Here is a 143306-nt window from a genome sequence, read left to right as displayed (position 1 = left end):
AATCTAACTCGCTCTAAGCTAAAATTACTCATTAGCAGCTTACCAGATGGTTACATGCCAAATTTCAGAAAGATCTGACCATAGGGAAGGGTTGCATGAGTCTCAGTGTGAATGTGATTCTAGGTTATTTTGCTCGGGAGGAACAAAAAATATTGGTATTTCATTGATAACTATTGTCTTCACCATCCGATTGTTTTTTTTTTTGAATTATTTTATTAAAGCCTAAGTTGAGACAAGTATTTCACTTGAAGACTGCAACACGGTTCGACTTGAAACAAAAAAGTTATTGCCGTTCATAGATTGTATTTTGGCCGCAAATTATCGACTAACACGCAATGAGTACATTATACGCATTGCATTTTATACGATAATCTACGGCCAAGATACAACCTTTGAAGTGCAAATTTCCTCAACTTAAATATACATACATAAAAGAGATGGGAGAATCTAAGTATAAGCACTTTTTTTGTTTTTCAAAATTTCATATTTGGAGCATAGCTCAAAAACTGTTTTACTGAGTATTTTTTGAATTTCAATTTCGGATTCAGCGCGCGATTTCGCATTGAAAGCGACCGTTAGTATACACCGAGTTAAAAAATGCTGTAAACTAGTGTAATTAATCCTTGCACGATTACTAGTTTTATCCATTTCTCTATTAACCCCCTGATAAGAACAGTCAAAAATAGTATATAAAAGTAGTTGGAGCAAAAAAAAACACTTCATTAACCAGGCTGCAGGAAGTGGGCTAACAATTCGCCGTGTTGCGTTACCCTAATTGAAATAAAAACAGTCGTAAAAGAATGCTTCGTGTTGCGTCTTGATTATGAGGAAGACGAAAACTCCCACATGTCGTGTCTATAAGCTAAACGTGTGTCCACGCCGATTCTACGTACCTTCGCATTTCGTCATGGCAGTGTACAAATATGTGTTCCCTAAGACCTGATCTTCTAATGTAAATTTTATTGTAACTAGCAGGATGCTCCTTTTCGCATCAATTCTAGTGACTCTTACTGTACAAATCGTGGATGGAGCTCTACAACACTGGCTCTCACCATATCGTCATACTTTCCAAAGGGCAGTGTCCGAATTTTCCAGTTATCTGCGCTTATCCCAGGAAACCATTTGCTACTGCCAGGAAAACGATTATCCCGAAGAACCGGAATGTTTGAATCTGGTTCACTGTATCCTGGTTGATTTGCGCGCCTGGAGTGATCGGGAAGGTTTGGTGCCTCAACAATTGGAAGTGTTCTTGAAGCGAAAGTGTGAATGTGATCAATTTTTTAAACGTAATACGCGAGAGTGTTTAGACCAGGATCTGGCAAATCTAGATCCAAAGAACCATACGCTACGGTCTTACAAAACCTTTAAATGCTACCTCAAACATTGGGGTACTCCTTCGACCGAAAGAAATTTGCTCAGATATTCAGACCGAGAACGTGAAATATTCTACAGAGAGTCGTTTGAAATTTCGAATATTCCTCTGAGTGCACTGGAAGAGTTCAGCCGGGGTACTTACGACATTCCGGAGTTTCTTGAGTTAGGTTACACCTACTTGATTCGGATCGGATACTACATTCCAGGTTTTGGATTCAACAAAGAAAGGCTCAACATCCAGTTTGGTGATGAAGAAATTTTCGGTGATGAAGTGAGGCAATGCGAGATCAACATTCAGCAGGAGGTTTGTGACGAAATAGAACGAATACCGAAAATTTTCTTCCAATGTTATAAGCAACCGTCGGTCTTGAATGTACTGCAAGAAGTAGCTGGTAAAGTGGTTGCAGAATCGAGAAGCCCCTGTGATAATCCCGTTACTACCACAGAGCCACCGGCCGAAGAATGCACAACAGTCACGGAATCCAGCTGCAAATGCGAAACTACAACTACAAATGCGATAGCATGTCCTCAGTGAATGGAGCCAATTAGAAATGAAGCCATTGTTACTAAACCTTCTGGAAATTTCAGATTTAACTCGTTAATAAAAATTTGAAATTAATTCAAAAACATTGGTTAACTCTTTCCTTTAACAATCCGATAATTCGAATAAAAATTTAAATCTGTAGTTTTGGGACATAATCATAATCAAAATAAACAGAAATCAGACTTTCTGTGAAACTGGTGTAGCTTAAAGGTCGTTTTGACCTTCCTTTGAATAGTGCCTGTTTCTAGCGGAAGTATAATTTCCATAAAATATTCCATCATTAAATCTGAGATCAAATCATTTTCATAATTGAACCGCAACCGTTAAATTAACAGTTTTCTATGCAACTATCGATCTATAAGTAGTGGATTCGAAAAAATGCAAGACTTTTTTTGGAATAACTTTTGAATGCATGGATGGAAATCGATAAAGTTTCCAGTGAAGGTACCTAGTAATGTAATGTAAACGTTTTCAAAACTTGATGATAATCTGTCAAGTGGTTTTTGGGATAGCGTTCAATACGGAAGCTTATTGACATTTTTTTCGGGCAGGATCGAGAAAAATCTAGAAAAGTCCCAGTGGGAGACCCAAAAATAGCTGAAAAACACAACCTCGTGACACAACCTGATGAACAATATTCCTCCAATTCACTCGGTTCATGGTAACCGTTCTCCAACTTCACGGACATCCCACATGCATTGGCCAGATCACGCTCTACTTGGTCTAACCACCTCGCTCGCTGCGCCTCTGCTCAACTGGCTCCTACCGGATTGGCAGCGAACGCTTGTTTTCAGGACAGTCGTCCGGCATTCTTGCAACATGTCCTGCCCAGCGTATCCGTTCAGCCTTCACCACCTTCGGGATACCGGGTTCGCCGTAGAGTCGCGCGAGCTCGTTGTTCCACACTCCGTTCTCCTGCATGCCGTCAAAGATATGGTTCTTAACACTCGTCGCTTGAATACTCCGAGTGTGCGCAGGTCCACCTTGAAGCAATATCCATGTCTCGTGCCCGTTGAGAACAACCGGTCTAATGAGCGCTGTGTCTTCTCGACCGCAGTTGCTCGTGGAATCCATAGTAGACACGACTTCCGCTCATAACTCGCCGCCGGATCTCAAAACTGGTGTCATTATCCGCGGTGACCCAGTGAGCCGAGATAGACAAAGTCTACGACTATCTCCAGCTCGTCACCGTTGATGGTGACCTCGTTATTTTTCGACAAGCGCGCTTGGTCGGTCTCGGACCTGCAGGCCAGTGTATAATTCGTCTTGGACGTATTAATCATTAACCCAATTCCTCCTGCTTCGCGTTTCAGTTTGCGGTAGATCTCCTCCACCGCCGCAGATGATCTGCCGACTTTATCAATATCGTCGGAAAAGCAGATAAGTTGACTGGATCTGTTGAAAATCGTGCCCCGCATTTCGTCCATCGCTCGTCGAATAACACCTTCTAGCGCTTCTAGCGCGACCATCACCTTGTCGAAGCCCCCTGCGCGATTCGAATGAACTCGACAATTCACCTGAAATCCGCACACAGCACTGCGTTCCATCCATCGTCGCCTTGATCAGTCTGATCAGCTTCTCGGAAAAGCCGTTCTCGTCCATGATTTTCCGTAGCTCGTTACGGTCGATCGTGTTGTATGCGGCGTAGCGGAGGAGGATTCGGGACAACACTTTGTAGGCGGCATTGAGGACAGTGATCGCTCGGTAGTTCTCACAGTCAAATTTGTCGCCCTTCTTGTAGATGGGGCATATTACCCCCTCCTTCCACTCCTCCGGTAGCTGTTTTATGTCCCAGATCCGGAATATCAACCGGTGTAGGCAATCGGCCAACTTGTCCGGGCCCACTTTGATGAGTTCAGCTGCGATGCCATCCTTTCCAGCCGACTTGTTTCTATTCAGCTGGCGAATGGCTTCCTTAACTTCACTCATCGTTGGGAGTGGCTCCTCTTCGTCGTTGGCTACGCCGGCGATGTACCTTCCCCCACCGCCTTGAACTCCTGCATGTGCGCCGTTCAGGTTTTCATCGAAGTGCTGCTTCCACCTTTCGATCACCTCACGATTGGCTGTTAGGATGCCCGCGTTCTTATCCCGGCACATTTCGGCTTGCGGCACGAAGCCTTTGCGGAATGCGTTGAGTTTCTGATAGAACTTTCGTGTTTCTTGGGATCGATGCAGCTGCTCAAGCTCCTCGAGCTCCTCCTCCTCCAGGTGGCGCTTTTTCTCCTGGAAAATTCGGACTCGCTGTCTCTTCCGCTGTCGGTGATTTTCCACATTTCGACGGGTGCCTCTTTGCACTACTGCTGCCCGCGCGGCATTCTCTTCGTCCATCACCTTCCTACACTCCACATAACCGATGACGTTCTCCGCAGCACTGTTGATAGCTGTTTTGATGGTATCCCAACAGTCCTCGAGAGGGGCTTCGTCAAGCTCGCCCTCTGCCGGCAGCGCTACTTCGACCGATTGCGCGTAGTCTGCCACGATCTCAGGTTGCTTCAGTCGTGCGATATTTAACCGAGGCGGGCGCCGGTTTCGTGTGTCGTTCACTACGGAGAGTTTTGGGCGCATCTTCACCACCACCAGATAAAGGGTGATACGGTCAAAATTTGGTCATTATCAACTCTCTCTCCGAGATGCCGCAAATAAGCTGGGTGTATCGTCTACACCGTGCAGGTGGTTCCCAAGGACAAGAACCCTCCCAACTCGTCAGAGCTCCGCCCAATTGAGAAATACTGGGCTATTGTCAAGCAGAACCTAAAGAAGACCAAAAAACTGCTTAGGACGAGCAGCAGTTCAAGGCAAACTGACTTTCGGCGGCGAAAAGGGTGGACAAGGTGTGCCTATACAAAATCTGATGGCAGGGGTTAAGCGTAAGGCCCGGCAATTCGGATTTGGAAAAGCGGAAGCGATTTCACCGATTTACACGCGTTTTCCCTTGACCAAATTTTGACCAAATTTTGACCGTATCACCCTTTAATGGTCTGACTCGATGTTGGCGCCTCGACAGGATCTGACGTCGGTGATGTCCGAGAAGTGCCGGCTGTCAATCAAAACGTGGTCGATCTGTGATTGCGTTTGGTACGGTGATCTCCAGGTGTAGTTGTGTGGGAGGCGGTGCTGAAAAAAGGTACTACGTACGGCCATTCGTTTGGAGGCGGCGAAATCTATCAGTCTGAGGCCGTTTTCGTTGGTCAGCTGGTGCGCACTGAACCTTCCAATTGTCGGTTTGAATTCCTCCTCCTGGCCGACCTGAGCATTGAAATCCCCGATGACGATCTTGATATCATGTTTTGGGCAACGGTCGTATTCACGCTCCAGCTGCGCGTAGAATTCGTCTTTGTCGTCACCGGTACTTCCGAGGTGAGGGCTGTGCACGTTGATGATGCTGATGTTGAAGAACCGGCCCTTGATTCTCAACCGGCACATTCGTGAGTTGATCGGCCACCACCCGATGAAGCGCTTTTGCATCTTTCCCATCACTATAAAAGCTGTTCCAAGCTCGTGTGTGTTGCCGCAGCTCTGGTAGATGGCACGACTATCTGGGTACGTTCGTACCGTGGAGCCCTTCCAGCATACCTCCTGCAGCGCTACGATGTCGAATTTGCGGTTCTTCAATTCGTTGGAGAGCACGTGGGTACTGCCCACAAAATTTAGAGATCGGCAGTTCCATGTTCCAAGTTTCCAATCGCTAGTCCCTTTTCGTCGCGTGGGTCTTTACCGATTTCCATCCAAAATTTGTTGTTAGTTGTTCGTTGCTTATGATTTTTTTGTAGTCACGGGCTCGCAAGGCCCGCAGCTAACCCCACTATCTCGCAGGAGGACCGTCGTGATGTTGCTGTTTTGGGTCCCGAACACCACCAGGACGTTGTTGCACTCCGCACGCCGCCCCTGACATGGAGAACAGACGCGTACGAAGCTCCCTGACTCAGTCTGCATGCGACCAAAGCATCCACCGGGGTTGGATACCCGATCTCCGCTAAGGTTGCTCGCACCCCAGCTAGCACCACGGGGAGGTAGAGAATCGGAGTTGCAGACAAGAGGTGATATGACCACTACCCGTTCACTAGCCTAACGTACATGAAACGTACATGAGCCACTTGAAATGAAGAAATTCACTAAGTTTTCACTTTTAAGTGAATCTTTTAGTGTTTTAAGTGTGATTTTAGGTTCAGTGCAGGGCTAGAAATAGAAGAAAAAAATAAAAAAAATCGCTCAAATGTAAAATTGGTCTGAATAAATCACAGACCAGTGAGAAGGTAACAAATTTGGTTTCTAAAAAATGATCATTACAAAAACTTTTTTTAAGTCTTTAAGAAAGTTTTTCATTGAACAGGCTGGCAAATTTCATCAAACTGAGCATGAATTTTTGCCTTAAACGATTACAACTCTTTTCAAAATCTGCTCAGTTTTTTTTCGAAAAGTAAAAAAAAAAAATGCTACAGCGAATTTGTATTTGCTTCCCCTGACTCGGACGTGCAGAAGTCTGTATTTTTTTATATATAGATTAATGCCGTTTTCGTTTATCTCCACTCGCGTGGGGCAAAACTTTTTCTGAATAAACAAACAGAATCGTTACCCGGGACGATGCAAATATATGGTTGCTATACTCACCCTTATGCTTACCCCCAACACTGACAACTTTTACGGGGTGCAACCGCCTGCTTGAGGTTCAAATCTCGGGCAAAACTAGTGGACTTCTGAATTAATAACCGAACATAATAACAGCAGTTAGGGCAAAACTCGTGGGTAACTAGGTAGCCACTGCCAATAAACGAAAACACTATAAGATGGATCTTTGCTGTAGAAGAGTAGGCGTGTATAGAAGCGTTTATACGAAAAATGTTCTGAAATAGAAAGAAATTGATTTGATTTTTCAAAGATTGTAAGCTCAAAAGAGGAAAATTGTTTTGCAAATTGTTTTGACCATTCTTTGCAGTGAACCAACCCGAGTGTTGTGAAAATATTTTGTCTTACAAGGACCGGTGTCAATTTTATGTCTGAGCGAGATCTAGATTGTTGTTGTGCCGAGAAAAAAAATTCTCCTACTGCTGTAATTTCATGTATCCCGAAACAATGAATGGTCATGAGAAGATTGATAATAATAGATGATACAAAACAATCATTGCAGTGAACTAGACGCCAGGAAATAGGCCGACAATTCACCGTATTAGATACCCAAATTCCAGCAAAAAAAAAGTCCTGAAATGGAGGCTTCGTGTTGTGTCTTGCTTACAAGGAAGACGAAACCACCCACATGCCGTGTCTTAAAGATAAACAAAAATCCACGCTGACTCTGCGTAGCTACGCATTTGGTCGTTTTTGTGTATAAATAAGTGATCATTAAAGGCAAATTACCTAATTTTAATTTCATTGTACCGAGCAGGATGCTCCTTTTCGCATCAATTGTTGTGACTTGTGCCCTACAAATCGTGGATGGAGCTCTACAACACTGGCTAACCCCATATCGTCACACTTTCCAAAGGGCAGTATCCGAATGCTCCAGTTATCAACGCTTACCCAAGGAAACCATTACCTACTACCAGGAAAACGATTATCCCGAAGAACCGGAATGTTTGAAATTGGTTCACTGTATCCTGATCGATTTGCACGCCTGGAGTGATCTGGGAGGATTAGTGCCACAACAGTTGGAAGTTTTCTTGAAGCGGAAGTGCGAATGTGATCAGTTTTACAAACGAAATACGCAAGAGTGTTTAGAACAGGATTTGGCAGACATAGACCCAAAAAACTATACACTACGGTCTTACAAAACCTTTAAGTGCTACCTCAAACATTGGGGTACTCCATCGACCGAAAGAAAATTTCTCAGATACTCGGATCGGGACCGTGAAATACTATTCCGAGAGTCGTTTGAAATTTCAAATACTCCTATAAGTGCACTGGAAGAGTTCAGCCGGGGTAATTTCGACATTCCGGAGTTTGTAGAATTGGGGTACACCTACGTGGTTCGGATCGGATACTACATTCCCGGTTTCGGCTTCAACAAAGAAAATCTTTACATCCAGTTTGGTGATGAAGAGCTCTTTGGCGAGGAATTAAGGCAATGCGAGATCAACGTGCAGCAGGAGGTTTGTGACGAAAAGGAACGCGTCACGAGGATGTTCTACCAATGCTATTCCAACTACTTGTCGGTGTTGATACTGTTGGGAGAGGTTGCTGGGAAAGTGGTTGAAGAATCGAGAGGTCCCTGTGATATTCCCGTTACAACCACGGAGGCACCGGCCGAAGAATGCACAACAGTCACTGAATCCAGCTGCAAATGCGAAACTACAACTTCAAACACGCAAGCATGTCCTGAATGAATTGATTCGGTTTTAAATTATCCCATTGTTATTTAATCTCTTAGAATTTTAAGATTAAGCTTGTTATTAAAATGTTTATTTTAGTTCAAAAACACTTTTGATTTATTTTCAAATTCGGTTATCCCTTTAAATTGAACAGTAAATTTGTACAAGCTAGCCTCAAAAATAAACGGAATGAAGCAGCCCTACCCAAGGTTATTAAAAAACTTGGTTTTTTTTAAATTTTATAGTAAATAGACGAGGAGTGCGCAGTGAAGTGGGGTGGTGCTCGTTGTGTTGAAAAAGCCACAGTAAAATTAAACTTAAATTTAAATTGATCAAAAATTTTCACCTTTTTGTTTACATTTTTTCCTAATAACAAAACGTCAAAGTTTCTTCTGGCATCTCGAATCGAGCATTGTTTGATAATGTTTAGGCCCAAGCATAATAAACTCAACTGAACAATGTTCAATTAATTCTCGGTCTAGAAAATTCAATGATATTTTCATAAAACTCCAAGATTTTACAAATTTAACAAAAAATACACAATAGATACAAATGACAAAACTGTAGAAAATACCAAATTTAAAAAATGGACAGAATCGACCAAAATGACAAATTTGACGAAATTAACTGAATTAACTATAGAAAAACAAAAATGAACAAACCATCAAAAATGACATAATTCACATAATGGACCGATTGAAAAAAAAAAAAACAAAAAAGTCAACATTTACAAAAATGACAAAAAAGACAAAAATTACATAAATTATAAAAATGACAAAAATGTAAAAAATTATAAAGATGACAAAATTCACTTTTGTTATTTACATATGTCATATTTTCAGCGAGATCGGGCCCCAGCTTGCTTCCACCATCCCGAGTAACCGTGATTTAAATCGGTTTAATACACTTACACCAATCCCCGAGTCCATTTTCATGGAGCCTGCCACGATGGAAGAAGTGATTTTAAAAATAAAAAACCTTGACCAAAATAAAAGTGCTGGATCAGACGGCATACAAGCTAACTTTATTAAATACCACCATCAAGTTTTTTCCGAACTTATTCGAGACGTCTTTAACGAAAGCTTAGAAAAAGGAAAATATCCCGATTGTTTGAAAACTGCAAGAGTGATACCAATCCACAAGGGAGGAGCGAAAACGGATGTTAACAACTACAGACCTATTTCTGTATTATCGGTTATCAGCAAAATACTTGAACAAATGTTGGTCTGTCGAATCACCAGCTTTTTTCATTCAAAAAACATATTGTACGAGAGTCAGTTTGGATTTCGTTCAGGATCTAGAACGGCAACGGCTACGGGAGAATTATTCAAAAACGTTTACGAGTCGATAGACTCAAAAAAACAAGTTGGCCTCTTGTTCTTAGATTTAAAGAAAGCATTCGACACGATAGACCACGACATTCTGATCCAGAAATTGAACTTTTATGGAATACGTGGACGGATTCTCCAGCTCATAAAAAGTTTCCTAAGTGAAAGGGATCAGGGGGCATCCATAAATTACGTAACGCTCCTAGGGGGGGGGGGGTGTAGTAAGCTCTAACGTTACGAATTGTGACATAGGGGAGGGGGGGAGGTATGTTCATCGTTACGTAACGATTTTTTCCTTAAAAATTTTAGTTTAATTGCAGCTTTTTAGATGTCATGCAATTTTTGCAGAATAATAAGCAAACCAAAATCAGCTTAAAATTTGAAGCTTCAACAAGATTGAAAATGGTTTATAACCTTTCCTCTTTAAAGATTCTGAGATAGACTCCATAAAATAAACCTCCAAGAACCTCAATCTAATCTTAAAACGGAATTTTTACTATATTTTCTCAATTAATTTAAAAAATGCAATTTTGGTTATTCCCACGAATATTACTAAGTGGAGTATTTTTTGCATAACAAGTTAAGCTCCTGGAACAAAACAAGGTAGATCATCAGTTAACACGCACAGAGCAACTAGTAATAAGACAAATAATTTATTTTATCAGAGAGTTATCATCAATGAGTACTAAGAAACGATTTGGATAGATATAAATTCCGTTTTTAAGAACGTTAAAAAAATTTAGGTTAATATCTTTTTTTAACTTTAAAAATCAGTATTTAAAAACATGAGAAGATGGAGGGGGGGTTATTGTCAGCGTTACGTAATTTTCATAGGGGGGTACGTCGAAGCGTTACGATTTGTGACATACGGGGGGGAGGGGGTCAAAAAAGTGCATTTTTTGCGTTACGTAATTTATGGATGCCGCCTCAGTACGTTACGGCAAATGGTGTAAACCAGGCATGCGGCCCGCGGCCTAGGTCAATGCGGCCCGCGTAACGCCGTCTTAAATTGTCACAAAAAAAACACCACTGATTTTTATGTACAATATTACTGCAAAAAAACTAAAGCTGAATGTACCGATTTAATTGATTTTGGCTGCGGCCCTCTACGTCATAAAATTTTTTTAATGCGGCCCGCACACCTAATCGAGTTTGACATGCCTGGTGTAAACAGTGATCATCGTACTTTGAGAGTAGGCGTGCCCCAAGGAAGTAACTTGGGACCCTTGTTATTTCTCGTCTATATAAACGATCTTCCAAAACTACCGCTTTAACGGAAAACCACGATTATTCGCAGATGATACCTCATTGTGTTATGAAGATGTAAACCCAAACACAATTATTCGGAAGATGGCAGATGACATGCAAATACTTCAAATGTATTTTAAAAAAAACTTATTGTCATTAAACCTGCCAAAATCAAAATATATGATTTTACACTCGGCTCGAATAATGAATCCGCCTCTTGATGACCTGATGATCGAAAACACAAAAATAGAGAAAGTTTCACATTTTCGATACCTTGGACTAACTATCGATTCCACACTCAAATGGACCAACCATATACAATCGCTTCAGAAAGACATCAACGCTGCATGTGGACTTCTGTGGAAAATCAAAAGTTTTGTTCCCTCGAAACAACTACAGTTAATGTATCATGCGTAAGCTTGCCAGATTGCCCGGTTTTATCCGGGTTTGCCCGGATATTTAATGCAAAATTTCGAGAAAGTCCGGTCCGGCCCGGTTGCCCGGATATCGTGAAAAAAGTCCGGATATTGCCCGGATTTTTCCATAATTTTCACAAAGAAACAAAAAAAAATCAAAGTTTTTGAGTAAGTTTCAGCAAAATCGATTATCGGTATGGAAATTTTCAACGGTTGTTTCAAATAATTTCGCTGATTTACTTTTATAAACCTTTAAATATATAAGTGTTCCAAAAAGTTGTTGGAAGTCTGCAATTACATTAATAAAATATTGATTTCGATTTTTTTTGCATTTTTTCTTTGATTTTATATATAATAACACCTAAATTTTGCCCGGTTTTTGCCCGGTTTTTGGATTTGAAAAATTGAAATTCATGCCCGGATTTTGCCAGGTTTTTTTGAAAAAATGCCCGGAATTGCTAGGCCCGGATGGGAGTGGAAAAAATTCTGGCAACCTTAATCATGCGTATATCCAATCAAGAATGCAGTACTTGATGTTTATATGGGGAGCGACATCCGAAGTCAACTTGAAAAAACTGCAACGTGTACAAAATCGCTGCATTGAGATAGTCTACAAACGACCAAGGTTGTACCCCACGATACAGTTATATAGAGAAGCTGATCGATCAATCCTACCTATCAAAGCTATGAGAGAACTTCAGGCATTGACAATCATCCACAACCATCTGAATAATCCTCAAGCTCATCACAACGAATCGTATAGCAGACCTTATCATGGTTATGGACTGAGGAACGAAACAACTTTCAGAACGAGACGTCCAAAAACCGAGTTAGCCAAAAATGCGTTTACTTATTTTGGAATTACTCGCTATAACTCGCTTCCACCGCATATCAAATCGGAGATAACAAACGATAAATTAAAAAATCTCTTGAAAAGACATTTAAGAGCAAAACTTGAATCATACTTAAATTAAAACTTCGTCAGCATTGAGATGATCAATCACTCCAAATTATGACAGCTGACCTTTGTACTCCCTTCAAAGAGATGAATCTCACTGGGAGTGCAATCTGTCCAATCCACCCTCATCATTCTTTAACTCCTCCTCCACAATCCACCCCCATTTCATCCAACCACCGTGCTCACATGCGCTTGCATACAAGATTCTAATACGCTGAATATGTTTTATTACTTTCGTTTCCGCCTACCACCGCCACGCATCGCCGCCACCACCACAACACCGCCACCGCCACCTCCGCCGACAACATAATCTTCACATATAACCACGAAGAACGAAAAATCATTATATTCTGTGAATATTGTTATCCGAGTGCTTAAGCAAGTGATTCACTTTTGTATATCCAATATTAGAAAAAAACGAAATGAAATAAAGAATGATGAGGAGGTTTTATGCCTACGGGAGCATGGACTCGAAAAGAAGTTCAACTCCCGCGGGCTTTTCCCTGCTCAAAAAAAAAAAAATAATAATAATAATGTTTATATTGTCAGTTTTATCAATTGCGTCAACTTTGTTGGTCAATGTGGTTAATTTTGTCAGTATTGTAACTTTGTCAATTTTTCATTTCAAATTTTGTCAATTTAGTTATTTCATTCATGATAGTCAATTTTGTAAATTATTCGAAATTTTTTCAGTTTGCTAATTTTGTATTTGTTTTTTTGGTTTTGAATTTTGTCAATTTTGCTAGTTTTGTCAATTTTTGTTTTTTGGTTTTGAATTTTCTCATTTTTGGCAATTTCAAAAAATTTAATAAATCATTCAATTGATCACTTTTTTGGCATTCTCTTTTTTGTATTATTTTTCGTTCGTTTTCCTAATTCTTGTAACAATTCAAATAATTTATGATTTAGTTTTATTTCGCATATTTATTTTCTGATTTTTGTGGTACGAGTTTGTTAATTTTTATTTCATTTTTGTTGATCTTGTTGTTTTTTGCGTTCGTTTTTTGTTATTACTGCCAATGTGACCATTTCATAATTTTTATGAATTTAAGCAGAAATGACAAAAATGATGAAAATGACAAAAATTTAAAAAAAAACTACAAAAATTACAAAAATGACAAAAGTGCCAAAAATGACACCAATGACAAAAATGACAAAAGTGACAAAAGTGACAAGAATGACTAAAGTGACAAAAATAATAAAAATGAGAAAAATGAGAAAAGTGACAAAAAAGATAAAAATGATAAAAATGACAAAAATGACAAATGTGACAAATAGACCAAATTGACTAAAATGACAAAAATGATAAATATGACAAAAATGACGAAAATGACAAAAACAATCAAAAAGACAAAAATGACAAAAAGACGAAAATAACAAAACTAACAAAAATTACACAAATGAAAAAAAACACAAAAATAATAAAAATGACAAAAATTAAAACATAACAAAACTAACAAAAATGACACAAATGATAAAAATGACAAAAATAACAAACATGACAAAAATGACAAAAATGAAAAATAGAATGACAAGGGTGACAAAAATGATAAAAACGACAAAAGTGCCAAAAAGCTTAACATTGATAAAAATGAGAAAAATGACAAAAGTGATAAAAATGACAAAAATGAAAAAAGTTTGACAAAATGATTAAAATGACGAAAATGACAAAAATTTCTGAAATGACAACCATGACAAAAATGAAAAAAAATGACAAAAATGATCAAAATGACAAAAATGATCAAAATGACAAAAATAATAAAAATGACAAAAGTGACAAAAACGATAAAAATAATAAAAATTACAAAAAGGTGAAAAATTAGAAAAATGATAAAAGCGACAAAAGTGTCAAAAAGGTAAGCAATGAGAAAATTGATAAAAATGAGAAAATTTACATAAGTGCCGAAACTGACGAAATAGGCAAAAATGATAAAAATGACGAAAATGAAAGAAATGATTGAAAATGACAAAATTACAAAAGTGACAAAAATGATCAAAATAACAAAAATTACAAAAACGGTAAAAATGACAAAAGTGACAAAAGTGACAAAAAGGTTAAAAATGAGAAAAATGACAAAAGTGTCAAGAATAAAAATATGATAAAAGTACCAAGAATGACAAAAAAGGACAAAAATGACGAAAATATCAAAAATTGCAAAATGATTCAAAATGACAAAAGTGACAAAAAGGTTAAAAATGAGAAAAATGAGAAAAATGATAAAACTAACAAAAATGACAAAAATGACAAAAATTATAGAAATGACAAATATGACAAAAATGACAAAAGTGACAAAAATGGCAAAAATGATTAAAATAGCAAAAATGTAATAAAAAGTTTAAAAATGATTAAAATGACAAAAATGACAAGAGTGCCAAAAATGACGAAAATAACAAAAATGATAATATTGATAAAAATGACAAAAATGATTAAAAATGACAAAAATGATTAAAAATGACAAAAGTAGCAAAAAGGTTAAAAATTACAAAAATTACATAAAAGATAAAAATGACAAAAATGACAAAACTAACAAAAAATACAAAAATGCCAAAAATGACAAGAATGATAAAAATGACAAAAGTGACGAAAATGGCAAAAATTATAAAAATGAGAAAAATGATTTAAAATGACAAAAGTGACAAAATGGTTAAAAATGACAAAAATGAGAAAAATGACGAAAATGAAAGAAATGACAAAACTAATAAAAATTACTAAAATGCCAAAAATGACAAAAGTGACAAAAATTATCAAAATGACAAAAATGACAAGAGTCACAAAAAGTTTCAAAATGAATGAAATGACAAAAGTGCCAAAAAATGACGAAAATGACAAAAATGAATTGACAAAAATGATTGAAATGACAAAAATGATAAAAACGGAAAGAATGGCAAAAATGACGAAAATGGAAAAAATGACAATGACAAAAAAGGCAGAATGACTAAGATGACAAAAATGATAAAATTGACAAAAATGACAAAAGTGCCAAAAAATACAGAATTGAAAAAATGACAAAAATTACAGAAATGTTGTCAAATGATAAAAAGACGTGCATGACAAAAATGACAATCAAAATTGCTTTATTTTTTCATTGCTTTTAACTCTTTTCATTCAAAACCTAAAATCAAATCCTGCGTTTCTTAAAATTATTATAATAGTTGAAAAAGTTCTTTCGTCTAATTTGACGAAAAGTTTTAAACCAAATTATGAAATAATTTGCATTGATTGAAAAAATGAAACCACTTCCTTTTGAATTTTCGTTTCTCAGTATAAAAATATTCCAACAATCAACATCAGTTTCGAAGAAAGGTAATCAAAACTTAAGCATCTGTTTCCGCTGAAACGATCAGATGTTGTGATGCTGTGATACCATGAAAAGTACGAACGAGATGTTTTGTTTTTCGCTTTTTTTATTGATCAAATCAAGCGTTCCACAAATCGGGCCGTTAAGTTTATAGACAAAGGAATAAACACATTGTCAGTTCAAAAAGTTCAACAACCTAGGGCAATATGAACTATAGATGACTGAAGCGGCTTATTCGAATACCTGTTAATATATAGAACTGTAGCATCAGCTGGTTGTTATCAAAATTTGGCATTAAAAAACATTATATGGCAAGTTAGTGAGAATTTTAACTTATAAAATACTATATCTATAAGTATTTTAAACCTTATTACCATAGAAGTTTGGTTCAAATTTGTGTGTGTTGACCGATGTCTAAGGCAGAAATGTTCTGTATACCTTGATTAGTGGTAAATTGCTCAATTTTTTAGTACTTTGAAAGATACTGGTAGTATTTCGCATGTCTTTTCATCGTTGACTGGTCAACGTACTATATTTCAAAGAAACTGTACTATCAAAGTTTGTGTTGTTATTGCAAAGATAGTAAACGTCTTCAGTAAAGCGAAAAAAAACTAGGCCAGCTTAAGCAGCTGGGCTCGTTTGACAACATGTTGAAAGGCCGGCTAAATTCGTGTCTTAAATCAAAATAAAATCACATAACCAGGATCCACACTCAGGTAGAATTCCTATATATAAATTCGAACCATTTGGAGAAGTCAGTAGTTCAAGTGGGGAAGCAAAATAACAGACCATGCGATTATTCATAGCTGTTCTAGCGGTCATTTGTGCCATTCAGGTGGCTGTTGGCCAACGACATTGGCAGTCGCCAAAACGACATCCTTTCGATCAAGCGATTTCGGAATGTTCCAACTATCTGCGGTTGTCGAACCAGACACTTGCCCGCTATATTAACAGCGGCTATCCCAATGAACCGGACTGCATCAAGCTGGTCCACTGTATGCTGATAGATCTGAACGCCTGGAGTGATGAGGCTGGTTTGGTGAATCATCAGTTGGAAGTGTTCCTGCAGCCTCCACTTTGCGGTCGTGACTACAAACTGCACACTCAGGAGTGTCTTGATAGAGATTTATCCGAAGTGGACCCCAACAATCATCAGTTGGTAGCTTATAAAGCGTTTCTTTGCTACCTCAACAATTACGGACATCCCATTGCGGGGGAGAAATTTTTGAGATATGCCGAATCGGAACGTGAACTCCTACTGCGGGAATCTATCCAGATTCAAAACGTTCCCCTGAAATCTTTGCAGCAATGGTGTCTAGGAATCATCGATGACCAATCGGAGTTCCCGGAACTTGCCTTTACATACGCCTTGCGTACCGGTTACTACACCCCGGATATTGGTTTCGATTTTGAACATCTGTACATTCAGTTTGGTGACCCTATTCTGCTGGACGAATCGATTCGACAGTGCCAGGCCGACGTTCAAAAACAATATTGTGAGGAACCGGCACGTCTCTATCAAATATTCAACCAATGCTTTGCGCAATACATCACTACACGGGCACTTGTACAGCGTGTCGCTGAACAACTGGTTCTGGAAGCTGGGGCCACCTGTAGCTGTGGGGCACCTGTGCCACTTCCGGAGCCTGTGCATGAAGTTCTACCAGAACCACATCCAGACCCGGTTCCAGTTCCAGAACCGGTTCCGGAACCTGAAGTCGAAATCCTTCCAGTTCCAATTCCGGAACCGGAGGTCGAGATTCTGCCCGTTCCATTGCCACCTCCATCGTGTTCCAGCTGTGGAGCACCGGCAGTTCCGTGCGATAAGTGTGGATCACAAGGCAATTCTATTGTACACTACGATGCCCCACCACGGTACAACATTGCTTGAGGTTTCGAGGGCTCCTAAAAGTTGATTTTGTTGTTAAGCGAAGTAAAATAAATGCAAAGTTAAAATAAAATAGTTTTCTTTCTTTTGTAAGCTGTAATAAGACTTATTTGAATAATATGGAGTTTTCAGAAAATTGGGTTTAAAATCAAAGGTGGTAAGGGATTGACCATAGAAATCAATCATTTTCGTTACAATCACTCAAATATTTCGTTTGATCTTAGCTTTTATTCAAAATTTTATAATTACCTAATACTTTGAGCAGAGTACTGCAAAACCTTGGCATCTTGATCAATTGCTAAATTTAGCTAAATTATGTACCTACATTTACTATCGTGAGCATTTTAGGGCTCCACAGCTATTTCGATTCATGATTTTTTTTTCATTTACTTGATATTCAAGATACGAAAATAATTTTAAAACATAAAACCTAAAATAGAGGAATCAACCAAAAAATTGCAAGGTTCCATTTTTGACTCCAGACTTAGCTTTGCGTTTCTCAATGCCTTTTTATTATCGATTTTGGTTGATATTTTTCGATTCAAATTAAGTCAAATCTCAACAAATTCTTTACGTTTCGGTTTAGGGGAGAGTGGGGTATCGTGGGCCATGGGGAAACGTGGGCCACTTTTAATATCTCAGATGTGTGTTTAGATAAAAAATCTCAAACCAACTGTCATCGTCTTCGCTTTGCGTTAGCATATATTCCTATATGTTGTTGACTGAAATACGCATCATTTGCTTCTTTTATTTATCAAGCTAAAAAAAGTTAGAAAAAATTACTTACATGATTAAAAAAATACCCGCTAATTTTATCGATGGGGAATCTAAAGTGCATAACAATAATATGCTCATACGCTTATGATCTTAGTTTTGTCATGATCTTTCACGTGGAAAAGGAATTTTTGATGAAACATCAGTAAGTCACACAAACGCAACCAATTTGCAAATCATAGCTTGTGAGGAATCGTGGGCCACATATCTTGAATCACCTATATTTTTATGTTTTTATACACATTCAGAACTTAAAATACGTTTAACCTATCTGTAAAGTTTTCTTATGCCAAATGAAGAGTTATGAAAAATATTTTGTCCCTCCTTTATAAGAAATTTTGCCAAAACGTTCGCGAGCCAGGTTTTGGAATCTATGCGATCATACACAGCTCTCTTTCTTATTTCATCATTTGAAATTGCTTTGAAATAACGAAATGAATTAGGAGATCACAGTTTTGGGTCAACTCATAAACTATGCATGCTATTTGGTCAATTTGGATTGGGTGGCCCACGATTCCCCACCATTTTTAAAAATCCAAAAAATATTACTTTTTTTCAAACAGTCAGAATTTGGGAAAAATAACTTATTAAAAATTAAAAAAAAAAACCTTATGATACCTTGAAAATGTAGAAAACCATACCAATTTTTATTTTCATTTTATCTTTTATAATAAAGAAGTTATGTAATAATGAAAACAGTGGCCCATCATTCCCCGGTTGTTTTCGACATGTTTGGGGTCGTCGTTTTTTAATTCTTTCTTGAAAACTGTTTATTTGTGTAAAAACATCAACGGATCACCTGTTGATCCTAATGATAGCTTAATAAAATAATGAGTTACAAACAAGTTTAAAACTACCTTAGTCTACACAGTCCTCGATACCATTAAAATTTTTCTTCGGAAAGTGGCTCTCGAAACGTTGAAATCGAAGCACTCGGCGAAGCGGTTGAAAGTTCTAAAAATTCCTATAAGAGCGCTGTTGGCTCCGTAGTTGTTCAGCCGTATTGGAACATAGAGCTGCAGATTTTGGTTCCTTAGTCCTCGGGGTCGCACACTGAGGGGAATAGCTTCCAGCAACACGGGAGAGTCAATTCTCGACGCGAGGAGATCCGCTACGACTAAAACACATGCAGCGTTTCGGTGGACATGAAGTGTGTCCAAATCAATTAGGCGGCAACGGCTTTCGTAACTGGGTAAACGAAACGGATCTAGCCAGTTCAAGTGTCTCAGGGCATACCGCAGTACACATCTTTGAACTCCTTGGTTACGCGAAATAAGAACCCGAGCAGACTTTGATGCCTAAATCGATAGCAAAACGTGACCAAGTTGAGGCATCGGCACCAAAATGATAGCATATTTTGGTATTTATTTTCAGGCGATAACAAAATAAGGCATCATTCAGCTATCGAAATCTGTGTTTTTGGATAGCAAAGTGAAACGTAAAAGAGGTATCAATAGCAAAATGATAGCACTATTTGGTGTCTGTTTTTCGACAATTGCCAAATAAGGCATCATTAAGGTTTCAATTATTCTACTTTTAATAGCAAACCAAGACCAAAATAAGCTAACAATAGCAAGCTGATAGAAAAACTTAGTATAGAATCTTATTCGATTGCAGAATAAGGCATCACTAAGCTATCCTTTTCTATTTATGACTTAAATAGAATTTATTGAATTTGAGATCCGATATCCAAATTATATCATAACTTGTTATGGAATTTAAACGATAGCAAAACTAGGCATCATTGAGGCATCTTTCTTTTAAAAGATTAGCAATGTACGTAATATTAAAATTATTGCATAGTTAGAGGTTCTCACAAACGTTTTAAAACATAACAAGCATAAAAAGAAACTTTAGTTTTTTTCACTCTTAACGGAAATTCCGATTTGCTATTTAAAAAAAAAACCATAGTCAGTATATCTTGTTTGAAGAAGAAGAAAAATATTTTCTTTATCCATTTGCTGTGTGTAAAATCCCATTTAAATGATAATCATCAAAATTATCAATCAGCAGTTATTGTTTTAATAGAAGCACAGAGAACAGACGTACAAGCTATCTCACGAAACCTGTGTAAAATTTCCAACGAACATTTTAACCATTTTTTCTTTTTTGACTTAACCACCAGATGTCTCCAAATACACCAAAGAGAACTGTGAAAATTTGATTTGTAACTTTTGAACAGCGCAATAGATGGCACTGTTTAAGTCAAGTTTCAACGTATTTTTGGGGTGTCAGCATTTGAAATTTTACACACTTTTTTAAAGATTTTTTGTTCGAGCTTGTACGTCTGTTCTCTGTGATAGAAGCCATTAAAAATTTAACAGGAATTATTATTCGAAAATAAATAAAGTTGATTAAAAGCAAAACTAATTTTGTTGTGTAATTTCTTTATTTGAATCGGAGCTTTAAGGGTAGTTGATATATGAGTTAATTATTTTTGTTAAATAATTTTTATTTAGTTTCCAAACCAATTTCATAACGTTGAAATAAACTTCTTATTTTTCAATTGAGACCCTCAGAGGCCAAGCGGTGGAAGTGCAAAACTTATGAATATAGATTTGAAAAAGCTACATATAAGTATGTACGATTCCTAGTAACGCCACATTCAATTGTTTCAAATTTTAGATTTTCAAATTCATGCTTTTCAATTGAATAAAAATACATATCATTTCGAAACATAAAAGGAAAATCACAAAACAAAAAAACAATGAATTCTGATTTTTAAGAAGTAGTGTTTATGCCTAAAGCTCTGATTAATTTAACGTAGAAGCGCTTATAATGGAACCATTAAATTAAATTAAATTTTTTATATGCATTTATTGATTTATCGTATTCCGACACGAAAAAATTATAAACGATGATTAATATTTTACAAATGAACCATCATCAAAAGTATCGCCAGACATATAAACCATGTTACTGGTCCAACCATGACCATGCATGCAAAACAAAAAAAAACGAAAACACCTACTTGTTTACAATAAAGAGCCTGTAATAAAAACAAAAGAGACGCAATCTGATCCTTTTAAGAATAAATCATCTGGCAACCCCGCTTTCATTTGAGCGCAGCACTGCTTTGCTTCAAACTTCACATGACTTCAATTTTTGTTGTGTTTACTTTTTTTCGGAAGTGGTTTTTGGTCTAGTCTGCTGTTTTACCAAGCTGTTTTTTGGTATTGTCATCAATTAAAAAAAGTGCAATCATGGAGTGTTTGGCAAAAAAATTGTTCTAACAAAACCTGCCCCGGATTTAAAAATATATTTTTCTTCCGGTTCCCGACTGAGCCAAAAAAAAACGGGAGAAATTGCTCGCATTCTGCCATCTTTCGGGGTATTCTGTACTGGAACCCGCAACTTTCATTGGTAAACTTTCCATTTCGACTCCGCTGATCCGGGAACATCTTGTGCAGTCAATGAAAACTCAAAATTTAAAAAAAAAATATCCTACATATTTATCATTAAATAAAATCATAACTTACCAATTAAGTACCAAGAAATAAGTCCTTGAGAATCTAGCTTGTAATTGAAATAGAGCATCCGAAAACTGTGTTTTGATTACCCTTTGTTTACAGATATGAATGATAATACTTTCGCTCTCGCCGCTTTCGCAATTCCAAATTTTCCAGTTTGACAAGTCTTTTGCTCGATTGGAATGACACTGACAGGAAATCGAAAATTCCAATCGTGACATTTCGTCTCTTTTGTTTATAGAGGCTCGTTAGTTTACAAGTGCGGAGCGCGCAGAGTTATACTATTGGGCTCTTTGTTTCTGTTTTTTCGCGGTGTTTTGATGTTTTGTGTATTGTAGAATGTGAAAATACATCGGTGCGACAAGCTAGCGGATATGAAAAAATCCAGGTTCAATCCCGGAACAAAAACGGCAAAGATCTGATTAACACCAAAGGTTGCTGTTTGCTCATCAGAGCAGGTTACGTCAGGCAAAATCAACCTAAACTCCGGGGGAAAAAATATGAATGGACCATGGAGGATCCATTTTTGACATTCTCCGAACTGCAGGCCGCAAATCCAACAACTAAACTTCCTGCAACATTGGACATCCGACGTGGCCCAAAGAATGCACGACACCCGGCAGGATTGCAGATTTAAAATACGTTATCTTATTTTAATCGCCGCTGGGATATATTCTTATTTAATTTTTGGCATTTCGGCGAGTTGTGAAAATTCAAGGTAGAATATTTAGAAAGAACATGAAAGTATTTTTTTTTTTTTTTTTTTTCTCAAGGGAAACATGAAAGTATTATAGGTGGAAAGATCAAAGCTAGAGCGCTTTGGGTAGAAGAAATTGAATAGTTGGTGAAAATGTGAGCAGGGCTTTTGTTTTGTGAACAGCTTTTGAACTACTTGCGTGATTCTTTGCCGCGCGCCGTTTCAATGTTGATAGGAAGCGATGAAGAAACCCATCGCATTCCTACCCACATTGAAACACGGACGGGTCGAACACATGTGAGATTGTGTCCGACCGGGCCAACTATTCAATTTCTTCTACCCAAAGCGCTCTAGCTTTGATCTTTCCACCTATAATACTTTCATGTTCTTTCTAAATATTCTACCTTGAATTTTCACAACTCGCCGAAATGCCAAAAATTAAATAAGATTTAAAATACGAAATCCCTTATCATCTGAATTTATTGCTTGGGAGTAATTTTCAACTTGGGTACGTGTGAGCGAATGACAGCAACATACAGCAGGTTAGTATAAACTTTATACTATTAAAAATATAACTTAATCAACCTATTTTATGTTTACAGAAAAAAACACACAACGACGCTTTCACTTATGGTACCTACGACAAAGGCATTAAACCGCTTTGGAGCCTGGAGATTTATCGCCTGACAGTAAATCAATTCAAATTGTTGCTATGAAATGGTGAGTTGAAAAGATTAGAATCATTAATAGATAATAGATTATCATGAGTCATGACCTTGACAGCATAGGCATATTCAATTTTAAGTATTTAACTTTCTTGATAACGAGAATCAAGTTTTGCTCCATAAGTGTTTTTTATTCTAATTCAGAAAGAGCAGCTGCTCCTAGTATTTTGATCAGATATTACAGAATGATTAATAAAGCAAAAACAAACATCGGCTAAATATGTTAGTCATATATATTGACATAAAGAAGTGAATGAAAATGGGATGAAATCAAGATGAAAATCCCGATTTCAAAATCATGAGTATTTCATCTGCTTACTCATAGCTTTCTACTCATTACAGTAAACACGTTGAAATGGAATTTTTTCCTTATTCAATATTACCTTATTTAAATTGAAACTCAAGCTTTTGTTTTTCCTTTCAAGTTTTCTTCACGAAATTTTCAAGGTTTTTAAATGTAAGCTATTTAATTCTGTAAAAAATAATGAACATTTTATGTTCTAAGTTTAAAGTAGCTCGTTAAATATGAATTTTAATTATCATAATTTAATTTTTTTTATTCTACAGATCGCTTATGCCACGAATGTACTCAAAGAAAATGCAGTTCTCAAAACCAATGAATTCGGAAATACGGACCTATAAGAACATTCATACGAATATCCTATTAAGGAAGCAACCTATACCAATCAGGATTATGGATATCTTCAACAACACCGTCGCATGCTTACACCTTATGGTTAAATTTAAAAAAAGTCTTTATAACGTCGCAATGTGATAGTATTTTTAAAAGATTAGGATTTTTTTATATTATGTCATCGAATAAACATGTAAATAACGCTACGTTCCATATTCAAAAATTTTAATGAAGAAAATGTGAGTCCAATCGATAGAAATTAACAATGAAGTCTATAAACTAAGGTTAAAATAATTTCAATTTTGCAACTTATAGGAATTAGACAGTTTTGCACTTAAACAGCTCTGTTGTAAAAAAAATATATACATATATTTGTATTAGCTCTAATTCGCTCATAACGTTTTATGGTTTGTAATGCTTTTTCGAGTCAAGTTGATTTTTGTAAAGCGTTGATATTTATGTCACTTTACCGGATGCATAACGCAGTAGGGAAGAATGACCCTGGAAATTAAACTCCCTTGAAAAAAAGGAAAGCATAACGCAGGTTAATTGTATAGTTAATGATGATATTTTTAAGTTATTCTCTGACATTTATTTCAGAACCGGCGGCGTTCTAGAAACCGCACTATTTATTTAAAAAAAAAGCGATTAATATGTTATCACAATTCTCTGACTGCTTGTTTTTGCGCAAAATTGTTCATTTTAAATTTTTATTAGTAGAAGTATTTTAAGTTTTGTTAAAGTTAGATAATTTTGCCTAAAACATTGAAGATATAGGCAATATAGGTACATATGTACCATGAGTCAAAGTTAAAACGCCTTCATGTAGGCAAGTAAAAAATTTGAGGATTGGTTTCTGTTTTTGATGAAATATCAATTGCGCTTTGTACATGATGGTTTTTTGATGGCGATTTTGATTTTGATGCGAAGGTTGTTATATAAATTCAGGTGATTAGTTAAATTGAATCGAGGAAATTGGCTAGTAAAATAAAGAACAAGAATCGACAAAATTAAAATATTGCCTTTGGACAAAATTGCACAAAGTTTTGCTATTATGCTCTGCTATCGAAATTTTGGCATAAAATAATATTATTTTGCCATAAAAGGCTGCTCGGGAGTGGTTTCAATTAAACCTAAAATCATGATAAAATTTTACCAATTCTGCCCCAATACTGATCCCATTCCTAATACACGGATTGCACAGTTACGCCAAATTTGGTTGTATTGAAAGCTCATTGACACCTCGTTAAGCCAGCCTTTTCAAAAGAATTTTGAAAGCACACCGATGCCAAATTTTGGATGTAATTGAAGCCTAAAAGTGGCATCATTGTGCTCTCAAAATGCGTTTCGAGATGGTAACTAAACGAGGTATCATTAAGGTTTCAGTGAAACCTACAGTTGGTATAATTTTGGTATCGGCATATGAAAAGTGAGACCCAAATTTTGGCATTGTACCACCTTTATTCGGGCAAAATGATACCTCATTTAACTTTCAAGGCATGATAGCAAAATGAGGTATAATTTTGCCATAAAAGTCTGCTCGGGAAGCCAAGACTTCTAGATGCTTTATCAACGATGTAATTCGTCTGAGTCTTAAACTCCAGCCGATGGTCTAGGATCACGCCCAGACCGTTGATGTGGTTCACCCGGGCGATGGTTTCGTTACCAAGAGTGTACTCCGCGTGTATAGAGTTCCGCTTGCGAGAAAATGAAATGACAGCACATTTACTCCGGTTCAGAGGCAGGCAGTTGGTGTCACACCAGTGAGCGAAGGTATTGAACTGCCTTTGCAAGAAATCGATGTCCTCTTGGCTGTTGATGGTGTGGAAAAGTTTAAGGTCATCAGCATACGCAAGTTTAGGTCCATCAAGGACAGTGAGTACATCGTTAAAATAGATGACAAAAATTATCGGTCCCAAGTGGCTTCCCTGAGGCACGCCTGAACAAGCGGAGAATTGTCTTGAGAAAAAATTTCCTGTTTGAACTAACAATTTTCGTCCCGTTAAGTACCTTCGAAACCAGTCCAGTAAAGATCCACAGAATCCTAGGCGTTCGAGTTTAACGATTGCAATATCGTCATTTACTTTATCGAAAGCAGCAGACAAATCAGTATAGATGGCGTCAGTTTGAGACTTCATGGCAAAGCTATCTTGCACGAACGATGTGAAAGTCAGCTGTCGCAGCTGGTTAGTGACCCAGGGAGCTCGATGGTTGGAAGGTAAGCTACGTTTCGGAACATGACGATCGATTATGTAGTTCAATTTGTTGAAAGAATCGCAACGGCAGCAGTGGGGTTAGAGAGATCGAGCTCGTTCTCCCATTCGATGGAACCTAGGACTCGAGAGATAGCTTCGTAATCGGCGTTAGTCCTGGTAGAATGAAGCAGTTTCATCTAAGGGGGCATTAATGTTAGTGACATCGAGTGAGACCACTAAAGCTGGATGATGAGAAACAACTTTGACGAGAGGAGCGGGAGCTAAATCAATTGTCGGATTCCTGAAGCCTTCGTTTATGAAGCAGAGGTCTAGCATACGGCCGTTTTCCTTTTCGAAGCTGTTGATCTGGCGAAGAGCCGCGGTGCTCAAAGAGTCCAGGAAGATGTTGGTAGGAGCCGAGAAATAGGAGCGCATAGGATCTGGGAACAAAAAGGCACCGTGGGAAGGGCACCTTTTCAAGCCAGGCATGTTGAAATCACCGATAACAAGAATATCATCTACGGGAGAGCAGATTGAGCTCACTTTGGAGAGACAGCGCGAGAAAGACTCAGCTTCAACCAGATCACTTGAGCGATCAGGAAGCACGTACACTACGCATAAGTACAGTTTCCGGTCACCGAGATCAATGCGGGCCCAAAGAAGTTCTAAATCAGCGGTCGGGAAACCGGGGTAAATTACCCCAAATGGGGTAAAAGTGAAATTCTCGGAGGTAACAGTACATATTTTGTGAGTGAAAAGTGTATATTTTCATTTTCCCCCTGAGGCATTCAGAGAGCTCGCTTAGTGTTTAGGGTACTTCTGTCCATAATGCCCTTGCGGGGTAAAACGCCAGCGACTATATTTTGATAAATTTTGAAGATTTGTGAAGTTTGTAGTGGATTCTTTTTACACAAATGTGTTCTTAAAACCAATACCTTGTAATTTTAATAAAAATGGTTATCAGATATTCAGTAAAACACGAATAACAATTAAATTAAGTTTTGAGATGGCTATCCATCACTTTAGTTGTAAAAAGTGATCAAATGAAATAGGCTTTTACACCAAGATGATTGCTTAAAACATCCTCACCGTTGATTTAATTGATAGTTCAAACCATATATTTGAATTATCAATTGATGAAAAACTGTAGGAAATCGTTGTTTTACGGTAAACTGAACACATATTAAAATTCAAATATCCGATCAAAATGCCCCCATAAATTTATGGACAAATCGCCTTCCTCTCAAGGTGCTGTTCGGTAAGATGTAAACAAAACCACGTGTTTTATTATAAATTTTGGAGTGCAGTTTTCCAAGAATACAGACCGATTATCGAAATGATACAGTGAGGGGCAAAATAAAGTGTCCAAACTATTTTTTTATCATTTCTTTCATTTTTCTGGTTGAAATTCACCGAAAACACATCGTAATCATTTTTAAAATATTGTTTATTATGTTCTTTTTAATTTTTGTTAATGTTGCGCTGGTAAAAAAAGAAAGTTTTTCTGATAGAAAAAAAAAAACAAATAATATTCCAAAAAAAAATGGGCAAAATAAAGTGTCCAACTCAAAAATGTATATAATTTCGATAAGTTTCCATCGCGAGGCCCTTCGAATTTGTTTGTTTTGTGTATTTTGACGTTGCATAAACAACTGGCTTGGCTCTGGAGTATTCAAACAGGTGTCTACATTCGAATAAGTTGTAAAATATGGAGAACGCATAAATTTCTGGTTCCATTCCGTTGTCCATCCGGAAACTGGTTGTTCGTGATGTGAATAACGGTCAAACGCACCGGGAAGTGGCCAAGAACTACGAAATCAGCAAGACAGCGGTATCAAAAATCATGAAGAAGATGAAAACGTTCGGATCGGAGATGGATCGCTCAGGAAGAGGACTGAAGCCCAAGACAGATGCCAGAACGGACAAGAAAATCATTCTTGAAGTGAAGAAAAAAGCAATAATAACGATCCGGCAGATACAGGAAGAGCTCCAATTTTCGGTATTGCGTTGTACTATCCGTCGCCGCATCCATGCAAAGGAGTACCATAGAGAGATCGCAGTGAGAAGGCCTTTCATCAGCCAGGTGAACAAGGCTAAGCGGCTCAAGTTCGTCAAGGAACACGCCGATAAACGGCTCGAGTACTGGAAAACATTGTTGTGGCCGACGAATCCAAATACGAGCTATTCAACCGGAAGAAGCGGGATCATATGTGGCGCAAGTCGGGTGAGGAGCTCCAAGATCGCCATATCCAAAGAACAGTCAAGCACGGAGGAGGTAACGTGATGGTGTGGGGGTGCTTTTCTCGGGGTGGGGTGGGCAATTTGGTAAAAATTGACGGAATCATGACAGCTGAGTCATATTCCAATATCCTGCGGGAAAACCTCGAGGTACCCCTCATCAAGACGGGCCTCAAAGAGCGCTTCGTTTTACAGCAGAATAACGATCCGAAGCATACGGCCAATCTGATGAAGTCATTTTCCCGTTCCTGCCGCATAAAAGCCCTTGAATGGCCCCCACAAAGTCCTGATCTGAACCCCATCGAAAATCTGTGGGCCATCCTCGATGCTCTGATTGATAAGACTGGTGTGACAAATTAAAAATACTTATTTTGATGCCATGGAGCATGCGTGGGAGGAACTCGACCCACAACACTTGCACAACCTTGTTGAAAGTATACCGAAGCACTTGTAGGAGGTGTTAAAGGCCGAAGGAGGCCATACCCATTATTAAATAGTTCTTGTTTGCCTTCAGTTTGAATCAATTTGAAGCTGTACCGATCTGGACACTTTATTTTGCCCCTGTTTTTTTGGAATATTAACTGTTTTTTTTTTCTATCAGAAAAACTATTTTTTTTAACAGCGCAACGTTAACAAAAATTGAAAAGAACATAATAAACAATATTTTAAAAATGATTACGATGCGTTTTCGTTGAATTTTAACCAGAAAAATGATAGAAATTGAAAAAAAATAGTTTGGACACTTTATTTTGCCCCTCACTGTATATCGATCTTTTTCTTTGCTTAGTCCTAAATTATCATTAGGATGCATAATAATTATAACTTTTGATCGGATTTGAGTGAAAAACGTGCACAGAAAATCGAATCGGTTCACTAAATTTGTCGCCAAAAGCAGCAGAAAAGTTTGGTTGAAACTGACACAGTTCAAAATACAGTCAAGAATTTCAAAAAATTTCATTTTTTCATTGAGAAATGTTAAAAAACCACTTGTTTTTATGTGTAGAAAAACTTGGAAAAAAATTTTTTTTTGCACTATTTCCGAATCAAATAACAGAATTAGTTTGTTTTCACTGTGAATAGTGTGTTGTTTTCGAGTCTTTTTGATCCAATGTATTGGAGCATCATTTGCCTACACTGGGGCGTTTAACATCCAATGATTTCAAAGGTTGCTTTTGAAGGCGTTTGTAAAAAATCGAATATTCTCATAGTTTTTACATTAAAAAGTAATATTTTTGACAGAATATGAGTAGAAGATAGAAATACGAAACACATGTTCCATTGTATTCGGGTGTTCAGCTTATGTATTCAGCATACTCAGTCGTTTCCCTTAGCAGGTGCATATTCCCCCGAAATACCCTACGGATACGTTTTTTTTGCTCTTCGTCATGGGGTAATATCAACTTAAATAAAAATGTTTTGGGGTAATGATTCAAAAAGTTCCCCGACCCCTGTTCTAAATCGTTCCAGGAACTGTCTTCGATCAGCTGAGCCGTGAGTCTGGATTTTACGGCAAGCAAAACTCCGCCAGCAGTTGATTTTTTGCTGTTCAGGGGGCTTCGATCAAGGCGTGTAAAGCTTCAGGTGTCTTATACCAATGCACGGAATCGTCCATCTTGTGACAGGCAATCGTAATCGTAGGCATGGTAGGCGAACAATTCGCTGTCAAAAAGCGCTCTGTCTCCACCCCCCACCAATGAGAAACTTTTGGTGCCCCTTGCCTACTTTTCCTCAATATGCATCCACCCGTAGCTGGAGGCACTCTGGCTTCGATCGCAACGGTATACTACATAGTCTGGGCTGATAATTTGACTGGATAAGGTGCGGTCGTTTACTGTGGCGTCGATCTTAGTTTTTTGATTATTGAGCTGTATATTTTAGAGATCTCGATAGCGTCTTGTTTTATGTTTACTGAATTTCCTTTTTGAAATCTATAGAAACACCAGCTGATCAGGTAAACTTTCACAAATATAATGATCATGTATGTAGAGAGTATGATTATTCAAAAATAATTAATTTTTTTATCAGTCAAACAGTTTATTTCCAGTTTTAAGTCATAGATGGCAGCTCTATCTTGCTGTTAATAGGAATTGAGACCCTTTTTTTGATTATTCGGAATTACATTTTGAAATTTTGCTGATTTTCAATCATTCATATTTTTACGAGCAAAACTCATAGTGGTACTGATTTAAATGTGGCGTCCCGAGGGAGCCGAAAGCGGCTCAACAGGAGAGTAAACCAACAGTGGGCTGCTCCAAAGGATCGATGCCCAAAATCTACGGATTTTCATCATTTCCTACGGAATTTCTACGGATTATCGAATAAATTAAAGAGTCTAGGGGTACAAGATAATTCATCGACCAAACAAAAGGTCATCAAATCTCATTTATCCAAAATTGGTATAATTTCCGTTTTTTTTTTTATCAAAACTACGGATCTGAGCGGTTTGCAATGTAGTCACGCTGCTCCAAAGCCACCAGAAGAGAGCAGCAGCCAACGTTGCTCATAGCGTCAAGTGAATAGAAAGTGAAGTTGTGTAAATAGTACTGAAGAGCAAAATAAAGTATTAAGTGCACTCAGTAAAATCGAGTTTTTGTTTGGTTGGCTCCTGCTCTTGCTCCGATGCCACAATCAATCGGCTCTTTTCAGAGCCCAACTAAGAGAGAGTTTGTCATCGCGGCTTTGGCCTCCAGGCAGCGTTGCCGGATTGCAAACCGCACAAATCCGTAGGTTTGACTTAAAAAGAAAAATTTACTGATCTTGGCTGAATGAAACTTGATGATCTTTTTTTTGGTCGTCAGGCTGAATTTTCCTTATAATTTTTTCGACAATTCTTGAAAAAAACCGTAGGAAATGCTGATAACCGAAAATCCGTATATTTCGAGCATCCGAGAAATCCTTAGATCTGGCAACGCTGCCTCCAAGTCCAGTTCGATTGTCTAGAGGGGTTGTCTAGAAGAGGCCCGCTCCCACAGGGGGAGTGAGTCCTATCAGTGGTTGTTTTGGCAAGCCACACCCTAGAGTCCACTTCTGGTTGTTCATGGCCCAACACTAATCATCAGAAACCTAAGCTTTTTCGGACGTTTGATTACTAATCTGGCTGAATTCGTGTCAAAAACCACAACACAGTCACATTTGAAGGATCGTTTTCGTCCGAATTCCTTTATAAAAATTTGAAACTTTTTTGGAAAGGCAGTAGTTTACTAACCAGATATCTAAAATGCGACTTCTCATAACCATACTGACCATTTGCGCCTCGCAGTTGATCGATGGCCAGCGGCATTGGAAGTCGCCAAAACAACATTCTTTCGAACAAGCAGTATCGGAATGCTCCAGCTATCTGAGGTTGTCAAACGAAACTGTTGCCCGCTTCAAGAACAGCGGTTACCCCAACGAACCAGGGTGCATCAAACTGGTGCACTGTATTCTGATAGATCTCAAGGCATGGAGCGATGAAGGTGGTTTGGTGAGCCATCTATTGGAAGTGTTCCTTCAGCCACCGCTTTGCGGTCGTGACTACAAACAACATACACAGGAATGCCTTGATAGAGATTTGCTGGGAGTAAACCCTAGCGATCATCAGTTGGTAGCTTATAAATCGTTCCTATGCTATCTCAACTACTACGGACATCCAAAAAAGGAGGAGAAATTCTTAAAATATGCCGAATCAGAACGAGAACTTGTAATGCGGCAATCTATCCAGATTCAAAACGTTCCACTGAAAAGTTTGCAACAGTTTAGTCAAGGAATAATTGACGACAAATTGGAGTTCCCAGAGCTTGGCTATACATACGCAATTCGTGTCGGTTACTACACTCCGGATATCGGCTTCGATTTCGAGAATCTGTACATTCAGTTCGGTGAGCCAGCACTGCTGGATGAATCAACACGACAGTGTCAGGCCGACGTTCAAAAACAGTTCTGCCAGGAACCAGCACGTGTTTACCAAATATTCGATCAATGCATTTCGCAGTACACCACATCCAGGAAGTTGGTACAACGTGTTGCCGAGAGTTTAGTGCGGGAAGCTGGTGTCACTTGTAGTAGCAGTGCTGAACCTGTTCCACTTCCAGAGCCAGTGAAGGAGGTTCTGCCAGTGGAGTCTCTTCCTCCATCGTGCTGTGGATCAGCAGGAGGTCCGTGCGATAAATGTGAGCAGTTTAACTCTATCCCACCACGTTACAACAAAGGATTGTAAGGTTTCAGGAGATGTTGTATGTAAGATGGTTTTGTTATTATAGATATCTAATAAATGTTGCAAAGTTTAAAATTATTTGTTACATTCGTCTAGCGAAGAACATATGCCGTTGTCAGAAAAAAAAAACACTTAAGTTTTCGGTTTCGGTTAGGATTTTAGCAAATGACAACAACACGTCCAACATTTTACAAAGTACAAGGGATTTTTCTCCAATTGATTTTTACTCGACTGAGTAGGAGTGGCAGTCTTCATAAATTACTGATTTGTGAGTTGAAGGAAGTTATGTGCTTGGTAAAGGTTGGATGAATAATGTCAAGTCCCCACAAAAGCTAAAGCCAGCTAATGCAGATTGGTAAATTTTATCGTTCTTATCGAGTCCGGTTCATGTCCGAAACCACAACACAATGACATAAGTAGAACCATTCCAATATAAGAATGCAAACTTGCTTGGAAAGTTAGGAGTTCAAATCGAGGTAGCACAAATGCGACATCTCGTTGCCATACTGGTTGTTTACGCCTGGCTGTGGGCTGATGGCCTACGACATTGGAATTCTTTCGATCAAGCAGTATCCGGATGTTCCAGCTTTTTACGGTTGACAAACGAAACCCTGGCTCGCTATAGGAACAGTGATTATCCCAATGAACCAGACTGTATCAAATTGGTGCACTGCATTTTGATAGAACTTAAATCATGGAGTGATGAGGATGGTTTGGTGAAACAGCAACTTGAAGCGTTCTTGCAGCCACCGTTATGTGACCGGAACTACAAACAAACTCAGGAGTGTCTTGATAGAAATTTGGCAGAAGTTGACCCTAACAATCATCAACTGTTAGCTTATAAATCGTTTCTTTGCTACATAAAGCACTACGGACATCCCATTGCGGGGGAAAAGTTTTTAAGGTATGCTGAATCGGAACGTGAAGTTTTAATGCGACAGGCTATCCAAATTCAAAATATTCCGCTGAAAACTTTGCAAGAGTTTTGTCGAGAAATCTTCAGTGAGCAATCCGAGTTCCCGGAACTCACCTATACGTACACGATTCGAACGGGTGTCTACACTCCAGAAACCGGGTTTGAGCTTGAACGCCTGTACATTCAATATGGGGAGCCGTTACTGCTGGATGAGGCAACTCGACAGTGTCAGGCCAACGTTCAAAAACAGTACCCTGAGGAACCGGCACGTATCTATCAAATATTCGCACAATGTATAGTGCAATACAGCAATTCCGAGAAGCTTGTACAGCGTGTCGCCGAATGGATGCTACTGGAAGCTGGGGCCACTTGTAGCCATGCCGAATCTGTTTCACTTAATCAGCAATTAGAACAGGATACACCTTTCCCAGTGTCATGCCTAACGTACTCAGGCTGTCGAGCAACGGAAGTTTTATGCGATAAGTGTGGGCAGAAAGACCCTTCTCCAACTCTTGAAATCATACCTCGCTACAACCAGTGATTATAAGGTTCTAAGATCTGTGATGTTGTTAATTATATCAATAAATGATGAAAGTATTAGGTAATTTAAAATGAAAAAAAAAATTGCTCACAATGCGTTACGTGTATCTCGATCTGAGTTTGTTCCCAAGCCAAATGAATATTAGTCCATTTTTCTATGACAAGAATACACGAAAAGAAAGATTTACCACATTTGAACAGATGTACAAGCTCGAACAAAAAATCTTCATAAACTTGGGTAAAATTTCAATTGCTCTCTTTTAACACGTTCGTCGCCACGCTCATTTTGGTTGTTTTACTTGTGGGGCCCAAACAAAATCTCGGAGCAAGCAAGCAACCAGGGAGAACTCCACTATTTGTAACGTGTGGCTAAACTGAGCAGCTAACTGGATTGACAGAGCGTCACATGCTTTTTGTTGTGACGGGGCCTCCCAGGAAATACACCCGTCACCCAAATATGGGTGCCATGGCGACGACGCTCTGTTACTTGAGTTTACCGCTCAGCTTCGCCACACGTTTCAAATATGGGAGTTCTCCCTCTTTGCTTTCTCTCTCTGAAAATTTCTTCGGGCCCGGCTAGTAAAACTACAAAAATGAGCGTGGCGACGAACGTGTTAACACGTTCGTCGCCACGCTCATTTTGGTAGTTTTGCTAGCCGGGCCCAAAGAAATTTTCAGAGAGAAAGCAAAGAGGGAGAACTCCCATATTTGAAACGTGTAACGAAGCTGAGCGGTAAACTCAAGTAAGAGAGCGTCACCTGCTTTTTGATGTGACGGGGCCCCCCAGGAAATACACCCGTCTGCCGAATATGGGTGACGTGGCGACGAACGTGTTAAAGCAGCAGTGAAACAGTGCCATTTTCTGCTTGTGCATTCGGGTGTTGACTGTCGAGAGCAAGCGCCTCTCACGAATCAGATTTTCGTGCCATCGCCTGGGCATCTGGAGTCGTAGCGTTATTTTCATTGAAGCGTCCATTTTGTTTTGTAAAGCTGTCGCAAAATAGTTAGACTGTGCTGCAAGTGTGCTGTATGTGGCTGATTTCTCTCGGTTCACTGATCACTCCTGAGAGAAAATACGAGTGGAGCAAAATCTGTTGTAAAGTTTATGTGAGTAAAGTTAACGGAAGACGAGGAAGCGTCTAAAATCCAAAAAGTGAAAAATAAGAACTAAAAAAGAACGATAAGTGTTATCCGTGTGGGTGGAAAAGAGCGAATGAGAGAAAATGGCGAGAAGGAATAATAGGGACCTGGCGGCAGAACTATGCCTTCTTATATGGATCCCGATGGCCTGTACGGAAAACTACAGATCCTCATCATGGAAACTACTGAACCTGTCACCAAATTAAATCTTTTTGAGGTAAATAAGACGATCTTTCGAGCCGCTGGACGCCCACTCGAAGCTACCACTGAAAACCGAGGAATAAGGTATGTTTTTAAAATTCGTGATTGCACGAGGTGGTAAAGGTTGATTCACATCCCACTCTGAACAAAATTAAATGCATCGTATGTTGCCCAGAAGCGATGCACTGCTCTATCGATGATTTGAAGGAAAATCTAGTATACCAGAATGTAGTTGAAGCTAGACAGTTTGTTCAAAAAAAAAACTGAGCCGTTAGTGCAACTAAGGCCTCTTTTCGTGTTGACTATCAAACGAGTCTCGATTCCGTATAATGTCTTTTTCGGTCCCATACGCTGTGTACCAAAATATATTATGACAGACTAATGCAATGCTTCCATTGTTTTGCTTATTGACACACCAAAGCCAAGTGCGAGAAACCAGAAGCATGTTTGAACTGCTCCCAGATTTATACAATAGACACATGTTCCTCTCCCTGTATTCGCTTAAATTGTTCTGGCAGTCATTCGCATCGACACTCTAGCTATCCCGTATTGGCAGTGGAATTTGTTTTGGAGAAGTAAGACAAATCATCGAAGACCAACCATCAAGTTTTTCCCAAAATGGTGGGTTACAGAACAGTGCAAAATCTTATGCAAAATTTTGAAGTGAATCTAAAAGAAAAAGATTCTACAATTTCATATTTCATCCTTATTAGCTGTTATTGAGGACATGAAGGAGCAAAGTGAAATTAGTAACGAAAAGATCGATGATATGTTTCTTCTTCACCATCTGTTACCGTTATGAAGTATATATAATCATGCAGCAAAATGGACCACCTTAACATTCTTCACAATCAAACTATACATTAAGAAAATTCGACATCGACTGTATCGACGTCGATAAGTCTGAGCGCAGAAGCACTGACAGATCACTCTAATTGTCAAAAGCAATGCCACTTCCGCCCCATAATCACTTCTGATTTTCCAAGTGTATGGACATAACCGACGCGTCGTCTATCTAAATCGACGAAATCAATTTAAGGAAAACCTGTCTTAAATTATCTCCGGCAAACAATCGAGTTAGTACCGCCTAGAACAACGATTCGTGAGGTACAGGTAATTTATACATAAAGCGCCATAGCCTTACGAAACCTACATGAGTCATTTGTTTCTGCAGACTACCATAAGCACGTTTTCTCACCGGAACGCATTTCAAGAAAACCTTGAAACTTCCACAAGTAAATGCATGCAACTATCCCCTGCGAGTGTCAGAAGACAGTTCCGCGTAGTACGACGATTGTGCTATTCAGGTAATTCCCACAAAAATGAAAGCTGTTACGCGAATCCCTCATTAAGAAGTTGCTTCTCCAGGTGTGAATAATCTTTCCCTATTAGTGCGTTATCGCAACCGGAACACATCTCAAGGACTATACACCCACCAGGCAAGTGCATGCAACAATCTCCTGGGAGCAATAGAGTACAGTCTCTGGCAAACCAACGATCGTGCCAAACAGGTAATTTCTTAAAGCGCCGTTATAATCCTGCAAGGCATAAAGAAGTGTCTCATTACACCAGGTAGCAACGCTCCATCACGATTTGCATCTCACCACGTTCGGAGTACGTCCCAAGAGCCTGATATATTAAACGGGCAACTGCATGTGAGTGAAAGCCGAGAGATAAGACAGAAGCAACATCACGAGGAACAGAAGTGAATTTCATTCTGTGGCCAAAGGAGGCCACATAGTTCTGCATGAAAAGAACCAGAAGATCAAGAAAGGTAAGGGCAAATTGTGCGGATCAGAATCGGTACTAAATGAATCGAACCCCTCACAGGCTAAGTTCGATGATCCAATAAGAATGTCAGCTGTGCAATCTCGTTAGAACGGTCCGTGGAGAACATAGAGAACCGAGCCCTCATCAGAGGTAATACAGACACAGCAAACATAATTCCCTATTCTAAACGCTTTGCCATCAGGGCTTTTGTGTAGGTTCGGATTGCCACCTGGAGCTGTTTCAGCGAGAATCTCAACATCACGTCCAATCTCCCAGACTCAGCATTCTCTGAGAACATCCGTGTGCGTGTGGCACGCACGTCGGCTCTAGCTCAAGGCGGGCAAGAGAGCCAAATAGTTTTCGAGTGCGATCGGGTCGGACGGGAGTACACACGTCGCCATCGTTCGTCGTCGTTTTGCATGCAACGAGCATCTAAGGCATCCGAAACCAGAAACATCTGCATGTACTTTCCATGGTGAGCTGAAGAATCTTGGAGGATCGGACTTGTGATATTGTGTGGCGGTGTGTAAAGTGTATTGTGTTGCGAAGAAGTGCATGCATGCGTTCGCAAGCGGGCTTGCTGTGACGAAGATTGAACAAGCGTCTTTGTGTTTAAGTGTTCGTGAGATCGTGAAGGGAGAGAAGAGAGAGCATGAATGTGCCGTAACATGCGAAAAGCGAAAACATACTTCTCCACCAATACAGTCCTGCGATTTGATCATCAGTTTTGTTGTGATTCATCCTTCTTCGCTGACGATTAAGAGGGATAGAATCAGTGAGCGGATCAGCTGTTCTAGCACTGCTAGGGCAATGACGAGACGGATCGGATGCAGAGTACATTGACCCCGTATGTTTACATCGTAGCAGTGGCGTGCTTAGGATAAGGTAAAATGACATTAGGCTTAAGAATGTACCAATATAGGCAATCCATTGATTACTTGAAATCATGCTGTTTATTATAAAATAAGAACAGCTCATTTTGACCGTGTTCACCTACACGAAGTTGCATGAATATGCTACACTGTATGTCTAATTATACGTTTTGATCGTTTATGCAATAAAACTTTTCGCCATTAAGGCGCATACATGGCACACTAAATATTCTGAGAATTCATTACATTCTGATTAAGTTAATGATGAGACATGAGAACATAATACAAACTTTAGAGAGTAGGTAAATTTGATGATTTCGTAAAACACAGCAAATGCAACGGGCTTAACAGAGAGTCGGCAATATTGGCGCCCAACGGAATAATCCGCGATTTTGAAATCTTCGATATATCATATCTGGTCGATCAGTCATAGTGAGTAAATATTTTTCAAGTGGTCGAGTTAAAGTGTAACATCTACGATGGACATAAATCATTTAGAAGATGAGGAGGTCATCTTTGAATTGTGTTTGCGAGGAGTTAAAAATACAACAAATATGGATCGAAAGCTAAAGCTGAAGACACTGAAGGAAATCTTGGACAAGGAGGCAAAAGATAAAAACATCCCCACTTCCTCGACACACGTAGCGACCGATGTGGACAACATTTACCAATGTCAAGCTAGAATTTCACCAATTATTCACCTGGCAGAAGCTGCGATTCGACAGAATTCGGTGTCAGCTCTTAAAAAATACCAGTCTAGATTGCTGCATTATCGATTTAGACTTTCACTCATCCAAGACAATCTTATTACCGCTAATGCCAACAAAACTATCTCCAAGCTTGAGACGGCCCTGTCAAAAATCGAAGAATGCCTTGGAAAACCGGCAGCAAAAACAACCGAAGGTAATACAGGCGATCAAGACATACTGCCTACGGACAAGGAAACATTGGACAGACTGAAAAACTCTAATCTGCAATCCAGTATAAAGGAGGTTCTCCAACAACACGTACTCATCGGTCAACAGCAGAACGACGAGAGAGAAGTACAGCAACGGCAAGAACAGCAACAACAACTAGAAAGAGTTCAACAAGAACAGCTGAGGAAAGAACAGGATATCCAGGAGCAACACCATCAACTCCAGCAACAACGGGAGCAATTGCGATGGGAGCAGCAACAGTTCGAGCAACAGAGGCAGGAACAACAGCGAAATTTTGAGGGTCGATATCAGGAACACTTACATGGAAATCAGCAGCTTGGACAGCAACCAAGAAATTCTCCATATCCCCATCCAGTAACGCCAGCACCGGTTCACTCAAGACAATTTGCGTATCAAGACATTATTCGCCAACAACAAGTTCAAGTACAGCAATTTGCAGAACTTCAGGAACAATGCGAGCAGCTTCAAAGGACCTTGAACGAAGAAAGGACTAAACGTCTTCATCTCGAACAACAATTTTCCCAGCAACATCAACAACCGCAACCCTATTTTCAAGATCATCCTCGAGGAAGTCGAAGAGCTTCAGATTTGGAACCATTGGGACATGCATCAACCTTACCGTCACTGAACGTTGGAATTCAACAGAACAGAAGTGAAGAGAACCACAGCTACCATAGATTTTCGCAACCCCTGCACCGGTGGAAAATAGAAGAGTATGGTGGTGAGAACGATATTCGGAAGCTAGGAGAGTTCCTTAACCAAGTAAAGATGTATGCAACGACCGAGGGCATGGATGACACAACATTGCTGAGGGTGGTCAAACAGCTTCTTAAAGGAAGAGCTTTTGAGTGGTATACTCGATCGTACAGAAGCCTAATCTCGTGGGAAGCGTTTAAAACCGGAATAAAGACTGAATTTCTACCACCCCACTACTCAGAAATATTCAAACAGGACCTCTACTTGCGCTTCCAAGGTGCAAACGAGTCTTTTTCGTCTTTCTACAGAGATCTTGTGGCAATATTCGAAATAATAGAACCACCAATGCGTGAATCGGAAAAGCTTTTCATCTTGAAATCTCACCTTAACATAGACTTCGTACCAATTGCGGCGGCCTCGCAAGTAGCGACCATTGACGAACTTGTCAAAGTATGCAAAGACTTCGAAGTCTCCCGTTCGTATGCCTTAAAGAACCGTCACACCATCACGCAAAGAACTCCCTGGGTAAGACCAAGCCACATACCCAATAATCGTGCTCCAGGACCATCAAAGGAATACCCACATCAGTTACCGTATCGTTCAAATCTCGGAAGACAACAAGTTAACATGCTCACTACAGACACTGCGGAACACACAACTAACATGAGCATGGAAGACTACCAACAAGCAGAACTAGCACATCTAGAGACGGCAGTAATGGCAGACGAAGATGAATCAGTCTCCACAGTAATCGAGGATATCAACGCATTTAATATGAACTCCAAAACTTCACTCAGAACCTCTAGACCACCAGAAGCTTCAAACAACCAATCTACTCAACAGAATAAGCCCACTCTGCTGGTTTGCTGGCAATGTGAAAAACCGGGACACACGTATTTCATGTGCCCGAATGCAAAAACATTTCTTTTCTGCTTTACGTGCGGTAAAAAAGGATGCACAACCAGAAGCTGTCAGAGTTGCTTGGCGAGGTGGAGACAGCTAACGCCAGATGCACCTCTGCTATACACGGGAAACGGAAACAGGGAGAGCTCTCAATGAGGGAGGAGGGTTCTTCCAGTTCTTCAGAAACTCCCAACATCCTTGATCTATCCTTTTTCCAGAAAGTAGAATCTTCAATTGTCAACCCAGTCAACAATGATAACAGACCTTACGCTCAAATTACGATCATGGGGGAAGAATTTCGAGGGCTTCTGGACAGCGGAGCCACATGCACTCTTGTCGGAGGAGAACTAACGAGAATTGCAGATACTTACTCACTCAAAAAATATTTGGTAAAAGGGGAGATACGGACAGTGGACAATTCGGCACATCAAATTTCATTCTTCGCTCATGTTCCTATAGCATATAATGAAAGGTCTCACACCCTTCCAGTGTTGTTCGTAAAATCTATGCCAACGTCTTTAATCCTGGGCATAGACTTCTGGAATAGCTTTGGCGTGAAAGCAGTCGTCTGTGGTCTAACCACAACGATAGACAATTCTTCGGTTATATCCACACTAACTAATATCCAAAAAGAGCAACTTCAAAATGTAATCGCAAAGTTTCCTACAGCAAAAACCAAAGGTCATCTAGGGCGTACGAGTTTGTACTTTCACCGCATTGACACAGGGTCAGCGCCACCATTTAAACAGAAGTACTACCCGATGGCAAAATTTATTCTCGAGGATCTCAACAAGGAAGTCGATCGGATGCTACAGCTGGGGGTCATAGAGGAGGCAATGTTTTGTCCGTGGAACAATGCTACAGTCGCGGTAAAAAAGAAGGATGGCTCGATGCGACTCTGTCTTGATGCGCGCAAACTAAACTCCATCATAATACAAGAAGCATATCCCATTCCGCACATTGCAACCATCATGAATAATTTAAGTGGTTCGAATTACCTCTCGTCGATAGATTTGGAGTCAGCATTTTGGCAGATACCCTTAGATCCCTCATCTAAAGAAAAGACAGCCTTCACAATACCACAACGAGGTCATTTCCAATTCTGCGTCGTCCCCTTCGGCCTCTCCACGGCTAGCCAAGCTCTTTCCAGAATCATGAACCATTTGTTCATAAACCTAGAGCCGAAAGTCTTCGTCTATTTAGATGACTTGATTCTCGCCACAGTAGACTTCGAAGAACACTTGGAATTATTAGCAGAAATAGCAGAGCGTCTAGAAAAAGCAGGTTTGACTATCAATCCGGAAAAATCCATCTTTTGTCGAAGAAGCTTGAACTACTTAGGATATGTACTAGACGAAAAGGGTTGGCATGTGGATGAAACCAAGATTGAAGCAATTACCAAATTCCCAACTCCCTCATCCAAGAAGGAAATCCAAAGGTTTATTGGAATGTGCGGGTGGTACAGGCGTTTCATCCAAGACTTTTCGAAAACAGCAGCACCTCTCACCGAGCTGACTCGAGCAAAAATAAGGTTTAAATGGTCAGAAGAATGTGAAAAAGCTTTCCAAACTCTCAAAAGTCAATTAACATCAGCACCAGTGCTGGCCACTCCAAACTACGATAGGCCATTTGCCGTGGCATGCGACGCCAGTGACGTGGCAATTGGTGCTGTTCTCACACAGGAAGGGGTGAAAGGGGAATGTGTCATATCGTATTTCTCTCAAAAACTATCGCCAGCTGAGAGAAAGTATTCAGTGACGCAAAGAGAATGCTTGGCGGTCATAAGAGCCATCGAAAAGTTTCGAGGGTACCTGGAAGGTACACATTTTACAGTTTTCTGTGATCATTCCAGCCTATTGTATCTTAAAACTATGAAAAATCCGACCCCATTGTTAGCTAGATGGATACTACGATTGAACGCGTACTCCTTCGACATCCGGTTCAGGAAAGGGAGTTCGAATGTCGTGCCAGACTGCTTAAGCAGAATTGAGGTTGTCAACACTGTTTCGGTAGATACCAGCTCAACGGATCCTTGGTTTAACGAACTAAAGAAAAAGATAGCTGACGAAGGAGACAAGTTTCCAGACTTCAAAATACTGGGAGGAAGCCTCTACAAAAACTGTTCCATCCTGGACGAAACAGGCGGAAGAGCCCATCGGTGGAAGAGGGTGGTCCCGAACGAGCAAAGGAATGAAATCATTCGTCGCTTCCATGACATCCCTACGGCGGCCCACCTTGGATACGAAAGAACGCTGCAAAGGATTCAAAAGGAATATTACTGGCCGAACATGTCCGTCGACATAAAAAGACATATTCGCGCCTGTGAAGTCTGTAAAGCCTCGAAAGCTCCTAACACAACCTTAACACCTACACTCGGAAACCCAAAGCCTGCTAAATTACCATGGGAATTGATTTCCGTCGATTGGGTGGGACCAATGACACGATCCAGGAAAGGTTTCACAGTCCTCTTAGTAATCGTTGATTGGATAACTAAATTTATCATCGTTGAACCTTTTCGAACGGCGAACGCGCAACAGATGGTGGCCTTTTTGGAAGGGTATGTTTTCTTGAGATTCTCAACCCCGAGAATTATAGTGTCGGACTCAGGATCGCAATTCTTATCACATGCATTCCAAGCATTTCTTAAACGTTATGATGTGATACATATGAGAACGGCCTTCTACACACCAATGTGCAATGCAGCTGAAAGGACTAACCGTACCCTGGTTACATGCATAAGATCCCTGATAGACATCGATCAACGAGATTGGGATCTCCACATCCAACAGATCGTGTGTGCCATAAACACTACAAAACAAGAGACGCTAGGATGTAGTCCTTACTTTTGTAATTTCGGCCGAGACCACATATTATTCACCGAAGGCTATCCAACAGCAACTTTGAACACGGCAGACGATGCAACATCGGCACAGGCAGCAAGGATGAAAGTGATAGAGAACATACAACACTTTGTACTGAAGCGAATAAAGATGGCTCATGAAGACAGTAAAAAACGTTACGATATGAGAGCACGCAACCGAATATTAGAAGTAGGAGACATCGTTTGGAGACGTTCATTCGAACAATCATCGGCTACTGACCATCGAACTAAGAAATTAGGACCCAAATTCATCCCAAGCATCATCCGACAAAGACAAGGATGCAACAACTACCTCCTAGAAGACATCAAAAGCTCCAAGACGGGTGTTTATCATGCCAAGGATATTAAACCCGACTGATCAAACCTCCAGCTATGTACGCAGTTTATCTGCAAACCACGCAAGAACACATGCAAGAAAACATGCTCTAGATTCGACTGAAGGACCAATATCAATTAAAGAAACCTCGTCAATCTCAGAACGCAGCACCATCCTCACGCGTGGATCAGGAAAACTTGACCCCATTAAGCTGTCCAACGAATCAGAACGAATCAGAACGAATCTCAAACTTAGATCAGCTGAATCCTTCTGAACCAAATGTCCCAAAAATTCACTTCTAATCTCAAGCGCTAAAATGAAATCAATAGACCAGAGATAAGACCACTCATAGTTAAAAACACTGCCAGCCAAGTAAAAATACCGTTCCGTAAATCTCTCTAAGTTCTCATTACCATCAATTAATTAGACAACAAAAATCATGTAGCATTTAAATTCAAAATAAGAGAAGTGCTCACGATCAAGCACAATAAATAAGATGAAAGAATCATCCGACGAAAATAGTTGCAACAAGAAAGTAGAATTGCCTTGTACATTCCACGTCGAAAGCCTTTACATATTAGAAACTAATAAGCTAATGTTAGTCTGCGCAGAATAGAATAAGAAACGAGCAGACTTGCAATTTTGTCACTAGACGCAGTGAGAGCAAGCATAATTTCTGATGAGTTTTGTATGCTGAACCTGAATTCGAGATCCAATTTGGAAATTCTGTTGAATTGGGAAGACTAAAATAAGAATCAACCGGAACATTCTCCGGAACATAGCGTTAGCGAAATTTTCGTGATTTCTTTTAAAATCACGAAAATTTCTTTTTGAAGTACACAAGGGTTGTGTTACCGTTATGAAGTATATATAATCATGCAGCAAAATGGACCACCTTAACATTCTTCACAATCAAACTATACATTAAGAAAATTCGACATCGACTGTATCGACGTCGATAAGTCTGAGCGCAGAAGCACTGACAGATCACTCTAATTGTCAAAAGCAATGCCACTTCCGCCCCATAATCACTTCTGATTTTCCAAGTGTATGGACATAACCGACGCGTCGTCTATCTAAATCGACGAAATCAATTTAAGGAAAACCTGTCTTAAATTATCTCCGGCAAACAATCGAGTTAGTACCGCCTAGAACAACGATTCGTGAGGTACAGGTAATTTATACATAAAGCGCCATAGCCTTACGAAACCTACATGAGTCATTTGTTTCTGCAGACTACCATAAGCACGTTTTCTCACCGGAACGCATTTCAAGAAAACCTTGAAACTTCCACAAGTAAATGCATGCAACTATCCCCTGCGAGTGTCAGAAGACAGTTCCGCGTAGTACGACGATTGTGCTATTCAGGTAATTCCCACAAAAATGAAAGCTGTTACGCGAATCCCTCATTAAGAAGTTGCTTCTCCAGGTGTGAATAATCTTTCCCTATTAGTGCGTTATCGCAACCGGAACACATCTCAAGGACTATACACCCACCAGGCAAGTGCATGCAACAATCTCCTGGGAGCAATAGAGTACAGTCTCTGGCAAACCAACGATCGTGCCAAACAGGTAATTTCTTAAAGCGCCGTTATAATCCTGCAAGGCATAAAGAAGTGTCTCATTACACCAGGTAGCAACGCTCCATCACGATTTGCATGTCACCACGTTCGGAGTACGTCCCAAGAGCCTGATATATTAAACGGGCAACTGCATGTGAGTGAAAGCCGAGAGATAAGACAGAAGCAACATCACGAGGAACAGAAGTGAATTTCATTCTGTGGCCAAAGGAGGCCACATAGTTCTGCATGAAAAGAACCAGAAGATCAAGAAAGGTAAGGGCAAATTGTGCGGATCAGAATCGGTACTAAATGAATCGAACCCCTCACAGGCTAAGTTCGATGATCCAATAAGAATGTCAGCTGTGCAATCTCGTTAGAACGGTCCGTGGAGAACATAGAGAACCGAGCCCTCATCAGAGGTAATACAGACACAGCAAACATAATTCCCTATTCTAAACGCTTTGCCATCAGGGCTTTTGTGTAGGTTCGGATTGCCACCTGGAGCTGTTTCAGCGAGAATCTCAACATCACGTCCAATCTCCCAGACTCAGCATTCTCTGAGAACATCCGTGTGCGTGTGGCACGCACGTCGGCTCTAGCTCAAGGCGGGCAAGAGAGCCAAATAGTTTTCGAGTGCGATCGGGTCGGACGGGAGTACACACGTCGCCATCGTTCGTCGTCGTTTTGCATGCAACGAGCATCTAAGGCATCCGAAACCAGAAACATCTGCATGTACTTTCCATGGTGAGCTGAAGAATCTTGGAGGATCGGACTTGTGATATTGTGTGGCGGTGTGTAAAGTGTATTGTGTTGCGAAGAAGTGCATGCATGCGTTCGCAAGCGGGCTTGCTGTGACGAAGATTGAACAAGCGTCTTTGTGTTTAAGTGTTCGTGAGATCGTGAAGGGAGAGAAGAGAGAGCATGAATGTGCCGTAACATGCGAAAAGCGAAAACATACTTCTCCACCAATACAGTCCTGCGATTTGATCATCAGTTTTGTTGTGATTCATCCTTCTTCGCTGACGATTAAGAGGGATAGAATCAGTGAGCGGATCAGCTGTTCTAGCACTGCTAGGGCAATGACGAGACGGATCGGATGCAGAGTACATTGACCCCGTATGTTTACATCGTAGCAGTGGCGTGCTTAGGATAAGGTAAAATGACATTAGGCTTAAGAATGTACCAATATAGGCAATCCATTGATTACTTGAAATCATGCTGTTTATTATAAAATAAGAACAGCTCATTTTGACCGTGTTCACCTACACGAAGTTGCATGAATATGCTACACTGTATGTCTAATTATACGTTTTGATCGTTTATGCAATAAAACTTTTCGCCATTAAGGCGCATACATGGCACACTAAATATTCTGAGAATTCATTACATTCTGATTAAGTTAATGATGAGACATGAGAACATAATACAAACTTTAGAGAGTAGGTAAATTTGATGATTTCGTAAAACACAGCAAATGCAACGGGCTTAACAGAGAGTCGGCAATACATCCTCCCCGGTAAAAACCTCCTTCCCATTAGCTGTACAATGGAATGTAAATGGTCTATGGGCTCATAGGCATGAGCTAGAACTCTTAATTCAAAATGAACTTTCGAACAATCGAAGCTCTACGGAAACATGAACAAAACAAACTAGGTTCCTCTCTAAAAGACTTAAAGACATACATAGATAATGGGATATGAAAAGCAAGGGTTCTGGGAACACTGGTGCCCCAGCCAACGGAGTTGGCATTGAAGTTTGTCATGACGTTGGCATTTCATTTATAGCCCTAGATGCCACTCTTCAAATAGTAGCTGTGAATACCAAGTATCCTTTTTCTGCCACTTTCGTATGAAGTATGAGATACAAATAAAAGAATTACAGAAAGTGATAAAAGCGCATCCTCTTCCAATTGTCTTGCTGGGTGACGTCAACGCTCATCATCATGCTTGGGGCTGCGATAAGACCGATTTCCGAAGATGTTCTCTCCTGGAGCTTATCCTCAAGAATGACCTAGCTATCCTTTACACCGGAGAAATTACCCGAAAACCTTTCCACCACCTATCATCGCCCGACATTGATGTTTCCCTCGCATTTCCCTGAAATCGCCTCAAAGTTGCTCTGGACTGTAGATTCAGATATTTGGGGAAGTGATCACTTTCCAATCCAAATATTAAAAACCTCCCCTCTATATTCTGAAACCCAACGTACTCATTGGATATACGACGAAGCGAATTGGGATCTTTTGGAGGACGAAATATGTTATCACCTCCGAAATGAGCAGATCCTGAATTTCGATGAATTCACCTCGCCATGATGGCAATACCACGATCATAGGCAAAAAATATCTGTGAACTGGTGAAACCCCAAGGTAGCCACAGCTATCAAGATTCGACGCAAAAAACTTTACCGACTGAAAAAGATTCCTTACGACAACGTACGAAGTAAATTCCCACAGCAAGAAAGCTCCGACCTAAACCAACGAACGAAACCCACCAGTCACTCATCATCATACAACCATGAAAAATCATCTATAAGTTTAAGTAACCAAACTGAAAAACTCCAACAATAGTAAATTCATATTCAACACACACAGTATAACCATACCATCCATAACACAAACCGATATCTATACTTCATAACCAACCATACATTTCATCAATACCAAAACATGCCAAACATGAACAATTCCAAAAATAAAAACAATAAAACAGTTCAGAGTAGGCTTACAAAAACAGTAGACAGCTGTTACAAGTGAAACACGAAGTAAATGTGTAAAACCTCACTTCGCAAAAAACAGTAAGTTACAATATTTATCTCTCCGCTCCTAAAAATCATAACACACAGTTCATCGACAGCAGAACCACCGTAGCAAAAGCTCCCATCTAGCCTCATACCCATAGCCCGATCTAACAGTACAATACGTGGTAAGTGCAACACCATATTTATTAAAAGTAATTTGTTAGATATTAATAAATTTTCAAAAAATAAAATAAAATTGTAGATTCTCCTTAGAAAAAGGCAAACACCAAAGGCCGAAACGTCGGATTAGATGTAAACGTGCTGTTTATAAATTATTGTTATACATCGACTCGAAAAATGTGTAGAAGAGTCAACGCTTTTAACGGAAATCGTCTTGTGCCACGTCCAAGTTTGATTATTAAAGCAAAAATTACTCAGGATCCCTCTGAAATAGCTAATGCTATTCGTCGCTACTTACAAGAAGGCTTTGCAACCAACAGTAGTCTTTCTCAGTGGTATTGGTGCCTACTTCGCACACCTAGAAGGAATACTGAACCCTGCCATGACTACCCGTTCCCACTGCGAAGTAGCTGTGCTAGATTAAGGCAAGGCGTATGATTCGATCCTTAAAAATGTCATATGCGGACAACCACGTCAGTGGGGTTTCAGTCACAGAATATTGAGCACATGTGAGGACTTTATGGAAAATCGAACTTTCAAGGTGGCTATAGGAGGAACATATTCTCAGGGATACAAGCAGGAACAAGGGGTACCTTAAGAATCCGTACTTGCTATTACTCTCTTTTTAGTAGGAATGAACTCCGTCTTCAAATTTATTCCCTATAATGTACATGTCATGACATATGCTGATGATTCTGCTCCTTGCCATTTGCCGAAACCCAAAACAATCGACAAAAAATCTCCAAAATGCAATCAATGTAACGGTAAAATGGTCTGAAGAGTCTGGAATGACGATATCTGGTCCGAAGAGCAAATGGTCCCACTTCTGCTCAGGTTCACTAATCAACCCAAGCAGCTGAAAAAGAACATCGACACTTGAATGAATATCTTCAAGACTGGTGGCCAGAAAAAGACATGAGGAAACAAAAAGACGCTTCTGACGATATTCAAAGCCACGGTGCTCCCCAAGATACTCCATCGGTGGGGCATTGTTAGTACTGGAGGGGAAGGCATCTTAAAAATAAATCCACCAACCCGGATATAGGTGATTTCACCCCTAACTCCGGGATACAACTTTGCTCTGGTGCCTTTCGTACAAGCCCCATATTCTCAATTATGGCAATTATGAACTACTCCGAAAAGTATCAAATTTACTAGCTAATTGTCGAAAGCTGCTTGAAAAATTCCCGCAAAATAACCGAAGTTTTTCCACTCATTGCCAACAAACCACCATCGGGTATAATCAATCCCCATAACCTGACCTGACCCTGGAGAATACTTTCCGTGTTGTTGATCCTTCTTCTAAAGCAAGAGCGCGTTCAACCACCTGATAAACACAAGCTACTCAAATCATCTTGCCATTTATACCGACGGTTCTGCCACTCAGACGGGACTGTAGGTGTTGGCGACTACAGCGAAGGAATCCAAATCGAAGGACGTTTGCCTGAGCAATGCTCCATCTTTTCGGCAGAAACCTTCGCCTTATTCACAGCTATCGAACTCCCCTCTAATAAGTCTAAAATCATCCTTTCTGACTCTGCTAGCTGCATTGATGCTATATGTTCCGGAAGAACATCACACCCCTGGATACTGAAGGCCAGATCAGCCTTGAAACACACGCAAACTAAAATATGCTGTGTACCAGGTCATTGCGGTATTCGCGGCCACAAGAAGGCGGATATCCTGGCAAATACCGGACGCAGCGGGGAATCCGTCCGGGCTAAATGGAACTCACACTTTTTATCCGAGAGAGATTGGTTCGTTTTATATCGTGCTTGGAAAGATCGCGATTACAGACACGCGCAACGTACCTTGATGAGACTCCGAAATGGACATACTAGGCTACCCACTACTGCTACATCGAACGAAGCAGTGGTACTTGCGATTCCCGTGGTGAAAAAAATGACGGTCGAACATATTTTGGATGAATGCCGGTTACATCAAGCTGAATAGATGTCACTCTTTAAAAAGTAAGTAACGATTTTGCGTCCCATTGCGAAGGAGTGTCTCTAAGATATGTGCGGGAGTCTATTTAGCTTCCACACATTTCACTGGAAATTTTGCAACAATATTGTCAAGGAATCTTCTACGAACAACCGGAGTTCGAAGAACTGACCCATACGTGTTAGATTCGAATCGGTTACTACACCTCAGATATCAGATCTGATTTCGAGAATCTGTAAATCCAGTTTGATAACCCTATACTACTTGATGAATCAAAAAGACAGTGCCAGGCTGACATTCAGAAACAAATGTGTAAGGAATCAGTATGTCTCTCGAATTTACATTTAATTAATTGCCCAACATACCACCTGAAAGCAGCTTATGCAAAAAGTCTCTGAGAAATTAGTGTTGGAAACTGGGGTACTAGTAGACGTGTAGCTGTCAAGGATCTGTCCCAGTTTCAGAGCCAACCTGATCGTGCTCGGGCTGTGGATCAGCGAATGTTGGACTCGTATATATCGCACCGTGCTACATTCGGGGATCGTAAGATTCCAAGAGCATTCAGAAGCATTTTTCAACACCTAGCACCTAATAAACGTTTTAAAGTAAAAAAAAATAGTGGAAGTCGTTGTTTATTTTGACTCTTGCTCGTGGCGCCACTAAGTTTTGATGCTTAAGCACGTGCTGTTTGTTGCATAATTTTCAGCTGACACGCCTACAATAACATGGCATGGTTTTACAAACGAACTTCATTGTGTCATTCTTTCATACATATGTAGATAATTAAGTTACTCTGATTAGCGAGGGCTGAAGAAGTTTAGATCGAATCACAGTTCAGATACTCGCACAAAGTGCGTGTAGATGCAACATAAATATTTTTTTCCGCCTGCTAAAACAATGAACTGGGAACTGTTTTAATTACGAACGACATTGATGCCTCTTCTACTTATTCAGAGATTTTGATTGACATTCTCGGTAATAAAATAAAAGCGATATTATTTATTTGACATCTCGTTACATATTTCTTGAAATTCAAATCGGTTTAGTGTGGTAACGTTCGTTGATTAAATCAAATGCGCGTTGTGCAGTTTTATTATGAAACAAGTATTTATATTAAAAGGAATCTAATTTTAGAGCACTAAGTGGAACCAGACTGTTTATAATCATATTTGTTTGTACTTGTTATAGAACTTTAAAATGATTTAAAATAAAGTCTCATGTACGACATTGCGTAAAATGACGTTTAATACTGCAACATCTTGTTTTGTCATTTTACACATTGATAGAAAAAAAATCAACCGATAGGACTTTGCAACTTGCAAGTACTCACCTAACACCACTGCTCGAAATGGCTTCCACATCGTAACCGAATTCGGGTCCGTTCCAGAACTGTTCCGGAACTCCCTTCCAATAAACATCCACCGTAATTCGGTTGTTGATCCGCTTTCTAATGCTATAGCCGCCAGGAATCATCAGTGGTGCCAGTTCCGGTGCACATGCTTCCGTCGCGAAAACGGTGCTTACCCAATCCGACCAATAGACATCTTCGAAATTCCTCGCCTTCGGCAGGGCCAATCTGCTTCTAATTTGAAGTTTGTATCTCGTGAAAGGAAGTAGATCTTCGATCGTATGAGTTTGTTTTTGATCACTGGAGAAAGTGAAGTTTTGAAATAAACTTGTTTCTCGAACAAGTTCCGAAGCTAACCTGAACTGGAATTCAAACAAACGATGAGCGTCCATCGGACTTTTAGGAAGACTCCACTCAACCAAAACACTTCGAGTAGTAATTTCAAAAATTTTAAAGTTTTCTATCAAGCCCGGTCGAAGCAAATCGTAATTGTTGATAGTGAAATTCATCGCAGTTTTCCCAAATTTGTTCTCCGACTCCAATTTCATCGTGATTTCCTTATGCGCCGATTGATATTCACAGCGCTTTGTTGAACTATTGAATCGCCACAGATTAAGGTCCTTGCTGTAATGCAGCGCACACAGCGATCCTGATCGGGCCACCGAAAGGGTGTAAATAGTAGGTAGATCACAGTACTCGATTGCGGTAAAATCACACGTCAGATACTTTCGATTTTCCGATATACACAGGATATCATCTTCGGAGACCATGCGAGCTTTTCTGCCAACGTAAACACTTTTTGGTTCGACCACTGGCTTATCCTTGTAGAAGCAAAAGTAACGATTGACGCCACACAGTTCCGTTTCGTTGGTGAGATCTATTTTTGCTAGTTTCGAGTTTACGCCGTTCACCTGTAATGCATGACAAAATTAGGAAGCATGAACTAAAACATGCAATTTAATGTGAACCTAATGACGATGGACTAACTACTGCAGCATTTGTAGATTTGAAAAAAAAAATGTGTCCAACTACGGATGTCTAAAGTATTTTAGAAAGGCTTTTCGAATATTGTGTACTTTAATGCTTCGCTTTGCATGGCGACCGTCAAAAATGGTTTAACAAGTCGGAGCACGATTAGTTTTAGATAATCGAAAGTTTCCATGCTTTTCTTAAAATTTTGGGTAAAGTTCGTATTACTTCTCGCGAAACCATTCTCGCTGATTTAATATATAAAAGGCTTGTTATGTTACCTAAAGTTGGTAAATACAATAAAAATATTTTTTTCCAAGTAAAATTTTCAATTCAAGCAATGAAGAAACGTGAAATTACTTGGTCCCAAAGGGAGTTTAAAAATAAGTGTTAAAAAACATGACAGCAAATTTGCTCGCCTTCGGCAGCGTTTGGTCCTTTCCTCACTCTAGGCCTATCTATATGATATATTATGTATGATATATGATATGACATATGATTGTCAATTTCGATTTGCAATTAAATAAACCTTTTTCATAGAAACTCAAATCTTGACACACAAAAACCCTACCTCGTCTTTAAAATTGGGTTTTATTGAGAAGTGTATCATTACAGTATATCATTATATCAGTATATCATTACAAATTTTATGCTTATATGAAATATTCTTAAAAAAAACAATTTTAGCCTCGATTTTAATTTGTATTTTTTGTTCTTCGAAACGCTCAGCTCCTCATTCAAAAAGGTTTTGAAAAATTACCCAAGACCACAAAATTCACAAGGGTGCAAAGAATTGAAGAGCTAATTTTGATTAATTTTAGTGCTTTTAATATTTTGGAATAAGATTAAAATTATTTAAGATTTTTCTGCATTTTTCTAACATAACTTTAAAATACTTCATAACATATTAAAATAAAGGTATTTATCAACATTCCCCAAGACCGCAGGTAATTTTGTCTTCTGCATAAAACAATTTATAGAAATTTCTAATTTGTTTACTTTTTCCAACTTTGTAAAATAATAGGTTTTCAAATGAAATTTTAAATATTTTTAAAACAAAAATCAAATGGGACCCTTGAAGCCAAAAAAGGAGTATAAGTGTGTAACAGCTTATTTCTAGAAAAAAAAAACACGCTTTTAAATTATTTTGTTTGGCCTTTTTCCATATACTCTTAAAGAATTTTTATTTTTACTTCCAATTTAAAAGTGTGTAAATAAAATTTTATGAATCCGAAATAATCATCAACTAAAGTTTGAAATTTGAAAAATCGTTTAGCATCATTACCTCAAAATCGACCATTTTGTCACTCATACCACTTTGAAGGTCTCAAATCGTTTAGCAAATTTCAACAAATTTGTTAAATGAAATAAAACTTTTTTTAAATTTTCTCAATAATGTCAGAAATGCTTGATTTGAAAAATTTTAAATCTTTAGAATTTATCTTTTAAGGATACTTCATCATCATCATCATCATCATAAAAATATTCATCCTGAATTGAATAAAGTATAATAATTATATTCAGAATCAGTTAATTTCTTTCGGGTAGATTTGTAGATCGATTATCAATGATTAGTTTCACTCAAAACTTATTCATTTTTAAACTTATAAACTCCATATTACCAAAACAAGAGGTGATAGACAAAATCTGACAAACCTATTTTAACCCCAAATTTAACAAAAATGTACAAAATCTGAAAAAGCATTAAAAATAATGTACACAAACTCACAAAAATCACTGAAAGTAATGTACACAAATATGACTTATGTTATAAAAATCAAAAATAAGACAAAATAATGACTAAAATATTACAAAACTGTGACCAAAATATACGAACAACTTTTACTAAAATTTGAAAATCAAATGACAAAAATCGGAAAGAACTATGACAAAAAAATTGACAAACGAAAAAGTGAAAAATGACAAAACTTTGAATAAAATACGACAAATATATGAAATATGTGAAAAATTTTAACAAATGTGACAAAATTATGATCAAAATTTGACAATAAAATGACAAAAACCTGACAGAACTAGTATAAGAGCAAATGTATGTCAAAAAATTTGCAAATATGATATAATTACAAAAAAAAACAATAAAAGCACAAAAAACCTGACAAATGTATGATAAAACTATAAATAAAATTGACAAAGGTGGTGAAAATATGTCATTAAAATGAAAAAGAAAAAATAAGAAAAATAGGTTAAAATATGACCAAGTTCTGACAAAATTATGAAGAATGAGATAAAAATATAACAGAATTCTGACAAAATCATTGTCAAAAAACTGACAAAATACGACAGTAAAAAACCAAAGGTTTAACAAAAAGCAACAAAAATTAAAAAAAAAAATGGAAAATATGTAACGAAAATATGACAAATACGATAAAAATCGAACAAAGTTGTACCGGATAAGTTTTTCAGTAATTCTCCGCCAACTGCATCGTTGATAAAAGTCGTAAATTACAAAAAGAGAAGATGTGAAACGGCTATAAGCAAACCAAAAAAAAAGACAAAACTATGAAACAAAATTTGTCAAGCAAATTGAAAAAATCTGACAGAAATAAAACAAAAATGCGACAAATGAAAAATTACAAAATCATGACAAAAACTGACAAAAATCTTTATCACATTTGTAATATGTTTGTCGAAGTATCAGTGGAAGTATTGTCAGACTTCTATCATTTTATTGCTAAATTTTGACATATTTGCCCTTTTTTCATTAGCTATTATAGTTGTCATGTTTTCATCACATTTGTCATATTTTCCATAATGTTTTCAATTTTTTGTCAAAGTTTTTTTCCAAGTTTTATCATTACTGTAAATTTTTTGTCATTTTATTGTCAAAATACTGTAATCTGTCATATTTTAATGATTTTTTGCATATTCTGGTCATGGCTTTATCATTTTATTGCCAAATTTATCAAATTTTTGCTATGTTTTTCTCATATTTTTGTCAAATTTTTTTCACAGTTTTGTCAGAGTTTGTAATTTTTTCCTCATAATATTGTGATATTTTTTTCATAACTTTGTTATATTTTTGTCATAGTTTTGCTATGTTTTTCTCATATTTTTGTCAAATTTTTTTCACAGTTTTGTCAGAGTTTGTAATTTTTTCCTCATAATATTGTGATATTTTTTTCATAACTTTGTTATATTTTTGTCATAGTTTTGTTAGATTCAATTATAATATTTTATAGTTGAGCGGAAGCTGTCATATTGAATTTCGAGTCAGACAACGAAATTCGACTTCTACTAATCGATTTATTTCATCAATTGTGGTGGGAGTTTCATGCGATTTTCAGTCATTTAAAGCGTTTTGATTTTTTTTTATTAGTTCGTTTATTTGAAACGGCTTGTATCGCTGGTTTTGAGGAGACAAACTCTCGTTATTGTATTTCCAATTTATAACTAAAAACTAACATAGTTGAGGAAAGAAAAAAAGAAAGGGAAGAGAAAATTATACACGAAGATCGATAGCTTTAAGGAAAGAGTATAACTCGAATATGTAGTCTAGGTCAACTGCAGCCAACACATCCCTCGCAAAGCATTTTTGAGTTAGATGGAATCCGCCATCTTGGATTTCAAAATGGCGTCAAAAATGTTTTTTCCAGCCGGCAGGCATCGAGTATTTTTATTTATTTCCTTAAGATTTGTCTTCATAATTTGGATTCTGCAAACAAATTTGCTAAGTTTTTTCCATGTTTGAATAATTTTTGCTAAACATCGTAGGTTTTTTTTTCAGTGTTAAACAGCTTCGCAATTCGCGTGCACTGTAGCTGGCCTTTAAAAATGAACTTGCGAAGTTCATCCGGTGAATAAACATTCTCGCAACATTCGCAATTCGCTTCGCGCTCACTGTGTTTGTAAGTTTGTACCCTAAGACGACTCTACAGAATCCAAACCACTGATTCCCAGCAAGAAAAAAATTCATTACCGTTCATTTTCCGCTTCGCTGCAAAATAAATCCGAAGCGTCCCGCCTCGGATTTATTCCGCAGCGAAGCGGAAATTGAACTTAAAAATCACTGGGTCCAATTCCAAATTTTGAAAAGTATAAAAGGAAGGTCAATTTGAAAAACTAAATTAATTATTTTTAATGAAGAGATTAACCACCGTTATGTTTGTATGTTACTTTAATTTGTCGGCCTTAGCGGTGAAAAGTGATGTCCTTTTTAGTAGGGACATCTAAAGCTTATGAAATTTTATAGGTGGATAGAAGGTTAGATGAAAATGAAAGATGTTGAAAATGAGCGGGTAAAATTTATTTAGAAGCATATAATCACATATCAAATTTTTGTTCCTCACGGGTATACTACTATGAAGCAGTAGATACAGATAGAGTTGCATCTACCACCACACATTGGCCTACTAATGTGTGGTGGTAGATGCAACTCTATCTGTATCTACTGCTTAATAGTAGTAGGCCCGTGAGGAACAAAAATTTGATATATGATGATATGCTTCTAAATCAATTTTACCCGCTCATTTTCAACATCTTTCATTTTCATCTAACCTTCTATCCACCTATAAAATTTCATAAGCTTTAGATGTCCCTACTTAAAAGGACATCACTTTTCACCGCTAAGGCCGACAAATTAAAGTAACATATAAATTAATTACCTTCTCTTTGAATTATAAGTTTATCACCGATGATTTGTTTTTTTTTTATAATTTCGACGGTTATATCGGTGAATGTAATATTTACCTGAGTTGTTAAAAAAATCAGGTATTGATAAATTCATTTAAAATTTGATATAATTTATGAAATTAATTTGCGGCTTTATCGGTGAGGGTTAAAGAGTTGAAATGAAAGACGGATAGAATATCAGAAGAAAATTCTAAGGTGGTGAAAAGAGCGAAGAGCATTTGAAATAGAAGCTTGACCACATACTAAATTCTTTGTCCCACACCAATTAACTGTATTGGAGAAGTAGTACCCAATAGAGAAGGCACTACGTTTTTCGATACAGTTAATTATGGATGGTTCGACCGCCATGTGAATGCACATGTGTCGAACCAGAGGGAGGCAACGTTACACGATTTGTCTATGTATCGTGTGACCAACATCTTTTAAATAAGTGGTCGTGAATCTCGTTTTTAAGCTTTTTTTCCTCAGATTTAAGCTTTTTTTTGCCTTGAGAGCATAGGAGATGAAAGCTTAAATCTGAGGAAAAAAGCTTAAATCTGTCAAAACGAGGGGAAACAAAGGGGAAATCTGAGAGATGTGCTCCATACGGTTTGAATAGCGTTGCCGCCGTCTGTGTCGAACGGACAAAAAATTTAGTATGTGGTTGCTCTGTTAATTCTTCTATTGTGCGTTTTCGTTCGATCGATGGCTAGGTAGATTTCTTATTTTCGTTTTGTGCGCAAGTTCCAACTGGATTGAGTTGTCGCCTACGGTCAACGGTCAGAAATCTTGGCCTAACTTTTTTCGATTATTTGAACGATGTTTTGTAATTGATTTTTTTATAGCCGAATTATTTTTATTATTTTAAGAAGAGAAATCACTACTATGAAGCAGTAGATACAGATAGAGTTGCATCTACCACCACACATTGGCCTACTAATATCTCATTTAAGTCTATTCCAATCGAATACTGTGGAAATTTGAGGTATTGTATAGCTAAACACAAAAATAGGTGAAAAAACCGTTTTTTTGCAAGGTTTCCTTAAATTATTACTTTTGCAAGTTACGTACACAACATAGAGCTTAACAGTGTTCTACAAAGTTGATGTAAAAGGTATAATGAACAACTTTGTAGAAGAAACCATACCTGTATCTTGCTTCTGTAAAAAGTTAGATTTTGGCGCCACCTTGCGGAGAAAAATAGAACTAATTCAAATCCATCAATAGATAGCGCAAATATAGCCGAGTAACTTTGTCGAAGACACCAATGAGCTACAACGAAGCCTCTGGCCTGCAGTCAATTTTGACCGCAAAAGTGTGGTTCCTGGCCCACTGTGCACCGTGAGTTAGTTTTATGAAATTAATTTGCGGCTTTATCGGTGAGCTCGAACCATCCATAATTAACTGTACCGAAAAACGTAGTGCCTTCTCTATTGGGTACTACTTCTTCAATACAGTTTATTGGTGTGGGACAAAGAATTTAGTATGTGGTCAAGCTTCTATTTCAAATGCTCTTCGCTCTTTTCACCACCTTAGAATTTTCTTCTGATATTCTATCCGTCTTTCATTTCAACTCTTTAACCCTCACCGATAAAGCAGCAAATTAATTTCATAAAGCAAACTCACGGTGATTTCTCTTCTTAAAATAACTTGATATAATAGATGTTTTATAAATGTTTTTAAGAAATTTATGAGGTATGGTTTATTTTGTTTACTTATTTTGTCTTATCGCCCTCAGAGGAGGTACCCCTCAGAGGAGGCACCAGCGCTTCCGAAGTCGGGGCGTATCTAAGTTCAATAAATTTAGAATTAGTGATTCATAGAACAACTAGCTAGCCGGCGAAGAACTGTGAGGTGCAGCAAGATGGAGAAGAGAAATCGCTCAAGGCAAGCACGATCTTTCTGTGCAGTAGGTACCTAGTGGCTGATTTGTTTATTGACGGAAGACTCCGTTCAGAAGTGGATGTGTTCAATTGCAAATCTCTACGCTCAGTGCATTGCGATTTTGACATTAAAAACGGGATGTGGGTTTAGCGATCGATTGACATTGCAAGTGGGATCATAAATTGCATAAAACAATTGCTATGAAAGGGACTAAGCAAGTACATTCTTGAGTGCAAAAAAACCAGGAATGTAATTTATTTGAATCAGGATTTAAGTTTTTTCATAACTTGCTTTTGTTCAAAAAATTTTAACTACATATCTCTTATTTTCTTTACAGGTATCGTTTTGAAATTTAACTTCCATAAAAAAATATCTTATATTATTAACTGTTTCTTAACACGTTTACGCCTAGTTGGAAAATCAAAAGCCATGACAATGAAATTTCCATTTAAAAGAATTCGGTTCAGTAGGTCACATCAACCGGTACTTTCTCTTTACATTTATTCTGTCTAAACTGTAACACTGTAAGTATGCATTTGCAATCATGGATTGACCAGGTTAAACGATATTAATTGACCGTTGAGGAACGGCAGCCAGACGATACAAGTACGTTCAAGTCTGGGCTCATCGGCAGAAGATTACAACTGTTTTGCACAGTAAAATGTGCTTTATTCAAAGTTTTACACATCTGATAGAACTCAAATGCCAGCTGACTGTTCGATGAAAACAATGTTTACGTGACTTCCAATTGAATATTGATACCTGTGTTTCTATTTTGCGATTCACGCCATTCTTAGTTTGGTTGATTTCCAACATGCTGATGTCACTACTGCCCACCAAAAAGTTGTCCAGCGTGCATTCGAGCAGGAAGAAGGTTACATTGGTGTCAAGATCGATAATGGAGGTGTCGGGTTTCGTTATTCCTATAAACGCCACAAAAATACAATGTAAACAATGTTTTCGTTATCAATCACCGCAATTTCGTTACTAGAGCTTACTTCCTCGTCGCGCAAAAACATCTGACGCGTGTTGAATTAGAACCTGAGATGCGGCTAACAGAACGCAAAGTAAGATCCTTACTATTCGATACATTCTATCTTCGTCGAACAACTGTTAACATTTTGAAACACAACTTATATCAAACAAACCCAAAACTTGCAACATTAGTTTCACACATCGCTCCTGTATTGTAACTGCACTGACCGAAGACTGAGCTATATTTAACTATGCTGTTCAGAGAATACTGATAGTAGCTATAGTGCGCCGGTGGCGTATACTGATTTTTTAGTAATACGACATCTCATACGAAAGCTTTCAACCCTTTGCTAGTGTAAAAAGTTTCTCAATGATGCTGCAGAAGAAAAAGATGGAAAATAGCGATCAGTAGTGATTGTTTGCGGCCAGAAGCCTCTCAAATGTAAATTGTGTTGGTTTGCTGTAGCGCCACTCTCGTTTCGCAGAACTGGTGCTAGGAAAACCGATGTTTGCAACCATTTGATTCGTTACCTCTAAAGTGACGCATGTCGTACAGGATGGTTTCACAAGTTCAAATGTCTAAATAATAAAGTTTTCCCCACAATAATCAATGGTTTTTTCGTCGAAAAAAAGATTTTAGTTGTTTGTTGCTGTTTATTAGGTATATCATATTTTTGTGAAGTATCGCAGCGCTTCCGTGATAACAGCACTAGAATTGGTATGAAATTTAAAATGCTTCGTAATAAAGTTGCTTCACTTATTATGAAATCTAAAATAAACCATGATAAAAAGAGCATTAACTTTGATCTTCCTCCCAAACAATTATGGAAAAATGTAAAGAGGCTATTTAGGAATAACCAAAGATAACAATATTCAGGGTGGCCACAACTTTTTCATATTGAAATCCCGGTTTTTCCCGGTTTTCCCGGACACAAATTCAAGGTTTTTCAGGCTTTAATTGTCCATTTTCGTCGGCATATAGCAAAATTTTCAACTTAAACATTTCCAACTACCTATGGTTGTTTCATAACACTCAAATAATTGAACACTTAGACGAATGCGGCCTAAATAGCCTTCAGTTGTGCTGATGGCCGACCAAATAAAACAAATAAATATAAATGATTGAAAAACATTCTACACAAAATCGTTAAGGTTTTTTATATCATGTTTACAAATTTTTATATGTGTTACATACAGATATCAAATGTGTTACTTACTACAGCTCACAAAATCCACGACTCTAGTAAAGCTTAGTTCTTTTAGAAATGGGACACTTTCTTTTGCTAATAGCTCGTTTACTAGTAATCGTACAATCGAAATTTTGACAGCATTTTGTTGCCTGTAAAAAGTACTAGCCGACCTATTTTTTTCAAAATAAAAAATTTACGCGTTTTTGAGATATTTACGAAGCAAGAGAAAAAGGAAAAAATAATTTTGCACAGTTTCATTCAAAATCCATCATTATCAAATTGATGGCCGACAAAACCGTTGATTATTCAAAGAACTACTGTGTGTGAGTGGTGGAAAAGTATGGAAATACTATCAAAAATGTCCACAAAGTTCAAATCAACCATTAGAGTGAAGCATATGATCGGCAACTTCGGTCAGGGAAGTCAAGTCTCATACGAGCATTTTAAATTTTCAGTAAGCGAAAAATTATGGGTAGATCGCTAAAATTTCGAAAAAAATTTAACTCCGATAAGCTGAAAGTGTTGCCTCTTAATGAGTCATTCAAACCTAACCTCAAACAAAAAATTTTTGCTAGATCCACAGCTCGTAAGCTGTATATCTGGTTCCGAGGCTATGAGACAGATGATTTCTGATGAACGACAAAACTTATGAAATACCCTATTTTAAACAAATTCCAGCGTTTGAATCCTATACCACGTCTGCTCGTGGCAAGGTCCCGAGTATATTAAAGTATGTATTTGCTGGTTATTTTGTATATAATATAATGATTTGCCAAAATTAGGCTCCTGTGGAAAAAAAACAACTATTTTCAAAACGAAAACTATGATTTTCACTCTTTTCAAAGGCCTAAAAAGAGTAATCTTTTATGTACCCTTCGCAACCTACGATCTATACTAAACGATTATACTTTAATTTTAATCTCCTCATGGTTTTACTTCGTTATTGCCAGATTTTGCCAGCAGAAATTCCATTAAAAACGCTCGAAAAGTGGCTCAAAAATAATCAAATTTGTTAATCTCGAAACAGCTGTATCCGCTCAAGTGGCCTCAGTTTCTTTTAAAAGAAAAGTATTGGTCCGAAAAGTATCAGAAATTGAAGGAGGGGGATGTAGCCACCTAAAATATAGATTAGACGAAGTATTAGTTTGAAAAACTGATCATTATCATGACTGAAAAAAGTGTGCGCTGACCGAAGGGAGGTACCCATAATAAAGTAGAATTTATTCTTACAAAAAATGATAGATAAGTTTTTTCAAATTTTTTCATGAATTATCATAAGATTACCTTCATTTCCTTCATAGAAAGTATTTAAATATAACGAAAGGTTTTTGAGATACACGCATTCGTAACTGTCCCATTTCTAAAAGAACTAAGCTTTAGGTATTTAAAATTGCTCTGAGGGAGTTCAATCATGTTACTCGCATGTTTTTCAAAACACGGGGCAATTATGAACACTTGTTCTTAGGCATTGTTTGATTATCTAAACTTATCTTTAATGTTTAACCTTCCAAAGTTGTTCGCAAAATATGCGTTTCGGGGACATTTGATTTTTTTTTTTTGTAAATCTTTATTTGAAACGGCTGACATTTGACTTGTAATTTGTTGTTATTCTCGTGACCGCAAATGTTGACCGATTTTTATGATTTTGGATTCGTTGTGTAAGTTATTTATTCTAGTTTCTAGATATTTTAAAATGAAGTCAATTTGTTCTCAAAGGATGTCTGTAGTTGGTTCCAAATGAAAAAAAAGTCCCAAAAAACAATTTTATTTTTAAATTGCCTATAATTTCTTACAACTTTGCAGTATTTGGGTGCTTCTTTGATCTCTGGAATTGTTAAGAATACATCTATCCGACGATGTATAAATATGTGGGGGTCCAATGAACATTTCGACCACTATTCCGGATTTTCCGGTAGAAAAAAATCTAACTGAAAACAAAGACATCCAATTTTGTCTTTGCATCGCTGTATCTCATTTCTCAACTAACCGATTTTTCAAACTTAAATTTTAGTTTTTTCTCGTTAATTTCATTAACATTTTCATAGAACATATTTCGTCTCTTTGGCTTGTGATATAGCTCAGTTGGCAAGTCTGTTGCCCCCTGAGCCGATGTCCGCGAGTTCAAGCCCAAGAGTAAACATCGAACGCAGTTGTGCCGAATAGTTTTTCAATAACGATCCGCCAACTGCAACGTTGATAAAGTCGCGAATGCCATAAAGATGGTAAAACGACTATAATCGAAACAAAAAAAAAAAAAAAAAAAAAAAAAAAAAAAAAAAAAAAATTTCGTCTCTTAAAAATCTCAGTTCCTCAGGCCTCAGTATATTGCTAAGCTAAAACTAACTTTAAGGAATTATGAAAAAAACAAGTTTAAAAGTAAACAAATTAGGTTTACAAAATCAAAAAGACTCAACAGTGTACATAAAATTTTCAGAAACTATGAGCTAAGTTATGAGTTAAGATTACAATAAAAACATTATATATAGGTATATGTACATGTTTTCAAATCTGTAACGCCTTTGTTTCACAAATTGATTGTGCCGTCCTAAATTCGAATCATTTCTGTCAAATCTAGTACTAGTGATATTGGGTTTTAAAATTTAAAAATTACTAAGTTTTGAGCAAAATACATCATTGATAACTAATAAACCGACAATCCTATATATAAAAAAAACAGATTTCAAATCTATCTACTATCCCATATTTGATAGAGGATTAAGATATTACGTAGCTGTTCTAGATTCAAAGAAACAATGCTTGAAAAAAAATCCTCAATTTTAAAAAAGCTATTGTAATATGTCACTATTTGTGACTTTAAATTAAATTTACAACTTAGTTGAAGACTTCAAATTTGTTTTGACTTATGCTTTTAAAAAATATTTGAATCAATTTGATTAAAAAATTATTCATAAATATCGTTTAATTTTCATAATTCACCAGACTATGAAAAACTAACTTAAAGGACGCCACAGTTTTCTCAAAAGTTTCAACTATTCGCGGTTTTCGTAAAAGTTAATCATTGATTCGAAACCTACGATTTGAGTATCTTAGAAAAGTTCTAAAATGTACCTTAAAAAATTCTTAAGTCAACCCTTGAATTTCGAAAACTAGAGCAAACAGAAAAAACACCAAACTGCATATTTGGATATGTCAACGACAAATAAGTAAAATTAGCTCTCAACCCCCCGGCCAAACGAAAGAACGTAAATTTGGTTGACTTGTGCTATAGAACAGAAATAAACTAAAAATAATCAATATTATTGCAATAATTTTGTTATTTTGATATGGGTCTTTTTAACATTCAAATTCAAGGATTTTTTTTCTTAAATGCGTCACTCAAAACACAAATATGTACAGGGTGACAAAAAAGTCCGGTCACACTTTTTTGGGGTCGCCTGTAGCCTACACGTTGCATCTCTCTGGTGCCTTCTATATGTCAAATGAAAGGGCTAACCTTGCTGCCTAAAGTGGCAGAGTTTTGTTTCTGTGCAGTTTGTTTACATTGAGTTGTGAACCATGGCAGAGTTAAGGGCAGCTGTTATCGCTGCTCGGTTTGGCGTGCAGATGCCGAGCTCTTTTTTCGGACGAGAAGCTGTTCATTTTGGAGCTAACAGTCAATTGCCAAAATGATCGAGTTTGGAGTGTGAGCCTCCAGCAAGCTCCTGCGGACAAGTTGGCGCAGCATCCTTCACCGCAAAGGTTGTTCAGGCGTGGTGTGATTAAAACTTGACCGATTTAATTTCGAAGAATGAATGGCCTCCGTCGTCTCCGGATCTGAATCCACTGGATTATTTCGTATAGGGATACATGAAGTCGAAGCTGAACGACTATAAAATAACAAATTTGGAGCAATTCAAGCGAGTTATCACGAGAATCTGGAACAAGATGCCGATGGAGTAGGTGCGCGCCGCTTACGACGACTTTCCGAGACGTCTGAAGCTGGTTCGATCAGATAAAGGTGGTGTAATTCCGAGGTATCGTCTGTGAAGTATCTTTATGAGTTACTGAATAAAGCTATGAAAGCCAGATTTAGATTTTCTTCTTATTCTTTGAGATATTGAGGTTTTCCTGTGTGACCGGACTTTTTTGTCACCCTGTATATATTGAGGAAAGTACGATGCAATGTTGAAACATTTTAAGATTTTTGAAGAATGTACATAGAGTTTTCCATCGACATAAACACGCTCTGATTAAAAAGGAAATATTTTCAATGGTTTTTCTAAATTTTATTTCAATTTTCGTCCCGGATCAGGTTAAAAATCAGTTCTTTCGAAGTTTTCAATGAATCTTAACATGTTCAAGTATTAAAAAGTGTAATTGAAAAATTTCTGGCTAAATTATGACCAGTGATCTAAAAAATTAATTTTTCAATCAGTGCGTCTGATAGGAGATGGGTTCCTTTTAAACTAAGCAAATTTTCGGTGATGTTGAATTATTATAATTAAGCTACAAAAAAACACCGTGTCGTGCATAAAGATGATGGTTTGTTTTCAACTCTTAATTGAAAGCTATCACTGGAAAATTATCATATAAGCATCTTTTTACATTTCCATTCAAAGGGCTTGTGATATAGCTCAGTTAGCAAGTCTGTTGTCTTCTGAGCCGAAGTCCGTGAGTTTGAGCCCAAGAGTAAATATCGAACACAGTTGTACCGGATAAGTTTTTCAATAACTATCCGCCGTTGATAAAGTCGCGAATGCCATAAATATGGTAAAACGACTATAATCGAAACAAAAAAAAATTCCATTCAAAATTTAACTTTAGTTTTTTGTTTTAATAATTGTAATGATGTGAACAAATTTTAAGAGACTTTTTGAATTTCTCATCTCATTCTTCGAGGCAGTTATGAACAAATTTTAAGAGACTTTTTGAATTTCTCATCTCATTCTTCGAGGCAGTTTTGAAGTCTAGGTTCCTGTACAATTGGTGGTTTCTTTCAGTTTGAAGGTAGTTAAAGAAAAATTAAAGAGTAGTTTGAAAATTCCAAACTTATGATATTTTTCTTTTCTCATTTTTGAACTGTTAAATTCTGACTTGGAAATTGAATTTTGAATTTTCGGTTGAATCCCTGATCTTAGAACCAAAACTGAATGTCGGTTTCCTTTTGTTAATTTTCCCGGTTTTGGGTCTGAATTCCCGGTTTTTTTCCCGGTTTGATTTTCAATTCCCGGTTTTCCCGGTTCTGTGGCCACCCGTTGGAATGGAAACTAACTAAAATAAATCCCTTACTTAACAAACCTAAATCTACTGCCACATCTAATTTACGTCCTATAAGTATTCTCAGCGCTCTATCTAAAGTGTTCAAAAAACTCATTAAACACCAAATCACTCACTTCTGTCGTAACCTTAATTTAATTCATGACTACCAATCGGGATTCCGTGAAAATAATAGTACTGAAACCGCGCTTATAAAAGTTCATAATGATATAGCTCAAACGATTGATAAAAAAGGTATTGCTGTTCTAGTTCTTATTGACTTTTCGAAAGCATTCGATAGATTTTCTCATCAAAAGCTCTTATTTAAATTAAGTGAGAAATTCGGATTCTCGAAACCTGCAGTTGAATTAATAAACTTCTATTTAACGGGCAGAAGTCAATCTGTTTCATACGGTGATACTTTTTTCTAATTTTAAACCGATAGCCTCAAGAGTTCCCCAGGGATCAGTTTTGGGTCCAATACCATTCTCCTTGTTTATCAACGATTTACCGACAATATTTGAAAACAGTTCGATTCATATTTTTGCTGATGATGTTCAGTTATATTTATGTGTTGACGAGACTTATGACCCCATCGAGGTTTCTCTTAGAATCAATAGTGATCTTGAAAAGCTCTGCATCTGGGTTAATAAAAATTCTCTTCCAATCAACTCAGAAAAAACTAAAGCTATGTTTATATCGAAATTGTAGATAAGACATCCTGCTCCAAGACTATCTATCGATCAATGGAGCTAGCCTAGCTTTTGTTGAAAAAGCTAATAATTTAGGTTTGATAATGGAACATAATTTTGTTTGGAGATCTCAAGTAAACAATCAATGTTCTAAAATTTATTAAACGCTAAAACAGTTAAATTTAACCACTCGTCATCCTGATGTCAATACGAAAATAAGACTCTTCAAAACCTATTTACTTCCCCATTTAATATATTGTGATTTTATTTACTTCAATGCCAGTTCAGAATCACTTTCAAGGATGCGGGTAGCTTTAAATGCTAGCGTTAGGTATGTTTTCAATTTAAATCGTTATGCCAATGTTTCTCAATTTCATTTACAATTAATAGGATGCTCTTTCGATTTTTTTTTAAAATATCCTTCCCTCACAATTTTACATAAGATAATCTTTTCTAAAAAGCCTAACTACCTCCACACCTTTACGCAGTGAACGAATATCAAGCTTTGTCATCCCGGCTCACCGTTCGGCTTATTATGGATATTCTTTCATGGTAAGAGGCATAGCTAATTGGAACCGTTTACCCATTGAAAGCAAACTAATCGAAACTAAATCTACATATGTTCAAGAAAGATATTCTGGTTGGACTGAACAGGGGAAATAATTAAAATGCAACTCAACCGTCTTAGTATAGATAATGTAAGTTTTTTTTCTTCTCTATATCAAACACCTCAGAAACGAAATCAGAATTGTAACTCATATTATAACGATTAAAAAGAATAGTCTTATTTTACCTGAATAAACGAAACATTAAATCTAAATCTAAATTGCCTTCCTGATGGATATAAATTTATTGCGGAAATTTTGCGTTAATATTCTCAAAATCCGGCGCAAAGTTTAATTTAAGTCTTAAACAATCTGAGAAATTGCAAATTAGGGTTAGGGTTAATAGATTAAATCTCAAGATCCATTTAAAAAAACAAATAAGGAGAGTATCGAAAATAAGTTATAAACGCATTTTTTTTTTCATTGTATTGATTTTACTGATGATTCAAACAAAGAAACAGTTCGGAAGTGTTTTAAAACGCTTTTTCTTACAGTTTATAAAGAAATACAAGTAAAGCGTTTTATAAGGTTTTGTACAACTGATTGATCACACTTCTTGGCCGTGGCATTTCAATTTTTCTTGAAAACCGCCATGGTCCTGTTGGGCTTCTTGAAAACTCTCTTGACGATAGCCCAATATCGTTCTATGGGGCGAAGCTGGGGCAGTTTGGTAGATTAATATCTTTCTCAACGAAATCTACATCGTTATCCTCAAACCATCTAAGAGTGGATTTAGCATAGTGGGCTGACGCCAAATCCGGCTAGAACAATGGTGGAGTTGTATGTTTCTTATATAGTGGCAGCAACCTTTTCTCCAAACACTCCTTTTGGTAGATATCGGCATTTATTGTTCCTTTTGTAGAGAAACTCGCCGACTTCAATCCGCAGGAGCAGATTGCCTGCCACACAAGCACTTTCTGGCAAAATTTTCCCCCTCAATCGACTTCTTGTGGTCACTCACATCCTCCCCAATAGCTGCAGTGTAGAATTTTGGTCCCGGAAGAGTACTGGAATCCTCTTTTACATAAGTTTCATCGTCCATGAGAATGCACGCATCTGACTTCTGCAAAATCCGATGATACAGCTTCCGGGCTCTGATTTTGGCTCGTGATTTTTGTTCAGCCGTTTGTTTGGACACTTTCTGCTTCTTGTATGTCTTCAGGTTGTTCCGCTTCTTGATCCGCTGTACCATTCCGATCGATGTCCCAGCTTTTTCCGCCAAATCCCGTATAGACATCGATCGATTCCGGTTGATGAGGTTGATTACCTTTCGGCCCAGATTTGGGTCAGATGGTCCTGGTTTTCTGCCTCTTCCTGGCAAATCATCGAACGTATAGTGTCCCCCGAACTTGTGGATGATGGATTTTACGCTCGCCGGATGAATGCCGAAACGTTTGCCCTTCTCTCGCATCCAAGTGTCCAACACACGAATTTTAACTTCTTTTTTAATTCGCGACATTTTGGGAGAAACGAATGTTTCAAACGTAATCAAAGCGCTGGTTCACTCTTGACAGATCAAGATGCTACATACAGGTGAGTTACGTTCACGCGTTAGTAAGAAGAAGGCCCAAATATGTTTATTGTTAATTTTCGATACACTCCTTAGGTGGAAATTATAATTCATGAAATTCAAGTCAACCCTAAATTGAAAATACGATATGAAGTATTCGGGTAACGAATTCTTCATCTAGATCTGTACACTCGTAATTCAACTTTTACTCCAATCATGAGTTCTCAATATTTCAACGACATTGGCATAAGGGGCCCGTTGTCCACAGGCTTCCGACGGCTCCTGAGGCGCGACTCATAAGAGGCAGAGCGGCACCACTCATAGAGGAGGAAGCCAAACTCCTGTTAGTCGAAAATTACTCTCTCTCTCTCGCTTCTCCTACCGCCAGAATCCCTGAGAGCGCTAGTCACTCTTTGTTCTTTCAGAGGATATCTGTTTGAGATAGGTAGGAATTTGGTTACTTCAATTAGCTGACTGGCTGATGGGGTGACTGTGCGGCAATATATGCTGAACAAATTTAAGGCTATTTTCTTACCTTAATGACTTTTGCAAAACAACTATAAATCACATGCAGTGTTAGGGTAAAACGTTTTTTATTATTTAGGCTTTCAGACCAAGGGGAGGAAGACTGAAATTCGATGTATCGTTTTTTTTATTGTTCAGCAAAAAGCAAGCAATTTTAGAAAAGATTAGTAATCGTTCAAATTTTAACTTTAGATGATTAGTTTCGTGTAGCGAATCATGTAACTCGGTTGTTTAGGTGCTAAGTTTAAGGTGCTAAGATTTAATTTTCTGAGTTTATTACAGCAGATTCAAAAGTAAACATCAAAATCGAATACACCAGCTCCACCAGCTAAATTATCCATTGCCAGTCTGTCAATTTTGACGTAATGAACTATCAAAAAAAAGTTGTTCGGTGCATGGGAACTATCTAAAATCTAATTCTTCAGCTTCAAAACTTCTACGAAATTTGAACGAATTAATATGCCTGAACCTTAGGGAATTTGCCAAAACAAAACAAAACCTAATTAAACAATTGTTAAATGCAAAACAAGTGCTTTTCAGCGTCAAAAAAGTTTTTTTTGAAAATCACTAAATTAAAAAGTAAATTTTTAACCTTCGCACTGGTCGGGAGATTGATAAAAGAAATTTGACCTTTGAACGATTTTGTTTCTTTTTTTCTTCAGTCTTCCTGCCCCAGTTTCAGACAATATGTTTAACAAAGAAATCGACCGGTGTTAACACTAAACATACCGACACTTTGTATATACCTATTCATACCGCGAGCGGTCAAATGACGGCAAACACCGTTTTCGCTAAAACTCCCTTGTTTCTCAACCGATTTCTTTTAAATTTATAGTTTTGAAAAGCTTATAACTCGACTCAAATATGTTTCTCAGACAATTTTCAACTACAATCAATAACTTTAAAGTTATTTACAGTACAAGAAAATTTTTCAAAAGTGAATTGAAAAGTAGACGTAATTTGTCACATTTTGGCATCAGATTTTTAAAATACTAAATACATAATTTTTGACGGCTTTTCAAAGGTAGTTGTTTTGCGAACTTTTTAAAAATCTGGATTTTCTGAGACAATCCCTACACCCAAATTCAGCTTTGCACTGGATTTTGAGTACGTTAACGTATAGTTTAGGCAATAAAACTATATGCAAAAGGAAGCAAATTTCATGCCGGTTCTAGCGATGTAACTGCATTGGCGGTGCAATGCTTTACAAAAATATAATAAATATATTTCCGAAAGTAAAACTAGAAAATTTGAGCTAATGCTTGTTTGTTTTTTCGTTTCTTTTCATCCGTCTTCGTGTGCAAAATAGCTTTGAGATATTACCACCCACTGCGCCCATCTGCCAAGCAAGAGTTTGTGCTGACTTCTCAAAATTCAGAAACTAGTTCACTGTTTTATTTATCATATTTTTGCCAAGCATTGCACCGCCAATGCAGTTACACCACTAGAACCGGTATGAAATAAGCTTTCTTTTGCATATAGTTTTATTGCCTAAACCTTACGTTAACGTACTCAAAATCCAGTGCAAAGCTGAGCTTAGGTGTAGGAATTGTCTTAGAAAATCCAAATTGATAAAAAGTTCGAAAAACAGCTACCTTTGAAAAGTCGTCATAAATTATGTACTTCAAATTTCAAAAAATCTAAAGATGCCAAAATGTGACAAATTACGTCTACTTTTCAATTCGCTTTTTCAAAATTTTCTACTGTAGCAGGAACAGCTTTGGCGGTTGATTGATTGAAAAGTACGGGTTTTACACAACTTTTTTACATTTTTTGTGGCCATGATCTTAGAAAATTTTCAGAATTTTTTTCCTTATGTGCAACATATAGCTTCTAACTTCAGCTTTCTGAGGCACTAAGTGAAATTTTTTTCGAGCACTTAATAACTGATTTACAACCTTTTTTCTGAAGCATGTTTTTTCATAAAATTTTTCTTGTACTGTAAATAACTTTAAAGTTATTGATTGTAGCTGAAAATTGTCTGAGAAACATATTTGAGTCGAGTTATAAGCTTTTCAAAACTATAAATTTAAAAGAAATCGGTTGAGAAACAAGAAAGTTTTAGCGAAAACGGCGTTTGCCGTCATTTGACCGCTCGCGGTATGAATAGGTATACCACATACGTTATTCGAAAACCGTAACACTTAAAAAAAATTTAAAAACGCAAAAATACTTGCATTTCAAAAACAAAAATAGTCCTGTCGTTAAATTTGCGAAAAAACAATTATATAAGGCGTAATCATCGTTTAAAGTTCAAAAACCGTCATTTGACCGCTCCTGGTACGTTTAGTGTTAAAAAAGCAATTGATAGAATGATAGCTACCAGAACTAAATCTTTCAAATTTCTTTTCAAACTTGAGGCTCCTTTCTTGTTATACTATCGGGCTTTAATTTTGCATATAAACTTCTGGAAGACACCCAACAATATGCTTGTTAGGGCCATTCTACTCAACAAAGCAATCAGCGCGGACACGTTTTATCTAGGGGAAATCTCTTGCTGGAAGCTCTTGGAGGAATTCAAACCGACAATTGGAAGGTACAGTGCGCACCAGCTGACCAACGAAAACGGCCTCAGATTTATTGATTTCGCCGCCTCCAAACGAATGGCCGTACGTAGTACCTTTTTTCAGCACCGCCTCCCACACAAGTACACCTGGAGATCACCGTACCAAACTCAATCACAGATCGACCACGTTTTGCTCATCGACGTCAGATCCTGTCGGGGCGCCAACATCGAGTCGAACCATTATCTGGTGATGGTGAAGATGCGCCCAAAACTCTCCGTAGTAAACAACACGCGAAACCGGCGCCCGCCTCGGTTAAATATCGCGCGACTGAAGCAACCTGAAGTCGCGGCAGACTACGCGCAATCGGTCGAAGCAGTGCTGCCGGCAGAGGGCGATCTCGACGGAACGACTGGTTCGACGATGAGTGTAGGAGGGTGATGGACGAAGAGAATGCCGCGCGGGCGGCAGTAGTGCAAAGAGGCACCCGTCGAAATGTGGAAAATCACCGACAGCGGAAGAGGCAGCGAGTCCGACTTTTCCAGGAGAAAAAGCGCCGTCTTCAGGAGGAGGAGCTCGAGGAGCTGGAGCAGCTGCATCGTTCCCAAGAAACACGAAAGTTCTATCAGAAACTCAACGCATCCCGCAAAGGCTTCGTGCCGCAAGCCGAAATGTGCCGGGATAAGGACGGGAGTATCCTGACGGACAATCGTGAGGTGATCGAAAGGTGGAAGCAGCATTTCGATGAACACCTGAACGGCGCACATGCAGGAGATCAAGACGGTGGGGGAAGGTACATCGCCGGCGTAGCCAACGACGTAGAGGAGCCTCTCCCAACGATGAGTGAAGTTAAGGAAGCCATTCGCCAGCTGAATAGAAACAAGTCGGCTGGGAAGGATGGCATCGCAGCTGAACTCATCAAAATGGGCCCGGACAAGTTGGCCCATTGTCTACACCGGTTGATAGTGCGGATCTGGGACATAGAACAGCTACCGGAGGAGTGGAAGGAGGGGGTAATATGCCCCATCTACAAGAAGGGCGACAAATTGGACTGTGAGAACTACCGAGCGATCACTGTCCTCAATGCCGCCTACAAAATGTTGTCCCGAATCCTACTCCCTCGCCTAACGCCACAAGCAAACAGATTCGTGGGAAGTCATCAGGCCGGCTTCATGGAGGGACGGTCTACGACGGACCAGACATTACGGCAAATCCTCCAAAAATGCCGGGAACACCAAGTCCCTACGCACCATCTATTCATCGACTTCAAAGCTATGGATCGATCGACCGTAACGAGCTATGGAAAATCATGGACGAGAACGGCTTTTCCGGGAAGCTGATCAGACTGATCAAGGCGACGATGGATGGAACGCAGTGCTGTGTGCGAATCTCGGGTGAATTGTCGAGTTCATTCGAATCGCGCAGGGGTCTTCGACAAGGTGATGGTCTATCCTACATGATGTTCAACGTGGCGCTAGAAGGTGTTATTCGACGAGCGGTGGGCGAAATGCGGGGCACAATTTTCAACAGATCCAGTCAACTTATCTGCTTTGCCGATGACATTGACAAAGTCGGCAGATCATCTGCGGCGGTGGAGGAGATCTACCGCAAACTGAAACGCGAAGCAGGAAGGATTGGGTTGATGATTAATACGTCCAAGACGAAGTACATGCTGGCGTGCGGATCCGAGGCCGCCGAACCCGCTTGTCCAGTAATAACAAGGTCACGATCGACGGCGACGAGCTGGAGATAGTCGAAGACTTTGTCTATCTCGTCTCACTGGTGACCGCAGACAATGACACCAGCCGTGAGATCCGGAGGCGAATTATCAGCGGAAGTCGTGCCTACTATGGACTCCACAAGCAACTGCGGTCGAGAAGACTTAGCCCTCGCACGAAGTGTAACCTGTATATGACGCTCATTAGACCGGTTGTTCTCTACGGGCACGAGACATGGATATTGCTCGAGGAGGACCTGCGTACACTCGGAGTATTCGAGCGACGAGTGTTAAGAACCATCTTTGGCGGCGTACAGGAGGACGGAGTGTGGAGGCGAAGGATGAACCACGAGCTCGCGCGACTCTACGGCGAACCCAGTATCCAGAAGGTGGTGAAGACTGGCCGGATACGCTAGGCGGGACATGTTGCGCGAATGCCGGACGGCTGTCCTGCAAAACAGGTGTTCGCTACGAATCCGGTAGGAACAAGACGAGCGGGGGCGCAACGAGCGAGGTGGTTAGACCAAGTGGAGCGTGATCTGGCGAACGTGGGGTGCCCGAGAAATTGGAGAACGGTTGCCATGGACCAAGTTAATTGTAGGAATATTGTTCATCAGGTTATGTCATAAGACGGAAAGCCATGTAGATAAAAAACCAAAATAAATAAATGGCATAAGGGGCCGTTCAGATACCACGTGGACAGAAAAATGAGAATTTTTACCCCCTTCCCTCTCTCCGGGAAGTAGCGTAAACATTTGGCAAACCCCTCCCCGAATGTCCACATGGACAGATTCAAAGTCTTGTTTAGATAAAGTAGATCGAATATCAAACTATTATTTCACAAATTTTGAGCTTTTAAAGTCTGTGTGGCCTTAGATACAGTAGTACTACGAAAACCGGACTTTTTGGACTATTGCCATTGAAACTGCATCTCAGAAACTATGCCACGCCTATTATTGAAATTTCACCGAGTGGTTGTTGAAATATAAAACTAAGCTACGCGAGGTAAAATATGTCAGGGTTAATTTATCAAATTTAAATGTCATAAACTGTTTAGAGTTATTGTTGATTTAAATAAATTCGGTGAGATAGCTTACACAAACACATACAGAAAAAAAATATGTTTCCTCGAAGGGATTCATTTTACTTATTTAATTCTAAGCGTATAACTTCCGAGGATATGATGACTAGCATCTCATAAATACTGAAACCACGAACCCACAGAAAGTGTTCTATGTATGCCGTGACCGGGATTCGGTCTCGTGAGCGTTTGAGCTTAGAAGACTTGGAGGCTATCCCTACGCCACGGACGTGTGGAAAGGTTCTTGAGAAAAGTTAAATAAACGTTTTTTTTTTTCGATTTACAAAAAACTGAAGTAGGCCTGTTTTGAAGTTGATGGAAAAAGTTTTAATTGGTCAACCAAAGTAGGTTGTCCAAAAAGTTTCTCGTTGGTAAAATTTTCGAAATTGTCAGTGAAACATTAACAAAATGTCAGTGCTTCTTCGGCTGAGACCGTTCTCGAATTTGGCGTTATTTGGTAGGAAACTTTACAGCGGCAAGGATGCCTTTAAAAAATCTAGCAGTGATGAGGATGACAAAAGTCCTCGTTGCGTTTCCGATATCGATGACGATTTTCATGATGAGTGTCGGGATGACAATCTAGCGAATCCTCTTATAAACAGCAAGGTGCAAGCCGTTATCAATGAGCAGATTAACCGGGAACTGAATGCGGCTTATACTTATCTTTCCGTTAGCCATTACTTTGCGCGGTCCAATGTAGCATTATTGGGATTTTCTAGTTGAGTTTTAAATTTTATTTTATAAATAAGTTATTTAATCCAGTATCGCTCACTTACAGAATGGTACAAGGAAATGAGCAAGGAAGAAACGGAACACGCCAATATGCTTGCCGAGTATCTTCTTCAGCGCAATGGTTACGTCGAACTTCATACGCTCAAAAAGCCGCCCTGTATCTGTTGGAACAACCTTAACATCACCTTCGATGAAACAATCCGGATGGAAAATTGCATTTCCGAGTCGCTGTCCAATGTGTATCATGTGGCCACCAAGTATCAGGATCCGATGACCGCCGATTTCATCGTGAATCAGTTTTTCCGGGAACAAATCGATGGTATCCGGCAGCTCAATTTGCTGCAAACCCGATGGAGAACGTTGCAAAAAGCACCGGACGGGATTTTCCGCTTGGATAGGGAAATAGTTCGAAGATTGAATCGCGACAAAATCAGCAGTTCTAGGTGATTAGGGTTTATATTTAGTAAGCAAAATCGACACTTTTGAGTAAGTTATTGCACGATCCCTTAAAAAATTGGTAAACAAAATTGTGAAAAAATACTTAAATGCAAATTGAAGAGAATATTTTCACTTTAAAACTTGAAAATAATAGTAAAAACTAATAACCGTTACCCTAAACGGTCACTTTATATACGTAAAAGGAACAATATAAAAAAATAATCATTTTCATTGGTTTTTCTTTCCTATTTTTAACTGTTGTTTACTCAGAAAATCGTCATGCAACTCAAGTGGTTCTACACTTTCCATTTTTCTTAATTTAATTTTTTTTCAAATCTTGAACGAAAAATATAAAACGAAATGGTACATTTGAAATGCTGTGAACAATGACGCCTTTACTCACGTAGCGACCGTGAAAAATTAGTTTGACGGAGTAGTTGTACGTCGTTTTTTAACAAAAAAATATGTTTTTCATAGATATCGACATCCTTTTTTTCAATTTTAATGAATATACGTCATGATGGCACAGTAAAGTTTTCTTTCAAATCAGACATGCGCCAGAAGCTTACAGTACAAAGTCGTCAACCGAGCTAAGCGTGGTTTCGATCAACAGGTTGAAATCTAGCTCGTTCAAGCTGGCCTTAGCCGTTAGCATCTCCAGGAAGCAGTCCAGTGGTTCCTGCAATCTCTGTACGGCATTCATCTGTTCACCGAGATCTAGGGGGAAGCGTTTTTTTTAGACATTTCGAATTTGAAACAAAGAAAATCCAATTTATTTCTTTTCAGATATTGTATACATGCAATTTTATGTAAAATTCTAGACTATTTGATTTGTGGTATTGATATTCATGCAATGATTGATATGATACGAATACACTATGATATGATACACTTTTTATCGTTTGAGAACCAAGCCGATAAATTTAGAAACATGTTCAACGGAATAAATAAAAAAACTATCTAAAACATAATAAATTAACAGAACAATTAATCCCACGGCAGCAGTAAAGCTTATAACTAGGATCAATATGCAATGAGATGAAGTTCCGAATGACGATGACGAAGACAGCGATGATAAGTCCGATGTTGAGGATTGTGCGATACAGCAACAGCAGGATTTGTCGAACAGAAAACAGGATGCTGGTTGACTGTGGCTGTAAATCGAAGTTGTATTCCCTGGCGATGGCTGCAGTGCTATTCCGTTCAGTTCACCATAGGTACGCGGGTAATCACTATTCTCAAACTGGTGCAACGTATTGCAAAAAATGCATGATGATCGGCAACAAAAGCACAGGTACAGTAAAGCTATTAAATGATGATGAAACTGTTTGGTAAAACGTGCTGGCGATACAACATAAAACAAATCATGAGACAAGAATCATGCAAAAGAAGTCGTACAAATTACAATGAGAGAGGTGGAGAAAAATAAGAATGAGAGCTTTACCAAGAGTCTTGCAAAGGGGCTCATCAACCAGCATCAAGGCTCATTATCCTGGTTGAACTACGTGTTAAAGGAAGAGGGGGATGGTGTACCGTCGTACGTAATGCAAGATTTCTCTTTGGCGATCTTGTCAAAAAAGGCTTTTGTCTTATTGCTCATCCGGAGATGGTTATTGAGTCAGAGTCTTATGTAACCTGGGAATTACTCAAACCTCGGAGTATTATATTTATATTTGTTTATTTAATCAACAGACAAAATATAGGTCCAAATGATGACATGAAATTAAAATATAAATTTCACTAAATTTACATCTAACTAACGATTCCACAATATACTTATAACTTTCCTTCGGAAAACATCCCTCGAAACGTCGAAGTTGAAGAGCTCGGAAAAGCAGTTGAACGTATTCATAACACCGATGAAAGCACTATTGGCTTCACGGTTGTTCAATCGAATGGGAACATACAGTTGAAGGTCCTGGTTTCTCAGTCCACGGGGTCTCACACTAAGAGGAATAGCTTCCAGTAGCGTAGGACAATCGATTCACGATCTCAGTAGATCGACGACGAAAGAAGCTCGTGTTTCATTTCTTCTTGCTTGAAGAGTGTTCATGTCTATGAGATGACATCGATGTTCGTAGCTTGGCAGGTGAAACGGGTCTTGCCAGTTTAGGTGTCTGAGGGCATAACGCAATAAGCGCCGTTGGATAGCCTCGAGCCGCTTGAGATCGTCCTGGTAGTAGGACCACCAGACTGCGGATACGTATTGTATTATACGTATACGAGGATGGATCGAACTATGCTGCAATACAGGCTCTTCAGACAGAACACGTCCATGAAGGCCTTGGCCACTAGAAATAAAAATCCGAGGCTTCTAGAGGCTTTATAGACGACGTCGTTCGTATGTGATTTGAACTCAAGCTTACGGCCGAGTATTACGCTCAGATCATTGATATGGTCCACCCGCGTAATGTACGCATCTCCTATGAAGCACTCCGTGCAAAAAGGCTGCCGACTTTGTGAGAATCTGATGACTGCACATTAGAGTGCCCTAAATGACCCGACATTTGAAAATGTATGCGCTGCAGGCTTAAATTGATCCTACGCATAGTAAAAGGTCTCATGCCAAATTTTAGCCAGATCGGATCACGGGAACGAGCCTAAAGTTTGTATGGGATTTTGGGACATTTTATTCGGAAAGAACACGAAAGTCCAGTTTATCAAGAATAACACTTAGAGCACCTGCAACGCTTCAGGCGTAAATATTGGTTTTAAGTATACCAGTTTTAGCACAATTCGAAATTTTAGAATCGGCTAAAACACCCACTCCCCACCGGTGTAGGAGAAAATTTAAAACACTTTCATTGCAGACACTCAATAATTGAGAAGAAAAAACCCATTTTATTGGAAAAATTGCATGAGTTTTGAGTTTCACGGTTGATTGTCTTAAAATTAATTCTACGAATATTCATTTTGACAGAACAATGATTTCAACTATTCCACCAGGATTTCATTAATTTAAAAGCAAAAATGACTACACAACGAGGAAAAAAGGTCAATTGAAACAATTCTTCAATTAGTTCAATCAAATTGCTTTGAATCAATGGAATAAGGTTTTATTAAAATGAAATGAAAAAGCATTTTTTTTTTCAAGTTATTGCTGACATTGATAAAGGAAACGAGAAATGTTTATCCCAAAGTCCAAGGAAATTTTTCTTTGATTTGTCGACATTTTTGTTTGACAAAAACTTGTTTCACTATTTGTAAATTTATGTATGCTGCCGCTGCCGGCAAGTCTGTCCCATATGCAAAAATAACGAACCGAGAAAAACGGCTTTAAAGATTTTTATAAACTTTCGTGGATTTTTCGGTTGAAACTTTACCTTTTCTACTTCTTTCTTCACAGATATTAAGATAATTGTTGTAGAATTTCGTCCAATGTGTTTTTGATTTGGAAGTTGTTGATGCGGAGGAGAAAATAACGATGGGACAGCCTTGCGAGTATATTTCGCATGCTGATTAAATATACCCGCAAAGCTGTTCCATATTTGGCTTTTCTTTTGTCAGTTGATCATTTGGTTCTCTCTATCTGCGCTGTATTATTCACTTTACTGGTTGTTTACTGATAAAAATAAGTTTGAAATGATGTTTTTGACATGTTTAAATAGTCAAAGATAAAGAAAGTTTATCGTAAGAATTGAGTGGGTCTAAGAGCAAACGCACCAATAAGTGAGTATACGCGGCCCGGTTTTGCTCATTTCAGCGGACCGGTTTTGGGATACTCACTCTTTTGCGCACCGGGCGGTAGCATAATTATTTTTAAATTTGGCATTGCACTGAGAAAACTTTTGAAGAAAATCTTAATCTTAAATTAATACGTACCGAGTAAATTTTCGGAGTCGTCAGTTTTTTGCTGAAATTTTAATGAATGTTGGTCTTAAAAGGGCCTGGGGGTGTTGGCAGTTATTTGACGGGATAGCTGCTATCCGTATCGTGACGTCAAAGTCTACATCCTGGTTGAACATGCCGTACAGCAGCAGCAAGGCCAAGCAACTTTGAACACCAGTAATCGGGTCCGATGACGGATGCAGCAAGAACTTCCGAGCAGGATGTTTGCTTCGCTTGGCCTCGTCATCATATCTATAGGACACCGCTTTCAACCGGTGGTGGTTGTTTTCGGCGACCGATTCAACATTGATCCTTTCGGTAAAGCTTTGAGTTTCCCTTACGGTGTTTCCAATTCCGTGTCAACCGTTTGCTGGATTGTGATTAAAAACTTATTGCATTGTAGGACGACTTGATTGAATAAAATAAATTCAGATAAGAATAAGTTCAGATAAGAATATATTTTCGAATTAAGCTCGATTTTGCTTTCAAAACGCCGGGCACTTTTATTTCTTAACACCCCCGAAACACACCCTAACACCCGAAAAACAAAATTCAACAAACTAAACAATTCAACTTTATTTGTTTATTATATTTATATTAAAATCATACTTCTCTAAAAAATCTTCAACTTCTTTTTCTATCCAACGTGCTGATTGAAATAGTTGCTGCTCCGAAAAACTGGGTCCCATTAGTTGCAAAGACCTCGTTTCGAAAGCCGAATCGGTAGGGACAGTACTGGAATGCCACCCATATTGGCCGGTTGGATACAAAAATCCTGCACAGCGCACTGGTCTCGATTATTATTACTCCGAGAAACTCCGAGTGACCATTTTTGGTCACAAATTACGATGCTTCAAGTTTGTTTATCTGAAATTGAGTGAGAAAGGAAAAAATGTTATCAAAATTCATAGATAGAAAAAATTCCAAAACAGTATAAAATACAAAATAAATAACTCACCATCAGAACCAGCATGTACACTTTCTCGTTCAATTCTTGGAAAAACCCGAAAAAATGTAACGAAATTGCAAATTTAACTGGTAATTCCAAAAAAAAAACCATCCACAATTTTAATCTGATACAGTTTTTTCTTAAAATAAATATCAACAAACATCTACACGCTGCGACATCGTTTGTTTAATTCTGCTCAAAACGGTAGAATTTTTTTCAGTGCATGTTTGCTCTCGCCCCTTTCTAGTGAGCAAATTTGGTGATTTCGTCGGTCCCGACGGCATCGGCCCTATTTTGCTCACCTTCATACTAACCCCCGGTGCGGTATGGAAGTGATTAAACTCGTGAGCATTTTCACTTTGCTCGCGATTGCTGCGGATGCCCTAAAATAAAATGAATAACAACGTTCCATGAATAAAACAACCTTTACCATCATATTTTGGAAAGTTTTTCGGCTGATTATCTTTTTAGAAAGACTATAAATACCTTCAAATTAAATTAATGCTGAATCAGAAACAGCAAAGTATCTTGGCTGCAAATGTTTGATGAGAAAAATCAATTCAATATGACTTAAGCGTGTGCTACCAGGTACGCGTATTTTTGTTCATAGATTTTATGAAAGTCCAAGCCGCAAGTAACAGCATAACAAAAACCTAAAAAATATGGCTTTGTAGCTGACTATTTTCCATGTTTAACAAAGAACAATCCAAAAAGCTTCATGCGAAATTAAAAAAAAAAACAGTTGGATGGAATTTACCCATTAGGCTAAACTTAGCTTGTAAAAATTATGGAGATTGTTATTTTTAACTTTACTGTACCGTTTTATCTAGTCTAACTTTCGCAATTTCAATGAATGCTTATTTTGTCGCACACATTGTATGAATATTTGTTAAATTAACGTAAATTAGAGGAGCAATTTTGAAGCATTCTGTATAAATAGACATATGGGACAGCTTTGCGGGTATATTTCATATGGGACAGACATGACTTGGTATTTTTTTCATATATGTTGAGAACAAAGTTATGAAAGTTTTTAGTCTAAATTGAAGAACTAACTGTATTTGAACGATTTTTGAGATAAACTGAAAAATGACGAAAATGCATATGGGACAGTCTTGCGAATAGCGGCAGTATGGATACAGAAAAATATGCTGATATTGACGAAAACTCCGAGCAAACCATACGAAACTAATAATCTCTCAATATCTCAAATAAAACAAAAATTATAGAACAAACAATAAACATTTATTTTACCTCATCGAAAAAGTATTAAAATTTTCTTTTCGTTTATTTTTTTCAAATTTTAGAACGCTGACTGGATTCACTAAATAATTCGTCGAGCCCAAATGAAAAGCTTTTTATTTAAAGATATTAAATCGAGAATAATGTGACATCTGTTATTTATACTTGATATGGTTTTTATTAACATGTTTTCTCAATTTATGTTACGTATAGGGTGGTTGAAGCGAAAAAAAAAACATTCAAATAATATCTCAAAAAGAAACTATTATCACACCCAATGTTGCCCAAACATGTGTGAAAGAATTCATTGTTGGCTAAAATTTTCTCACCGTGAACTAAATCGGTCTGTCGTATATTTTGAAATCCTGTTCCAAATTTGCATGAATTTGGAACAAAGGCGTATAACTGTTGGGAATTTTGAAATCGATAACTGTGCTAAAACAGCAATTAACGCCACCGGTGCCAGCCGAAATGTTTTAGCGTGGTCGAAAACCGTGTTTTGCATCTACCGTTGGGACAGCCCTTACTGCGATTCAAAGGCAGGCAGCTGATGTGTGCGAATAGTTTGAACTGGTTTTGCAGGATATTAATGTCGTTCTGACCGTTTATGGTGTAGAACAGTTTAAGATCTTCAGCATAACAAAGTTTCGGGTGAGCGCACATCGTTAAAATAGATTGAGAAGATAATCGGTCCTAGGTGACTACCTTGGGGCACACCGGATGAGGCAGAGAACTGACTGGATAGAGGTCTCCTAACTGTCAACTTACGTCCAGTTGTTTACAGTACGAGAAAATCGGATTCATGACGACTAAACTGATGAAATTGCACATAAAGAGGAGATTCCTCTAAGTTGTTGATATCCCTTCGATCTCCTTTTTTATGAACCTGGAACATCTAAGCTTTCTTACACATCGAAGGGAATGTGGCTCTGTCCAAAGAAGCTTGAAAGATGAGTCTCACAGGAGTCAGTAAAACAGACATTAATCGTTTTAGAAAGGTAGATGGTATACCGTCCGGGCCTGTATAGAGAGTTTTTGAACTTAACCGCTGCTTTAGATATGACCCAATCCTCTACTACAAACGTGTTTATGCAGAATCAAAGTGGTGAAACAATCCTAACAGCACTCTCCACAGGTTCTGGGGATTTATCATTTATTTATTTGTGTAAAAACATCAACGGATCACCTGTTGATCCTAATGATAGGATGTTGAAACAGTAGCAAAGGTAATCGAGAATTTTTGAACAAAGAGATCACTGATTCCGCAATCAGAGTTCGCAGCGTTGCCATCCAGAAACATTTGAGTTGGAATACCAGGTTCATTCCGCATCCAGAACGCTTTTGGGTTGGACTTGAGGTTACGTTGTACTCGAAAAAGATAGTTTTACAAGCGCAGTTCAGTCTTCGATCTAAGTTTAGGAGGGTTTAAGCTTATGGTGATTTCTAAGAGCACATCTCTTCGCTGTCTTCAGTCGACGCAGTATTTTCGTAAACCAGAGTATAAATCAAAATATGAGCTCAAAGCCTGAACATTACTGGAACCTTTAACAAAGACTTTAAGGCAAAGGAAAAGGCAAGGAAAAAAGACAGGCTGAAGAGTTCCAACAACACTTGAAAATACCTTGAATTTGAAACTCGACCAGTTGTCCTCAGGGGACATTTTTCCGTCGGGAAATCCAACGATAAACACGTATTTGTTTGGGTCTACGCCGTGCGAACTAAGCCGTACTTCTTGAAAGACATCCAATACTTATCGTGAATGAATAGAATTCATGTATTGTAATAAGTTTTTCTACGTGTGGCGTTAACAGAAGAATCAAGGAATGCAAAGACAACGAGCAAAAAAGATGTACTTCGTTTAACGTCTGCCCTTCGGATTAATATAAACACCGGAATTGTTCCAGGCGTTGATGGACGAACTTTTAATGGGATGTAGTGTTACGTACTTGAAGGCGTAATAATCGAAGTTAAGGAAGTGCTAAAAACTTCAAAGTTAAGAATGTAGAGTGTAATTCGCTCTGTCGTTCTAAAAGATCAAAGCAGTAACTTCGTTCCACCCTACCGCTTATGAAACAGAAGTATGACATTTTCTGGGATTATCGAATTGTCTCAACAAAGTTTAACTTCGATTGAGTAATTTAGAGGCAAAATGCCTGTGCCATAGTATGTCGTCGAGCCTCAGTCATGGAAAAAGTCGAACTGGAACCACTAGAAGATTACCGGACCGTGTGTCATGCATGGAGCCACATTTCAACAGGGTATAACTTTTATGCCATTGGGTACAAATCAATCAAATTTTGCACACCTTCTCATTGATGTGTATTGTTTAATGCTGTCAAACTCGAAGTCGTGTTTTTTGATTCTACAAAAATGGAGGTGAACCAACGCGAGTCGAGAGAACAAATCTTTCCAAACATATGGAATTTCCTGACCTGTTTCATCGGCAGTTGGGCAAAATGTTAATCATTAACCACCAACCGTATCCAGAGTGTTGAAGCGGTTGACGTTGGACCACGGCAAAGGAAATGATAAAAACCGGAACCGTAGTACAAAAAGACGGAGGGAAATGTGAAGCGGATGATTAAAGCAAATCCAAACGTCTCAAGCCATGATTTGGCTCAATAGATCGGCATGTCGCAGAACTATGTCCAGAATGCAAAGAAGAGAGCTGGACTACATACACGGATAAAAAACTTTATAGGTTGTTATCAAAATTCGTATGGTTGGCTCATCTATATCACATATTTTTGGTTGATTATGGGTTGCTTAATCAACATCGATAACTACAAACAAACTAGCGTTTATGTAAAGTTGATTTGGCTGTAGAGGATTTCTCAACCGCATATCGCTAAAATAATTCAACAGCTAGTAGATTATGCTATATTTTCCTAAGTCTACATTATAATATCTAATAGTTATTTTTTTAATATCACTGATGCTTGACTGAGCTTGAGTTTGTAAAGTAAATTGTTCGACTTAGAGGAAAAAAAGCCAGTAGTTATTTCTCGTGGAAGAAATAAACCAACACGAAGCGGAAAGGTAAATATGATTTATTTTTTTCAGTTGATTTTGTTTTGAATTTTTTTAAAATGTTTTCAGATAGAGATGTGTGAGTGCATTTTGACCCTCGAGGGCCTATCCGGAAGGTTAAATAATAAACAGCGATGAATAAGATCATATCACGTAAGTTACATAGTATTCTTTATTTATCACTATCATATTTTCATAACAGCTTTTATTTTATTTCAGGGCGCCGGCAGTTCAACTTCCACCGAAAAAAACAATAACAGTATTTTGTTTCAGGGTCATGGCGGCGGCTCCCCCAGCAGATGCAAAAAAAACAATGAAATTAAAATTCATGCCATTGATCTTATAATTAAAATGAAAAATAAAATAAAATTGTTTCATTTTAAAAAGAAAAACAATGCATTTTATCTGTTCAAATTAATTTTATTAATATTTTGAATCAACGATTTCCAACGTTCACGGGGAGCAGCATGTACAGTAGAAACAGCCATACGAACGATTGAATGAAAATTCCTGTTGGATTCTTAGCATCGATGCGATCGCTAAATCAACCATTTATCCTTTCGTGGCAAAGTATCATCTGATTGTTGTTTTGATCGTTTTTCCGGGTCAGAACCAAACAACCATATTTATGTTCATGTAGACTCGTAAAATAACTGATAAATCTATATTTTTTGCTACGTGTACATACAAGGTACAAAACTTCTCAAAACGCAATGAGCAGCAACAATCGACGGCTAAAACTCGGGCACGGAAGCTCTACGAGAAGACGGTGACAAAATATGGCTTCTGTGTGATGGACGACGAAACGTATATAAAAGCCGATTTTAAGCAAATTCCGGTGTTGCACCGGCAAGAGCAAGTTCGATGTAGACGACAAATTTAAGAAAATGTCGAAGTTCACCTCCAAACATCTCGTTTGGCAGGCCATCTGCTCTTGCGGACTGAGGAGTAAGCCTTTCGTGACAAAGGGCACAGTAAATGGCGGATCTAAGTGCCTCGTGAAGCGCCTGTTGCCGTTATTGCAGCAGCACGGCGAACCTCCGCTATTTTTGCCATAATTGGCATCATGCCACTATTCTCAAAGTGTCCTAGAGTGGTATGAGGCCAAAATTTCTAGAGCTGCGCCCGGTGGAGCAGTACTGGGCAATAATGGGCGGAAACATCGGAACAGCAAGAAGACAGTCAAAGACGAGAAAGAAATGTTAAGAAAATGAAAAAAAATGAGAAACTAGTACCGGATGACACTATAAAGCCTCTGCTGGAGGGCATCAAGCGAAAATGCGTTCAGTTTTACACTCAAGGCTCCATCGATTAACTTTCCTTTTTATTTTTCAACAACCTAAAAATGTTGGTTGGATTCTAAACATTATAAGAAAATTGGCATGACATTTTCGGTGTCGCAATAATTTCGTATTCGCCCTATATGGCGGCATAAACTTATAAAGACCACGATATCACGGTATCACGATAAAAGTTTCAGATCTATACAATTTGTTCGGCTAAAATCTTTGGCTTTACAGTAATAGCTGTTCGAAAAAAACACCTTTTGGGTTTTAATTTTTGGTTGTTAAAAATCCACGATGATTCAGTACAAGTGTTGTACAGTTGATAACAAATGAAAGCGATGTAAAATATAAACAAATAAATTTCGGCATGCAAGAAATAATAACAAACGCAAAAGGACGGACACTTACTCAACGAAAACTTTATATCACAGAAAGATGAATTTAAACATGAACATTTAACAGACAACAAATAATAAAAACTAATCAATAACGTACCTTTAGGTTTGTACTCCCGTTTCTTAATCTGCGAGTAGCCTCTGGGATGAACGGAATTTCCGGACAATATGTTCAAAGCATGCTCCCGCCCTTTCAGCATGGTCGCTACCGGATGATTCCACCCGTTAAGCAATCGTCTGGCTCTGGTTCTTGGCAAGGTCATCATCAGGCTCAGCTTCCGCTGGATACCTTCCGGTGAGTCATCGATGTCGGTGATGATCACTTTGACCACGTCGATTTGCAGCTCGAACACGTGATGTTCCACGTGCTGCATAAAGTTGTCGAAAGAAAGCGCCCGGTAACCCAGGTAGGTAAAGAAGGAGGAAAATCCTAGGGGAAGCGGGAAAGCTAGCGATTCCGCTGCCAGGCAGTAGCGTTCTAACATTGTGAACAGCTTCAGTTGCTGGGCGCTGCTTAGTTGGTCACTGAAAATTTAAAAGTGTATTTTCGTAAAGTTCAAGGATTTTTTTTTGATAATTTTAAAACTTACACCAAAGCAAATCCACGGTCAGCTTCCTGTTGCAAATCTAGGCCGGCAGTTTTGCAAACCAGAACGCAAAGTGCCCGAGACTGTTCAAGTTGGGCGGCAACGTACCGGGTGGCAACCGCATGCACGTGCGAGGGTGCCGGGTTGCTGTCATAGAAAGCATTTCTCAGCCAGCGGAAACCGCTGACCTCCTTAACGCTGTGCTTCACCAAATGCATGCTCAGCTCCCGCAGATTAACGTTCAGAACCAGTTCCTGTTTGCTTGCGGTGCACGCTTCCGACTCCATGAATGGAAGCAAATCGTTTGCTTGCTGCATTCGGGAACGGGAACTGGCGGCACCAAACTCGGCTGCGACGTTTACGATAGGGTTTGCTGGGGACATTGGGGTAGTACAACGAGAGAGCGCTTCTGGTTGGTAACAGGTTAGAGAGTACATCAGCTTTTCCGAAACTTGTTCCTGGATGAATCGGGCGCGTTCCTTGTTGTCACTCAGGCGCTCCCACAAACTGGTCCAGATATCTTTGCGGTAGGGCGAGAGACGTTGTTGCGGTGATAGCAACATCATTGTCGTGTTGTAGAGAGTCTCGTGTGAAAGTCCAACGCTCAGGTTGGACACCTTAGCTTGAATCGGTTTGGAACAGTTGTAAGTTGTTAAGGGAAGTAATCGGAATAGGGCCAGTTGATCTTGGGAAAGACCTTTCTTCGATGATGCGTAGGTAGCCGAGACGAGTGCTTCCTTTAAGAGGGGTACCGTATCCAAATGTAGCGGACGTTCCATTATGATATCCAATATCTGAAAATTTTAAGAGGTATTAAACAAAATCATAAACAAATTTATCAATATTGATTTTAAAATTACCTCAGAGAAAATCTCAACAATATCTCCGCTGGAATGTGCGAGGAAATAGTGAACGATGGCAAGCCGATTGTCCACCGAGGTATCGTTACGGAACGCTTCAATCAGGTGACTTTTGGGAATGGTAATCGAAATCAGATCCAATGTGGCCGAATCGTAGCAGATGTTGTTGGTAGCGAAGCATGGCACCAGATGCGTTATCGGTTGACGCGTAAACGGAGCACACACGATGTGACAGCATGGTTCATGCGAAAGACCCACGTCCAGCAGGTGCATAAATAGATCGGCCTGGAAAACCAACATGTGATGATCGCCGTGGAGTGTGAAAGTTGGCTTCATGTTTTTAGCTTTTTCCCAGGGAATTCCAGGAATGACACAGTGGATCACGCAACCATGGTGAAGAATCGTAACCGAATAGGCAAAGTGTACGTCACAGATGTTTTGCGAGCACGAAGCTTCCTCGTCAGATTGCTTGATGGGTTGATACAGATAGTAGTGACAAACATACAGCATTCCCGACGGATCACTAACAATTACCAAATTCAGGGATGAATCGTGGATTCTTAGAGGAACCGTGTCATCCTCGTAAATGTCTTCTGTGCCGGAGCTGGAGGTGGGAATGTTGGGAAGATTTAGTGGAATGTTGAGAACGGTTTCAGTTCGTAGGTCATCGTGAAATTGGAAAGCCGACAAAGTAGGATTCATTTTGCGTTCTCCATTGGATTCATCTTTCTCGAAAAGCGTTTTCGGAGCTGGCTTCATATGAATGTAGTAGAGTGCTTGCACCGTGGAATCCCATTGGGCCCAAACGAAAGCTTTGGCTATTGTTTCATTTTTCAGCGAAGATTTGTCCAAATACCAAGCTTTAGGATCCGAGTAGTTCAACTTTGAGCTAGTGCCCAAGATATCTTCATTTTCAGCTTCTACGCTTTGTTTTTTCAACGTTGCTGTATAAAGTAGGACTTGTTCGTGGTGAATCAGAAGCAAAAATTTATCTTGCTGACTTTTCTCAAAAGTTGCCAAATTGCGCCACAGAAATTGTCCCATCATCTGGTGGTTTCGATCAACTTCCATAAGCAGGTGTGGTTCCACCTCTACGTCGGCTTTAATTTCTACCAGAAACGTTCTGTAAATGTCTGTTTTGCGGCCCGAATCCTCCTGCCGCAGTTCCTTGGTCGTATACAACAGCAACGTTTTAGTCAGGTTGACGGATGCCTGGATGATGTTTTCTTTTTGTGGGAATGTATACAAAATGTCGAACAATTTGTGCTGCGGTGAATACGACCCAATGCGACTTTTCTGCTCCGATCGATTGCTGGGGCTGAAAGAAACCCACCCGGCCAGCAGGGAACCGTTCTGCTCTTTGCCCAGTATGCGCCATTCGTTGGCGACATCTGAAATGTAATTTTAATTTAATTCATTCGTGCTTCATTTGAAAAAGATCACTACAAATCTCACCTCGATTTCCACTCAAGGATAGAAGACCACAGAAATTAGCTGCAAGATTTTCCTGCTTCAACATAATGATGATCCTCTATGCAAACTCTTTCAAAAGGACAATTACAATTCTCTATTAACAAAATTTTTGAAGTAAATTTTTCAAACATCTCAAAAAATCGATATCAAATTTCGCAACTTACCACAGTGAATTCCTCAACACGACGACACCTCGCAAGGCAGACTCAATTCTGCGACATTGTGATGCACTTTTTGGGGAAAAATCAATAATCTTGATTTATGTGCCTCGTCCAAACAACAAACAAAACACCTACGTGATTAACGGGAACGGGCTTATCATACGGTCGGATGCTGTGGAATTTCTGTGGCCAGGTCAGCAGCAAAAAACGGTAAGCGATAATCGCGAACAACCGGAAGATAAGAGCGCAGAAGCAAAACAAACCGAGGGGCTACTCACTGCTCTGATTTTTTTTACGCATATGAGAAAATTACCCAAAAGTTGTTTTGTTTGCGTAGCGTGTAGGCGTAAACATTTTAAGCCTGTTCAACAGGCAATTGCAATTGGTTTCAATCGATTTCGATTGGTAAATGGATGTTCACTCAGCCCAATGAGGTACACTTTTACTAAGGTGGCGCAAAGGAACGCACACTATTGCACGTCGGAGAGAAAAAAGGATAATAAACATAAACAAGCCCTGCGTCGCGACGCGTCGTTGTCAGGGAGCTCCATTTATCCTAGGCAAAATGCGTCGCAAAAATGGTCGGTAGTGACGTCACTTCCGTCATGGTAACTATGTTTACGAAGAAAAAACTTTACTTCTACTTTTGCAACGTTTCTTTCTCATCACCTCTCTTTCCACCACATTGCACTCAGCCAATGTTTTGGTCGAAACTAATCCAATTGACGTTCAATGAAGCCAATCGAAATCGATCGAAACCAGTCAAAACCGATCGAGCTAGGAAGCAGGATTCGTTCCGATCGGTTTCCATCGCACTAACACATATGTATTTGTTTGCTGTCAAAAACAGCAGATTTGGTTTGTTGTGAAAAAATTATTAGAAGAAATGAAAGCGGTGTCATTCGGTGCGGTGTTTCCTGTCGTGCTGAGTCGGTGGTGCAGTGCTAGTCGTGCGGAGTCAGTGGTGCTGATCGGTGGTGCTATGTCAGCCATGCTGGATCGGTGGTGTTGTGCCAGTCATTCTGAGTCGATATGGCTGTGCCAGGTGTAGACACTTTCAAACCACGTCTTTACTGCTCGGTCTCTAACGGGAACTGACTTCCGTTGGCTTTTTCTCCTACACGCTCAAAATAGGTTACCCATCCGTGGTAGCAAATACACGCTCTTAATAGATTGTTCAAAACTGAAATAATATCCACCCTACACGACTAACTCAGAACCCTACACCCCCACCTTACTTTAAAATGATTTGATCTTTATTTAAACACGTTTTTCAATACCATTGTACAGTGTTTTATTTTGATATAAATATTTGAAGGCAAAGAATATCTCTGATTCGATGATTGATTAGTATGTAATATAGTCCTTCAATCTGGAGGGCTCTGTCTTTCGTCTCTTAGAAATATATTCAGCAGCTCCACTGCCCTTGTCACCGGATACATCGTTTGATCCTTCTCCACAATCCTCATCCTGAGGTGGTCTTGAGTGCTGCGCTAAATCATTCTTGTTGTTATCTTTTTCCTGAATGGTTTGAGCTGACTGGTTATCATTTTCTGTTCTGGATACCATCTTAAGATGTGCCGCGTTTCGCCTGAAGTCCTTTCCGTTTGCGGTAGAGCGTATGATGACATCACTTCCTTTCTTATCAACAACTGTGTACTCTTCCGGTGAGAATACTGTATCTAGTTTGTTAATCTTTTTAGTTCGTTTCGCAATAACCGTATCGCCAACCGTAATATCACTCATAGCAGCTTTTCTTTTCGTATCTGAATATACCTTCCCCTTTTCTTTAAGAAGACAATCATGGTCGCGTAATTCTGTATCATCCAACACAACTGGTACCCGCGGCAACTTAGTCCGTACCTTGCGATTGAACATAAGCTCCGCTGGCGATTTTCCGGTAGTTGATTGCTTTGCCGAATGGTACATTAAGATATATTGACGAAGTTCTGTTTTCCAGTCTTTTCCAAGACTGTGAGCAATACGAATACGCTTCAATATGGAACGGTTCTGTCTTTCAACCTCCCCATTCATCGCTGGCCAGTACGGTATAGTGCTTACTAATTTGATCCCGTATTCCATACAGAAATCTTTAAATTCCGTTGATGAAAATTGCGGTCCGTTATCTGCCCGAATAGATACGGGAGTACCATAACGTGAGAAGACTGTCAAAAGCTCAGCAATCGTCGACGTTGTACTTATATCATCCATAATGATCACCTCTAAATATCGGCTGTAATAGTCAACACAAACTAACAAATTTTCTCCATCAGGAAGGGGTCCAAGAAAATCTATTGCAATTTGCTCCCATGGTCCTGCTGGGAGTTCTTTCCTCGTCATCGGCTCAGGTGGATTTGGTGCTGATACTAATGTGCAGCCGCGACATTCTCGAACATATTCCTCAATGTGTTTATCAAGCTTAGGCCACCACACGCTTGCCCGTAAATATTCTTTCATGATTCTAGCGCCAGGATGCCCTTCATGGCCTAGCTGCAACACTCGGTGTTGTAATTTCTGAGGAATTATTATTCGATCTCCTCGCATTAGTACGTCATCAACTATACAAAGCTCTGTAGCAATTAATCTGAATGGAAGAGGTAGCTGAACTGTATCTTCTGAGTTCAATATCTTTACTATCTGTTGTATCTCTTCGTCCCCTTTACTCGCATATTTTATCTCGCTCCATCGCAAAGCAATCATTGCTGCAGCAGCCGAACCTATTTCACAAACCGTCAATTCCTCAGCTGGGTCAAACGGTTGAGGAGACGCGCTCGTGAGGCGTGACAGGGCATCCGCTATATTATCTTTTCCTTTAGTGAAAACTACCCTGTACCGGAAACCCTGTAACCGTAGAACCCAACGTTCGATACGAGCACACGGACGTGATGTAGGATTAAATAAAAACGTTAAAGCTTTGCAGTCTGTAATGAGGTCGAACTCCCTGCCAATCAAGTAGATTTGAAAACGTTCGACTACCCAAACAAGTGCCAAAGCCTCTCGCTCGGTTTGGCAATACCGTTTTTCAGTATCAGTTAATGATTTGGAGGCAAAACAAATGACTCTGGATTCTTGATCAGCATTGGTCTGAATTAACACACCTCCTAAAGCATATGGGCTTGCGTCTGCAACTACACTAGTTTGATCCGCAATGTTGTAAAAACCTAGACATCCCGCGTTCGATATTCTTGCTTTTATTTCATGGAATGCTAATTCTTGCTCTCGACCCCACACGAATCTTGTTTCTTTATGTAACAGCTTCCGAAGTGGTTCGTCAATGGTGGCTAAATTTGGTACGAATTTGGCCATGTAGTTCGCTAAGCCAAGAAAACTTCGAACTTCGCTGTCATTAGTTGGCTTACGGAATGACATAATCGCTTCTTGTTTAGCAGTTGACGGTCGAATGCCCTTACTACTTATTCGGTAACCAAGAAAATCAAACTGTGTTACTCGTATCTTGCATTTCTTCACATTCAGTACTACTCCTGTTTCTTTAAATCGTTGGAGTATCTAAAACCAGAAAATACAATTAAACCATTTTTTTTTTCTAACATTAATTCAACTTTATTCGAGAATCATCAAAATAAAAAAATAAAAACAATACATTTTAGAGTACCTTTTCCAAACGTGCGTCGTGCTCCTCAACGGTGGTACCTACGACGCCTACATCGTCGAGGTACCAATATGCTCCTTCGCAATCCGCCAGTATTTCGTCCATGTTTCGTTGGAATATCTCTGGCGCATTAACCAAGCCAAACGGCATACGTTTGAAACGATACAGGCCTCGATGAGAAATAAATGTGACGATGTCACGCGAGTCCTCCTCAAGTTCGAGCAAAAAGAAGGCATCCTTGATATCTAAAATGCTCCATACTTTCCCTCTTCCAATCTTCGCGATGACGTCCTCGATGATGGGCATCGGGTGATGCTCACGAATCACAGCTTGATTCACGCGTCGCAAGTCAACACACAGACGAATGTCCTGGTTTGCTTTGGTAGCAACTACCAATGGAGAAACCCACGTGGTTGATCCTTTCTTGGGCTCTATTATGTCTCTTGCCAGAAGTTCGTCCAGTTTCTTGTTTACTGCATCTTCTAACGGAATAGGAATTCTGCGAACTGGTTGGAACACAGGTACTGCCTTCGGATTCACCTGGATTCGTACCTTAACTCCCTTAATCTTTGAGAAAGGCCGGTTGACTTCGTTCTGTACGACTGCATTCACGTCTATCCCTATTTTAAGTATGCCCAGGGCCTTTGATGTAATGTCCCCCAGCAAGTCCCGTTGTCCATTCTTGATCACTAGGAACTCTGCTACCGCTGAGCGATGCGCTATTTCAATAATAGCTTCGAACGAACCTAAAATCTCCAATGGCGCCTGGGACCCATACGCTCGGAGTATCTTGTTACTGCCTTTCTGTTGTTTCTTCAAGACCACTTCGTTTGCCTTGAGTACCTCCCATGTTTTGCCAGTAATGAGATTCGCATCCGAGCCTGAATCAACTAGCATGTCCAGCTCAACGCCACCGATTTTCACAGTAAGCACGTTTGTCGTGTTTCCACCGTAAAAAGTGTAGTAAACTTTTTTCTCGACATCAACCATGTTTTCTTCTGTTGCTATTCCCGGCGATGAAACGTCTTCTACCGTTCGAATCCGTTTGACGGAAGCCGATGTACGAGGTCCCTTACCGGCAGATTTCTTCCTGCATACCTTTTCAAAGTGACCAGTAATTTTGCATTTACGGCACACTTTTCCTTTCGCTTTACAATGAGCGTCATTGGCATAATGCCCTGGTTTTCCACAGGCGTAACAATTACCAACCACTGGCCTTTCACCGGCTGACATTTGTTGAATTTCACCACGGTTGTAATTCCTTTTACCAAGGGTAATCTTATTGACTCCCACTTCACTTTGCTCCAGTTTTGCACCAGCTAACTCTCTTTCCTGCATCCGAACGCTTTCAATGGACTCTCCTAAAGCTTCTATTTCCGTTAGTGTGTAATCCTTAGCCAAGATCTTACGACGTAACTCCGAAGAAGCACATCCTTCTACGATTACATCTATCATCATGATCTCTTCGAGCACCTTTCGAATTTCTGCTGGATGCTTGTCAAATCCACAATAGCTTAATTGTTCTCGTACTCGTAGTATGAAGTGAGCGAAACGTTCGTTCTGCAACTGTTTCAACTTCCGAAGCTTGTGTCTTTCGAGAACATCTTGTCTGTATGGATTGAAGTATCCGTCCAAACACTCTATGGCTTTATCGTACCATGGTGTATCAAGAAGTACCATTGAAAATTCTTCAGTTCCCTCTAAGCTTCCAAACACTTTTTGAAGCTGAGGCCCTCCGAAGTGCAGCATCTTCGCTCGCATTGTTTTCTGGTCGACTATTCCTGCTGCGTCAAAATAGAATTGAAGCGCTCTTTTCCATTCGATCCATTCCTTGGACAGTCTTGAGCCTTCAATCTGCTCGCATTTAAACATCGGTAGTGGACGATATTCCTCCATCTAAAAATAGCAGAAAGAAAAGAACATTACTTTCCATTCGTTCTGCCCATTCTCTTTGATGCAAGTACCAACTAACCTTGGTCTTGAACTTATTCTATTCTACTGAATTGCTCACCAATGCCAAAAAAAAAACACCTTCCAAATTCTATGGATTATAGTGGAAATAAACGCATCTTTCTTATTAGCAAAGATCTCTTACCAAGTCACACAAACATTGGTCGCAATAAAAATATCGTTCCCTACTGGCAACGATCTCTTACCAAAATCCATTAAATTATGGTCGAAATAAAAATATCATCCATTACCGGAGACGATCTCTTACCAAGTCACTCAACTTTGGTCGAAAACAAAATATCGACTTACCGGCAACGATCTCTTATCAGAATCCATTGGATTCTGATCGAACAATATCGTTCCTTATCGGCAACGATCTCTTACCAAAGTCCCTTGGATTTTGGTCGAAATTGAAATATCGTCCCTTACCGGAGACGATCTCTTACCAAGTCCTTCAACTTTGGTCGAAATAGAAATATCGTCCCTTACAGGCAACGATCTCTTACCAAATCCCTTGGATTTTGGTCGAACTAAACATATCGTCGCTTACCGGAGACAATCTCTTACCAAGTCACTCAACTTTGGTCGAAAACAAAATATCGTTCCTTACCGGCAACGATCTCTTATCAGAATCCCTTGGATTCTGATCGAACAATATCGTTCCTTACCGGCAACGATCTCTTACCAAAATCCCTTGAATTTTGGTCGAAATTGAAATATCGTCCCTTACCGGAGACGATCTCTTACCAAGTCCTTCAACTTTGGTCGAAATAGAAATATCGTCCCTTACAGGCAACGATCTCTTACCAAATCCCTTGGATTTTGGTCGAACTAAACATATCGTCGCTTACTGGCAACGATCTCTTACCAAAACATCTGAATTTTGGTCGAAATAAAATTAAAATAAACTATCGCACTTTTCTTTTCACGATCTCTTACCAAAATCCGCGTTGGTCGATTTTCTTTTGTTTTACATTTCTATCACTTTTCGAAGCGGCCATCTTGAACGCCAATCCAATTTCGAAAGCAAATTTCATCAGTGAATGGCTTCCGAACAGCCATCTTTAAAATTTTACCGGTACGCTTTGCGTTCAGAAAAAACATATATCTCGTGCGAATAAGCCCAGGAACTTCACTCACTTAACTAGTGATCACGGTTTTCATCACAATTCACTTGGTTTCCTTACCTTTTTGGATCCGTTTCGTTGAATCCTCGTCGCCAATTTTGTAGACACTTTCAAACCACGTCTTTACTGCTCGGTCTCTAACGGGAACTGACTTCCGTTGGCTTTTTCTCCTACACGCTCAAAATAGGTTACCCATCCGTGGTAGCAAATACACGCTCTTAATAGATTGTTCAAAACTGAAATAATATCCACCCTACACGACTAACTCAGAACCCTACACCAGGTATTCTGGATTGGTGGTGCTGTGCTAGACGCGCTGGTCTGGTGGTGTCAGACATGCTGGGTCTGTGGGGCTGTGCCAGGTATCCTGAGTCGGTGGTGCTGTGCTAGTCGTGCTGGTCCGTGGTGCTCAAAGAGATGTCGGTCGATGTGGCGTAGCTGTTCTGTGCTGTTCTGTTAGGACTCCATTTTCACAATCTGTCTGTCGGTCTTGGATTATTATAATAATCAAATAGGAAGTGACCAACTATGTGACTACTATGTAAATAAATAGGAAGTGTGTAAAGTGAAATTTGGTCTATGTTGTGAAATACGATAAAATGTCAAATAAAATATAAAATTTATCGATCCTCTGTATTTTATTTCATAATATCATGATTGTATGTTTTAAAAATAATAATTATTTTCCTATAGCAGCAATTTTTCGCTTTTGTGCTTTTCTTTTCCCTAAAAATTGCTCATTATTCTAAACAAATTCCTTTTTAGTATTCTAATTATATTGTCATTGAAGTTGAAATCCGAAGTTTTCGCGCTGGTGATCGGCAACCTTGCCAACCAGCGACGTTGTGAAATATATAAAAAATATCATTACTGGCAACGCTTGTGTCAAATTATAACCGACAAAACAATAACAATTACAAAATAATTTCCTTTGCTGTGTGATGTCACAAAATAATTTGTACTCGCAAGTGGCACAACATCTTTATTCACAGACTCTCATCGGAAGGAATATACAAATTATAGTAACGATGTTCGAAACAAAAAGGTTCTATCCGTTCTATCGTATCTTTAAAGTCATGTGACAACAGAGGAATCGTCAAGTCCTGCACCGATTTTCGCCTCTCTTGAGGAGGACGAAGAACATATTTGCCGGAAAATGTAAACACTCAAGAGTTTCGAAGTTTTCCGACAGTTTCCAAGCTTTTGATCGTGGGTCAAACTGTTCCTGGTATTTGGAGGTGGAGGCTGGCAGCATCAATGTGCAATGGATGGGCCAAACTTGAGGTCAAACGATGTACTAATCAAACAGGTTCCATAGTTTCTATAAAGTCCTGTCAACAGAGGAATCATCAAACCCTGCCTCGATTGCCACCGCTCTTGGGGAGGACGAGGAACAAATTTACCGGAAAAATGTAAACACTCAAGAGTTTCGAAGTTGTCCGACAGTTTCCAAGCTTCTACGTGGGTCAAACTAATCCTGGTATTTGGTGGAAGCTGCTAGCATCAATGTGCAATTGATGGGCCAAACTTGAGACCGAAGCATTTGCAATATCTTCCAGCACAGGAATGCACTCAGAAGCATGGCTCCAACTGCTACGGAAGCTCAAGAGCGGGACTCGAAAACCTGTTGATTCAGTTTAGCAGTTAATTCAGGTAAGTGAGATTTCAAAAGAAATAATAATTAAAACTTTATCATTTTGAAGTTTTTGATATAAGGTAAAAATGTAATGTAATTGAATTTGGTTTTGAATACTGAACACATTAAGGATACCAACGAAATCCAAGCATAGAAACAACGTATTTCGGCGTTCGTTATCTTAGAAATCTACTTAGAAATATTCTACGAATTTATTATTTTTGAGTTACCAAAAGTGGTATGTTTCATTTTGTCGAACATCGTTTCATTATTAAATTCATTGTATTTGAGTGATAAATATGGAAGCGAATAATAACAGTTCCTTTTAAGGCCTGTTTTAGAATCCTGTTCTAGTATTTGCTAAGTTGAAGTTGAATTAATATGTTTCAATAATATTACCTGGCTTTCATTTAAAAATAACTAAAGTATATTCTTTTTTTTATTCAGGTCGCCTAAGTGACTGGTCTTGCAGCACCGAATAGCTCATCAAAAGAGGTAATGTTTCGTTTTCCTTCGTTCCGTGTTTGTAATGTCATCGTTTTCCTTTAGTAATCAAATTGATTGATATACCTACTTGGTAAATTAAACTAACCAATAAAAATTTGCTTTTTCAGGTGCAAACTTTCAACTCCGGTGAATTCTGATATCACCAGCACTGCATTTCAAACCTAGGTTGATGGTCTCGCAATCCGAAAAAAGGTTGGATAGGATCACATTCTGCTGCTTACGGTGAAGCTTCATGCCGTCTAACTACCCTGAGCTGTTGGCTATAGTCTAGGAATGGAACATCAGCTGCCAAACAAAACGGTTAAACCAGTTTTTAAATTGGAATATTTTTAAATTTTTCAATTTCAATCTAAATCAATAATAGGTCTTTCAACAAAACCAGAAGATCAGTGTATCCACTATACACATACAATACTAACGTGGTTAAATTTCTTTTATAAAAAAAGATGTATCAACTTTTTTTTTTTTTTTTTTTTTTTTTTTTGTGGCGTTTAAATAGCTGTGGGAAGCTGACGCTGAAAATGAAATGTGGGTAGAGGGGTCGGGGAAATAAAAGTTTAGAGTAGGCAGCTTAGAATAGTAAGCGATCTTGAGACGTTGGTTATACCATCCTGCACTTCCTTAAGTCCACTTCGGATGAATATGAACTGAAAGTAGAACAAGATAGTGAACTAACCCCTCATGATACCAGTTGGAGGAAATACGTTGGCGGTTTGAGACAGGTCGCTTAATGAATCCCAACGAAACTAACTACAGTATTTATATACAATTTAAAACAATAAAATAAAATGGAACGCTCTCACCATGTTATAGAACTCTATGTTCAGCTGTTGATAAAATCCTTGGGATGAGAGCCATATGTTGCGAAACCATCTTAGGGGTCCTTTGATGTTAGGTGATGGCTTGAAGTTTACTCGAGTTATTTCAAACTCGACGTCCCGGGTCATCGTATAACCAATTGATTTGGCGGTAATGCATGCATACATGAAAAACGAAAGAAAAGAGAAAAAAAAAGAAAGAAAAAAAAAAAAAAAAAAAAGAATTTTAGTTCATATAATCTTTTAATATATAAAAAAGAAGCCCAGTTCAAACTAATAGCTCGAATGAATAGGAGAAGTAATCTACATTATTTCTATCACAGAATCACACATCACAGAATCATGCAAATTATGGATACAAGAGCCTATTTTGTCGTTTGAGCATCGCCCTACCCTACCCGCCTCACACAGTTGCCTACGTTTGAATAAGATTTTAAAATGATTAAGACTGTTTGTTTTGAACTTGAACTAAAACACTATAAAAACAACACAGGAGACAGATATGTTTCACAAACATAAAAACACGAAATATCATTTCCATCCAATTTGCCCTCAGTGATTGAAAAAAGCCAGATTTAAGAATAATCCCTCGTAATTCATAAACCGCAAATACACATCCACTGGAGCATTGGGGAGGAGAATGGTATTTAAATGTGTTAACCCACTCCTTTCCAACAGTTACTGTTTGAATATATCTGAAAAAAAAAGAACCCAACCTCCGAATGATCAGAAAAAAAAAGAAATAAAAAAGAACAAACACAGAACAAATTTATAAGACACGAAACTTACTAAATAACAATGATAAATTCAAAAATGAATAAATAAACAAAACAAACAAAGAAAAACACTTATAACATAGTAAATGAATGATAAAAATTTAAAAAATAAGAATCAAATTTTGAAAAAGAAAAAATAATGAAAAAAAAAAAACTAATGACAAAAAAACTAAATTGAAAGAGAAAGAAATCACAACGAAAATATATGAATAAATAAAAATGAAAAAAAAAATAAAAAAAAAAATAAAAATAGATAAATAAAAAAAATAAAAATGAAAATAAAAAAAAAAAATGAAAAAAAAAATGAAAATAAAAAAAATAAAGAAAAAAAAATGTCTCATCCTTTTTCCGGGCTTGACACCGGCAGCAACGGTTCTCAGTATTTCTTTGTTTTCCTATTCTTCACTCAAAGAATATAAAAATAGAATTCCAAAATGTGTAAAATAATAATCGATCTATTAATCTTAAATAAATTATACTGACAAACTACACTACGGAAAACAAGTCAGCTAAGAACCATTCCAGGCGGATTTATAAAAAAAGATGTATCAACTTATAACAAAAACATTTATTGCAAACTCCTAAATAGTACATATAGAAGGCTCCGATCAAGAAAAGGTTTTCATGTAAACCATTTTGGAGAAAAAAGGTGGGCATCGCTTGTAAATCACGATAAAGAAGTTATGCTATTGTAGAATAACCCAAAGCTATACCCGCCCGCATAAATGAGGATTGTTACCAAACGGTTTCCTTAATAGTAAAGCGATGATTTGATGAAGCGTAAAAAAACGTTTAGCAAACGGCTATTCAAACCGTGAAATACATTAGTCTAATCGTGAATTCCAAATTCACAGTATTTTTAATATGTCGTTAGGTTATGTAATTGTTAATAACCGTTAAAACGCTTGTATGGACGAACTGTTCTACATGCCGTCCATGTAAGGTTTAAAAACCGATTGCTGAAAACGTATTTAGATGATCGGATTGTCATCGTTATGGTTTTTTTAGGAGCTCTCATTCCTAAACGCTTACGTCAATGGTTGTGTAACGATTTGACTTTACTTTATTCCAACATTATTCAAACCGTTTTAGGAATCGTTCGTGAAAAGAGCACGCACACAAACGCAATATTTTTAATGTGTATTGGAGATTTTCGGATCAAATGGAAAATGTTTTCTTTGTTCATTGCAACATTTTATTAAATATTGTTTAATATAACCAACTAATTCGTCTAAAACCATTTTTGTTGTGATTCTTCCTATCTATTATTAATATTACAATCAGCATGCCCTGTCCCGAGGTTCCGGTGCCAAGCAATTCATAGCATGCATTAGAACTGTCCCGGTAGCGTAACCTGAAACATAAGAATGAAATTATCGGATTTGCTTTAAAAATATTTTAATTTTCACATACCTGAAATACACAATTTGACCGTGCATTTGCAATCTTTTAGATTTCAATGATCTAGCGATCTGATTGCACCTCCAGCAGGTTAGGTAGAATCGATTTTCCACGCCGCTCTTTATCGATACGTAGGGCAAACAAATTGTCCTGGCGCAGCGTTTAAAACGTATTCATTCTCTCGCAGGGAATCGGTTTGGTTCAACTCCCTTAGCCTGCAGATCCGCCAGAAATTCCGTTGGCGAGAAGGATTGCTTATTATCCAAATACACCCGAAGAAGGGCGTAGTTTTGGAAATGTCCATTGCTTCGTTCCAGCTGTTCAACGTTTTCCATTTCTCCGGAACTAGAGCTGTACGCACCTCGGGAAGCTCTTCTGGAACTAGGTTTCCTGCAATGAGAATTCCAAAAATTTATTTTTTGAGCACTGGAAGCGGAACGGTTAATTCCCACCCACATAAATGCAGAAATCTCCCGAACTTACCTCACAGAACTGCCACACAAACATTGTGACTGCTGAATAAAACTTCCCGGAATGTGTTGAAAACTATGTTCCGCGTGAATCCGGCGAAATGGCGCACAAATTGGTTGGACCGCAATATCGTTGCCATTATTGGTGCTAGCTAGAATGATACGAGAAGACCTCACCGATTTTTTCGTGATTCACGTTTGACAACCAAAAAAAATAAACGTCTGCATCAGTGATGCCAGGTTCAATGTTTTATCAACATTTGTATAGATATTGAGATGCAAAATTTAAAGGTAAATATTTTAGTTGATCAGGATGATTGAGGTAGTAATTTAAGAATGTTTAAGAAACATTAATGAGTTATTGATGCAAATAAGAATGCCATACATCATGTAAACACATATTTGATGTTTCTGTGTCATCGGTTTGTATCCATGGTAGACCACGTATAAAAAATCATAGCTCACGTAAAAATCTTTTACAAAAATATTGCAGATGGTAAGAACAGCAATGAAAACAACAAACATCATTAATACTCCAAGCTCTATCCCCCACTGAAGAGAAAAAATGAAAAATTTCAGAGGAAATTCCAAAAAATTTACGTCAAGTATTGCACTTGGAATGTGCTTGATTTCAATATACGACTCGTTGTTTTACCTTGATGAAGAATAATGTGATTATGTAGGAAATTGTATTTGTTGCGACTGATGTTGAAAAAGGTTGCTTAAGACACATCCTATAGGAATATATTCATACACAAATAACAAATTAACTAAAATTGTATTTTAGTCCACATGGATTCGCAAAGTATCACTCGTAATAACCGTGAATAATTTCACTTGAAGCTATTTTAAACGCATCGCGGAAAGCAAGAACTAAACCTCGTTTAGTATTATGTATGTGCATACCTTCAAGATAAATTATTGTCTTCGAAACTCTAGAGTCGTATCAGAATATGAATAAAATATAAGAGGTATTCTCATAACTGCGCACTGATGTTTTGCAAAACTACCTGGCATCTCTGACCGGCGTTTCGCTCATTTGAAATAGCCATGAACACGCTCGTTTTGATTAAACCATTTAGGATTAAAAAATAACCATTTTCTGGCTTAAGCCCAAAAACTACCAATATGGTTATTTTTCAAGAATTTTTCATTTTTAAATTTTAACCATTTTATAAGTTCTCGAGCATTAACCACAAAATGTTTGAAAAATTTGGTGTTTCTATCGTAGCCATTTTGAAATAATTGATGTGTGTGACAAACGCGTTTTGAAGAAAATCCTTTATTCCGTCGAACTTAATCGAGTTCTCCATTAAATCGGTCCTAGTATTTACGGAACACATCGAATGTGTTGATAATCACAAAAGGTAATCAATTTAATATAAATTATCGCCATATAAATATTCCAACTTAACATTTAACAAAAAATAATAATTTCAGGACACCGATTAGACGACCACTTTTGAAATTCCAAAATGGAACACCATCTGCAGAATCATCATCAAGTTGAAGGAGCCGCTTGCTACCGGTTCATCTTCTACAGCCACAGCCCACAGCGAACGAAAGTTGGAAAAGCATCGTCTTCGCACAATCTGGAAGCGGTCCTCGTAAATTTGGATAAGTGGAATATCACGAAAAAGATAACCCGGAATACGCTCCTGGTAAGTTTTAACATTTCTTTAAATAATTTTAAATGTAGACTTTCCAAGGATAAAAGGTTGATGAAGAATTTTTGTTTTAGAATTTCTATCATCGCGGTGAGGAATTGCGAGATACTCCACCGTTTTTTCACCATCCTGATGGAGCTAGAACGGGCTGGACTGCTTGGAAAACATCACCCGCCGGTCATTAATTAACCACTCAACCCCCCGTGAACGAACAGTCTGCTGGTGGCAGTGATATTTTGGCCGTCTTCGGATCTACAAAATGTCCCCAAAGCATATGGGTATGAGTTCACCACTTCCGGTGGTGTCCGGCACCGAAGTTAGGTTAGTTTTTCATTTTAATTCGGTAGGGATCGTGGGAAGAAATCACTATTTCATTGCTTTGAAAGCTACCGGATGTTTCGGCCTTGGTTTTAGCCTAATGCTAGGTTGCAGTCTTGCAGTATTATAATTTTCCAGCTTCCGCTCAATTCTTGTGCTCAAAAATCATGAATAAAATTTATATGGGAAATACTATATAAGCACAGCAATACAAGAAATAAAACGAACTACATATTTGAAAACCGTGTTTTCCTTAATTTTGCCGATAGTTTTGTAATACGTTCAATCCCGCAATATTGCTCTTTGAATTACGGATTGAAAATAACCATTTCCTAACTTCTCAGCTGAACGCCCTTATGTTTAAAAAATAACCATATTCGAACTTCTCCCCGAAAAGTCATTTTATGACTTCTCATTGAGAACTCATAAAATGGCATTTCCCGGAAAAAGGTCAAAAATGGTTATTTTGGAAACATAAATGGTTTGATAATTTCTAGCGTGAACGGTATGGTTAACGGTTCGAGATCATTTTTACGTTTACAGAAAAATTTAAGCAAATCGTTCGTATCATTCTATCACCTTTACAGATACCATCACTTTTTCACATAAAGGTTCATGTTTCGTTTTTATCGTTCAAAATTTTCGTCGAAGTAAAGTTTAATAGAACAGCTACGTTTACACTGAAAATCACTTTTTCTGAAGCTGTAGATGAATCGTATATACTGTTTGAGATATAGTTTTTTAGTATGCGGGCGCATACGAAAAAATCATAACTCGAACAGTCAATATGATACACCAACGGTTGTTGAAATAGTGATTATTTCTGTACACGTTACTATTCCATCAAACTTTAGCTCTGAAACGATTAAAACGGTACTTTCACATTAATGTTAAAAATTACATTACCAGATAACGTGAATTAAGGATGTGGAATATTCCTGTTCAATTTTTTAAAAAGCGTGAAATTGATCTCGAACCATTACCCGAAGCGTTCATGCATTTTGACACATTCACGTCAAAGCAGAGAAGAGGTGCCAAGTGGAATTCAAAAACGTTCATTTGTAAATAAAAAAATCAGAACGCGTAATGATTTCTATGTTGTCATTTCGTTTTTGGCTATATGAAAATCATACCGTGATGATCATTGGAATTGATTTTGAAATAAACTACGAATTTCACAATTATACTTAAATATTTCGACTATTTGAAATCTTGATCAAGTTTTGGATTTACGCTCAAAATCATATAGAACATTTATACGCATAATTTTCGTACATTGAAAACTATTACATTCATCACAAATGACACAGAGAAATTAAAACAAATATTTAAATAGATTGTAAATAAGTATTGGGCCAGAAAAATAATAAAAATTTGAAAATTCGGTGAATCTGGCATCACTGATTAGTTTGTTTGTGTTGTTCGCGCGAAATTTGTGATTTGTGGTAAATCGGGTAATTTTCCTTCTAATCTTCCGATTTAACGACGGCGGTTATGGCCCAACCAGCTGTAGTCGCCCTGTGCGCAACCTTTTGTCACTTATGGCACCAGTGCAGTGGTAATTATCTAATAGTAAGTGCCAGATCGACGCACCGGATGTTTATTGAAACATCCGTTACCTCCCGGTTAAGGAACCTTTGTTTTCCATGCGTTTGGATTCATGGAAACATGGATAGATTGCGCGGTCAAGGTATGTAAACCTGCCGGAAAACTTCTTCCGATAAAACGAATAAACAACAGTTACTGTATGAAAAATATTTCCTTTTGCAGGTTATAGTACTACCACTTTTCCGTATCTCTGGAAGAAGGTTGATAAGGAGCCAGCCCCCAGCAGTCGGCAAGCTACCGGAAGCTCCCGTAAGTTTTAATGGTCTAATCTATACCCCTTATTGTTAATTGACTGCTTAATTTTTAATTTCAGTTCTCTGCACAATCGTGATCCGAAGGACAAGCACTTTTTCGCTATGGCCGGATGGGATCGTCGTTGGAGGTTTCTGTCACATGCAGATGGATCCGCAATGCCAGACGGGTGAATTTAAAGGTCGATTGCTACCCAGTCCATTTTTCGCTCACATCCATCGCCCAAATGGGAAGGAAAGCAAAGCTCCCGCTTGAGCATGCACAACAATAGCAACCTTTTGCAGCACCTATGACCGGACCTTTGTTGTCGACCCCTTACCAGAATTATGGGCGGTTAAATTTGTAGCCGATATGTACCCAATCGGATGGACATTTACATGTAAGTCAACAATAAACGAATTCATAGAATCAAATAAAACTCAAATAAAAATGGTTTCATAAAATGATCCGAAAACCCTGAATGCAAATTTGCACATGTGTGCGTGCCATGTTCCCGTATATGATTCCAATAAACGTATACATACCTTCGGACGAAACATTTTGTCGAATCGTTTTATACATTTACTGGAAATGTTTGGTTACCAGATTACTTTAAAAATTACTTTAAGGAAAACAGTTTGATGACCAGAATACGTTTTCCCCGATTGGTTTTTGAACGTTATCTCAACTGCTTGCAGAACAGTTCTTCCATACAAGTGGTTTAATAGTTCTTAACAGTAACATAACTTAACGCCATATTCAAGAGACCGTCGTTTCGGAATTCACAATTAGTGGAATGTTTTTTACGATGTCAGTTATCATTATCTAAAAGTTTTTTTACGCTATCCTGAATAATTGTGATACTATTACAGTAACTGTTTGGTAACCGTATTTTTTTATTCGGGTAGCTACGCCTTAGAGTAGTCATAAGTTGTTTAACTAAAACATTGTTGAAACATTCAATACGCGCATTTTGAACTAGATCTTAAGTTTTTTCATTTTCTATAAAGTTAATTCCACCATACGAAGTCACTACACTTTCCTTCCGAAATAATCGCAATTTTAATTACCACTTATATAATCAAACATTCTCCGAAAAAATACCATTTTTTTTACTCTTGATGTTGCAACTTATATAAGTTATAATTATTATTATAACTTATTATAATCATCATTTAAATTGATTTTTTTTTGCAAATTCTTTATTTGAAACGGTTTATATTTAACTTTAGCCTTTAAGGTAAACTATTGATTGCATTCGTCTAATAAAAACAAACGTTAAAAAAATAAAAATCTAATTTTTTTCTTTAAAAAAAAATGACACTCGACTGCTCGAAGTGCTTGAATTAACTCAACGTCGTTCAAAAAAGTGTTTCATAACTCGGTGTACTAATTCGTCCCGATAAATAAAATGTACCAAGAAAATGAAATTATTAAAATACAAATAATACGTGAAAAGTTTTTAAGGAAAAATTTGTCGTACAGCACACACAAAACATAAATTTCATCCAACATAATTTCACACAAATCTCAAATGAATTACCAACACTGCCCACCGCATGAATAAGGAGAAAAAAGATCTGACGAGAAAGTGATTAGTGAATTCAAACTACAGCCACCTAAAGCTGTGACATTTTTTTGCAAGAATAAAGATCACTTTCCAAACCATACTCGCGCGCATCGGACGTTGTTTTGCTACCTTTATTCAATCCGCCATCACTGACTTAAATTGTTTGCTGATTTCATATCCATTGCGCCGTTTGGAACCAATTTTAGACTGGTTGACAGTGACTATTTCGAGAGTTCGATTCAAGTAGCTGCACTGCATTCACAATGGAACGGTAAGTAACGAATGTTGAATTTTATGCTCATATTATGCTCTATTTCACCTAATGTTGATTTACTTAACAGCTATGAAAACGAGGAATACCTCATCGAGAGTGATTCGGAAGGCGCTGATGGTAACTGTTCGTATCAGATCAGTGGCGACCTCCCACACGAATTTGTTTCGTTATCCGAAACATATTCCGATCAACATAGCCTTCCAGATGTGGATCAAGATCCCGAAGAAAATGTGGACCGAACCGATAAACTGTATTCCTTTGAAGCAATATTTTTCCGTCGTCTGTACTGCAATCAATTAAAACCTCGCGAATGCAGCAAGAAGGTGATCAGTGGAGACACTATCGATGAAATTTTAAAGGCCATATGGCAAATAGCAAAAAACCAAATCCATCGTCAAGTGGTTTTTGAGAACGGCGAGCCTGTTTGGTCCTCCCTCGATCATCCGGCAATAGAAAATTTGGACGATTTTGTGACTGTTCAAGATAAAACCAAAAAAAAAAATTACACGATCTCCAACATTAAAAGCGGTTTGCTCACTAAATGGAGAAACAAAACACTAAATGTTTATATACACGTCTACTCGAGAAACGTGACAACTGCTGCTCAACATCAAAATGTGGTGCGGAAGCTCGTTGCTCCTAAGAACCCTGATCGGTCAGGAGCAGCTTCAAACAGGGATGATGCTACTCTAGCCAACGAGCTCAAAAACACACATCCTCATTTGGATGGGCACCACAGTTCCTGGCTATTGTGGGCAAATTTCATCCACTCTTCATCACCACATACTCATCAGCAATTAAAAGAGGAAGTTAAGCCGCCATTGGAATTAGCTAAATATTTCCGATGGACTGCTGTCTCGGAAGTGCACTAAACCAAATCGGGCAATAAAATTTATTGGATGGTTTTAATAGCTTTTATTTTAGGAAGGATGGATACAAAGTACTGGAAAATCCAATAAACTTTATTATAAAAGCCAATAGATTGTACAATTATTTTTTGGCGCTGATGTATCTAGAGAAAACTATTCAAAAATCCAATAAATTTTATACGTTCGCTCTGCAATACTACACCAAATAAAATATATCTGAAATTCTTATAAATTTCATAAATTTGATTAGGTATAGTTTTTAGTAGATGTTGTTTACATTCAGAAACAATAATGTTCGGATCAGGCTGTAAATTTTCGAAGAAGGACGGCTGTCCGTTCCAATTGTTCCATATTTGTACTGAAACCGGACTAACATTTAGTGAAGGACGGAAAAAGCACGGGAAATTAATGATTATTGGATTGTGAAGCAGGTACGTAAGTAAAATGTTCCTTTTTTTTCAACTATTCAAACCCTTCGTATCGCTTTCTCCACAGCAAAACTGTATTTCGGTTGTGTAATAGAAGCGCACCAACCAGATCAATCGAGGAGATCCTTCCGGAGAAAGAACTTCACCAGAACTGGATATTCAAATTATTTGAACAAGATTTTCGTCGAGTCTCAGGTAAGAATAAATCATATCCAACATTTTTGTTCAGTAGAAATATTTCTTTCATTTTTATTTAAGGTAATCAATTTTCGCCCACGGAACGCCAACCCAATACCTCGGCACGAGCGATCGACTTCCGGAACGATGCTCGTGTGCATCAAGCGGCAATTTTTATCACTTACGGTGGATTAGGAGCAGGTTCCAGCATTTGAAAAAGGAACGTCGACCACATTCAGCTGAACATGTTCGTTTAAACCATGCACACGTCCGCTATACCTAAATAATTTGTCAATAAAAAAATCAAAACTCAAATCACGATAAATCATTTAAACGAAATCCGAAAAAAAACGAAAACATTCATTTCATTGCATTGAACAGTAATTGAAATCAAATCGACAAACTATAACATTCATTGGAATTTCCAATAAAGATAATCAGTACGAAAATCTATGCATTTCATTTTGTGTATACAGTTGTAAAAAGTATTGGATTTTCTTTTAGTGCAAAATCACTAAAAAATCTGATAAAGCTTATAGCCAGATTTCGGTCAGTGTGGCGAGAATGCAATCCGTGAACCGGGGCATGCAAGTTGCGAACACCGTAAACAACAATTGGATGAAGGAGATACTGGAAATAAAACGCCAAATAACACTGGTAAAGGCAACCATTAATTCCATAGAGCAGCAAGTTGATGCCCTAGTGGCTAGAGGTTCCATGGAATCGGAGATTTTCGAAGCGATGGAGTCAGCAACACGACCCGAGGAAACGGAGCTCAGCCGAACATTAGCTGATCGCGTGAATGACATGAGAGACATTGATCATGAATAGTTTGCGGATTTAGATGAATAACTAAGAGTTGGTAAGACTGTAAGATAATCATAATCCACTGAAATTTAAAACTGATTTTTTTCCTTAGGTTTTGGTCCGGTCGAGCGCAATGTAATTAATCGTTCATTACTTTTTAACATGAATAGTTGATAATGATTTTAAATAAATTGGCCTTGCTTTAACAAAAACTAATCTGATATAAATATTTTGACAAATCCTAAAATTTTCAAATTTTCTAGCTTTATTTTAGCAACCACTTCCATTAAGCAAGTCGGATTCTTAGAACTGCCTAGAATTTTCGATCATTTAATTAAATAAAAAAATGAGAACTAACATATCCAAAATTTCGTTTTAAGGTTGAGGCTCGGTTCTGAAAATCTTTCAGTTTGTTTCATCTTTTCCCTATTTTTGGAAACCTCAATCCTTCAGTTTTTTCCTTTTCCATTACTTTTGGAATCCTCAATGCTTCCTCGTATTATTAATAGGAATTTGGAAAGATAAACCAATATTTAACACCTGATGCATCATTGAGCATAGCATGGCGATCATATTTGAATTTCTTCAATAATGGTCATACTGATCGGACGATGATTTGATTGTTCGAGTACAGATTTTTCGATGTTTGTTCTCCCATCCCGTTTGATAATTGGCATAAGTTCCTGCTGATTTGTTGTTTTGTCTGCTGAGACTTGCTCGGACGCGGTTTGGTCCTTGTCACATATTTTTTGAGGTTCTCAAGATCTTCAATATCCATCATTTTATGGGCTAACCGCTTTTGCATGTACCTGAAATCCTAGAAAAACAAAAAGAGAAAGTATTGATTTAAATGATAGGTAAATATACTGTCTTAAGCCTAGTCCACACTAGGCAACATGAACTGCGATTTTTGTTATGAGACGAGCTTTGTTGTCTGTTGTTGTTGTTGGAAACGTGAGACGGTCTCAGTGTCTCCCGAAGAAAATGGGAGACGCTGAGACCGTCTCGAGACGAACCGTCTCCTAGTGTGGACTAGGCTTTACTTTATAAACTTTACTACCATAGGTTTCTGATCCGTTTTCAGCGTTTTCCGATCCGGTGGCACTTTACTATAAATATATTCTTCTTATTTTTATTTAAAACTTTGAAATCAAACGTCATATGACGTGCGCTGAAATTAATCAAACGTCATATGACGTGCGCTGAAATTAACGTCCAGTGACAATGACTGTATGTCCTGAGAATAAATTCATTAAATTGATTGGATTTATCAGACTAGTTTTGAAAAGTGCGATTTTAGAGAAGAGCATAATTAACTGATATGATGAATGAATATCAAAACACTGTGAATTTTAAAAACCAAATTATATTAGTTCAAAATTTAAACAACAAACAAATTCTTAAGAATTAAAAAATCAATCTATTTGGAAATCTTTGAAAAAGTAGCTCGGGCTTGTTCTTCTGCCAGGCATTTTTCTGGGAGAAAATTTCCTCCGAAGTAACCGCAGTGTTCAAAAATGTTTTTGCAAGGATAGATCCTAAATTGATTGATTGCGTCGCAAACATCAATCAAAAAATTTTTGGAACCTTCCTGTCGATGCCTTTGTAGATGTTTTTTTATCAATCCAAAAATAATCTCTATCGGATTAAAAAAAGGACAGTACGGCGGAAGGAATATTGGAACTATTCCAATCGAGCGTAAATACTGGATTATTTGTGGCTGGCAATGAATTTTTGCACCGTCCATAATCCAGACAGAGTGAAATCCTGGATATTTTTGAACTTGGGGATTTTTCAAAGCGAATTTTTTGCAAGATTCAAAAAATTTTATACGATTGAAAGTTCCCTCTGTCCAAAAACTATCCAGGATCCCATTCACCCCAAGGAAGCACAAAAAAGACAGTCGAGGCTTCCTGGAGAACTCACCACAAACAATCAATTTTTTGCCGATAGCTCCATATCCCTTCCGTCGTAGCATGTCCCTGTTATCAAAGCTGACCTCATCTAAAAAAACTAGGTTATAAGTATCCCAAGGAATTGAAAGCAGCTCCCGGACGAATCTTACAATTTCCGATTCCCGGATTTCCATAGAACGACGTTCGACCGTTTTCCATGATAGTCCATACTCATGGAGAATCGTGCAAATCGACCTGATGCTTATGTTCTGTTGGAATTGCATCCAGGGATGCCAACTATTTTTCGAAAAAGTCTGGAAGATTTTGAAAAAATGTCTGGAAATGGCTGGAAATGTCTGGATAGCTTAGTTTTGAAGGTGGTGACCTTTTTTTTTTTGGTCGCCAGATCTCAATGTTGCAGATAGCAACTAATCGTTTGTTTCTGTTACTATCAGTTAAGCGGGCCATAGACTACTAAAGGACGTGTGCAAATTCGACGATTCCACGACGATTGTTTGATCTATGCTCGCTCACACACGATACAATCATATTTCGCGCGAATACCAACGATTGCTGGCGAAATCAGCAATAATAAAAAACCACCTCCACCGCGGCTGGGGCTGAGTAAATGGCCTGAATTTTGTACAAACAGCACCATACACCATGTCACAGAGGGTGATTTGTACAAAATATTTCCATCTCGACTGATTTTACTCAAACCGTTTGCAGTGCCATACACGATGAAAATCGTATTCACAGCGACAAACTTTCATCGCATTTGCACGAATCTGGTGTAGTCTATGCCCCGCTTTACATGTTCTGTTTGACTCTCAAGTTAGCATACATCTTCGAAGCATTTGCCATTATTAATAGCTTTCAACCACTTCTGAATAACACAAAAATTCTAATCAATTCCTGCCATATTACACCATGACCTACACACAAAAAAAAAGCATAGTGGAATTACTAGATCCGTGGTTTAAATGAACAACACGCAACCATATTTTTGAGTCAATAATGTTTTGTTCTTGATATTACCATGCACATGGTAATTTTACTTTGTGTTAATTTTGGCTGCGCATAGTAATTTTAACTATGTTCATAGTAAAATTGTCAATGATAGAATGAGCTCTTTTACTTCGAGCATAGTAAAATTGCTATTTTCCATTATCGTAATAACACATTAAAATGAGTACCCTATCATGATATACATCACAAAATTACCATGCGGCATTGTATAAAGACCTCGAAATAAAATTCATTTGTTACAAATTAAAATTTTTATTTATTTTAATTATTTTTCATTAACTTCAATTCATGGTGGTAGCACCACCCACGAATGGGGCACAGGGGTTGCATCACACTTAGCGTCTGAAATAAAAATGAAAAAAAAAACGGGAAACAATTAATTATAGGAATTACGAAAATGTACAAAAACTGTTCAGTTTGCTTGTTCCACAAGCAGTAAAAAAATTAGGAAATAAAAACACAATTTCACTCACCTGATAGCCTGCATTTAACGGCACGGCAGATGTACTGAAATTGCGTTCCGCGAACAGTGCGCCAGCTCACCGGTTAGCAGCTTTCGTCACAATGTCCTCCGACGTTGTCCAATATCCGAAATCGAGGAAGGTTGAGGAGCTCGAGCGCATTCGCCGACACTAAATAAATTAAGAAAAAACAGTATCACACATGGAATTGAAAAAAATGGTAAATTCGCCTATCCGCTGGTGAATAAAATAGAACTAAATCTCACTAACCTAGGCTTACCAGATACTTTGAGAAAAAAGCGGGACATTTAACGACAAAAAAGCGGGACACAGCCGAAAAAAGCGGGACATTTAAGAAACTTTTAAAAAAAAGCTTAATTGTACTGCCGAACTTATAATTATACCATCAGCAAAAGTTCTTCATAGAAAGTACATTAAGGTTTTTTTTTTAACGCAGATTGATTTTGCTCACTTTTCCTAACATGACTTCTATTTACACGGTTTTTTCAATAAACACGGTTATTTTCCTCAGTTTTCGCAAATTAACACGTTATATAAGAGAAATATTTCAATAGGGTATTTCAATACGTAAGCGGTGGATTTGACATCGCGTAAAAATCCTTTGTGGAATAACAAATAAATTTAAATTTGTTTTAAAAGTTTTAAATCTCAAGAAAACTTCCATAATTTTATACTTTGGCAACTGAGTCGAAAAAGGTGGTTTATGATAAATAGACATTTAACTAACATTCCGTCGAAAAATTAAGATATATCATTTGAATTATTTGGATCATTTGAAAGCATCTTAAAAATATTATCTTTATACCAAATTTATTAACATTGCATTGGGAACGAGCTCCAAAAACGCTAAACTGAAAAGAATCTTACTGTAATATTAGGGTTATTTAGTATTATCTAATGTGAACGAACTCTACAAAATTGATGTTTTTTTTTTTTTTTGAGGAGAATAAAAGACGCATTCGAATTTTGTTTGTGTTTTATGACTTATTTTGAGAGAAAAGACGTATTCGAAAGATTTTTTGAGTTGAACCAATGAATTGAAATTGATAAATAGGATAAATTAGTTTTTTTCTAGTATAGTTTTCCATGAAAGAAAGCGGGACATTTTGAGGAAAAAGCGGGACAGCGGGACATTCAACAAAAAAGCGGGACATGTCCCGCTTTTGCGGGACGGATGGCAACCCTACACTAACCTGAAAAATTTCCGACCAGACTAATATGCTGTCCCGCTCCGGGAGCGTTGGTTCAAAGGCTCGTTGAGGCCCTTTCCAGCTGGTCGACGACACAATCTGGGAAATCTTTCGACAACAATATAGGAAAATTGTTCTGTTAGCATATTTCATAAGCAGTTAATTGGAAGTAACAAAAAAAACACCATTTACTCACCTGAGGAAAAAAATTTCCCGATCCGACAAACCGACAATCCCATAATTTTGTTCGCGTTCCGAAATCGCGAACGGCTGGCCCGTAAAAAACAAACACTCGAATGAAGCACATAGTAAAATTACTATGAATTATAATGCGCATAGTATTTTTGACAACACAAATGACGGTATTTCAACATTACCATGGGCATAGTAATTTCAAGAACACGAATTGTGTAATATCAAAATATCATGCGCATGGTAATTAAGACATGAGAAAATTACTATGAGCTGTCAAAGTTCGCATAGTAAAAATACTATGTCGTAGTATTATCGCCCAGATTTTCGGTAAAAAATACTAAATCATGGTTGAAAATACTAAATGATGGATATAGTAAAACTATCATGACTCTGTATTCGAAAAGCCCATGCATTTTTTTTCCGTGTACCATAACCATTTTGAATTTTCATAGTTTCATAGAACAATTTATGTCCTAACCCAAAAGTCTGGAATTGTCTGGAAGAAATGACAAAAGTCTGGAAGTCTGGAAACCTGAAAAAATGTCTGACAGATGTCCAAAAAGTCTGGAAGATCCAGACAAAATCTGGAAGGTTGACATCACTGATTGCATCTTGAATTTGAGCCTAGCCTCATCGAGAAACAGCATTGGGTTTTCTTGGTAGAGTTCAAGTAACCAAACACGCTTTTCGGTGTTGAATTTTCGGAACACTTCCATACGTTGCTTCCGCTTTACCGATCCATTTTCTCTATATTTTCTGAACCATTCGTGGATCGTGGATTCCGCTTTACAATATAATTGAGATAGATCCTTTTTCGGAATGCCCAAATGGAAATGGGCATACATAGCATGGAAAATTGTATTCGGCGTTGCGTGTTGATGACGGACACATTGATAAATCGGATTTTCCATGTTTCCATTTCTAAAATATAGATTAAAAGCAATCAATTATCCTTACTTTTTGTTATCTTTCTGTATCCTTACGATAAGCAAAACCAGAATACTGTAGAATAACAACAGTGATAACAACTTCACTACGCAAGACAGCAGAACTAAAGGCTGTTTTCCGTTCTGTACCCGATGCGTCTGAAGGTAAACAAAACTCGCAGACAAACGTCCAGTAATATCAGCTCCAACTTGCGAAACCACTTTAGCTCAATGAACACCACTTTCGAATCAGGGAAAAGCAAATGAAAACAAACTTCTGACATCAGAATAACTTGTAATCAAATGGGTCGATGTGTTTACAAAAAAACATGTGTACTTCTAAAATAGCGCGAAACAATATTTGTTGTTAGTGCATATTTGACAGACGTAACGTCAAACTGACTTGTCGCCAGTGAGTGTCGCCAGTTATTGTCGCCAGCGCACATTGACGAAAACTCCGGTTTGGGGATTCAGCGACAATATAGTTCGAGTCGAACAACAAACTTTCTAATCTGAAATTTTTCGGACAGCTTGTATACGGGCCCGCATACTAAAAAACTATATTTCAAATAGTCACTACGACACATCTACGGCTCCAGAAAAAGTGATTGTCTCTGTAAACGTAGCTATTATTTTAAACTTTACTTCGACAACGATAAAAACTTAAAATTAAGTTCATTGTGAATAAGTGATGGTATCAGGAAAGGCGAATGAATGGTTTAACGATTTACTTCAATTTTATTAACAGTCGTAAAACTGTTCTCGAACCATAATGCTAAGCGTTCATGCATCTGTCAAACTCATGTGAAAAATGACCGCAGCGCGGGTCAGAGATGCCAGATGATTTGAAAAAATAAACTCAGCACAGATTTATGAAAAAATCTTTTGGACAAAAAAAAATTAAATTTTGATTATTGAGTCGATAGTGTGGTGATACGAGACTACAAGATATAGAGAAACTATAGTTGTGAGAACAAACTGAACATGACGACATCCCAGGTATAGAGAGAGCTATGGTTCAATCGGGAGAGGAATCATAATGACACGCGGAATAAAGTGTCGTTTGTGAACTTGTGAATATGAGGAACCGAAGTGATTCCTTGGTGTGCAAATGTGTTACTTGTGGACAAATCGAAGGGTACCACAGATAGCAAGCAGCATTATAATTGATGGTGGTCGAATGTTAGATACAAAGTTAGAATTTCTTATAAAGATACCAAAATTAACCCAATGTAAAACTCATTTCTGTTTGAGTTTAGGAAAAATCAGTTATTCTGCTTTCGTTTAATTAGATTTCAGTAATAAGTTATTTAAACTCTATGTCCTTGAAATTTGCCTTTTATAAAATTCATCGATCACTTTTTTTTTGTTTTTAAAATTTAATTTCATATTGGTGAAATTTTGAAAAATCAGTCTAGTCGGCATCACTGCCGACAGCATAAAAAACAACAACACTTCGTTTACCGCGCGCGTTTCTCGAAAAAAATCTCGTGTGCCATTCCAGCGGCTGCAGCAAGTCCCCTCAATTTGGCCATCGACTGACGGACTATCTGGACAGAACAAACGGGAAAACGGACACCAGCGATGTTTGCAACAGGTAAATTCAACATACGAACATTAACATTCACAAATATGAGAATGGATTTGTTTTTGTTACAGCAACATATTCGCTGGAGGAGCAATTCCACGCTGAATGGAGCCATCCTGTCTTCGAGGTTCAGCAGCTAAGCGAATGTTCCGCCAGTGTGTCGGAAATGAGACCTCGTCCCGGTGGAGGAACTAATGACAACAAGTTAACAGTCCGAGTCGGAAGGGTGAAAAATGGATCTAAGTTGGTACCCATCGCTCCAGGAGGATTTTTTTTCCAACTCGCACATCCAGTGTTTTTCGATGAATAGTTGACGGTAATTATGTTTATAATTAGGTCAGTAGTATATTTTACATCGAGTGAATAAAAAAAATATTTAAAAATCGAAAAATCGTCATTTTTATTTTTCACAATAAAGAAAACTTTCTTTTGTATGTGTGCATGCTCCATTCCCGTACGATTCAGAATACAGTACGCATGACTTTGGAAGAACGTCATATCAGATCGTTTTACAACTTTTACTGTAAATGTTCTGTTACAAGAGAACTTTAAGAAAAACCGTAACGAACACAGTTTGATGACCAGAATACGTTTTCCACGAATGATTTTTGGACGATATCTCAACTGTTTGCAGAACAGTTCTTCCATACAAGTGTTTTAACAGTTCTAAACAGTAACATAACTTAACGCCATATTCAACAGACCGTCGTTTTGGATTTCACATTTAGTGGAATGTTTTTTACGATGTCAGTTATCGTTTTCTAAAAGTTTTTTTACGCTGTTCCAAATAGTTGTTTAACTATTATAGTAACTGTTTGGTTACAGTATTTTCTTATTCGGGGGAAAGAATTGCTATTGAGATATGGCCAAAATGATGGATTCATTACAATTTGCCTTGAGTAAACCGCCTTTTCGAATTCTGAACGAAGCTGATAAAGAAAATTACATCTGAAAACACTGCGTCAGTGCGTTAGTATTAGTGAATGGCTGTTCATTCAACAGCCTAATAGAAATCGATCGAAGTCAATTGGAAAAACAGCTGATCAACTGTCAATCCATTTCAATTGATTTCGATTGGGTTTCGTTGAACACACCTTTTGTTCTCGAGAACATGTTTTGTTTACATCGGAAGCGACCTTGAGTTTTACAACAAGTACCGTTTTTCGTGATTTTTACAACAATAACCGTTATTATACAGATGAAATTTGATAACTAGGTCAAAAACATATTTTTAAGGTAATTCACGATTCCTATTTCATCTTTTTTGCTCATTAACTGTAAGTATTTTCACATTACACATACTAAAAAAATCAATTCAAAATGCTCACGGTTTTCAAAAATATCAATTTTAGCTGGATCCGCAAATGCCATGTTCCGGCGAGTCCCGGGTACTGGTGGGTATCGCTCGATATTCCACTCTGATAGTGCAGCTGGTGGATATACTCGATCGACATGTGAGCGAAGAGGTGATATCGCTACTGACCGTGTCACATCAACCGCAGACGAGTACCATTCTCATCCGGTATGGCGAAGCTGGTCCGGATGAGAACGATAAACAGTTAGACGAGTCGAAGACTCAAGATTGGGATGATGTAAAACAGGAAGATTTTATAGTAGACGAATCAGAAGAAAACCACGAGAATGAATCACATGTCGAGGAGGTATTGGAGGAAAATGTTTCTTCTGAGGACATCGGTAGTCATATAGAAGATGACTTCTCCAATGACGATTGCATTATAGAATATTTATACGAAGATGAGCCTGAAACTAAAGAAGGCGTTAGTACTGCCGAGGAAAATTTTTCTTCCAATAATCCCGATCAGGAACCAGAAAAATTGCCACAAAAGTTGGAAAGAGATATGGGATTCCTTATTGACGATGAGAATGGAGAGCATTTGGAATGTGGTATGGAAACGGATGATACCTTGCAACTTCAAGATTATCAAAGTGTGGTGAAGTCTGTCCCAAAAGTCTCTTGTGAAATATGTGAATCACTTTTCGCAACGCGGCATGACTTGATGGCACACATGAAGCAACACACCCCGAAACTGACCGACTTAACAAGACGTAAGAATTTTAAAAGGCAGTGCGAATTTTGTCTCGAAAAATTCGAATGGAAAATAAACGCTTACAATTTACATTGCCAAAAAGTTCACAACCGAACAGCCTATAAATGTTTCATATGTAATAAAGCATTCCATCTTGTCAGTCACCTTGGAGAACACATTCGAAGTGGTCATGAGGAAAACATCGTCAAACTGAAAATCGAAGAGTCCCTCTGGCGTACTTTCGTTATAGAAAAAAATTCCATTAGTGAATGTCGCATATGTTTCCGTTTGCTAGCGACGAAAAACTCTCAAATGAAACATCAAGCAAAGCACATCAAGGAACTTTCGCTGACTTGTTCCAACTGTGGAGGCAAGCATTACCATAGCTTGTGTTGTGAACCACGTGCTCCATACCCATCTGTCTACGAAAAGGTTGAGTGCGATATCTGTCACCAATTCTTCTCCAAGAAAAACTTTCGAGAACACCAAGTAACCCACAAGGGCCAGCGAGATTACCCCTGCACGTTCTGTAGCAAACTTTTCAAAGTTCAACGAACGGCTCGTCGTCACATTCAGAACCATATCAACGCTCAAAACAAAAGAAGAAAATGCTACGATTGCTCAGCAGTATTCGATGATGAATCTCAAATTCCACCGCACTATAAAGAACTCCACCCGGTAAAACACCCCTACTCCTGTCCTATCTGCCGAAACGCTGGGTTTTACACCAGAACGGAACTTGAGGATCACTGCCACAAGCACACAGGCTTGGAGCGGTCCCAGGTGGCTGCCAAAAAGCCGGTGGAACAGTACAAGGTGGACAATGCACAGGTCTATGAGTGCACCCTCTGCCGGAGGAGTTTTTCGGCCAAACGCACGGTGGTGGCCCATTTTTTGATGCACACCGATCGACCGCATGTGTGTGCACACTGCCAGGCATCATTTCGCGCCAAGGCGGCGTTGAGTGACCACATGTTGGATGTGCATTCGTTGCCTCCGTGAAGGTTTTCGTGATGTAAACTTCTAGGCGTGGTGTGATTTTAATCCTATAATTTATGAAACTTGTTAAAGTTTATGTAGAAGTAGTTAATAAAAGATTCAATCGTTAAACAATCATTTTGTTCTTTATTTAGTTTCAAAGACTTTCTCAGAGTTCATTTGTTCTTATTCGATAAATAAGCCTTAAGAAGTAAAATAGTTATGATTTGATAAATTTGAATGATACTTCCTGTGTAGTATAAACTCACTGGACAAAGTATACTTTATTGGATTGTGACTATTTCTAAATTTATCCAAAATCAAGCATTTGGAATTGAGCGTATTATTGTACACGCTAAATCTTGAAAACTAACTTCCTGGCACCATTTTAAAAAAAATTAATTTTATAAATAACATTTTTTTAATCAAAGCTTTTAACGCCTTCAATGGAAATAGGTAATATTTTGATTACTAAAAAAATATTTTTTCAATATTTTTTTAATAAACGTTTTTCGAAAAATTCTAGGTAAATCAGAAATTAAAAATGGGTTCTTTTAAATTAACTACACAGCAAGAAAAATTCGTGTAAATTTAGATCGAAAACGATGCACGAAAACGGAACATCGATTTTGATGTAAAATTCTATCACGGTGTATTTTTTTCGAGGATGTAATTTTTGAGGCGTGTAAATTTAGATCGAAATCAATGCACGAGATTGGATCACAAAATCCGTCGTGTAAAAATACACAGGGATGTAAATTTTAAAATTTATTATCGTAAATATTGATATTTTTTCTAAATATTAAGGTTTATGCTTTTGTCTTGAATAAATACGCAACATGTATCATTTTTAATTCACATTTATTTCCAAAACTGTATGTATGTATTATATCCACCTTGGGTTTACGGCAGCGCCGCGGTTGTGGCAAAAAAAATAACCCACATGTCCATCTTGGCTACCACACAACACAACCATAACCACTCAATGAGACTTCTAAAGGAATGGAATCGTAAGCAGAGGCACTAACGGTATCCAGGGTAAAAAGGGGGAAAGTCTCGAGAAGCAATAACCATATTGTTGACTAACCACGATAGCATGCAAATTATAATCCCGCCGCCAAGGCTTCCGAAAAAAGAGTGCGTCCTTATTTTACAAAAAGTAATCAAATAGTTTATTTTTCTCAACCATGCCAAATTCCCTTGACATAAATTGAGGAACGTCTAGTATTCAATGCGGTACTAGCATACACGGTAACCCGCTCTTTTTGTAAAACGAGGATACCCAGATGCCCCTACCCTAGATATAAATATAGTACAATAGATATATAGTAATATAAAATATAATATGAATATAATGTTATAGCATATGCAAATTGTATATATGTTGTTTTGATATAATATAATTTAGTACAATATTAGAAAGTCGAATAACGTAAACGGCTAGGTTTCGGCCAGACCGAACTGAGCGCCATGAGAAAATTCCTAAACAACAATTTAAATTTCTTGTAATTCATAAAGGCGAATACTATTGATTACTATGAATTCCTTGGACTTTAAACTATCGCCACTGATTGATAAACATTAAAGATTTTCTCTAGTTTAAAATATCTGTACAAAAAGTTCAAGTAACTTTAAAAAATGCTAATGGCGTTCAATTCGGTCTGGTCGAGTCCCGACCACATATAAGTTTATATAAGAAATACATTTGAAAAAAGTTATATAACATGTAATTTTAAATAAAGGTAATATGAAGATATCTAATTCCATGATTATATCTACGAATTGTGAAGATTATTACGACTCAGCAGTATCATTAAGTTATCCGTGCTATCACAATGTGTTTCAAAATTGTTGATCTGAAAAAAAAAATGAAAACGTAATCTGAAAACAAAAATGTCTGTTAAGCGTATGTTTATATTATTTTTTTTATAAATATATAGTTCAATATATTATTATAAAAATATAATAATGTAAAAATGTATAAAATAATAAAACAATATCATAAAATCTTATGACCGCTACACCGCTATACAACGTCCAACAACAACTGCTATCAAACCTGTAAATTAAATTTCGCATTAAAGATGATCGGTTTATTGAATTAGTTGAAGCTTTCCTCTATCGAAACTGATAACTAGGAAATAAAAACGATACTGTTATAGCAGCTGAATTGGTAATGAATACACAATACACTATAATAAATTTTTGAAGAGAAATAGAATTTATCATTGATGCAACAGGGTTATTGAAGTTCCGGAATACATGCTTTTACAATTTAAAACTGAAAGGTTTAAGAAAATTAAAAAGACAAAAATATTACTGTTACGCACATTTTTTTTTTAATTCAACACTTGGTTCATGAAATGGTCCACATTACATTAGAAGCTGAAAATAAAATAAATTATTGCTTACATTCTTTTAAATTTTTAAACAGCTAAAACGTGTGCAAGCTACTTTTTTACTTAAATTTTAATCCTCTTCTTATGACTATCAAGAATAATTACACAGTATCAACTAAGCAATGTAAGAATGATTTTTATTAAATTGCAAGTACTTTTAACTGCTTTAAAAATGGTAACTTCGATGATAAAGGATATTATCATGTATTGCTCATTTGCTGTGATATAAGCTTATCAATGATATAAGGTCCGAGTGTACACCATACAGAAGCTGATGTCTACACTGTAAATGAAATTATGCGTAAACGAAGAGGAATTAACTGAAATATGCAATCTAGACAATGTTCGCATGGATTATTAAAATAAATACACAATGCATTGTAACATTGTATAACTATCTACAGTGTAACAATGTAATATAAAATTCATAACAGAGATGTAAATAATTATGCAGATATAAAAATGAATTGAAAAATTAAATTATTAATTAACCTATTCGAAAAGATGGTTGATGGTCCGATGTTTTACTGCATTGTAATTTTTTTCTGAAAAATAAATCAACACATCGGCAGAAACTTATTCACATAAACAATTAAGAAAAATTTAGTAGTTAGTGTCAATGAATGCTTAATAATATATGGAGTATATGGTTATCAAACTGAAAAAAAAAAATATTTAATTCAATGCAACATTATTGAAGGTCCGGACTGTGCTTAATTTTTTAATACCGGAAATTCCATCCGATTTGAGAAAGTTTTAGAACAAAATTATTATTCTTACAACAATTTAAATAAAAATTACTGTATTAATGCAACAGAAATTAAAAGTGATAGTCAGTAGATGAGCTCAATGGATTCATGATTTGGCTAACCTAAGCTGAATATTTATCAATATATTGTTTGGGCGATTTTACAGGCTGAAACGATAAATTTATGAACATGGAGAAAACAAGGAATAACTATACAATAATCAAAAACCATTGCCATAAAATATCTGAGAAAAATGCACGCGTTCATTAAACTCAATAAAAAACAAATATCATCCATAGCAAGTAAACTGTCAAAAAAAGTTCCATTAGTAGTTTAATATATGTAGTTTTTACAATCAGCTGAATCCCTGATTTCCGAATTCAAACCATATTTAACCTGCGGAAAAAAAATTATTAATGAAAACATCTGCATCAGCATCATCAATGGGAACATCTTTTTTGATACATCCTAAATATAAAATTCAACTTCATTAATATATGTGCATTACATCATGATGTCCATTATTAGATGAACTCGCTCTATTTTCTTGATAACCTGTAAATTCGTTCTAAAATTTGAATCTTTATTAACACAATAAAACCATAATAAAATCAATAATAACTTGGATAACATTATATCATGCTGCAACAATGATACTAATTGTGGAAATGGAATAAGAAACGCAAAAAAAATAGATAAGTTACGAAATTATTCACAAGTTTTAACCAGCTAAGCTTCCATGCGATTCCATCCTGCTTTTTGATGATAATTGGTTTGGCCAAATTTATTTTCTAGTTGTGATTATAATTACCAAAATAAGATTATTAAGAACGAAATCATATTTAAGTTGAACTGATGTTTAACAAAATGCGCTCTACAGAGCTTTTAAATTTTGTTTCTTCACACTTTTCATCCACTTATGTCATTTAACCGGTAGTGTAATACAGTGATTGAAATCCTCACCAATTTTCTCATCAGAGGCATTCAAAATACACACTTTGAGGCCTCGCATAGCTATACAGGAGACGATACATATACATTCATTCAAATTCACATTTATTTCCAAAACTGAACATAAAAAACCATTCGGAAAGCGTCAGGCTGGAATTGTTGTTGCATCCGATGATTCCCAGCACGGGAATGTTTTTCGAATCAGCATGATCAGCATCCTCGAATGGTTCCGGAAATCATATTTTTTCGGTCAGCATCCTGCACACTTGAATTGTTCTGACAAAAGTTTCTCCGGGTAATCACTGGCCGGATATCAGCCGCTGCGAAAAACCTGACCTTGCTGTAATGGAGAGAAAACTATAATCAGTTTCAACTATATTCTTCATTTCACGTACGTCTCATAAACTTACTACTTTAAAGACTTTTATAGTGCTCCTGTAGCTACGCCTTTGAATGACTCGTTTCCGAATAATTTTCCGACTTGTTTACTTTGTGCCCGACGCGCAAACTGACTTGAAATATAAAATATAAAGGCACAATTTAAATATTTGCATTCAATTTTAAATCAAATAAATATAATTTTACACTGTTTGTGATACAAATTTCATTGACCGGTTGATTTTTGCATGATGCAGTGTAAAATTAAATCAAAACAGTTTATTTCTATTCTATTTTGGAAAATAGACTAATATTACATCGAAAGAAGTTTAAAATTACATCTTTTTGTAATTACACTCAAGAAAAAATAGATCACTCGTGTTTTAGATTCCGTGTACTTTTAGAAATTTTTTGCTGTGTATATATACCTACTGTAGTTTATAAATAGTGTAAAATGGTCAAAACTCGGTAGCGTGTAACAACAACAAAACGTGTTTGTGGTTTGCCTGCGTAATTTCACAATTTTGAATTTCGCTGCTAAATTTAGCTGAAAAACTGTAAAAATATACTTCAATGACGAAGAAAAAGCCTCTTGGTAATTTAAAAATGCAAAGGGAAATGTTCAAAAATCATTAATTTATAATTTTCATCTCTATAGGAGCCGGCTTGAGCCGTGAGGAACGGATGCTGATAGTGGTGGGTGAAATCATCCAGGAACTGCTGAAAGCCCATCACGATGGAAAAGATGTGAACCTGAACCGGCTGAAGACTCGGCTTGCTTCAAACTATGGTCTTTCGAGTGCTCCTCGGCTTGTGGACATTATCGCCGCAGTTCCACATGAAGCTAAACCGATCCTTCTTCCCAAGCTGAAAGCGAAACCAATCCGAACGGCTAGTGGGGTGAGTTATTTTCTTGAGTCAATTCTTAAGTCGAATTTCCAAAATTGCTAATCAAATAACCTATTTAGATTGCGGTGGTGGCCGTGATGTGTAAGCCTCATCGTTGTCCGCACATCAACATGACCGGCAACATATGTGTGTACTGTCCCGGCGGGCCGGACAGTGACTTTGAATATTCCACTCAGAGCTACACCGGATACGAGCCGACCTCGATGAGGGCTATCAGGGCCAGGTATAATCCTTTTCTGCAAACTCGACATCGTGTTGAGCAACTCAAACAGCTGGGCCACTCGGTGGACAAGGTCGAGTTCATCGTTATGGGAGGAACTTTCATGTGCCTCCCAGAGGACTATCGAGACTATTTCATAAGGAATCTGCACGACGCCTTGTCCGGTCATACCAGTTCCAGCGTGGAGGAAGCTGTTCGATATTCGGAAAAGTCTCATACCAAATGCATTGGTATAACGATTGAAACACGTCCGGATTATTGCTTAAAGAGGCATCTGTCGGATTTGCTAGCTTACGGCTGTACCCGTTTGGAAATAGGAGTGCAATCTGTTTACGAAGATGTTGCTCGGGACACTAACAGAGGACACACAGTCAAAGCCACTTGCGAAAGCTTTCAGATGTCCAAGGACGCCGGCTTCAAAGTAGTTTCCCACATGATGCCGGATTTGCCAAATGTTGACATCGAACGAGACATTGAACAGTTCATAGAATTTTTTGAAAATCCAGATTTCCGTGCCGATGGTTTAAAAATCTACCCAACTCTGGTTATTCGAGGTACCGGCCTATACGAGCTGTGGAAAACCGGTCGTTACAAGAGCTACCCTCCATCAACTCTAGTGGATTTGGTTGCTAAAATATTGGCGCTAGTTCCTCCTTGGACCCGAGTTTATCGGGTACAGCGAGACATCCCAATGCCACTGGTCAGCTCCGGTGTCGAACACGGAAATTTGCGAGAACTAGTTCTAGCTCGAATGAAAGACCTCGGAACAGATTGCCGAGATGTTCGAACCCGCGAAGTCGGTATCCAGGAAATTCACAACAAAGTTAGACCGTACGAGGTCGAACTAATTCGTAGGGACTACGTGGCAAATGGTGGCTGGGAGACGTTCCTGTCCTACGAGGATCCCAAACAGGACATCCTGATTGGGTTGCTTCGGTTGCGCAAATGTTCACCGGACACTTTCCGCCCGGAGCTCGTTGATCAGTGTTCGATCGTGCGGGAGCTACACGTTTATGGATCGGTTGTTCCGGTCAATGCACGGGATCCCACCAAGTTCCAGCATCAGGGGTTCGGAATGCTGCTGATGGAGGAAGCCGAACGTATTACCCGGGAGGAACATGGAAACAAAAAGTTGGCCGTCATATCTGGCGTTGGAACGCGGAACTACTACCGCAAGATGGGATACGAGCTTGATGGTCCTTACATGTCTAAAATGTTGGTCTAAGACATATTCATAAGGTGAGTTTTTTTTTTCTTCTTTTGCTTAATAAATAATCTTATCAAGCATTCAGCATGGAGGTGCTGATCATTTATGGAACTTAACAAAGAAAGCCTTAATCATTGATTTGTTTTTAATGTATGAACTCTTATAAAAAATTAAATAATGCAACAAACAAAAACTGCAAAAAAAAAACAAAAAAATTAAATGAGAAAATAATGTGCATAAATAAAAAAAAATATGATAGAACCAAAATGGTGTACAAAAAAGACCAAAATTGACAAGAATGACAAAATGCGCAAATAGAAAAAAATTAAAAAAAAAATACTAAAATGACAAAATGAAAGAATGAAAAAGACAAAAAACGATAAAAAAAACCAAAGTAAAAAATTACAAAATGACGCAAAAATAAAATGACAAAATAACAAAATTACAAAATATCAGAATGACAAAATAACAAAATGTAAAAAAAAACACAAATCACGAAATAACAAAATGCAAATATCAAAAAATTATTGAAAAACACAATGACATAAATCAAACAGAAGACGAAAAGTGCACAAAATTACAAAAAATGGCGATAATTACAATAAATGACAAATTAGAAAAAAACAAAAATGCAAAAAATGACAAGAACGAAATTATCGAAATGACAAAAATGATAAAATGACAAAATGACAAAAATGATCAAACAATGAAAAAACAAATTCAAAAATGACTAAATCCACAAAAAAAAAAAAATACAAATGACAAAAAATAGAAAAAAAAACGATTTAAAACAAAAGTTACAAAAAATCACAAAAATAAAAAAAAAACCAGAAATTATAGTAATCACAAAAATATCCCGAATCACAAGGATGACGAAATAATAAAAAAAAAGAAAATGAACAAAAAAGGCACAAAAATGACTAAGTTGACAAAAATGGCAAAATTGACAATTATTTGTCATTTATAAATTGGTTTTTTAAATTTTGTCATACATATTTGCCATTTTTGTTTTTTTTTGTGTGATTTTAATCATGATTGTCATTTTTTTTACAATTTCGTCGTTTTTGGGATTTTTCTCATTTTTGTTTTAGTTTCGTTATTTTTGACAGTTTTATATATTGTTTTATTTTTGTTTTTTTTTCTTTTCAAATTGATTTTATTTAGCATTTAACATGTTATGTTATGCCGGGTAAAATTCCAAAACTTCAGGAATTTGGTACACTCTCAAACATGTTGATATTTAGTTTTTTTTTTGTTTTTATAACATCGGAATGGAAAAAAATGCTGAAATAATAATAAAAAAGAATGTAAAAAAGAGACAAAAACAATCGAAAAGTTCAAAATGAAAAAGAACGAAATGACAAAGAAATAAAATAACAAAATAATAAAATGTCAAAATGACACAAATCACAAAATAACAAAATGACTGAAATGCAAATATGACAAAAAAAGGTTGTTAACACAATGACATAAATGACATAAAAGACCAAAAGTGTACAAAATACCAAAAATATCGAAAACTACAATAAACAACAAATAACAAAAAAAAACAAAATATAAAAAATGACAAAAAATCGAAAAATGACCAGAATGAGAAAAATTGACAACACGACAAAATGTTTGTTGGTTTTATTGATTTTAAAGAGTCACAAAAACGACCAAAAATGAAAAGGAAAAATTAACCGAAATGACAAAAAGAAAAAAAATGGAAAAATGACAATATGAAAAAATAATAAAAATTAAAAAATGAAAAAAATGACAGTAAGAAAAAAATGACAAAAAATACAAAAATATTATTTAAATGACAAAAATGAGTAAAATTTTTATGACAAATAAATAATAGCAAAAATTACAAAACGCACAAAATTTATTGAAATAACGAAATTAACAAGAATGACAAAAATAACTAAAACAACAAAAAAACAATCCCCCTTATTCTGCGCCGCGCGTGAGGTGACGATAGTCGAATCACCCTAATCATCCGATTCCAGTAGTCGCTTTTGGTGAGAAACGTCTATTAGAATGAACTTTTTTGAGGTCTTATCCTAATTCCAGCTGACTATTAGAGCTGGGCATGAACCTCTGTCACATCGGCTTCGGGAATAAGGTGACAAGACTCACGTGACTCCAACTCGACTCGACTATCGTCACCTCACGCGCGGCGCAGAATAAGGGGGAATGACAAAATGGCAAATAGACAAAAATGTTAGAAATAACAAATTCACGAATTTACTAAAATTACAAAAATCACAAAAAATGACAAAATTATCAAAATTTACAAACTGGTACTAGATACAAAAAACTCAAAAAAAAAAAATGGAACGTATTGACAATAATCACAAAATAGACTAAAATTGATATAAAAGGCTAAAATTCACAGAAATACAGAAATGACAAAAAATGTCAATATAACAAAAATAAACAAAAAGACAAAAATGGTAAAATTGACAAAAAAAAAAAAATACAATAATGATAAAAAATGACAAAAATGAAATAAAAACTAAAATGACAAAGTTGACAAAAACCACAAAAAAAAACAAAAAAAAAACAACGAACATGACAAAAATGACAAAAAATGATAAAATTTATCAAATTCACAAAAATAACGGAAGTTACACAAAAATGATAAAAATTACAAAAATGACTAAAAAAGATATACAATGAAATGACAAAAATGTCAAGAATGACAAAGATGAGAAAATCGAAAAACAAAAAAGACACAAAAATTATAAAAATGACTAAGTCGACATGTATAACAAAATTGTCAATAATTTGCCATTTATTATAGTATTTTTTCAGGTTTATCATACATTGCCATACGCCATTTTTGTTGTTTTTTGTGATTTTAATTATTATAATTTTTCGTTTTTAGTTCCGTTATTTTTGACAGTTCTGTTTTTTTTTTCTTTTTTTTTTAAATTGATTTTATGTCTAATTTTACATTTTATGCATTTGGTCGTGTAAATCCAAAATTTTAGGAATTTTGTACACTCTTAAAAATGCTGAAATTTTGCACATGTCGTTTATAAATTCGACAATAAGTAAATGATTGTAAATGTGAAGCAATTCTTAACATATTGTTCTGATTATATTAGCATAACTTCATAACTTATTAAAGTTGAAATGCCCGAAAATAACTCCATTTTATATATTTAACACGAGCAATATTTTTCGAGGCTTACTAGGGTACCATCTTCCTACCCCTCATGGTTCACGAAGATGCTTCAAGCGAGAGATGAAATTTTTACCCTCAGTCTGACATTTCGTTTTCCCTAGCCATCCAACCAGCCGACAACGATTGAGAAAAGCAAAAGAAAAAAGGGTATAGCTAGGCAGATTACAAACGGTGCTGGCTGATTGATAGAGAAACATCTGCAACACGAAGCAAAAAGAAAGGAACCAAAAAAACACAACCGTGGCTTTTCTTCACTTGTTTTCTGGTGTATCCTAATGGCACAAAGTCCTGCCTAGCCATCAGGTACCTGAGAGGTGTTGGGGAAAAACTGTTCCTTCTTGTTGACCTGTGTCGAATTCAAGGGAAAGTTTTTTTTTTTAAAGAAATCTGAAACTAAGATACTCGGTTAAGAATTGGAGCTTTGTTTGTGAAGACGTGTAAAATCAGCTATGTTGGCTCGTCTAGAATGATGCTGACTGAAACGTAAAATCGGTGTTTCGATTACCTACTAAAAACCGCGAAGACCTTTTCGAAAATGGTCAAAACTCCGATGGAGGAGAAACTCAAGTACTCGCTACTTCGAGATCTCAACGACAGCCAAAGTATATGGACCAGGTAAGGTTTTTCGGATGGTGTTTTTTCTTGTGTTATTTGTTTGTAACTTTTTTCTTGTTTTTATTTATAGAAATGAAAAACGGACCTGGTTCTTGACCCTGTTGGCTGGAACATGTATGTTGTACTCGACGAGGACGACGATGCCACTGCTTGTTCCGACAGTGGCTTCGGAGCGAAAGTGGAGCAAAACCGACTCCGGCACGGTGCTGAGCTCGTTCTTCTGGGGCTACACACTGACCCAGGTTCTGGGGGGTTATCTTAGCGATAAGTTCGGTGGCCAGAAAGTGATCCTGCTGGCCGCTATCGGGTGGTCGATGATCACCTTTTGGATGCCAAATATCATCACATCAGCATCGTATCTGTCCAGCTACTCTATTCCGTTCATCGTAGCGATCCGGATAGTTAATGGTGCCTGTCAGGGTGTTCACTACCCTAGCATGATCAGCATCACTAGTCAAAATCTAAGCTCGAATGAACGGACCAGCTTCTTTAGTATTCTTACATCGGGATCAGCCCTGGGTACTCTGCTCACTGGAATCCTAGGATCGTTCATCCTAGATTACTTCGGCTGGCCAACAGTGTTTCGGGTGATTGGCTTTCTCGGATTGACCTGGACCTTACTGCTGCGCTACTACACAATATCTTCAGATCGGAATCGAATCATAAATCTTTCGCAACCGAGTCGGATCTGTCCCAAGCTAGGCTCAACGGAAACCGTTCCATGGTTGCGGCTATTCGGTCGGGCTTCGTTTTGGGCCTGTGTCCTGGGACATGCCTGTGAGATGAACTGTTTTTTCGTGCTGCTGTCCTGGCTACCGACATACTTTCATGAAAATTTCCCTCTTGCGAAGGTAATTATCCTAAGATTTATCTTCCTGTTTGTGAAATCAGATCAAAGTGAAACGCAAATGCTATACAATTTTTAGGGTTGGGTTGTCAACATGATCCCCTGGCTTGCACTGCCACCGGTAACGTTGTTCGGTAAATTCCTCACCGAACGCTTGATGGTTCGGCAATGGTCCCTTACCCGTATCCGTAAAGTGGTTCAGAGTATCTGCTTCCTCGGCCAGAACGTGGCGCTCTTCATCATGTGTCACACATCGGAATTCAACACGGCACTGACCTGCATGTCAATTATCATCGGTAAGTAGAGAAACATTGAAAAATGAACCGATTTTCCTCAACCGATAACGCTTCTTTTAGGTCTCTCCGGATTTCACAACAACGCTATTACGGTAAACCCTCAGGACCTGGCTCCCAGTCATTCGGGTAGCGTTTTCGGGCTGATGAATACGGTCGGTGCGATTCCGGGCTTCCTCGGCGTTTACCTGGCAGGGCACATCCTGGAGCTGACACAGAGTTGGTCCGCGGTTTTCAGCACCGCGGCAGCCATCAACACGGTCGGTTGGGTTGTGTTTACGATTTTCGGATCGGCCGAGGCGATTGTTTGAGTGAGCCAGCAGATAGGAAGTGGGCAAATTTGTCGCGAGAATGTGTAGTTTGAGGGAAGAGTTTTTTTTAAGTAATTGTACCTTTTGATCCCTTAGATATGCGGTTATAATCTGTGACATATTCCTATATAGCTGGATAATGTTACCAAAAAACAAATTCAATGACTGGTTTTTTTCCTGCTGAAAACCGATTGAGGCTTTCAGTGACGTCGAATCTAGACGAATCAGAAGCAGAATGATACGATTCCAAAAGCACTCGAAATAAAAATTGATATTGTGCGTAATTACTTGCTTGTGTAGTTTAATTCCTAAAACCGCCGAATTTATTTCTGATTTAAAATATTAAAAAAAAAACCTTTAAATCAAAGAATGAACGACTTCGCAACTTTAAAAATTTTCGGAAAAGATGCATCTGTCCACAAACGGGATATTTTTTGTTGATTATAGGTGAAAAACCCGCCGTTTTCCGATAAGTCTTGATTAAGCTAAGTTGTTATTCCTTTGATTTAAAGATTTCGAAATTTCTCATCATCTCCTTATTTATGATTTTTCTTTAAGTTAGTGAAAAAATTGTCAATCCTCTGAACCGTTTTAAAACAGATTTTTTTCGGAAAATCTAAACTGAAAATTCTTTGAAAAGATTTAAAATAATTCATTAATATATTGTTTCAAATTATCGTAATCCTACTATAACACCTCAAACCAACAACTTTTTCGGCACCACCAACTGGGTGCAGAATTGATCGTAACCTAAATATTGCTCCAGTTCGACCTTGCCTGCTTGGCGATAAATGTTTCCCAACAACCACAGAAGTTCTCGACAGATAGCATGTTCCTCAGTTTCTGCAAAGTTGTTAAACAGACAACTGAATTGGATGTTCTGTTGTAGACAACGTTCAAACAAAAAGGTGCAGCATCCTTCGTGGGACGCCACAACGTTGGCCAGTATTCGGATCGCTAGAAGAGTTGATGAATGTCGCAGTTCTTCGGAGCCAGAAACCAACGATTTCAAACAGAACGTTACGATTTCTGGTACTGCGTCATATTCCAAAACCTCAAAATTTGTCAAACTTAAAGCTTTGTGCAGGACTTTGAGACTGTTGCAGTTGGAAGTTTTCTTCATTATAAAGGGCAATGTGGTTGTTAGTAAAATGTCCTTGCTGGAAAAAGAAATATTCTTTGTAAGGTACCTACTCTAAACTAATTTCAAGAAAACTTTTGAATTTTACCTAAAGAACTGAAACTCGTACGACAGAATCAGTTCTATGCAGAGCAGAACATCGGGCAGCGGATCGCTTTGCCCCACAATATCCAACAGATGATTGAGACAGGATACAATGCCTTGTGAATGTAGAACTTTGCAAGCTTTTGGACCCGAAGCAACGATGTTCTGAAGAGTCCACAGGCAGGTTATCTGCGAAAACTTAAATAATTAAAAAAAAAACTCCGGGTGCCAAAATCAATCTTCAAAAATATATAACGGTCAAACATCTTACCTGCAACCGCCGATGGCTCAAATTTTCCAGAAACGTGATCAGATAGGTCCCGGCAAAGGTGGCCACCTTTTCACAGCATACCTCATCGCCCAGGCTGAGATTGCACAAACATTCTGCGGCCAGCTGTTGCAGATCGGAATCGTGTCCGGTCAGCTCCTTGACAATGACGTTAATGGCCCCGGTAATCCGTACGAATTCCGAAATGTTTGCCTCAGCCTGTTGGAAGCCATAGCTCAGTCTGACCAGGTCCTTCGAATCGGCACGCTTGCGACGTTTGATGCGGGACGCAAGACCTTTGATGTGTTGCGGGGTAAGGTTCTCGATGTCCCGAACTTCCTGGAGCATTTCTCCGAGACCGGCTCGATTGAGATCGATGTCGGCCTTTCGGTGCACTTGACGGTCCCAGCGAAGTTCGGTTCGGCGTTTGTCCCGGAGTGCCTGGGGTTTTGGTTCCGCGAGAGTATCCATTTTTTGGGATCTTACCTTTGTTTAGACTAGAATCTTAACCGGTGATTTCCGTGTAAATCTGTTTGATTTAAGAACAAAAAATTAGAACAATGAAGACATCAAATTTAAATAGGAGGGAAGTATTCTTTGGATGCGCCCCTAAAAGGAGCGCTCGAATTGTGAGCTCAAAATCAAATTATTGTTTGAAAGCTTTCATGCAAGTTTCTGAACACATGACTCTAAATAAACTTCAAATCGTTTTTACTACCTACCAATCGTTGGTAATTTTATTTTTTCTCTTAATTGAACTTTTTTTTAATTGATCATTTTTAACATTCACCACCAAATTGATACTTTTTACATGACAATCACCTGATAAAGACAAATATAACAAAAAAGTACATGAATTTAATAAATCACACAATATAACGAAAAATTACAAAAATAGCTAAATGACAAAAACTTTAATAATAAAGTACCTAGATAAAAAAGTTTTATAAATGATAATGACAAAAATGCTTGTAGTTCTTGTCATTTTATTAAAAACTCGGTATGGTTTGTCGTTTATTTTTAATTTTATTCTCTATATTTTTGGGATATTTGATTATATTAAACGCAGCGAAAAAAAATTCTTAGGGCAAAGGAATTTTCCTCTGTTGCTAATAAAAATCCTTTTGTTTCTAATTCGTTTTCCTTCACTTCTAATACTTTTTCACCTTTTAAAGTCAAAACAAATTCTTTGATTAAAAGTTTTTTTAGTTAACACAATAAATCGTTTGTATCAATTTTTTTTTCTTCAGAATCAAACTCATAATACATTGTTTCAAACAAGGATCCGAAATTGGATCATTTCTCCTTATCGTCAAGCGAGAGAATTCTCCGCCGAAACAAACATGGTGTATTTTCTCTCTGCTACAATCCCGCGTGACATTTTATCAGCCTAGAGAGAGTTCCTGCAAAGAATCTTGTTTCATTGTATCCTACGGGCAGACGAATGCAACAGATCACCTATCTATAATGAATCAACTCAACGATGATAAGCGACATTGAAAATACAAGTTGTCGCTTATCACCTCTGAATGCTATCTGTGTAGAGCGACTCAAGAGACAACTCTGAGCGATGTATTATCCTTCGTTTGTTTCCGAGCTGGTTTGGTTGTAGCGTTCAGCAGAAGGATGGAGCATTTTTCCTAACAGGAGAATCGGCGTATACAAATCGTATGCCTATACGTTTTTTGACTTATTTGGAATTCGAAATTGTTCTGGAATTTTTAATATCCACCTACATAATTTTTGAATTACTTGTTTTTACTTAATGGAAAACATTAGCTTGCTCCTGGTGGTATCGTTCCAGTCGAATTTATTTGACTGAAAAATATACATTTCCCATCCAAATAACTACTTTTCTGCACTTTTCATGGTTGAATAGAAATAAATTTTGCTTTGATGTTAAATTTGAAAATTAAAACTCACCTCAGATATTTGGTTATGCAATGTATTTTTTTAAATAAAATGATAAATGATGCCTTCTGGAAAAAATGTTCTGATGAATAGTTAATTCTGGGGTTTGATTTTGGGAATTTGTCATTTTGGGCATTGCCGTGGAATGGGAGGAAGGGGGGGTTGGCTTTACCCCCCCCCCCCTCTCCCATGAGGGTCTAGGAAAAGTGAGCGGATGCTTTACTCTAAACAAAACAAGTTTAATTATTATTTATTGAATTTTGATAATTGAATGAGGTTATACAAGAGTGACAATCCTGAGTCAAAGCTGATGTAAAAAAAAACCCCTAAATCTAATCCGAATCCTCAGAATGGGGGTAAGCTTCCGAATCCTGCTACAAATTTTAAAAATGATAGAAATTCATATCTGAATATTGAATTTGAAATCAGATTAAACTCATTTCAGAGGATCCCTATTATCAAAATGGAAATTGTATTTCTGTTTTCATATTTCAAATTCCGTATCTAGTTTAGTATTCTTGGTATTCTATTCACATCGTCAATAGAAAATAGAAATTAAATGGTGTTTCGAAATCGTTATCCAAATTTGGTTTTGTATTTCATTCAAAAAAATTTCCATAAATTTTTTCTTCAACTCATATTTTATGCATATGAGTTGAAACTTCAGGGAAAGGTGGATAATTATTATATGATTATGTTCATCATTTGGACTTCATATTTTAATTCAGATTTGCAAGTTGTATTGAAAATAAAAAAAAAAAATAATTCAGATTGAATAAAAAAAAACCTTTAAATTAAAATACTATTAAATTAACGATTGAGGGCTCTGAAAGAAATTTCAATTCTGTGCAGTAAAGTCGCGAATGCCATAAAGATGGTAAAACGACTATAATCGCAGCAAAAAAATCTGTGCTGGTATTGGAAATCTGATCAGGAATCTAAATTTGGAAGTGCAGATCCCGTTCGTTCTTGGCAACATGCACAAACATTTTGTGTTGCCAAAATTGAACGGTTTTTTTCTGAGGTTTTTTTCTTTTATTTTTACAAATTTATGATTTTTATTATCAATCACGTTATTTTAAGTCAATTTCCGACCATTTTAAGAATTTTTATATTTTTTTTTCTTATGTTTTCGATACATTTTGCACTATTTGTTTTGTTTATAATCATTGTTTTTTTTGTCATTTTTACTGTTTTTGTCATTTTTCATCATTTTTAAGTAGATTTTGTCATTTTTAGTCAATTGTTTGTATTTATTTTTGATTTATTTTTTTAATTTTTCATCTTTTTGTAATGTTTGAGTACTTAATTTTTTTTTGATTTTGTTATTGTGTTATGTCACCATTTCTGAACGTTAAAACGTATTTTCGGTGTTTGTCTAAATTATATTGGTTCTGTTATAGAGGAAACTAAATGGTAATGTCGCTTCTAAAAACCGTTCAATTTTGGCACATGTGTCAAAATCGAATGTTGCCAAAATCGAACGGGGTCTACAGTATTTTTTGTACACTTTATCAAAAGTATTGAAAATGTTTGAATGTCACTCTGAAAAACTGAAAAAAAAACACTGAAGAAAGCTTCGAGTTCCTCGCAAGCCCGCAACTCAAATAAACTCCTTCTCAGATAACTTACCATTATCAACAATGCATCAAACTGAGAATAAATTGTGAATAACGAAACTAATAAAAATTAATATAAAATGTTCATTGAGTGTAGGATAATGTTTGTGATCGATTAAGATTTAAAAGTTGTTTGAATCCTCAAACCTTTCGATGGAAAATTACTTTTTTTCTTAGAAATAATGATAACTAATTAAGCAATTTTTTCAATATCCTCATACCAGTTTCTCACACTTTGCGGAACAAATAGTAACGAAAATGTCATAAGTAAGCTCCTTTTAATTCTTAGAATATTTTTTGTCAAAACATGACTCAAAAATATCCACGCGTTTTCGAGATATTTTGATTTTAGTTTATGTTATACATTATTCTGCCACCGCCCGACGTATGTGATAAACGTACGAGCGATCCATGTGATCCAACTCAGAGCCGAGTTTGTCACTGCTGATAAATGCTACGAACCTATCGCAAGCGAGTGCGACAAACTAAAATTTCCCCCCTGTCGTTTTGTTCTGCAGCTATACAAGGAACGGGGAATTATCTTGTTAGCGAACTTCCAATGGGTGTTGACGAGATAGAATTCCACTCCGCCGCGAACAAGACAAGCAACGTATGCTCTCCGATAATACAGGAATAAGTGTCGCGCAACATGTTCTCTGCTCACATAGTAATTGAAGGCGGTTCTTCTCACTACCTGAGAGAGCTTTGGAAACAGCGTTCAGAGATCAGCTATCCTGAGCGAATATCGGAAGCTTGGTTTCAAATAAAAAGGTGTTAGTTTAGAATATTTTTTTTAAAATAAAAATTATTGTTATTTTAGTTCAAACATCAAGTTTTCTCTGTGTTTAGAACCATCCTATTGAAAATTCATGGATCACTCTAGTTAAAAATTCAATCTAAAGTACCTTGTTAAAAAATTACAATGGGTTTCATGAGGTTTGGGTCGAATTATTATTCCAAAGATTTCTTAATCCTTGAACAATGATACATATGTTGGTAAAAAAAATGGCAAAAAATCAAAAAATGACTTAGGGGCTATCCATTAATGATGTCACGCAAAATTTGGAAAAAATTTGCCCCCCCTCCCCCCTCCGTCACATATTGTCACAAATTCCGTAACCCCCCTTTTGTATTACGTCACGTTTTCCTAACCACCCCCCTCCCCCTGGAGTAAAATTTTCAACTCATAGAAATTTGATTAAAAATGTTGCTTTTTTTAAATTCATCAGTTTTATTCAAAGAATTGAAAAAAAGGTTAACAACTTTTAACAATCCTTCAATCATTGCTTAAAACACATTTCAATCATGAGTCCAAGGATTATGTTGATGACTTTCCATATCAATGACCAAATCTCTATCCAACTGTAGGGAATAAAGTGAGAATTATTATATCTGATGGTGAACATGAAAAATGAACGGCTGAGAGATTGGCAACACTTGTACATGAGAGAGCACCTTTCTGTTCATGTACTCGGAAACTTTTAGATTTTGAGAGCGTTCGTTTCAATTAGAGAGAAAAGTTGTGTAGAGTTTTAAAAAAAAAGGAGAGTTGAGCGGGAGATGAAACGAACAGAAGGATCAGTTGATAGACTAGTTTTACGAAGGAAAGGTCAGTCGGATGAGAAAGCGTAAATTGAATTTGAAACAAAATAAAAGCGTGACCAGGAAGCGTTCAGTAAAATTGTTGTTGGATTGAGAAAAAAAAGTGATTTGTTCGGTCGGTTACGACAATGGCTCGGTCGGTTACGACACCAACCATCCAAATCTAGTTCCTCTTCTTCAATCCATTCGCAATCCAAATCTTCTCCACAGGTTATTGCCAAGCAATCCTGTTCCCGTTTTGCCACAATTTAAGTGGAAAGGACTTTCCTGAGTGTTGCAGTGAAAGTCTTCTTGTGAACTTTCCTATGCTAATCAAATTTACCAAAAGTGATTACGTGAGTATTATTATTCATTAAATGAATGGTGCAAGTATAGGGCCTTATTCTGCGAGGCGAATGAAGTGACTCGGAGTCACATTAGTCGAAGTCACGTGACTATAGTCGTGGTATTCCAAGAGGCGACTCACTCCAGGTGACTAGTTCATTACTCCGGAGTCGAATTGTTCATTTTGACGTTCCAGAGGCAATGAACTAGTTTAATCGGGTTCACCATGCGAACTGTCAAACATATAAGGAACATTCAAAGAAGGTGGTGTGATATTCAATTTCTTGGATGACGTCACATTCATGAAGAATTTTAAAATAATGCATTTAATTTTTAATAACCAAACCAAATCTTGGACTCAAAAAAATTAAACGATTTCAATGTGCTGTAAATCCCTAAGCGGAATTCAAATTGTTTTTTGCTCTAGTTCATGTTGAGAATTGGAATTTGCATTTTTCTACGTGATAAAATTTCTGATTAAGATTAAAAATTTATTATCAAAAAGTATATTTTTGTCTTTTGATTGAGATGTTTTCAGCCGCAGGCTGGTTCGCCTCTATATCAAAAAGATAAAAATATCAAGAATTCAAAATTCAAAGATCAAATTCAGATTGAAAACTGCAATCTAAAATTTGCCAGGTAAATTTATTTTTTTCGATAATACTTCACATTAATTCAACTCTAAAAACCTTTTAAATACATATTTCAGATAAAAAGTTCCAATTTCAAATAATAATCTTTTTTATATAGATTCGTAATTCAGATATAAAGATTTCAAAAAACATTCCAAACTAAGGTTTCAGATTTAATTTTACATATATTTCATATTCAGGATTCAAAGTTCATATTCTTTAGTATTCGGAATCAAATTAACATAAATTTAGTTTGAAATTCTATTTCAAACTATGATTTCAAATTTAATTTCATATATTTCTGTTTCAGGTTTCAAAAGTTCATTTAAAATTAAGATAAGAAAAAAGTTCAAATCAAGATTCTTCATTTTGAAAAGACATGACAAAAAAAGATTCAAAATAATGCGAGAACTAGAAGTTTTAATAAAAAAAATTGATTGGGAAAGGACTATTTTTTGTAGAATTCGCAATTTGAATATGAAGCACGATTTTTAAGCTCTTTTTTTAATATTTCATAATTCAAACTCAGCACTTTATTATTAATATGTGATCTGAAAACTCAAAAAAAAAAAAAAGAAATCGTTACATTGATCGATAACATTTATTTGAAGAGTTTTATTTAAAATGTTAAAAATTTTTGCTTTTTTACGTAATGAATTGATCACATCACACATTTATTAAATTTAGTCTTTAAAAATGTTATTTCTATACATAACGCTTTTGATAAAATTTACCAAACTCTTTTGTTATAACTTCTGTTTTTTTTTATTTCTATTTATTATATTCTGTCTATATATTAAACGTCGAATGCGCAAATTTCAAATCTCTCAGTTATGGTTCGTTATTTTACTCTAAATTATATCTAGAATTCAGTGATCAAGGTAGGTTTATCATAAGCTTTGAAGTAAATTCATTCTGTTTTTTAAATATCAGAGCACTGCTAGAAAACAAAATGTTGAAACATAATAACTCAAAATTTTCTTCTTCAATTATATTCTAACTACCGTTTGAATTTTATTAGTTAAACAAATTACATTTTGAAAAAGTTATGCTGTTTTATTAAGTTCGATAAACAATTGTGCTTGATTTTTCAGTAATGACTGCGATACAAATATGTTGCTTGAATTAGTTCAGTCTATTTTGTTATTAGTAATTGTTTTATTGATTAAAGAGTTATTTATTAAAAAGAAATCAACATAAACATCTACTTTTATTAAAATAGCAAAGTTCTTGAACTACTAACACATATTAATAAACGAAAATTGCGTACCTAGGAAAACAAGTTATCTTTATGGATTGACAGTTTGTTGAAGTTCATCCGAAATGACTTTCATCTAATGTGCGTACATACTCAGGTGATGCAAATCAGATCGATTTCATGCACAATTTTGCTCACTAGTTTTAAAGTTATAGAGGTGAACATATTTTTATTTGTATTCTAAGTATTTTATTTTGTATTTGCAACTTGCTCAAGAGCTCTAATAAACAAAAAAGTAGCTTTTCTATCTGGTTTGGTTCCAACTAATTTCGAACATAATTTTCAGCTTCACCTCCCTCTATATTTCGTTGGTGTTTGCGTTGTATTCATCCGCAAGTTCAATAATACAAATAAAAAAACAGAAGAAAAAGTAAAACAACCAAAACTGCCTGTTTCTTGCGTGTTTTCGGTGAAAATTTTCCGCGTTTCGGGAACCGTACGGCAACTGTGTCCCTGAAGCCTGCTCTCCTCACACCAAAAGTCTATTCTAATCAAATATTCGGCGAAAGTTCTATAGTCTTACCGACAGCGATAGAACAAACAGATGAGGTAAATTTTCTTCAAAAACCCAACGGGACTTGAATTTAATTATTTTGTATTTTATTTTATTAGGTGCTGAAGTACGAACTAGAAAAATCGTGATCCGTGGTTTGGTCATCCGTTCGAGTGTAACGGTGTGGTGCGCTGATATCTCTTTCCAGGCAAGCTGAGACGAAGCTGCACCCGGAAATTGGACTTACTGGGACAGGTACTTTTTGACGGTTTGGAACAAGTTAGCCATACAACAACGACGAATGGAGATGCACATAAGGCTACCGGAACCCCGGCTATTCTGGAGCACTGCGGTCAGCAGCGAACTCTCCCGGCTCAAATCATGTCAAAAGGGAATGGCACTGAGACATGCTGCGAAATCACCAAAGAGGAAATCCTTTGTTGTAAAAAAAACAGCAAAGTTGATTTTTATTATATGAATAAAATGTATAAAAAAATATTTTGAAAAGCTTTATCCGAAATCTCTTTCTTATAAACATACTTTCCGTTTCAAATGTGTTTCTGATTAAAACTTCGTAATAAAAATACTTGCAGTCAATCTGCATCCTCGTTATGTGTTATTTTGATCTTCAAATTTGATTCTGAATCAACAAATATAAAAGCCAAGTCTCGAATTCGAATTTACAATTATCGGTAAGGATTCTTTAATTTTTTTTTATATATTCTATGATCTTTTCTGCATTGTGCAAATATCCAGAACTGAGATGTTCTATGTGAATGAAACAAAAATCTTAAGGTGCTTTTAAAGATTCAAACTAAGTAAAAAAACGTTTGTAGTATTTTTTTAAAACATTTATCACCTTAAAAAAATTATTTTAAAGTTTCTGTCAATTATATTACTACAATTTTGTCATATTATGAAATTTTCTTTTTATTTCTTCTAAGTCACCTGCGGAATAGGTTACGACTTCAAAAGTCACTTGGCACCGACTTGAGTCACGCCATTCGCCTCTGGGAATACGGTGACAGTAAAAAAAGTTCATTCGAGTCACCTAAAGTTCATTCAAGTCACGGCATTCGCCTGCTAGAATACGGTGACTCTAAAAATCGTAGTCACTTCACGTCATTCGCCTCGCAGAATAAGCCCCATAGTTTTATTGAATTTAGGATAAAATTATTTGTTATTGTTTTGCTGCGTTTTTTTTTGTAATGATAAGTGATGTCACGCTCAAGCTGAACCCCCCTCCCCACCATGTCACAAATTGTCACAAAAATCAAAATCCCCCCTCCCCCCCTAACGCGTGACATCATTTATGGACGGCCCCTTATTACTAAACTGCCAAAAATGACAACAATCCAAGAAAAATCTCTAAATGAATACATCTACATGAAAGGCAAAAGGTGAAAATTTTTGTCACTCTGCCATTTGAGTCATTTTGTCATTTTAATTTTTGTCACTCTTGTTATACTTGTTAATATTATGCCATTTTTTCTTTTTGTAGAAAATTTGGTGTGATCTCACAGAAAAAGATATATAGATTTATCAGTTATATTAGGCGCCCACACACCCACAATAATCTGCACATAGAGGTTACGTGAAAAACTACATAATTTTTATCCAATTGATTTTCACGTGAATGCTACGAAATAAATAAGTAAA

General features: G+C 37.6%; 11 protein-coding genes and 4 long non-coding RNA genes across 20 annotated transcripts in view; 9 read left to right on the top strand and 6 right to left on the bottom strand.

Annotated features, from left to right (window-relative positions):
* Nucleotides 1-59930, bottom strand: part of LOC129748044 (cytokine receptor-like) — an 83150-nt gene extending 23220 nt beyond the window's left edge. The window contains exons 1-4 of one of the 3 annotated variants that reach the window (XM_055742507.1): nt 59709-59930; nt 59473-59633; nt 51586-52139; nt 51211-51528 (exon numbers count right to left, since the gene is read on the bottom strand). In XM_055742507.1, the coding sequence (XP_055598482.1) occupies nt 51211-51528; nt 51586-52139; nt 59473-59633; nt 59709-59802 (1127 nt within the window). In that variant the 5' untranslated portion in view covers nt 59803-59930. Of the gene's footprint in view, nt 1-51210; nt 52140-59472; nt 59634-59698 lie in introns of all 3 variants that reach the window. The other 2 variants (XM_055742506.1, XM_055742508.1) reach the window with 2 other exon arrangements.
* A 15094-nt stretch (nt 59931-75024) lies between these two features.
* On the top strand, nt 75025-76106 carry LOC129748054 (soma ferritin-like). The gene is made up of 2 exons (XM_055742527.1): nt 75025-75423; nt 75484-76106. The coding sequence occupies exons 1-2, from the start codon at nt 75114-75116 to the stop codon at nt 75882-75884; spliced, it is 711 nt and encodes a 236-aa protein (XP_055598502.1). The 5' UTR covers nt 75025-75113; the 3' UTR covers nt 75885-76106.
* On the bottom strand, nt 75881-89915 carry LOC129748041 (protein pigeon-like). 2 transcript variants are annotated; one of them, XM_055742503.1, is made up of 6 exons: nt 89690-89915; nt 89508-89619; nt 88053-89443; nt 87196-87986; nt 86706-87130; nt 75881-76592 (listed from the first exon to the last, which is right to left on the bottom strand). In XM_055742503.1, the coding sequence occupies exons 2-6, from the start codon at nt 89569-89571 to the stop codon at nt 76441-76443; spliced, it is 2823 nt and encodes a 940-aa protein (XP_055598478.1). In that variant the 5' UTR covers nt 89572-89619; nt 89690-89915; the 3' UTR covers nt 75881-76440. The 2 variants fall into 2 exon arrangements, with proteins under 2 accessions (XP_055598478.1, XP_055598479.1); XM_055742504.1 differs by having other exon boundaries at nt 89508-89594.
* Nucleotides 89916-91033: 1118 nt separating this feature from the next.
* Nucleotides 91034-96711, bottom strand: LOC129741541 (uncharacterized protein K02A2.6-like). The gene is made up of 3 exons (XM_055733281.1): nt 96652-96711; nt 93300-95192; nt 91034-93193 (listed from the first exon to the last, which is right to left on the bottom strand). The coding sequence occupies exons 1-3, from the start codon at nt 96709-96711 to the stop codon at nt 91034-91036; spliced, it is 4113 nt and encodes a 1370-aa protein (XP_055589256.1).
* Nucleotides 96712-97326: 615 nt separating this feature from the next.
* Nucleotides 97327-99394, top strand: LOC129748061 (uncharacterized). Its single transcript, XR_008737637.1, has 3 exons — nt 97327-98026; nt 98457-98504; nt 98624-99394. It is a non-coding gene; the product is annotated as an uncharacterized LOC129748061 (long non-coding RNA).
* A 1942-nt stretch (nt 99395-101336) lies between these two features.
* LOC129748058 (uncharacterized) lies at nt 101337-102165 on the bottom strand. The gene is made up of 3 exons (XR_008737634.1): nt 101995-102165; nt 101524-101901; nt 101337-101464 (listed from the first exon to the last, which is right to left on the bottom strand). It is a non-coding gene; the product is annotated as an uncharacterized LOC129748058 (long non-coding RNA).
* Nucleotides 102166-103083: 918 nt separating this feature from the next.
* Nucleotides 103084-104224, top strand: LOC129748059 (uncharacterized). The gene is made up of 3 exons (XR_008737635.1): nt 103084-103348; nt 103422-103642; nt 103723-104224. It is a non-coding gene; the product is annotated as an uncharacterized LOC129748059 (long non-coding RNA).
* Nucleotides 104225-105365: 1141 nt separating this feature from the next.
* LOC129748056 (uncharacterized) lies at nt 105366-106333 on the top strand. Its single transcript, XM_055742529.1, has 3 exons — nt 105366-105656; nt 105737-105823; nt 105888-106333. Exons 1-3 carry the CDS (start codon nt 105461-105463, stop codon nt 106079-106081), a joined length of 477 nt encoding a protein of 158 aa, XP_055598504.1. The 5' UTR covers nt 105366-105460; the 3' UTR covers nt 106082-106333.
* Nucleotides 106334-107638: 1305 nt separating this feature from the next.
* Nucleotides 107639-110127, top strand: LOC129741540 (uncharacterized). The gene is made up of 6 exons (XM_055733279.1): nt 107639-107646; nt 107717-108514; nt 109014-109141; nt 109205-109324; nt 109656-109985; nt 110043-110127. Exons 1-5 carry the CDS (start codon nt 107639-107641, stop codon nt 109952-109954), a joined length of 1353 nt encoding a protein of 450 aa, XP_055589254.1. The 3' UTR covers nt 109955-109985; nt 110043-110127.
* Nucleotides 110128-111350: 1223 nt separating this feature from the next.
* On the bottom strand, nt 111351-115632 carry LOC129741539 (uncharacterized). The gene is made up of 2 exons (XM_055733278.1): nt 115331-115632; nt 111351-112122 (listed from the first exon to the last, which is right to left on the bottom strand). Exons 1-2 carry the CDS (start codon nt 115630-115632, stop codon nt 111351-111353), a joined length of 1074 nt encoding a protein of 357 aa, XP_055589253.1.
* Nucleotides 115633-116287: 655 nt separating this feature from the next.
* On the top strand, nt 116288-117626 carry LOC129748057 (uncharacterized). The gene is made up of 2 exons (XR_008737633.1): nt 116288-117244; nt 117307-117626. It is a non-coding gene; the product is annotated as an uncharacterized LOC129748057 (long non-coding RNA).
* A 660-nt stretch (nt 117627-118286) lies between these two features.
* Nucleotides 118287-120361, top strand: LOC129748045 (zinc finger protein 197-like). 2 transcript variants are annotated; one of them, XM_055742511.1, is made up of 2 exons: nt 118287-118471; nt 118588-120361. In XM_055742511.1, the coding sequence occupies exon 2, from the start codon at nt 118600-118602 to the stop codon at nt 120283-120285; it is 1686 nt and encodes a 561-aa protein (XP_055598486.1). In that variant the 5' UTR covers nt 118287-118471; nt 118588-118599; the 3' UTR covers nt 120286-120361. The 2 variants fall into 2 exon arrangements, with proteins under 2 accessions (XP_055598486.1, XP_055598485.1); XM_055742510.1 differs by having other exon boundaries at nt 118287-118512.
* A 4853-nt stretch (nt 120362-125214) lies between these two features.
* LOC129748046 (elongator complex protein 3) lies at nt 125215-127158 on the top strand. Its single transcript, XM_055742512.1, has 3 exons — nt 125215-125333; nt 125397-125638; nt 125707-127158. The coding sequence occupies exons 1-3, from the start codon at nt 125312-125314 to the stop codon at nt 127090-127092; spliced, it is 1650 nt and encodes a 549-aa protein (XP_055598487.1). The 5' UTR covers nt 125215-125311; the 3' UTR covers nt 127093-127158.
* A 3175-nt stretch (nt 127159-130333) lies between these two features.
* LOC129748048 (solute carrier family 17 member 9-like) lies at nt 130334-132602 on the top strand. Its single transcript, XM_055742514.1, has 4 exons — nt 130334-130864; nt 130935-131715; nt 131791-132007; nt 132068-132602. The coding sequence occupies exons 1-4, from the start codon at nt 130785-130787 to the stop codon at nt 132313-132315; spliced, it is 1326 nt and encodes a 441-aa protein (XP_055598489.1). The 5' UTR covers nt 130334-130784; the 3' UTR covers nt 132316-132602.
* A 354-nt stretch (nt 132603-132956) lies between these two features.
* LOC129748052 (uncharacterized) lies at nt 132957-134373 on the bottom strand. 2 transcript variants are annotated; one of them, XM_055742523.1, is made up of 3 exons: nt 133812-134373; nt 133545-133738; nt 132957-133475 (listed from the first exon to the last, which is right to left on the bottom strand). In XM_055742523.1, exons 1-3 carry the CDS (start codon nt 134277-134279, stop codon nt 133013-133015), a joined length of 1125 nt encoding a protein of 374 aa, XP_055598498.1. In that variant the 5' UTR covers nt 134280-134373; the 3' UTR covers nt 132957-133012. The 2 variants fall into 2 exon arrangements, with proteins under 2 accessions (XP_055598498.1, XP_055598499.1); XM_055742524.1 differs by having other exon boundaries at nt 133545-133729.
* Between the last annotated feature and the right edge of the window lie 8933 nt (nt 134374-143306).

The sequence above is a fragment of the Uranotaenia lowii genome, chromosome 2 (assembly GCF_029784155.1).
Source record: "Uranotaenia lowii strain MFRU-FL chromosome 2, ASM2978415v1, whole genome shotgun sequence".
NCBI classification, from domain to species: Eukaryota; Metazoa; Arthropoda; class Insecta; order Diptera; family Culicidae; genus Uranotaenia; species Uranotaenia lowii.
Note: the sequence above shows the minus strand (reverse complement) of the source record. Positions and strands in the feature narration are given on the sequence as shown.

Excerpts from the sequence above, each read along its gene's own strand:
- LOC129741540 (XM_055733279.1), top strand. Across the intron at positions 109,142-109,204 it reads AGATTTTCGTCGAGTCTCAG|GTAATCAATTTTCGCCCACG; the intron begins GTAAGAATAAAT and ends TTTTTATTTAAG. Across the intron at positions 109,325-109,655 it reads TTACGGTGGATTAGGAGCAG|CTTATAGCCAGATTTCGGTC; the intron begins GTTCCAGCATTT and ends AATCTGATAAAG.
- LOC129748041 (XM_055742503.1), bottom strand. The coding sequence starts at position 89,571 with ATGTTGAAGCAGGAAAATCTTGCAGCTAATTTCTGTGGTCTTCTATCC. Across the intron at positions 89,444-89,507 it reads ATCCTTGAGTGGAAATCGAG|ATGTCGCCAACGAATGGCGC; the intron begins GTGAGATTTGTA and ends ATTACATTTCAG. Across the intron at positions 87,987-88,052 it reads TTGTTGAGATTTTCTCTGAG|ATATTGGATATCATAATGGA; the intron begins GTAATTTTAAAA and ends TAAAATTTTCAG.
- LOC129748045 (XM_055742511.1), top strand. The coding sequence starts at position 118,600 with ATGCCATGTTCCGGCGAGTCCCGGGTACTGGTGGGTATCGCTCGATAT.
- LOC129741541 (XM_055733281.1), bottom strand. The coding sequence starts at position 96,711 with ATGTCTGACACCACCAGACCAGCGCGTCTAGCACAGCACCACCAATCC. Across the intron at positions 95,193-96,651 it reads ACCAATCCAGAATACCTGGT|ATGGAGGAATATCGTCCACT; the intron begins GTAGGGTTCTGA and ends TGCTATTTTTAG. Across the intron at positions 93,194-93,299 it reads ACGACGCACGTTTGGAAAAG|ATACTCCAACGATTTAAAGA; the intron begins GTACTCTAAAAT and ends TTCTGGTTTTAG.
- LOC129748048 (XM_055742514.1), top strand. The coding sequence starts at position 130,785 with ATGGTCAAAACTCCGATGGAGGAGAAACTCAAGTACTCGCTACTTCGA. Across the intron at positions 130,865-130,934 it reads AGCCAAAGTATATGGACCAG|AAATGAAAAACGGACCTGGT; the intron begins GTAAGGTTTTTC and ends TTTTATTTATAG. Across the intron at positions 132,008-132,067 it reads CTGCATGTCAATTATCATCG|GTCTCTCCGGATTTCACAAC; the intron begins GTAAGTAGAGAA and ends CGCTTCTTTTAG.
- LOC129741539 (XM_055733278.1), bottom strand. The coding sequence starts at position 115,632 with ATGGAAAATCCGATTTATCAATGTGTCCGTCATCAACACGCAACGCCG. Across the intron at positions 112,123-115,330 it reads GCTAGGCTCAAATTCAAGAT|TTGGCATCCCTGGATGCAAT; the intron begins GCAATCAGTGAT and ends TTCGAAAAATAG.
- LOC129748052 (XM_055742523.1), bottom strand. The coding sequence starts at position 134,279 with ATGGATACTCTCGCGGAACCAAAACCCCAGGCACTCCGGGACAAACGC. Across the intron at positions 133,739-133,811 it reads TGAGCCATCGGCGGTTGCAG|TTTTCGCAGATAACCTGCCT; the intron begins GTAAGATGTTTG and ends TAATTATTTAAG. Across the intron at positions 133,476-133,544 it reads TACGAGTTTCAGTTCTTTAG|CAAGGACATTTTACTAACAA; the intron begins GTAAAATTCAAA and ends TTCTTTTTCCAG.
- LOC129748046 (XM_055742512.1), top strand. The coding sequence starts at position 125,312 with ATGACGAAGAAAAAGCCTCTTG. Across the intron at positions 125,334-125,396 it reads GACGAAGAAAAAGCCTCTTG|GAGCCGGCTTGAGCCGTGAG; the intron begins GTAATTTAAAAA and ends TCATCTCTATAG. Across the intron at positions 125,639-125,706 it reads CAATCCGAACGGCTAGTGGG|ATTGCGGTGGTGGCCGTGAT; the intron begins GTGAGTTATTTT and ends TAACCTATTTAG.
- LOC129748054 (XM_055742527.1), top strand. The coding sequence starts at position 75,114 with ATGTCAGTGCTTCTTCGGCTGAGACCGTTCTCGAATTTGGCGTTATTT. Across the intron at positions 75,424-75,483 it reads AGCATTATTGGGATTTTCTA|AATGGTACAAGGAAATGAGC; the intron begins GTTGAGTTTTAA and ends GCTCACTTACAG.
- LOC129748056 (XM_055742529.1), top strand. The coding sequence starts at position 105,461 with ATGGCCCAACCAGCTGTAGTCGCCCTGTGCGCAACCTTTTGTCACTTA. Across the intron at positions 105,657-105,736 it reads GGATAGATTGCGCGGTCAAG|GTTATAGTACTACCACTTTT; the intron begins GTATGTAAACCT and ends TTCCTTTTGCAG. Across the intron at positions 105,824-105,887 it reads GCAAGCTACCGGAAGCTCCC|TTCTCTGCACAATCGTGATC; the intron begins GTAAGTTTTAAT and ends TTTTAATTTCAG.